Below are 144,179 nucleotides of genomic sequence, written 5' to 3'. Positions count from 1 at the left end.
TGCATGTAAGCATTTCTCAAAGTTTGGGTCAAGAACTAATGTTAATATGTATGCAAATGAATGCATGCAAAGTCCCCCAGGTGAACCCGGAAGTGTGTTTACTGCGCCCATCCTATTAAGGAGGTTCTGCTCAAGGGCTTAGATTTTTCTTCAACATTGGGGGATTGCAGCGAGAAGCATTTACATGTTTCCATTGATCATTGTATAAATATTGGGGTTTATATTTATATTGGGGGGTGGGGGGTACTTACTTTTTTTTACCTACCCCCATCCCCCCAGGAATATACGCCCCTGGTTCTGCTAAACTAATTTCCATTATTTATGCATCATTCACGCTTATGATGAGACTTTAAAATCACATGAATATTAAAACAGGGCACTTTTAAGAAAACCTCCAATTCAACTCCAATCACTGAATATTTGTTGATAAATGCCCTTCTTTTTTATTTATTTCTTTTTTTACATAACGGTTAATGTGAAGTTGATCATGCTATTTATACAGGATAATGGGGTGCAACTTCTTTAATAAGCCAGCGCGTGTCTGCTGGCTGTGCTCGTCATGGGAGGGGACGCGCGCGGTGAGCGCGAATGCGCGTGCGTGTGGCGCAGCACTCTCTGAAGAAAGCGAAACAACAGCAGACATGGCAAGAGATGGCGAGGGACGCGAGCACACTGACACCATGCACTGCTGAAGGGACGGGGGCCTTAACATTTCTCTACCAAAGCGGTTAGAAAAATAACAAAACTTTATAAAATATAGGGGGGAGGGGGAGGGGGGAAGAAAAAATTGAAAAAAAAAAAAAAAAAAAGGCAAGAACAATTACTCGAGGTAAAATAAATAAAAAATAGCTGAACTTTTCTAATGAGAGCACTTCTCTGGACGCGGCTCCGCTATATCAGATAGATGATTTGTCCACACGCCTGCACGTATCATGAACGCCCAGCTGTCCATGGAGAACATTGGAGATCTGCACGGAGTGAGCCATGATTCGGTTCACAGCGCGGCGGATCTGATGACCGGAGACGGCGCTCATCACAGGAGCCATCGGAGCAGTCTGTCAGCCCATGCGCGCTCCATGGGCATGGCGTCGATCCTGGACAGCGGCGACTATCATCATCACCACCGGCCCCCGGAGCACCCCGGGCTCTCCACCCACCTGCACCCGGCCATGAGCATGGCATGCGAGGCTACCCCCGGGATGAGCATGAGCAGCACCTACACCACCCTCACCCCGCTGCAGCCCTTGCCCCCCATTTCCACCGTGTCCGACAAATTCCCCCATCACCACCATCATCACCATCACCACCATCATCACCCGCACCAAAGGCTCCCGGGCAACGTCAGCGGGAGCTTCACCTTGATGAGGGACGATAGGGGTCTGGCCCCGATGAACAACCTCTACTCGCCCTACCACAAGGACATGGCCAGCATGGGGCAGAGCCTGTCGCCCCTTTCGGGGTCCGGACTGAGCGGCATCCACAACTCCCAGCAGGGGCTGCCGCCCTACGCGCACCCCGGGGCGACTATGCCCGCCGAGAAGATGCTCACCCCCAACGGATTCGAGGCGCACCACCCCGCCATGCTGGCCCGACATGGGGAGCAGCACATGAGCGCGTCATCGGCGAGCATGGTGCAGATCAACGGCATCCACCATCACCCTCACGGCCATCTGAACGCCCAGGGCCACGGGCAGGTGCTGGGCTCCACGCGGGAGCAGAGCCACTCCTCCGCGCCGGGATCGCAGCTCAACAACAGCAGCAATTCGGGCCAGATGGAAGAGGTCAATACCAAAGAAGTGGCCCAAAGGATCACCACGGAACTGAAAAGATACAGCATCCCCCAGGCCATCTTCGCGCAGAGGGTGCTGTGCCGCTCGCAGGGGACGCTTTCGGACCTGCTCCGGAACCCTAAGCCCTGGAGCAAGCTTAAGTCCGGCCGGGAGACCTTTCGTAGGATGTGGAAATGGTTGCAGGAGCCTGAGTTCCAGAGAATGTCCGCGCTCAGGCTCGCAGGTGAGAGAACAATAGGTAATACACACTTCTTCTCTTTTCCTAAATGGATCACGCTCATTTCATTCTACAAATCTACTTTTCTACCGAGCTCACTTTTTAAAGCTGTGCAGTTGTATTCGTTTATTTTGTGTCTCTTTGCTTTATATTGATACCTTCAAACTTGCGTTCTCGATGCATAATATTGACCGCCTGGGAAAAGTGATCCCGCGTGGCCATAAATCGTTAGAAATGGGTTTGTTTTGGCTTGCTTGTTTGTTTCGGGCTATTTAAAGATCTTACAACATATACTTACAAATATGGTCCGACAGAAATAGATTGTGATCAGAAATGCGCGTATGGAAAGCATCGGTGGCCACAGTGCCATTGTCTCCATGTGGAAATGGATACAGTACGAGGGTCCCAATGTCCAGTTGTCCATGCGCCACGCTTATGGCCATTATCTAGAAATCTTTCTTTATTCTTAAGTAGATCTGCACGTTACGTTCAAATAGAGTCACGTCTAGAGAATACAATGATCCTTTGAACTGATGTGCGTAAATATGCAGAAAACCGTGTTTGGGGGTTTTGTGCGCCACTGAAATGGGTTTTGAATCCGTGTCGCAGTGTGTTTACGTTTGCAAAAAAAAAAAAAAAAAACATGCTTTTCAGTCCACTGTTTGGGTCTCTTCATCTGTTGTCTAGCTGCAGTGACGTGTTCCCTGTGTAGGTTTTCTTAATTAACTGATGGGGCTCCATTCTTTTGCCTCACGAGTAGATTAGAATCAACTGGCGGGCGGCTTTGGGGGTCAATGATCCTTTTAAATTAGCAGCTAAAGAACAAAGGGTCTCTCTTTTATTTTATTTTTTTCACACACTCAATCATGAATGTCATTACACATATTAGAGTGAGGAATTAATTAATTCATGCATGCAATAAAAAGCTGTAATTAAAGAAAATGCATTAAAATGTACTTTTACTTTTCGTGGCAAAATGTGCATTAAAATTATGAAAAGTGTGCGTGTATATTTTCATTTGCCCTTTATCTGTGTGTTATCTTACGTGTATATTGCTCGTTATTTCACATCCTAAGTAAAAATTCTGTTTTTCAAAATAGACGTTTCGATTGTTGTTATTCATTTCAATGTCAGGGCAAAATGCGAAATTGCAGTGAGGTTTGGCTGAGTTTGTTTTGTTTGGCTCAGATTCAGTATTTGCTATGTAATGCTTATTTTAATTTAATTTTATTTATTTATTTATTTTTGGTGTTATATTTAGTCTAAATAATTTTTAATGGGCCTAAATATTAGAATTTATGTCAGAACATTTCAATGCCCACACGTTTCTGTAAAGAACGGGTTATTTCGTTTTCATATAATGCATTTTAATGTGTTGTGTTTTATCCAGGTTTTCTTTTTGTCATTACCGAAAGGTTTAAAAAAGTTGTTATTTTGCATAATAATAATAATAATAATAATAATAATAATAATTTTTTGATTACATGTCAATTTGATTAAGTTTTCTTTGATTTAGTAAGATTCTTTTCTTATTCCGTTAAATTAGGCTATGTTTTTAAGAGTGAAGTTTGCAGATAGCATGTATATTATTGATTAAGTACATATGGTTGAGGGTATGTGATCGGCCTACTGAGAGGTAAATATAGAATTGGCATATTGATTCTACAAATTCAGTTGCCTTCTCCTTTCCCTTAGTAATGAAAGTAGCTCATTCAGCAGTCAGCACTCTTTCACATCACAGCTCTTTTACACCTCATTTTTGTGTTTCTATCCACTGCGTTTCTCCGTAACTATTTGTTTTTCTTATTTTAACCTATAGTTGCATATGATGAGGATTTGTCATTTTTTAGGAACACACTGAAGTCATCCTTGTATTATTTCATTAGAAAAAGAAACACAAATATAAGATTGTCCTCGTTATCCTCATTAAATCTAAATAGTTCCAGTCATAAAAACTGAGTTTAGTTAAACAATATTGATTAAGATCATTTATTGTTTCTAATAATTTTATTTGTGGAAATAAATTGGCGGTTGAAACTCTAGACACCCTGTAAATAAATTATTGTAATCTTATTATGAATAAATAAATAAAATCCCGTTGGCAATGAATAATTTTTACGTGGCAGACTGTGTAATTTTACATTTAAAGATTTCACGAAAACAGCTGTTAGCATATACAGAGGCTTTTTATTTAAGTCTAGTCTGTTTGTAAACTGCAAGTGTCTAAACTCAAATATGAATGCATTTTCGGTAACACGGATAACTATAATAACTTTATTATACAGTATAATTATATAATGCTTAACAGACAACAAGTGTGCATTCAAACAGAGACTGACATGTATTTTCACATATATTAATATTTTAATATAGGTCTGCATTTATTACTTATCTGTTAGGCTATTATATTATTATATCATGTTATGCAGTGTTATATAGCCTATATACCTAAATAATATATGTTAATGACTACATCAGGTATTATATAGTATAAATTCATAGTCTTCGACCTGATCGAAAGATTGGTTGTGTTTTTCCTCTATGATACATGCTGGTGACACTGTTTGAAATAAGTGACCGTGGGCGCGCCCTCGTGTGCGCGCTTATCTGGCGCCTGTCTAATGATTTGCAGACAAACAGTATATGTGATGATCAATCGTGTTGAAGGATAAAGAGGTTCGCAGTTATTTCCCTGGGATTCCGCGTGGGTCTCGTCACAGTGGCCTTGTGCATGAGCGCATGAAGGTTTTGATTTATGGCACCTGATATCGAGCTCATTTGCTTTTGTTAATTTTTACCCACAGTCTCAAAGAGCCTTCCCTGTGCATAGTTTTTTTTATTTTTATTTTTTTAATTTATTTTTTTTTTAACACGACTAGACAATATTTTAAAGGCTTATCGAAGGCTATTACAGAAACGACAAAAAGAGAGAAAGCTGTGATAATTTAGAATGAAATAAATTGCAATTATATATATATATATATATATATATATATATATATATATATATATATATATATACACTACATATATACACATGTATAGTCAATACATTCGAGCAATAGATATTTAAATGAGAGTGTGCCTTGTGTTTGCAGAAGACAAAATATTGTGCAAAACTTACCATAGAATGAGCCAGAGGGAAAGTGTGGTGCAGAATTGTCATTTAACCTACAAAATAATACCATGTTCAGGTTTGTATGTTGAAGGAAGCAGACTGTAGTCGCCCTCTGGCGGTTTCCTCAGTAACGGTTACGCAACCCACTAGGATTATAAAACACACAAAGAGCTGAAGAAAAATCAGTATGCTATACTTTCTGATAATATATATATATATATTTACTGACAGCCAGTTCAAGATTGGATTGGTTGCAGTAGTGCTTAATAATGCTTGTGTCTTGATTTAAGCACCAAGGACAGTTCCACTAACTGCAAAAGTACCATTAGCTCCTGCATTCAAATGTCAATGCAAACCCAAATGATCGGTTTTGTTATTGGGTTTTTTACTGATTTGCGTGAATAACCATTTTTATCATCAAAAAACCCACTCACATCGTCTCATGATAGATGAGTTTGCTTCAGAATGTTTACCATCATGTCATTTCATATATGTTTGGCAAAGATTTGGGTATTTTATGACTAACTTCTGCATGTCAACCGTTTGTTCTTTCAGCGTGCAAGAGAAAGGAGCAGGAGCACGGTAAAGGTGAGCGGGGGAGCCTCTCCAAGAAACCCCGGCTGGTCTTCACTGATGTCCAGCGTCGGACTTTACATGCAATATTCAAAGAAAACAAGCGTCCGCCCAAAGAGTTACAAATCACCATCTCTCAGCAGCTGGGCCTGGAGCTCACCACTGTCAGCAACTTCTTCATGAACGCGCGTCGACGGAGCCTCGATAAGTGGCTGGATGACGGCAGCTCCAACTCAGCCAACTCCTCCTCCTCCAGCACTTGTACCAAAGCATGATGGAGTAACGGCTGCATAATGGGAAAAAACTTCGGTGGAAAAGCTTTAAACAAAGAAAACTTAACAAAAGACAATTTTAGACAGCGATTTGCCCTTAAAACTTGTACATTACCGATATTTATAATATCCAAAGAAAACACCAAAGACTGCTTTGACCGCCATTTTGGACTTTGTTCGTTCGTTTATGTCTGACATACTACAACAAAGAGCAATTACACTCCAATCACTGGTCATGCGCCCATCTTAACACACTTGCTTTTTTTTTTTATATGAACGGTTGCTTTCAAGGACTTTTTCTCGTCAATGATTGAACATTATCTCAAACCTGGAGTGATTGTAATGAACGCTGATGTCAGATTCTGTGACCACTGTCTGAAAACTTGACCCGCGAGTGTAATGCCTGACGTCACATGCTCATCTGTGCGTTTTCAGACACCAAACATAATCAGGTGGTGTAGAATCTAGACAATGGTTGGCCTCAATTTCATCCTCAGGGTAGTGCTTTCTTCCTAATTGTTGGAAAAGTTACATAAGAGCCCAAAAATACATGTGCACTTGCCATCTTCACCTCTTATCAATCACAGATGGTAAAACCAAAGACACACATGTATTTTGTTATTTAAATCAGGCCAAACTATGTTGATTCCCTCTCATCAGGGCCCCTTTGACTGTTTAAATCAGGTGACTCAGTAAACGTATAATCCAATCTGGTCATATAAACAGTAAGTACTTTAGCCATTCAACTTTAGTCATCTCCTAATTGTTCTAAAACAAATATGCCTCTGTGAGGACACAGCTCTGCCCGCAACCCATTCCTGCCTCAGCCCTTTCTTGTGATTATTTCAAGGAGATTTTTGCTAGCTTTAACCTGCCTTTTTTACCTGTACAATATTTTAAATTTTTCAAAGCCAGTGGCTGAAAACCAAAGATGAATTTATACTTACTAGCACCTGTCACCCTTTCGTATCCATGTCCATCAAAAAAAACAAAAAAAAAAAACACATATTATTTGAATGGGTTTGCCAAAGATACTAATGCATGACATAACTAAACACTTGGATTTGTCATTTATCACAGCTGTTAGTTATGTCTTGAGCACAATTCTATGAACATTAAAGGTGCTGTAAGCAGTGTTGGGTGTAATTTGATAACAAAGTAATTCCTTATGGAATCTAGTTGCTTTTAGTCAGAAAGTAGTGGAACACATTACATTTAAAAAAATATTTAATCAGATTACAGTTACTGACTTTCAAAGAAGGTAATTACTTGGGTAACAATATTATTTATGTATAATACATTTAAAATATTAATTCATATGTTCATATGTACATCTGTTTGCATTATGTGAGCTGAAGGGTGTACGACAACGAACAAGAAATATCGACACTATTTTGAAGTCATTGATTGGAAAAGCAAAAACACTTCTGGGAAAAGTGTTTTAGAATGTAACAAAAGTAATTAGTAATGTGATTACTTTTAGATGAAGTAATCTGTGAAAGTAATCTGATTACATTTTTAGGAAAGTAAGTAGTAATTTATAGTGGGTTACCTAGTCATTTATTCAACACGTTCATGGCTGGGTCAAGGGGTGGGGTGGGGGTGCATTGACGTCCCTCAGAAACTTCTGACATCTGCCCCCCCCCCCCCCCCCCACCGCTAGGCAACAAGCAATTTTAGCAGATTTGCTACCTTCCGCCAAACTTAATTAGATGCCGCCAAATTGGACCGCCTCCTTGGGTTCGACCACGCCCCCTCTCTCCGAAACCCCGCCTTCAAAACACATGTCAGCAAACCTTGATGCTTACAGTACCTTATAAATGTCACATTTAGAGGAAGCCGGTTGAATTTCAGATTGTTTTGTCTTGGATTCGGTTTGAATTGTTTCACAGCATATATTTTCGATTGCATATTACCAAGTTTCTCACCATGAGCTGCTCATTTACTTCTCCTTCAATGTTAATGGACAGAAAACAGCTTGAATGACTTGTCACTGTCAGCATGGTCTCTTAAAAACATAAGCCAAAGGCCATCATATGAGAAAGTCTATTTCTTTGCATAATGTATAATTTTCACTGTAGTGTCCCCATCTAGGCCCCAAACCCTGTTCGATAGAAGGGAAGCACATTCTATGCATTTCACAACTAGGAAGAAAGCATTATAGAGAATGTGATCCTGAAGCAGGATAATGCGTTCGTTTCATAGACACTCACTCAGACTCACAAGATATCTGGCCTTGTTGTCTCTTGTGGTGTGGTTTAGCTTTAAAACATATATTTGGTATTTACGACTATTACAACATCGAAGCATATATAAAAGAGCGCTGCTTCCTCGTGTAGAAAAGAAGGAAAAAAATTTACAAAAACATGTTAAGACCTGCTGATATTTATAGTGTGAACCAAAGATGCTACCTCAGTCCGTTTCCATTCGTGATTTCTATCAAAGTAATGATACCAAAGAATACCAAAGATTTGTTCTCTTTGCACGGCCTAAATGAATGAAATGGTGGATGAATAGATGGCGTGTTTTCCAGCCCCCCATTCCCTTTCCCTCTCTCCTCCTCTCCTTCGCTCTCTCTAGAACTCATCTGTGCTCGTATAACAACGCCCTCGGCAGACATGTGTTAAATTCACAGGACGAGTGCCTTGCTTGAACCAAAGTGTTAAACCGCCGTTGACCTCTCAACTCCCACCTTTTAACTCTCTGAATACCTCAGCCTGTGGAAGGGCCACTGACGAAGAAAACAAGGAGTTTTTCTTCTCTCTCACCGTGGTGCTTTTGCCAGCACGACCATACAATGAAAACAGACCAAAGGAATTTCTCTTGCTTTGACCACTTCTTTTGCTGACAAACCAAAGCTCCACCCCACCAAATCTGCCACCTCTAGCCCCGCCCTCTCATCATATGTGGGTGTGTCCACCGATTAGGCCGTGCATGTCTTTACCGATATCTCGGAATACCTCATATTAATACATTTTCACAGTTCTGTTGTATAGAGAGTTTATGTGATTAAGGCAGAACTGAACTAGTTTGGTAATGGTTGATGTTACGTGGGGGGGGGGGGGGGGGGGGGGTGAGCTTTATGAGTATTTGTTTTGACGGTTTTAGCTAAAGTGTTTCGTTTTGGTCACCAAAGGCAGGTTTCGGTGATTCCGTGAAACTTGCAGGAATGAAAAGAGAAGCTTATTTTTGATCAAGCCTTGTGTTATTCCAATACTCTTAAGGATGTTTGACTATTCTTTTTTACAGGGTAAAACCAACTGCTGTGATACTGTCTTTACGTTCACTTTCCTCTGCTACCGTGTTGTAATTCCCATTAATTTAATTGCATTTTTTTATTGCTTAACCTCTGTTTTAATTTATGTATTTGTAATTAAATATAGTTTTGTACATAGTAGGTTATTTGTCTGTTGAAAAAACAAACAAAACAAAAAAATGGACATTCATTTTAGTTACAGCCATATGTCTGAACTGAAGTGTAGATATATCGATGAATTTCCATTCCTCTGTGTTTGTGTGTTAGTTGGCACTTTGGCCCATGTACTAAAACACTGGCAGAGATCCAAATGGTCCGCCCATTCTCTGTCGCAGCGCAGACGGAACGAAGCAGCGTGATGTTTTTAATTTACTTTTATTTAAATGTTTTCAATAATTTTGTCTTTTGTATTTCAAATCATTGTTTTATTGGTATTGCTGCACATCCAAAGATTGGGGGGGGGTCGTTTCTCTGACAGGAGAGAAAGTAGTATAATTTTTGCAAAAGCACTGGCGTTTGTGAGGTCATTTGCTGTCTGGATAGGTATGAACCAGTAGAGGGCAGTATTTGGGGCATTTACTGCAAAATGGTACAATCGTAGACTTTTCTGGACAGAGTGCTGAAAGTTCTGCTCACTTTGCTGGGTCATATACAGTGTGGGTGGAGTCTAGGCGGGGCAGCGGGTCTGCCGTGGGCGGGGCCACATCGCTGGGTCAGTTTTTAATTGATGTGGCACCACAGCCTAGTGCCATCTGATATCTGTCAATTTTGGTGCGAACTTGTGTACTGACAATGAGCAAAGTCTAATAAATCTGCAAAGAAAAAACAGGAATCGGTGTGTGAATGTATGGTGAGGTTGAAAGTGTGAATATTCTGTAAAGTTTGTCATGTCTTCGCCACTAGAGGTAGCTAAAAGAATTGCAAACAAAATGGCTAGCAGACTCCTCTTATTTTCTGTATCCGTTGAATTCCTGAATAACCTACTAAATTTGCAAAAATATGCTGTATACAACATGCAATGTGCTTGACTTGTCCTTCCATTTTTATTTCTGTATGAACCAGAAGATATATCAGCTGTCATTTTTTAAAATTTCTTTCTCTGTCAAAAGTTAAGACATTTTTTTATTATTATTATTGGAATAAAAATGCAAAATAAGCATTTTTATTTTCTAGATGGTTACTGGATTTAGGGTTGCCAACTTTACGAGAATACAGGATGCTTTAAATTTTTTTAGTGCTTCAATAGACAGCCTGTAAGGGACGTCTTCATTTCGGCCAAAGTATGGAGAAGGATATAGCTGCAGACTGAGCTCCAAAAAGGGGCAGTGGTTCCAAACATTCCAGCAAATACATACAGAGACCCTAACCGTGGGTGGAAGTGCCGTCCTCTTTTGGTGTGACCCAGCCCCCTTCTGGAGTAACACACCCCCCTCTGGCGTTTTCCCGCCTTTTTTTGGAGTTTCCGTCCCCGTTTGGAGATCTCCGGGCTGCAGTAATTCCTACTTGAAACTATGGGACGTCTCGGCTTACACGGGACAGCTGGCAACCCTAACTGGACACAAGTTGGCTAATTAAACAAGCAATGTCATTAAACAACAGTGCACCTTATGGTTTAAAATGTTTATTATTGGGTGCCCCATACAGGACATCCTAATTTTGTCCAAAATACATGACGTCCCAGCTAATATAGGACAGCTGGCTACCCTATCTCGTCCCCAAACTCATGCTATTGGTTGAGCTAATGTTTTGTCTGGTCTCAAAAAACAGATTGCAGTTCTTTTTGGTGCCACTAGTGGCACAGGAAACAACCTTTGGCTTTAACTTTTGGGTGCATGTGTGTCTGCTTCGGACTGATGATTGGAAACATCATGAAAAGAATGATGCAGTAGGAATGCTGTCCCGTATACAAGCAGGATTGAAGATAAAGCCCATGATAGCAGAGCTTTTTAGTCTCGTATGCTATGCTGTACAATCAGAATGGTTTCATTATTTGTGTTAGTTCAAGGTTTGCTGGCCATGGGTTTCCTATATGTCACACAAGTGACGTCGAATAAATGATCCAGGTACAGTGTCTTTCTTCAGTCTCTAGGATTTGTTTTCTCCAATAGCAAATAGTGGCATATAATCAAGTCAATATAACAGTCCATGTGCTCTTTTAACCACCAACAGGTAGAGTGGCACAGCGTTACAGCAGCTCTCCACATCAGAACACACACCCATTTTCCTCTCCAAACACTCTGCTCCGCCCCCGACCCGGCTCCCTAATGTAGTGTCTAGCTTAGATAGCTCGATGTATGTGAATGTTGGGATTGCTCTAATCATTAATTCCTATCCCAGTTGGTTGTCGTGGAAAAGGAGTTCCTATTTGATAGAAGGCTTGGCTCTGCGTGCCGTATAATACTAAGAGCGCCTTAGACAATCAGCTGGAAAACAAAATCATGTTTTCATTTTTAAATATTTAATTCTTTTGTAGGTCCAAGAGGGACTATTTCCAGCGATATAAGGAGGAAGGTTTTGATAAACTGAAAAATAAACTTGCTGACATTTTTTTCCTGCAAAAGTAGTGCTTGTTTCCATTTTAAACAGTGCATCTTGTATCAAGCTGGTTCTGTTTTAACACTTTTCTTCTCTCTCACGGCCTGTTTTTTCTCTGTATTTTGTGTCTGTTTCAGTGGAGGAATGCAGTAGGTATTACTCTCAGGTAGTAATGCATCATGCTCTTCATTTTAAACTCTGATCTATCAAACTCTTTGTTTTATTTCCTTTTTCTTCTTTCCTGTTAGCTACTGTTCTCTATACCGTGCAATACCATCCTCTGTGTTTGCTAAGCAAGAAAAAAAAAGAAGAAAAAAAAAAGATGCAAGTCATGATGTCACCATGCTTTTTCAGTGTTAAAATGTTTCAGCATTTCTGTAGTCACAAAAATGTAGAAAATAAAAAGGTTGGGTTTTCCAGCACATCACAACCAGACTTCTCGACTTTCTTGTCTTCAATTTATAATTTCTGAAATAATAAAAGGCTACGAGGTTTGAAGGTTCAAAAACACTTAGCTTTGTTGCATGTGATAAAAATGCCAACAGACAGAAAATTGACAGGTTTTATACCTAATTTTCTTGGAAACAGACATCTATCTGCTATTCACAGTTGCCATGCTGATTCTAGACTGTTTTCTGGTTCCGGTCTCCATAAAAGGTGATGTTAAAACTATAGAAACGAGCATTCCAGATGGAGAACAACAAACATTTTAAGTGTTATTTGAAGTAAAAATTTGTTCAGGTTAAACTTGTGCAGTCGTTGGCTGTGTTATGGTCTTGCCCTTTTTGTATGTTGTTGTTTTTTTGTTTTTTAAGTTCACTAGGGGAGGCGTTTCCAGATTAGAGGGTGGAGTCTGAGGATTGCTGAATGGATCCCTTTCATTAGGGAATGGGAAGCACCTGAATCCAGCTTTATGAATAGCCATGGACTCTGAAGAACTGGCTCTCTCTCTCCCTGCTTCATGCGCTCCATTTTCAAGGATGATTTGGTTATTATTTTGCCCTAGATTTTTGTTAATTGTTTTGTTTAAATAAATCATTTTTCAGTCTAAATGGATGTTTGTCTACCTTTATGTTATGGCTTTGAGCCAGGTCGTAACAGCTGTCATAACAATTGTAAGTATGCTAGTTAAAGGTGAGAAGTAATTCTTCTCTATTAATTAGATTCCTCCATTTCCAGGGAGCAGTTCATTTTAGAACAAAGGAAGGATTCATCTGTAGCTCCACTGTTTGGTGAAGTGAGTGCAGAACATGAGGTTAGTGAGATATCAATAGGCTATTTTGAGAAGAATGCGGTGTTAATGCGGAAATGGCGCCCTCCATTGGAGTTAGGAGAAGATGAGTGGTTCAGTGTTGACCAAATTGTAGTAACAAGTACTTTACAGAAAGAATTTCTTAGACTGGCACATGATTGTTTTATGGCAGGCCATCTTGGTGTCAACAAAACCTGTGACCGCATATTGCAAAACTTTTATTGGCCTGGTCTAAGAAAAGACGTGGTAGCTTATTGCAAGTCTTGTCATGTATGTCAGGTCACAGGGAAGCCAAACCAAATGATACCTTTCTCTCTATTACAGCCTACCCCTGCCTTTGATGAGCCATTTAGTCGTGTATTAGTGGACTGTGTTGGCCCTTTACCAAACACTAAACATGGTAACCAGTATCTTTTGACCATTATGTGTGCTTCCATCCATCTTCCAGAAGCTATCCCTTTGAGAAACATCACTGCACCTAAGATAGTTTAGGCCTTGGTCAAGTTTTCTTCAATGTTTAGGCTTCCCAAGCTGCCCAGTCAGACCAAGGAACACATTTTGTGTCTAGGATTTTTAATCAGGTTTTAGATAGGCTTGGAATTACACAATGTTATTCCAGTGCTTACCAATCCGAGTCTCAAGGAACTTTTGAGAGGGCCCATCACACTTTGAAGACAATGTTGAGGAATTACTGTCTCGAGTTCCAAAAAGATTGGGACAAGGGGGTACATCTCATGCTTTTTGTGGCAAGAGAAGCTGTACAGGAGTTTTTGGGATTTAGTCCAGCACAGTTCTGACACTGTCCTTTGAAACCTATGAAACTGCTCACTCTAATTTGGCACTCTACCAAAAGAAGATGAAAGTCTGGCATGATAAGCATGCTAAAAAGAGGTCCTTTTCATCTGGAGATAAAGTTTTTGTGCTACTTCCTGTCCATTGATCGCCTTTACAAGCTCAATTTTCTGGGCAATAAACAACTGAGCATAAGGTTAGTGATCTTGACTATGTTGTCTCTACTCCTGGTCGGCACAAGCAGAGTCGTCTATGTCATGTGAATATATTGAAAGAATATGTTGACAGATATGAGGAGTGTACAAGTAGGAAAGATAATGTACCAATGTTGTTCTGTGTACCTGTTTCAGAAAAAGTGAGTGAGGTGGTTGTTCCTGTACCTCGGCTGAATAATTCCACCTTTCTTGAAAATCTTTAAGCCCACTTTTCTCATTTGTGTGAAATGGAGAAAAGTAACTCATTACTTCTTTTGTACCTTTATTTCCTGATGTGCCTAGCCAGGCTAGTGTCATTGTTCACGATATTGATGTTGAGGGTGCTACTCTGGTGAAACAACATGCCTACCATGCCAGTCCGAAAAAGCGTGCTCTACTGAGTAAGAGGTGTCATAAATGACTGAGCATGGAATTGCTGTATCTAGCCACATTTCTTGGAGTTCACCCTGTATTCTGGTGCCTAAATCCGATGGTACTTTTAGATTTTGTACGGACTATCGCAAGGTTAATGCTCTAACTAAAGTAGATTCATATCCATTACCTAGGATGGATGAGTGCATTGACCGTGTGGGTCCTGCCAAGTATGTTACTAAGATAGACATATTAAAGGGTTACTGGCAGGTTCCTCTTTCAGATAGAGCAAGACAAATTTCTGCTTTTGTTACACCAGATGGGCTCTGGGAATACAGAGTGATGGCTTTTGGGATGTGAAATGCAGCTTCAACATTTCAGAGATTAATCAACTAAGTTATATATGGCTTAGAATGTTGTGAGGCATATCTGGACGACATTGTGATTTACAGTTCTGGTTGGGATGAACATGTAGATCAGCTTAAGGCTCTTTTCGGCCATTTGCTAAAAGCTAACATAACGGTTAATTTAGCAAAGTGTGAGATTGCAAAGGCTACTGTTACTTATATTGGCAAGGTTGTAGGTCAAGGTTAAGTCAGACTGGTTAGAGCTAAAGTTGAGGCTATAAATAACTTTCCTGTTCCTCATTCTAGTAGAGAGTTTAGGCTGTTTCTAGAAATGGCAGGATATTATCAGGCCTTCTGCCAAAATTTTGCTAGTGTTGTGAGTCCTTTAACAGACCTGTTAAGTCAAAAATCTGACACTTGCCAGCAGGCATTTGATTGTGCTAAGGCCTTGTTAATTAATGCTCCTGTTTTGGCTGTGCCAAATTTTGGGATCCCTTTTAAACTGGCAATGGATGCTAGTGACAGTGGTGCTGGAGCTGTCCTTTTGCAAAATGATGAGGGAGGGGTTGAACATCCTCTGTCATTGAAAAGGAGGCCCTTGCCCTAATCATGGCAATCAAACATTTTGAGGTTTATATGAGTGCAGGTCCAATTATGGTGTTAACCAACCATAATCCTTTAGTTTTCCTACAGCATAGTTGCAATAACAACCAGCACTTGATGAGATGGAGTTACAAGCTTTTCTTTTGGAAATTCACCACATTAAGGGGTAGGAAAATGTTTTAGCTGATGCACTATCATTTGCATAATGCCCTGTTGTCTTATGTTCTATCCTGACGACAGTCTCCATCTTGAAGAAGGCATCTGTGAAGTGTTGTCTCTACCTGGACTGTAAGTATTTTGGTGGTGGATTATTCTATGGGGGAATCTGTTATGGCCATACTGCTGCAATGCTTTTTTCTAACTATTATTTTGTTTTATTAAATAAATTGTGTTTTGAATTATTTATTTCTTAAGGGTGAGGGTGTTATGGTCCTGCTCGTTTTTCCCTTTTATTTTTTTTTTTTTATTTTTTTTTTTGAAAGTTCTGAAAGTTTGCCCTATATTTTTGTAAAAATGTTTAGTTTAAATAAATCATTTTTCAGTCTAAATGGTTGTTTGTCTACCTTTGTTATGGCTTTGAGCCAGGGCGTAACAGCTGTCATAAAAATTGTAAGTATGCTAGTTAAAGGTGCTGTAAGTGATTTTAGCCATTCTGGAACTTACGCAAAACTGTGCAGTTAAAATAAAACACCCTCTCTTTCCAAAACACCGCCCTGTAAAGATAGTGTTGAGACTGGGTGGATCTTCTCACAGTTGTCAAACACACCAGTAGCAAAATAGCACCCTCAACTGACAACTGTTATGAATCTGAATGTGACATTAAACCTAAACTTTCCGCTTCAACTATTACATTTTGACAGCATGCAAAATGATCGACCAGCAGAAAGCACATCAATGTCTTCTGATTGGCTGATCAAAGAATGTATCCTTGGCCCACAGTCACATTTTTGTTTGCTGTTTACACAATCTAGGGCTGTCACAGAGTACGATATCTCTGGACACTTATTTCAGTGATATCTTTTAGGGAGAAGGAACATTTAATGCATAACATTCCATTTAAAAATAGCTTCCAGCACCTTTAATGATATCAACTTAATCATAGGCCATCGCTTCATGTCCTGCACGGGTGAGGCACTGTGTCAAAAGTCGCTCAACGACTCTGTAAAGTTTAGGCACTATGGAGCCACATGTTCTTTTAGTAGGCAATTTTTACAAATGTAATATGATAAATATGATAAACATCACATTATGCACTAACGCCGATGAGGGTAAAAACACTGGAGACCGGAAAAGGAATATCAGGCTTCCGTTATGAATCGTGGAACACTTCAATGGCACACAATACAGTATATTGCTATTAACAGTTTTTAAAACTGCATTTTCAATAGAGTATCAGGAAGGTAAACCCTGACATTGTTAGCAAAGGTTTGGTCATTACTGACCAAATAGTCCAGTAGGCAATACATTGTATTCACCTTATGTGCCGGAGAAACTAGCGTGCAGCCATCTTCAAAATGCTGTCTTTGAACTTCCAGTCTAGCGTTTTCTATATAGATATCTATGGTGCTGAAGTGTAATTAGCTAGTGAAGTGGATTTATGGGTTGTATAACTGCCAGAAGTTATCATGAGTATTTTAAAAGTGTTCAGGGGATGTCATAACAACTGAAAGCAGAGCGGGGATATTTTAAAACAAGAGTACTTAATTCATAAAAACACAAGATCCTACCACTGTGGACGTACTGATATGCCTCTGTGCTTATGAATCTCCAAGAGACAACACAAAATCATTAAAAATATCTCTGTACGACACCTCTGGCCATCTTCTCATGTCAATCACCCATCATGTTATAGTTACAGTGAGCAGATTTTTTGAGTCTTAAACAGTGTTACGGTCCTGTCTGTGTGGTTCTTGCATTTTTTCCCTTTCTGTTTTGTCTATGCACTGTCAACTCAGCAGGTGTCAGAGAAGATGGAAAACACCTGATCCTTATAGGATGTGGTCTATTTAAGTGTTCCTCATTTGCTCATTCCAGGGCACTATCGATGATCTAAAGGATAGAGGAGAAGATACACCATCTCCGAACATGCCTCGTTTGACCTCAATGTTTTGGATACTTTTTTTCATATTTCATTTTTTCCTGTCTATAAACCCCTAGAATCTTGTAATACATTCTTAACCAAATATGTAATTACTGGTTTAGTCGCTAAATGTGAGGAGTTTGAATAAAAATCATTTTTCTAGACTTTTTTTTTTTTTTTGAGCATCCCACTGAAGAGGGCTTGAGTAAACTTTCTAAAGAACAGTTATTGGAAGTAGCAGAAAAATTCGAAATTGTTCTCTCCACTAAAGAAAAGCATTTCAAAGAGGGTGTGGGACTTATGTTAAATCAGCGCTTACTGATTTGGGTGTTTTTGCATCTAACCCAGCCAGACCCTCCCAGAGTACTTCTGGAGCTCAGGGTCAAAAAGAAAAAATTGCTTCCACCCCAAGTGCTTTTCCATTAACTTTTGAACAGCAGAGGGTGCTAATGCTCGTAGAAGTGGAGAAGAGCAAGATAAAGAGTTTTGTATAATGGATATGGAAGCTCAAAGGATTGCGCTGATTAGAGAAGGTAAATTGGGGTACGATACTGGCAGTTTGCAGTCACCTTCAGTTAGTACACCTCCAAAAGTGTTTGACATAGCTCATGCTCTTAACCTCATACTGAAATTTAATGAGGAGGATTTAGACACTTTTTCACTTTGTTTGAACGTCTATAGCCGACCTTATGGAGGTGTGAAGATAGTGAACGAACACTACTTTTGCAGTGTGTGTTTTGTGGTAAATCTCAAAAAGCCTACCCTACTCTTAGTGTAGATACAGAGAAAGGTAAAGGATGTAGTATTTAAGGCATAAGAAATAGTCCCTGAGGCTTACAGACAATGATTTTGAAGTTTATGAAAAGGTATGCAGTCTTATACTGAGTTTGCAACAGATCTTAGGATTCAGTTTGATTGTTGGTGTTTCAAAAGTTTTGAAACACTGGACTGAAATGTTTCTCACGATCTTAAAAATCTTTTGATCTGAAGGCGTATGCTTAAATGTTTGAAATTAGTTTTGTAGACAAAAATACAATAGTGCCACCATATTAATTTATTTCATTATGAAACTACAATTTTATAAAAATAAAAAAAAATTCAAAAAGTTTTTGAAATTGATGACTTGGACCAAATAATAAAGAAAAGCGGCCAATAATTGCCCAACATAGATGTGAACACCTTAAATACTGTTTAAAAAGCATCCCAGGGTGATACCTCAAGACGTTGGTTGAGAAAATGTCAAGAGTACATGTCTGCAAATTCTAGGCAAAGGGTGACTACTTTGAAGATGCTAAAATATAACACAGTTTTGATTTATTTTGGATTTTGTTTAGTCACAACATAATTCCCATAGTTCCATTTATGTTATTCCAAAGTTTTGATGACTTTACTATTATTCTAAAATGTGAAGAAAAAAAATTTATAATAAAGAATGAGTAAGTGTTTCAAAACTTTTGACTGGTAGTGTAGATGATTTTGATGCTCTTTATGAATTGTTGCTGCTGGAAAAATGTAAAAACACCTTACCTGACAATGTGGCTGTTTTTATAAAAGAGTGTAATGTTCACAATGCAGAGGAGGCAGCCGTCCTTGCCGATGAGTATGTCTGGACTCACAGAGGGGAGATTAGGAAAAATCATTGGCGTCGCATTAACAGTTCTGTAGAGAGTGCAGAATCTCGTTCTTTTTTGCCTGGTAATGTGAAGGTTGAGAAAAAGCCTAAGAGTTCTGTTGACAAAAGTGACCAATGTGCCTATTGTTTTAATAAAGGTCACTGGAAAAAAGACTGTCCAGCTCTTAAAGCTAAAATGAACCGTTCCAAGTCTAAACCAAAATCCCCTCTTGCTGTGTCTTCAGTGATTACAAAAATTACTGATTTTTCTGATATTTGTTTGAACTCTGTTCATGAGAATCCAGTTCTGGGTAATGAAGCAAAACTGAGTTATGCTCCTTTCATTACAAATGGTTTTGTGTCTCTGGTGGGAAGTAATGAAAAAGTTCTGGTTAAAATTCTCAGAGATACTGGAGCTTCAGAGACATTTGCCTTTCTCTGAAGATTCTAGTACTGGAAATGAGGTGCTGATAAAAGGAATCGGTTAACAAGTGTTGTCTGTCCCTTTGCAAACTGTTGTATTTCAGTCAGATTTTGTCAGTGGTCAGATTGTCATAGGTGTACGACCCTCACTGCCAGTGGAGGGTATTGCTGTTATTTTGGGGAACAACTTAGCTGGAGGGCGGGTTTGGAGAGATGTGCCACTACCTCCAATTGTCACAGCTTCTCCTTCTCCAACAGATCAAACTGATGTTCTTAAGCAGTTTCCTGATGTGTATATGCCTTGTGCTGTTACCCGTGCTATGAGTAAAAATGCCTCTGAATCTCCTCAGAAATTAGAATCTATTGCTGATTGTCATGTACAAAAAAGTATGTACCTGGTTTCTGTCTTTCCGCCTTCCGTTTCTCACCATGATTTGGTTGTGGTTCAACAGGAGGATCCCACTCTGAAGGAAATGTTTTCTGCCATTTTGTCCCCTGATGAGGTAGACAGTGCAGCAAGTGGCTATTTTGTGGAGGGTCAGGTACTGCTAAGGAAGTGGCTTCCCGGTAGCGAAATACCTTTAGGTGAGGCTAGCATTCAGGTTCAAGGAGATTTATCTGGTCATTTTGGGGTTAATAAAACCTATAATAAATTGTTGCGCTATTTTTATTGGCCTCGAATGAAGATGTAAGGTACCATTTAAAAACATGTCAAACTTGTCAGCTTACAGGTAAGCCAAACCAGTCCCTCAAACCAGTACCGCCATATCTTATTTGGGCTATTGAACCTCCATTTCAACATCTAATAGTAGATTGTGTTGGCCCATTACCACCATCTAAGTCAGGAAATATCTATCTCTTTATGGTAACGTGTCAGAGTACAAAGTATCCTGCTGCCTATCCGCTCCACTCTATCACTGTTCGCTCCATTGTTAAAGCCTTGTCTCAGTTTTTATCAACCTTTGGGATTCCTAAGATCATTCAGAGCAACCAAGGATCTAATTTTACATCTCATATGTTTTAGGAAGTCCTGCAGCAACTTGGTGTAAAGCATAACCGATCCAGTGCTTACCATGCACAGAGTCAAGGGGCCTTGGAAAGCTTTCACCAAACTCTGAAGTCTCTGCTGCAGGCTTACTGTGTGGAACTGAATCGTGATTGGAGGAAGGTTTGCCTTGGTTACTGTTGGGGGCTCATGAGGTGGTACAGGATAGTTTAGGTTTTAGTCCTAATGAGTTGGTCTTTGGTCATAAAGTGTGTGGACCACTTGCTGTTCTCCTTGATGGACTTCAGGAGGCCGATCCACCTCAGAGTTTGCTACATGATGTTAATGGTTTCCAATGTAAATTATTCTTGGCAGGTCAAATGGCTAAAGAAAATTTGTTGAGTAAACAAATGAAAATTAAGCATTTATTTGATCGTAACACCAAGACCCATGTGTTTTGTCCTGGTGATCAGGTTTTGGCTTTGCTGCCTCTTCCTGATTCACCTTTCAGTGCAAAATTTTCAGGACCATATTCTGTTGTTCGTAAGGTTTCAGAGCAGAATTATTTGATTGCTACACCTGAGCGAAAAAGACATATTCAGCTGTGTCATGTTAATCTGTTAAAGCCATTCCATGTTCGTGCAGCTGCATCAGAGAAGACTCCAGTAGCCATTGCTGTGGCTGCAGTTTCTTCAGTGATGGAAATTCCTGAAGATGTTAAAGCACCTGATGATTGCATTTTACAGCCCTGTCTTCACAAGTCTGAAATGCTCACCCATTTGAACATTTGTCGTGTCACCAGCGGTCTGAGTTATTGTCTCTAATTTCAGATTTCTCCGTTTTATTTTCAGATTCACCTTCATGCACTCATTGGATAGAGCATGACATAGATTTTGGGGATGCAAAACCTATACGCAAATTAGATACATGGTTGAATATAATATCGCTAAGCCTTCCTTTTCAAGCTGGGTGTCCCCTTGTTTACTGGTAGGTAAGACAGATGGGACATACCACTTTTGTACTGACTATCGAAAAGTGAATAATGTAACGAAACCAGACTCTTTCCATCTGCCGCATATGGAGGATTGTGTAGATCAAGTCGGTTCTGCTACATACTGTATATCAGTAAATTCGATTTATTAAGAGGCTACTAGCAAGTACTTTTGACAGCCCGAGCACAGAAAAATGCATCATTTATCACTCCTTTTGGCCTATATTCTTATTTTGTTATGAGTTTTGGTCTTAGAAATGCCCCTGCGACTTTTCAGCGCTTAATGAACAGAGTAACTTCTGGTCTAGAGGGATGTGCTTTCTACTTGGATGACGTTGTTGTCTATAGTGATACATGGGAGCAGCACCTTTCCTGCATTCAAGCAGTTTTTGAGCATTTGGCTGAGGCTTGGCTCACAGTCAACTTGGCAGAAGTGTGAGTTTGCCAAGGCGATGGTGACATATTTGGGTAAAATAGTTGGGCAGGGAAATGTGCATCCTGAGCATGCTAAGTTCTTGGCAATTGATAAATTCCCTCCACCTAGAACTTAACGGGAGCTTATGCATTTTTTTTGGCATGGTGGGGTATTATAGAAAATTTTGTCCTAATTTCTCTTCCGTTGTAGCCCCTCTGACTGACTTACTGAAGAAGAAAGCAAATTTTGAGTGGTCTCCCCAATGCAAGCAGGCTTTTGACAATGTGAAGCTGTCGCTTAGCAGAGCACCTGTCCTGGCTGCACCATGCATTGGACAACCTTTCCAGATCCAGGTGGATGCCAGTCAGGTTGGAGATGGGGCTGTGCTAATACAGACTGATGTGCATGGTGCAGATCGTCCAGTCAGTTATTTTTCCCGAAAGATTAACTCACACCAACTTCACTATTCCACTATTGAAAAGGAGGCTTTGGCACTGATTTGGGCTTTGCAGCACTTGAGGTTTATGTGGCTAGTGGTACTGCTCCAGTTGCAGTTTTTACCAACCACAACCTACTTACCATTTTGCATTCTCTGCAGAGCCCAAATCAGCACCTGATTCGATGGTCTCTCTTTTTACAACCCTATTCTTTGGATATTTGGCACACTCAGGGTGTAGAAAATGTGTTAGCGGATGCCTTGTCCCGTGCTCCATGTGAAAATTATTGAGGCTAATTCAGTTAGTGTCCTATTGTCTGTCTTTTTCTGCCTTCTCTCACCATAATTGTTGCTTTTCTCAGGCACTGGTAATTGCTGGAGTTCTAAGTGCAGGAGTGGGATTAGACTGAGGGAACACTGAATCGGGCTTGCAGCCTCCAAGAGATTTGAGGTTAACTGTTGGTGATGGGTTTATTCTTACCTAAGGACTGTTTTCAAGGAATATGTAACTCCTGAAATTGGATATTTGGGGAATTTATTCTGTTTTAGAGGTCCTTGGAAAGGAACCTCTTTCTTAATGCAGAAGGTGTTACAGTCCTGTCTGTGTGGTTCTTGCATTTTTTTCCCTTTCTGTTTTGTTCTATGCGCTGTCAACTCAGCAGGTGTCAGAGAAGATGGGAAACAGCAGTCACTGTTTGAATTTTCATGTCAACTAAACATTTTAACACAAATTAACTGAAAACTGAAACCTAAAAATCAAGCAGAATCAAACGTATAACAATGAAACGCTTGTATCATGAAAAAGTGCTGTGTGTCATAGCTGTCAAAATGTGATTTGCCAGGTCCAATTTACCTCCATGGGCGTCAGAAAAACGAACATTTACAGTGACAGCAAAACATGTAGTAAAAGGGTGTTGTAGACTCACACCATCAACTCTTGGTGAAAAATACTTGTTGTGCTCCCAGACGTATTCCATTTTGTTCGACTCTTCTCAGTAGCTTCAATGCAATTTGGATGTTAAGAAACAAAACACGGAAATGCGGAGCGCTGAAAAGGAGCGGGGCTGAATAAGGTAAATAAGGTTTTTACCTCAAGGGGTAAAAAATAGCTATTTTGAATTTTTTATAAAAACAACTTTGAAAAAATGTCATTGGCATTCAAACATTTATAATGGGTTTTTTTTTTTAAAAAAGAAATTGATACTTTAATTCACCAAGGATGCATTAAATTGATGCATAATTACAGTTCACAAGAAAATTATAATGTCACAAATGACTATTTCTATTTAAATAAATGCTGCATTCTTCAGTCTTTCTGTCCATCCAGGAATTCTCGAGCAATGACACCTTTGAGGCATTCTAGATGTCATTTTATGAAGATATTCTGGTGAAGTTTTATCCCATTATGATCAAACTGCTCTCACAACAACTCAACACATCAAATATAGATTTTTCCCCATCCATAATACTCATTTCTAATCACGTACTAATCAATTAAGTAGTTTTGCCCATTCTTTTCTTTTCTTCTTATATGTCAGTGTCAGATGTGACTTTTTCTTTTAAACTCTGTCTAAAAGGTCAGCAATGAAACTGGTGATACTGGTCACTGCACATGCCAGTTTAGGACCTGTGTGGGGTCTGTTTCTAGAGACGCTTCTTAATGTTTTTCATCTGGGCCATCCATGTCCCTCTCTATTCGGGTGAGTAGGGCCATATTAACGCACGGGCTTACTGGGGTTTAATTTCTTTTGCGCTAAATTAAAAAAAAAAATTATCCTGCTGAACATGTTTTCATGCACACCTTACCGAGAACGTTGACAGTGGAGAATACAGTGGAGGATGCCGTGACTGATCCGTCTGATCTGATCGGGTCATTCCTATGTTCCCCAGATTTATATGGCACATAATTAACACATGACAAAGGGTCCTATGTTCCCCAGATGTATAGGGTTAGGGTTAGGGTTATATAAGGGTTAGGGTTTAGGGTTAGATAATTGTTAGATTAGGGATAGAGTTAATATTTATGAAATAAATATTATATGGATAATATTTATGAAATATTTTAACTTGAAACAAGTCAAATTTGACCTGAACACAACAGGAGTGTTAATGTGTGACAACAGAATATTGAACTGGGGAACTTAGGACCCTGGGAACATAGGACCTTAGGAATTTAGGACCCTGGGAACATAGGACCTTAGGAACTTAGGACCCTGGGAACATAGATGCGCTCCTATCTGATCGACTGATCAGTCGATGTGAATTAGAGATGTGGGGGGGTATCCTCCACCGTATTCTACCCCGTCAACATTCTCGGGAAGGCACGCATGAAAACACGTTCAGCTGGAGACGATGATGTAAACACAGAGAAGATGCACAACGGTTAAATCTGTCCATGTAGCGCATGGTGAATGAGTGCAAATGTAGGCTAAATGCACATTCTTAAGGGGTATACAGCAGTAGCAGATCCTGGCATAGGCGATATAGGCAGCCGCCTAGGGCGGCAACACACTCTGGGGTGGCATGATGGGGTACCCCCCACCCCACAGAACTCGCAAGATCACGATGCAGTGTTGCCAACTACTTTTGCACATGCGCAGCTCATTTATGTCTGTGTCAGCTACCGTGCGGTCAACTGAATGTGTTGCTCCACTGTCTGCCACTCACTGAATAAAGTAGACGCAGAGAGAGGAAAAGCAAGACCTCACACTGGCACAGCAGTACTGGCGACTCTTCTACGGAAAGTACCTAAGGTTTGTCCAAAAAGTCGCTAGATTTGTCGCTAGGTGCTTTTTAGAAAAAAAGTAGCTAAGTTGGCAGCACTTTCACGATGGGGGAAAGGTGCCCCGAACTGTGCCGCCCCGCCCCTGGAAGATTGCGACTGAGGGTGCTTTCACACTGGCAGTTTAGTTTGAAACAGAGCACGGTTCGCATGAAAAATTGGTTATGTGAAAGCTGTCATGCGGACCGGGGAGCGCACTGCGGTACCGAACCCAAGACTACCTGTAGGAGGTTGTCTGAGTTCGGTTGCAATGGAACTCTAGCGCGATTCATGTGAATGTGAAAGCAACTCGGACTCGGGTGCGAAATCGTTCAGGAAGTAAAGTAACCTGCCCATGCGTTTTTCATTCCTGAAAGTCCCAAAAAAGTAATGACACCACAATGACATATAAGTATAGTCAACACTATAAATACTGTCTGTCTGTCTGTCTGTCTATCTATACAACCTATAAATACTATATGTAAATACTATTATAGGTTATAAATATAGGGTATAACAGGAGATGACAGTGACGATAACTTCACCTTGGACATGAGCGTAAGCGTGCAGTGTAAACAAAGATGCAAATTAATTCCTTGCAATCAGCTGTCTCCTCAAAAAACGCAGTTTGCGAGCAGCAGCAAGCTGCCTTCCCCTGGACATCTGATGAGTTAGCCATGAAGCGCACATATACACAGTTGTCGTTCACTCTGCTGTGAACAAAAAGTATGATGAGTCGCGTTGTGTTCTCCATGTGTGTTTGTGATGACGTAAGATGAACGCAAATGGACCTGGGTTCGATAGAATCAAGTGAGTGTGAAACCAGACCAACACTGCGGGGGGCACCAGGAACAATCGCACTCAGAATCGGACCGCAACAAACGTGCCCAGTGTGAAAGCCCCCTGAGAAAGGTGCCCCAAATCGAGCCAGCCCGCCCCTGCAGAGAGCTCAAGATCGCGATGGGGGAAAGGTGCCCTTAGTTGTTCCTGATAGGCTACTCAGCCTTAAAGGCTCTATATGGTTAAGATTATGAATGTTCATAATGTATTCTTACATTCTGAACAAACATAAGATAATCATGATAGATAATCATGATCAACAGTATAATATATATATATATATATATATATATATATATATATACACATACATACTGTATATATATACACTATATTGCCAAAAGTATTCGCTCATCTGCCTTTAGACGCATATGAACTTAAGTGACATCCCATTCTTAATCCATAGGGTTTAATATGACGTCGGCCCACCCTTTGCAGCTATAATAGCTTCAACTCTTCTGGGAAGGCTTTCCACAAGGTTTAGGAGTGTGTTTATGGGAATTTTTGACCATTCTTCCAGAAGCGCATTTGTGAGGTTAGACACTGATATTGGACGAGAAGGCCTGGCTCGCAGTCTTCGCTCTAATTCATCCCAAAGGTGCTCTGTCGGGTTGAGGTCAGGACTCTGTGCAGGCCAGTCAAGTTCTTCCACACCAAACTCGCTCATCCATGTCTTTATGGACCTTGCTTTGTGCACTGGTGCGCAGTCATGTTGGAACAGGAAGGGGCCATCCCCAAACTGTTCCCACAAAGTTGGGAGCATGGAACTGTCCAAAATATCTTGGTATGCTGAAGCATTCAGAGTTCCTTTCACTGGAACTAAGGGGCCAAGCCCAGCTCCTGAAAAACAACCCCACACCATAATCCCCCCTCCATCAAACTTCACAGTTGGCACAATGCAGTCAGACAAGTACCGTTCTCCTGGCACCCGCCAAACCCAGACTCGTCCATCAGATTGCCAGATAGAGAAGCGTGATTCGTCACTCCAGAGAACGCGTCTCCACTGCACTAGAGTCCAGTGGCGGCGTGCTTTACACCACTGCATCCGACGCTTTGCATTGCACTTGGTGATGTATGGCTTGGATGCAGCTGCTCGGCCATGGAAACCCATTCCATGAAGCTCTCTATGCACTGTTCTTGAGCTAATCTGAAGGCCACATGAACTTTGGAGGTCTGTAGCGATTGACTCTGCAGAAAGTTGGCGACCTCTGCGCACTATGCGCCTCAGCATCCGCTGACCCCGCTCTGTCATTTTACGTGGCCTACCACTTCGTGGCTGAGTTGCTGTCATTCCCAATCACTTCCACTTTGTTATAATACCACTGACAGTTGACTGTGGAATATTTAGTAGCGAGGAAATTTCACGACTGGACTTGTTGCACAGGTGGCATCCTATCACAGTACCACGCTGGAATTCACTGAGCTCCTGAGAGCGGCCCATTCTTTCACAAATGTTTGTAGAAGCAGTCTGCATGCCTAGGTGCTTCATTTTATACACCTGTGGCCATGGAAGTGATTGGAACACCTGAATTAAATTATTTGGATGGGTGAGCGAATACTTTTGGCAATACAGTGTATGTGTATATATATATATATATATATATATATATATATATATATATATATATATATATATATATATACAGTATGTATGTGTATATATATATATATATATATATATATATATATATATATATATAATATGTATATGTATGTGTGTGTATGTACAGTGTATATATATATATATATATATATATATATATATATATATGTGTGTGTGTGTGTGTGTGTGTACAGTATATATATATATATATATATATATATATATATATATATATATATATATATACTGTATATAGTTACTTCATTTCTATATTCATTGTCTAGTTATTTTTATTTAATGGGATAGTTTACCCAAAAATGAAAACTCTCTCATCATTTTCTCCCCCTCATACCATTCCAGAAACATGGCTTTCTTTCTTTTGCAGAATACAAATGAATATTTTTAGAAGAATATTTCAGCTCTGTAGGTCCATAAAATGCAAGTGAATGTTGGCCAGAACTTTGAAGCTCCAAAAAGCACATAAAGGCAGCATAAAAGTAATCCATAATATGATAGATGTGGGTGAGAAACAGATCAATATTTAAGTCCCTTTTTACTCTAAATCTCCACTTACACTTTTAGATGTTAAATTGAAATTAAATAGGCATCAAAAGTCATTTCCTGGCTACGCCCTTGGGCCTAATGAACTTAAAAAAGTTTCTGAGCAAGTATACTCGTGAAATGGAGCCAGAATGTGTGAAATGTGTCAAACAAATACGGTGTCGGAGCATAAAAGAAGTAAAATAGACTGACAAACTAGCAAATGTGCTGGACATTTGCAGGCCAATTTAAGCCCAGACTGAATGTATGGCTCCAGATGGCAATAATTGTATTTAAATGGAATGCAAGGCAACCTGGTTAGAAAAATCTAAGTTTTTTTCATTATAGAAAACAAATGTGTGTAACAGAAATGCAAAAAAAAAAAAAAAAAAAAAAAAAGAAGAAGGGCAACACAGAAAGTTGTCAACAGCATAAAAGTAAATTAAAATCTAATTTATTTAAAACAACAAACACTGATGTTCAGAAATAATAGTATAAAATAAGAAAACGACAAAATAACTTTGTCTAGAAATCAATATCTAGAAATAGTCATGTTAATCTAGAAAGTATTTTTAGTATATCAGTCAGTTTGTATGTATAACCATAAACACCTGCAGATAGAATCCAATATCAGAAAAATTTCAGTGTAGTTGAAAACGCAAGAATCAAAAAGCTCATTTAAAAATAATGACGTCAGTCAGTGCTGTGAGCATGTGGCGCCCTCTAGCAAAGCAGAGCAGAGCAGCAAAATGAAATAATATCGCTGTTTGTCAAAATGATCGCTTCGCTTCCTAAATGTTGCCTATAAATGCAGTACATTTGAAACACGACACAGAAAAAGCAATCTGAATCGTCAAGGTAAAAGGCGATGTAGATGATTCTCGCATTTATAGCCTATCCATTATATGATTTGATATGACGTCCCCATATCTGTCACATATGTTCTAACACTTTATTATAAACACATGCATTTCTGTTGACATCTCAGAAAATGTAGCTTAGTGCTTCATGACTTACACAACTTACACAGAACATATTTATTGTTTGATTAATGCGGTGTAAACATGCATGATGGACGAAGTCTACCGACAATCACACTGTGCAGTCGTACTGGAAATATTACCGGCTTTTATATTGGTCTCCATGTTGTTAACATATGTTACGTTGGAGCATATTTCCACACGTTTAGTTTATCAGATTGAGGGCGGCACCAAGCCAAGTGCTGTGAACATTTATTTTTCTCTTTTATATTCAGCCACTGGTGTATCCAAATAAAGCGTCTGCTAATATTTTATGCAAAACCTCGATTCCACGATTTAAAAAAAATAAAAAATAAATTATCGTGTCAAAAACGTAAAGTCGAATGAATCGAAAAAAACGCCCAGCTCTATTTCTTTATGGCCATTTAAAAATGTTATTTGCAAGTGTAAAGTGACTTGCAAGAAATGTAAGTGCACTTAATCAACGACTGGAAAAATACATTGTATTGCAATTTCCATAATTCATAAACCAACACAAGCATTTTCAACTGCTATTAAAAAATGTTTTCTTGAGTAGTACATTAGCATATTATAAAAAAATATTTATGATGATTACATAACTGTGTTTTTATAGTACAGGAGTAATGGCTGCTGAAAATGGGGCTTTGTCATCACAGGTAAAAAATAAATAAAATAAAATAAAATAAATATTTTAAAATATTGATAAATAGATTTTTGCTTTTAAACACTAATAAACATTTGAAATATTACAGTTTTGACTGTTTTTAACAATTAAATACTACACTGGAAAACATATTTCTGGATTTCTATCAAAATCTTACTACGCTCGTTTTATGGTTCAAGTAATCTTCAGATGTATTACTCGTAAGGGCCACTTGGTGGCTTCAGTGTTCACAAGCAAGAGATTTGAGATCAGTCCTGTTTACATGAGTTCAGAGGACTCTTATATACACTGATCAGCCACAACATTAAAACCATTGTGTAGGTCCCCCTCATGCCGCCAAAACAGCGCCAAACTGCATCTCAGAATAGCAATCAGAGATGCTAATCTTCTCACCACAATTATACCAAGCGATTATAGTTACTGTAGACTTTGTCAGCTCAAACCAGTCTGGACATTCTCTGTTGACCTCTCTCATCAACAAGGCATTTCCGTCCACAGAACTGCCACTCACTGGATGTTTTTTGTTTTTGGCACCATTCTGAGTAAGTTCTAGAGACTGTTGTGTGTGAAAATCCCAGGAGATCAGCGGTTACAGAAATACTCTAACCAGCCCATCTGGCACCAACAATCATCCATGCGATTATCTAAACAGCCAATTGTGTGGCAGCAGTGCATTGCATAAAATCATGCAGATACTGGTCAGGAGCTTCAGTTAATGTTCACATCAACCATCAGAATGGGGGAAAAATGTGATCTCAGTGATTTGGAGCGTGGCATGATTGTTGGTGCCAGATGGGCTGGTTTGAGTATTTCTGTAACTGCTGATCTCCTGGGATTTTCATGATTTTGAGTTGTCAATCACTGTGTTGTATATAATGTGTTAATAAAATACAACGTATATAAAATAGAAACATAAACACATTTTATGACATACATTCAACTATAAATTGGACAGCATGTGATTCATTCATATCTACAATGTGAGATGTTTCTCTACAAGACCACTAGATGGCATTACATTACTGTCACAGACTGAACCTGTGTCTGTGTTAAACAAAGGGACTTCAAACACAAGCTGTTATGCAAATCTGACATTATTATTATGTTGTAGTGTATATTTTTTATGGATAGCAATCAAAAAATGATTTCAATGGTGGGCTTTTGAGCCAACATTGTGTTCAATCACATGAGAGAGTTTGCAAAAATTAATTAATATAAACTGATTAAAATATTGGCCTACTTTGGCCTACATTAAAGATCATAAGACTTATAAATTGTGATTCAGTCTGACTGTAAAATATAAGGAAAACCATGAAGGTTGGTTTAATCCTTTGAGCATTCATTTGTTCTTCTTTTATGCATGAAATCATGTAAATTAATCAGTCAGCGGTGACCTGAGTGCCATTATCTAATGACAGTGCAGTGTTTGTAATGAGGTTTGAGGGTCCACTGGGACGGACATATAAATCAAAATGGCGACTGACCCGTTAAAAATTTGGACACACTTGACTGTAATCCTAAAATCTTTTTTAATTTAAAGAATAACAATTAAATGCTGGAAATGAGTTTCGTAGATAAATATAAATTGTGCCTATGGCTTTAAATGTTTATGTATTTATTTAATTGTTTATTTTAAACAATTTAAACAATGGAGTGACTAGAGAGGAAAAAGCAGCCAACAAGTGTCCAACATCCATGGAAACTTCCAGTAATATGACAAATTATAGCAAAAATGTTTTGGTTTATTAAAGGAATATTTTATATTCAATACAAGTTAAGCTCAATCGACAGCATTTTTGACATAATGTTGATTACCACAAAAAAACATTTTCGACTCATCCCTCTTTTTTAAATTAAATAAAAAAAATTATAAAAATAAAATAAAAAAAAAGCAAACTTCTGTGTTACAGTGAGGCACTTACAATGGAAGTGAATGGGGACAATTTTGGGAGGGTTTAAAGACAGAAATGTGAAGCTTATAATTTTATAAAAGCACTTATATTAATTATTCTGTTAAAACTCATGTGTTATTTGAGCTGTAAAGTTGTTTAAATGGTCAGTTTTACAGTCATTTTAGGGTTTGTTGACATTACATCGTCATGGTAACGAAGTTGTAAAATTGGATATAACTTTACACAGAAAAGGTTAATAAGCAATTTTTTTCACTCTAAAATCATGTTTACACATTGTTTATGTCTTGTGGCTAAACTTTTGAAATACTGAGTGTTTTAACGTTTACGGATTGACCACATTCACTTCCATTGTAAGTGCCTCACTGTAATCTATATTGTTCTTTTTTAAAGAAAAGGAGGGGCAAGTCAAATAGTTTTTTGTGGTAGTCAATATTATGCCACAAATGCAGTTGGCTGAGCTTAACTTGGATTGACATTATAATCTTGAAAAATGATGTGAACAAAAGTTGGCCACATAAAGCTAAATGTGCTCAAACTAAGTGTGTGCCGCGGGGCGGAAGTGACGTACGGCTTGGGGGCGGGGCGAGCCGTTGTTGGGACACATGACTGAGAGGCTGTCCTCCTGCATCTGTTTTGACAAGCAGACAGAACATGAGCTTTGTCCATGCAGATCAACTTCTGTTTTGCGGTTTGTCATCGCTGTTTTTTTTTTCTGCCAGTCTTTTCATATAAATCGTTTGTTGAACTAGTCTCTCGGGTTCACGAGACATTCAGTGTTTTCTTTTTTTATTCGGTTAGTTTATGATCGAGTGCTCGAGAAGGGATTTTAGAGCTATGAGACACTTCTGTTTGGTCGAAATCAGACTCATCATAGCCACGTAACGGTTCTCCAGTCTGGAGATGATGTTTTGGTGCCTTGATAGAGTCTGATCTAGCTGTCCGTGGGGGGTTGGTGATGATTATCCAGAGGGTCTTATATGTGTCTCAAGTGGCATTACATTTGAGCTGATCAGTGGCACTGCTGCAATGAGGCGACTGGCATCGGACATCTATTGAGCTGGTGTTTTGATTGACTAGACTAGCATACAGCAGCGTATTTGATCTTACCACCTCAGATCATTGATATCCGAATGGCTGTGCGCCAGCTCGATAGCTAACCAATGTCTAAGGGACGAGTTTTAAAGCCTCAACAAAGATCCGAGGACGGAAGACGGAGCGCAGGCGTCCTGGAAGGCATCACATTGTCTGTGTCCAGCATGAAGCCTGACAGAGGTAAAACCAACCAAACAAACACCGTTTACTTTATCAAAGAAAGAGAGTCTGATTACATGAGTGTGTTTGATTGCCATCAGTCCGCGAGCGGATGGTGGTTGTGACGTAACAGCGCTGCAATGTGTGTTTTTGTCAAATTGTTTCACGTATGTGCTTTGCACAATGTTCATATATTGCAACGTTCTTTTTTGCGCTGTGAATTCATTAGTAAGCAGCCATCATCACGTTCTCCCGCTTTCTGGAGGGAACAAAGCGTATTGGATCAGCTGTGTGTGTTTGTGTCCTGCATGTTGTGTTTGTTTTCTATTCGCTGACATGCACACTAACATTCACACTGTTTTTAAATGCCCACTCTCATAAGTGCATGAGAAAATGTGCTCTACATTCAGTGTAATGCAGTTAAACATGTCGATATGTTTTACACACACACACACACACACACACACTGTTGTGTCTATGTTTTGGAATGTGTTGATGTTTTTGTTGGGTTTGGGGTTGAGATTGGTTTTTGCTGGGCACATGTTTGTTTTGTTTTGATATATATTTTTATTGTTGGGTATGGGTTTGTTTAATTGGCTACATGTTTGTTTTTTGTTGGTAATTAGTTTGTTTTGGTCATTCTAAAGATTTGTTTTTTCACTAGGTACACAGTTGTTTTGTTTAGGTACATGCTTGTTTAGCTTGGGCACAGATTTTATTATTAGTATTTTGTATGGTATAGATTTGTTTTTGTCATACAGATTTGTTTTTTGTTAGGTTTTGGCTTTGTTTATCTTGAGCACGTGTTTTTTTTTTTATATGGATTTGTTTTGGTCAGGTAAAGATGGTGGGTACGCATTTGTTTTGTTTGGGTACAGATTTTTTATTTTTTTGGGTATATGGGTTTGTTTGTTGGAGACAGGTTTGTTTAGTTTGGGCACAGATTTGTTTTTTAATGGGTATGGGTCTTTTGTTTTGGTAAAAAAAAAAAAAAAAATGGGGGGTGGGGTATGTGTTTTTTTCTTGGGTACAGGTTTGTTTTTTGCTGAGTGTGCGATTGTTTTGTTTTGGGTACATTAATTTGTTGTGTATATGGCTTTGCTTGTTTTGGCACAGGTTTGTTTTTGCTGGGTACACACTTGTTTTGGTCAGGTAAAGATTTGTTGTTTGTTGGTTACAGGGTTTTTAGTTTGAGTACAGGATTGGTTGCTTGGGTACCGTTTTTTGTTGGTTAGTTTTATTGGTAAAATGTGTTTTCTGCTGGGCACATGTTTGTTTTGGTGCAGGTTTGTTTAGCTTGGGTATAGGTTTGTTTTTTGTTGGTATGGGTTTGTTTTGTTTGGGTACCGATTTGTTTTTATTGGGTACAGGTTTGTTTTGCTTGGGTACAGTTTTTTTCTTGGTTAGGTGTAGGTTGGTTTTTGGTTGGGCTTGGGTTTAAAACCAAAATATTATATCAGAAATTTATTTCTGAAGATTTAATAGACCAGATGAATAACTCAGTTAAATATACTGCTGAAACAGTGACTAGAGTTTAACTTGTTTTATTGAGCAGCCATTCAGTCTGGATTTGCATGACATTACCTGCCCTCCCCCATACAAACAATCTTATCTCTCTTTCATCAGATACAAAGGTAAGAAATGTATTGCACGTTGTTCTCAGAGGGCACCCTCAGCACTGAAATGTGAGTTGTAACAGCATATTTTAAGACAGCTACTGTTTCTAAATGATCTTGGATCTGCCAGACCATCTGTACATAACTGCTGTACTCTTGGTTCTCTAAGATCACATGTTTGGACAGGATGGAGTTGTGTTTGCTTGTAATTTGGCTCCGTGACTGTGGTTTGCCCCTACTGCTGAAGCCAAAGCTGTCAATTTACAAAAGCCAACAAACAACATTGAACAGCCAATATGTTTTAGTTGCAACACAAATTTGGTACGAAAACATACTTTAAAAAAAAGAATAAATTGTCTGCAATCATTTGGTGTCTTTAGAGTCAGTTGGATTTCTCTTTGTGAATTAAAGACCTCTGGTTTGGTTTGGTTCATGGAGTGAGAGTTGATTGCCATTAGAAGTCTGTTTTAGAGTAGATATGACATCCCCTCCGTGCTATTGTTATTTGGAACATACTGTTCCAATGATGGAAATAGCAGGTTGTTCACTTCCAGAAGTCTTGATTTCTTCCCTCTTTACTAGAACTTAAAACAATGCTCTAAACTCTTTCCACATGATTTGGAGTGTTTCTTTTAAGAGTTTTTATTTCAAGGGTTCTGTGCCAGTGTTTTTAATCCTCATGTTGTGTTCCGGTCATTTTGACCCGAAGAGGATTTTCTTTTGCCTGAAAGTGCTAGTTAATGTTATCCTATTGGACTAAAACATACAGCCTTTGCTCACACAGAGTATCACAACTTATCGGGGGTGGGGGGTCGGGGAGTGTGTGTGTGTTCGTGGGCATGTGCATGTATGTGCGTGAGCACAGGTCCAAGGTTTTTATGTTTGCATGCACATATGTGAAAATGAACATGATGAACATGCTCCTGAACACTAAATTTTTCTCTTATTTTTGATCTCCCCTATTCATTTTCAGTGGCCGGTCATTTTTGACCGGGAACACCACAATTGTGACTTTGTGCCATTTTGTACAAAATAAAAGCATTTTAAAACAAACTTCCTGGTTAAACATTAAAGCATAATTGTGTACTAAATAGTACAGAATTTTTTCATATTTTATTTAATATTGCCAAAATTATCCACAAATAATGCTTTTTTTCCACTCAAAAACGAAGGTGCGTAAACTCAGGTCAGTGAGGCCTACGATCAATAAGCTCCAAAAAGAAATACAAAACCTGTGCTTATTGAAAGAAAACAAGTTGACAAAAAGATCTAATAACATTTTTGGTCATAATATAGCATAATGAGAGATTTCTAAGCAATTTGTAATAGGCCGGTCATTTTTGACCGTGAAATTTGCCAGATTAGGTAAAAAAATTTCAACACAACACAAGGGTTAAACAAAACTCTTGTTTCTGGCACTTGGGTGACCCACAATAAACTCAGACATGTAACAGTATCATGTGGCTTTCCTTGGACTAAAAATCAATTCGGCGGGAGCTGAATCCAATAAACATCTCTTGTTAGACATAGTAAACAAATACGGTTTTTCTTTGCTAAACATTATTGATCCAGCTCAGCTGTTTTGATTAGGGATGGATCACGATGGCCCAACACATTTTTTTTTAACTTTGTTAGGACGACCCTTCGAGTGGTGTTCCATTCCCGCAGTGCCCTTCTAGGGTGCAAAAATACAGTTTCGAAATATGCCCTATGAACTTCTATAAAACGTTTTATATAAAGTTCTTTGGTTGGACTCTTTTCAGATGCAGCTTTCAACCATTTCTCAAAAGTGTTTTTGCCCAAAATAATATTTTTACCTATTTTTAAGATTCATGAATTTCAGTTTCATAACAAAAATTCCATCAAATTGAATTGTGCTATGTTTAACAAAATTAAATTAATAAAATAGGTCTTTAAAATTTTATTTTATTAAAGAATTTAAATTCTTTCAATATTTACTTACCCTCATGCCATCCCAGATGTGTATGACTTTCTTTCTTCTGCTGAACACAAACGAAGATTTTTAGAAGAATATCTCAGCTCTATAGGTCCTCACAATGCAAGTAAATGGTGGCCAGAACTTTAAAGGTCCAAAAAAACACATAAAAGGAGCATAAAAGTAATCCATATGACTCCAATGGTTAAATCCATATCTTCAGAAGCAATATAAGTGTGGGTGAGAAACAGATCAATATCTAAATCTCTACTTTCACTTTTACTTTCACGTTCTTCTTTAGTTTTTGGCGATTCACATTCTTTGTGCATATTGCCACCTACTGGGCAGGGAGAAGAATTAATAGTTTGCCACAAAAATGTTGTTAATTGTCACATCTAGAATTGAAATAAATTCAGATTCAAATACTTATATTCTAGTGTCATCTCGAGATGCTTGTTTTCTGTTAGATTCCGTTATGCTCCATCTAGCTTTTTTCGAACGCAACTATAGTGGATTTTGCAGATACCGATAACTAAGTTGATGATAAAGGCTGATAACCGATTAATCGGCCAATAGTTTTTAAAATGAATTTATAGTACGTCAAAAACATTTCTTAGTCTTTCCTTACTGCGATGGGCACAGACAAGGAGTCCTAAATTAATACAATTCCAAATGCAGTTTATTATTTAACCAAAATCCCCAAAATAACCAGAAAAATTAAGATTTGGTGCATAATGCGGGACTTTTTAAAGTATAAACAAGCCCGAAACACACCGGGGACTCTTATTTTGAAATGACGTAATGATGAAAAAACTATCAACAACTATCGGCGTAGAATTTTGCCGATAACAATAGTTCCAAAAAGCAACTATCGGCACCGATAATAAAACTGATAAATCGGCAGGGCTCGACATTTAAATTGGTCATCCAGTTGTCCGAGTAAAGTTACATGTCCAGAGGAAAAAAAGGACATGTATTGGTTTCATGCTCAAGTAACATGTCTGAGTTTCTGTTGTATGTTTTCTAAAATTACGACATGGCCAACCTAATAGTATTATACCTATGCAGTCAACTAGATTCTCTGGGACAGAAATGTGAACTGCGCTGGATAGGGGAGGTTATTTTATGTTATATGTACACAGGGTAGTCAAATAAAGGAAAGCCTCCATCACCATCATTTATAGCAGGGGTGCTCACACTTCTAAGGAATGAGATCTACTTTTCCATCATGTTATTTCAGCATGATACCATACACAATATATGCATTTATCAAAATACCAACATTTCAGTAATCTTTAGTGAAATGTGATAATTTTGATACCAGCTTCAATGCCACAACAAATAATAGCCTAACAATAATTAACTTTATTATAAAATTTAAGAGTAGTAAACAGTCAGTAATAAAATAACAAAAGAAAACCAATGAATTGAAAAAACACTATAGACCAAACAAAAATACAAATTAAGTAAACAGTGCTTTTTAACAGTTTTAAAAATTCAAACAGTATTTAGTATTCAATTAAACATTCAGAATGAATTTGATATAAACTACTACTGGTCTTCCCTGTATGAATAATACTTTAATACTTTTATGGTGCGTTCACATACAACACGAAGCGAGCGTTTTGCATGATGCGATTACATACAAAGTCAATGCAAAGATGCGAATAGACGCGAATTTGCGCCAGGCGGCGCGAATGATGCGACTTGAACACGCGAAATCGCTTCATTCGCGCAAGTTGAAATTTTTCAACTTGAGCGAGAAATTCGCATGACGCATTGTCGCGAAAGCCTTCAGGTTCAGCCTTCAACACGAAAGCATTGAGATTGTACGGATGTCACTGACATACTGACGTAGTAGCAGAAGAAATCTGGAAAAATGGATGAATAAATTGTTGTAGCGGTTTGTGGGCACCCAGAATTGTATGACACAACATCATACATGTACAGAGACCGGATGAAAAAAGACATTGCTTGTAGGAAAGTGAGCGAGGAAGTTGGACTACCTGGTAAGTTCTGAAAATATGCGCGTCTACTTGATTCCAGCTATTGGTTGTACTTCACTATGAACCAAGTTATTGTGTTTGGTTTTCCGGCGTATCTGGGACTTCCACAACAGATACAGAGCAGCAATCATTGTGATATCGGCCATGGTTGATGGCGGAAAGATAAGTTGTCGTAGAAGCCCCTCCTCCTGTCCTTTTCTGGAAGAGAAGGGGGAATACTTGCGGGTTTGCGTTACTTGCGTGAACGCAAGTTTAAACACAAATGTATAATCCAGCGGTCAAACTCGCGCGAGCAATGCGTGGCGAAAATTTTCTTCACGTTGTATGTGAACGCACCATTATACTAGAGTTATACTAGTAAAGTTATCCAGCCAAGAGCAGTAAGTGGTTTTGTTGTTTTCTTGATATTGTTGTTTGATTATTATTAAGGATACACTAGACAGCGACAGGTCTATTAGGTTACATTTAAACTTACAAGTCATACATTTAGATAAAATCAGCTTTTCTCCTAATATTTACGTTTAGACATCACTCTGTGTTTACATGAACACCTCACCAAGACGGGCATTTTGGCGGAATTTTGAAATGTATTTGACCATTTAGGCACAAGCATTTTCTGAGCACACGCACATGTAAAGCGCGCCGCACACACACAAGCCGCCTGTCAGTCAAGCAGCTCATCTGATCTTTTAAATCCAGACCATCTCCAAATAATTGAACCATTGTTTTTCTTTTTACTAACCAGGTCTTCTTCGGCAGTGTGAACCGGCACTGTGTCTCCTGCCATGTTGCGGGAGAACTTGTGAGCGAGTGGGGCGGGGCCGGGTTTGCACACAGACGCAGAGGGGGAGTGGGGGCGGGGTTGCACAGAGAGTGTGAGAGAGGAGAGATGCAAACACGGCATGGCTTTACGGAAGAAACGGGGTTGTGTAACGCAACATCAAACTATAGCAATATAAACGGTATTGTTTCATCCTATATCTCATTTAAAAATATAGCGATATACCTTAAAACGTCAATATGCCACCCAGCCCTGATATCAGCCTATCTCTTGTGTCCAACTGAGGTCAGGTGAACCCGAAACTTAGTCACAAAAAGCAGAGTACGCAGAGATTGTCCTCGTGTAGCCTAGTTTTTCTAGATATGCGGACAGTCTGCGCATATGCGCCTAGTGTTGAGTGTGCCAAAGAGTTTCACAAAGCAGTTGTAACGTGCATGCTTTGAAGTATACTTTGGCACGTAGAAAACCAAATGATACCCTTGCCTTTAGTTGATTAGTCCTTCAGGCAATACACCAAGGATATTTTGAAAATATGTAGTTTTGCATGTCCCTAGTTTGATTTGATAGCACTTGGCTGAGAGAAAATGTTGGATATCTGTCTTTATCGTAATTAAAAACACATTCTTGCTATTATGAGCGTTTAATGGCAACTATTCGCGTACTGCCCATAGAATGATTCAGTCTTTTATGTGAAAGAAAACGTGATTGTCCATGATGTCATGAGATGAAACTCTTCTTGTAGATCCAGGAGTTCTTTGTTGTAAAGGCCATGTGGAAACAGGTTCCACTGAGAGATGATGTCATATCTCATCAGGGTTCTGGTATAACAAGTTTGAGCAGGCCTGCAGGAGTCAGCTGAGAGAGTTTGGGGTGTTGAACAGCTGTTTGTTATGACACTGTTTCACTTGAGCTGGGCGGTGCAGGGACGTGTGTAGTGTATACACCCTAAGCAAAGGGAAATTAGGTGTTAGTGGTTGCTAGTTTGAACATTGTTTGCTCTGGGTTTTGTCATCAATTCAGAGCTCATCACCAACCAGGTTTAAAATCCTTCCTAAGAACATTCAGTATTGTTTGAAAAGCTTTTTGGTGCAGTTTTCGGGTTTTGCTTGAAGCCAATATATAAACAGCAAATCTAGAAAAGTGAATCTCATGAAATCTGTCAAGGACATGTGTCCAGGTCACATTTCACCCCAACATCAAAAGAAATGAGGATATATATTTGGCAGATGAATGAAGGCTATTAAGAAGACCATTAATATTTTTTGCATTGTGACATTATTTTCAGATCAGTTAAGCACATCTTCTACTCTAGTTCTCATTATCGTAATGCAATGGTATTTCTAGGATTTGTTTTTAAAGAGGGGGCCACAAAAGGGCCGAAATATGCAGAGAAGGGGCAGATTTTTATTTATAATAGACTGAAAAAAAAAAAAAAAAAGAAAGTGACAATATTTAAAGGTGCTATATGTAAGATTGACAACAAGCATTTGAAATGGGTACTGCAGTCCAAATTCAGAATATTGGAGAGTTGTCTGCCCCGCCCCAGACTCGAAGCTCATGCGGGTTGCCAGAATTAGCCAACTCAGCGTCCGATTTAAAGGATTTCTGGGGTTTATGCTGTCTCCATCTTCCAAAGGCATCTCCAGTATTTATCCTTGATTTACTACGCCTCTGGTCATGGTGGTTTTTAGACGGATGGTGAGGCTTTTTAGGTCGGGTGGAATCTGTTATCTCTGATCCAGTTCATTTGCTGGCTTCCATGGCTGCAGCACACAGTGTTGTTAGCCTGCAAACTTTTTCAAATCTGGCAACCCGGCGGTGTCTAAATACTATTGGTGAGTGGGCAGTAGGTGGGATCACACAGGCCAAAACATAAACAGAAATTCCTGCCTGGAATGGAAACTTCAAAGAAGAATATACTGGCTGTAGCATTGTTATCGGAGAAGCCTGTATTTCAACTTAGCATGTTTCCTAATTGTCTAATGACATATTATGGTTATTTTATGATTCAGTACAGTAAAAATATTACATAAAGCACCTTTAAGCAGGCATTATGGAATGTCATTTTAGTGCACTACCATATTCATCATTAAATTATATTATGTTAATATACCAGCCTGCTAGGACCAAAAAAAAAAAAAAAAAACAGCTTTGCTCTTCTAAATGTACTGTTAACAGGTGGTAGAACAACAAGATGAAAACATGGAAGTTCATCAAGTGTGGGTCTTCGAGGAGCAATTGCAAATAAATATGTGTAGATGGTGCATAGTGTCACTCTCATGAACACAAAACACCATTAGGGTAACACATGTGACACAAAAATAATGCAACAAACATTAACTTAACAACATAAAATGCAACATAAAACACCCCAGTGAACATAACTGATATAAAACACACACACAAAAAGAATATTCCAGTAAAATGTAATCAAATGTGTTGGTTCAAAATTTATTTTAACAATAGTTAACCTATTGCATTGTTTTGTAAAACATAATATAGATTTTCGCAGTAAACTACTTTTTATAGTTAAAGGTTCTGCGCTATGAACCACATTTTTCTGGTTATTATTGTAATTTTGATTGTACAATAAACTACTTTGAGATTTGATTTATTTTAAACTCTAGTAGCAATTTCTGTTCCCTTCATAGCAAAGGAAGACTAAGAATAGTTTTTTTTTTTATAATTCTATTATTTCTTTTGAAATTATAAACGTTTTCATGAAATATGGATTCAAGACGCTATTCTTAACTCTCTGTTCAAGCAATTTAAGAAAGATAAGGTGACAAACTTAAACATTAGTCAACATTATTAAATATTAAATGTTCTATTATTATGTGTTACAGTTAAAATCTGGCAATTCTTATATATTTTTTAAATCAGAATAATTAAAGGCAGTACAACGAATACTGCCATGATGCATAAATACCTTAAAATTTCAAAAAATGTCTTGTTGCATTACAGTACTAGGAGGGAGGTGTGCTTAATTGTCATGAAAATAATGTAACAATGCAACCAATCTTAATAGTCTTAAAAATAGGCTTCACTTTCTATCTTTTTGGGGTGAAAAATGACCCGGACATGTTTTTGACAGATTTCATGAGAAATGGCACATTTCTACCTGTCATTATTGTTTCTCTGAGCCATTGCCCTTTTTAAAGGGTTTAAACTGACAGGCTCTATGATGCTGTCCTCCACAGTACATGTCTATGGAGTGTGGAAAAAGTCGGTTGATTTATGTAATCTGTCTCTCACATGACCATTTGCTCTTACAGCTGGAAGGCAGGCAGTATGATGACATCAGTTCCTGTGTAGCTGTGATCTTTCATGACTACCACTGTGACTTTGTGCTGGAAACAGAGCTGCAATCAGTTCACATCAACCTCACCACATGGTTAAGGGCAGGTTCAGGACAGGCAAAACTGTTCCTAGATCAGCCCATAGCTGCACACACAGTAGACCCAGCATGAAGAGAGGGGGCCATCTGGACCTGTAGCTTTTCTCTCTGTTGGTGTAATCACTCGCTGTGGGCGTTTCTATTATTGGTGCGTGTACAAGCTGTATACCTAACACAACTCGATCACACCTGAGCACTACCACTGTACTAGTATCTCTAGCTAGCAGAAATTTAGCGGCAGTAGAGCTGCTATGCAAATTTAACGAGTGCCATCTTATTGCAGTTTGTAATGGCATCATGTCTTGTGTTTTGCATTTCATCATAATTACAAAGATTTTTCGATGTAGTCCTTTTCGAGGACACATGAAGCATCATGCTCCCCATTGCATGGTTGACTAACTGGAGGCACATCATGTTATATCTGCTATGGTTTCCGACCTGCACTGCTTTTTAATTAGGGCTAGGTATTGATACAGATATCCCGATTCGATTCTATTCCGATTTGATTCCGATTCATTTGGGTATATTTCTGTTATCATGTCCATTTTGCTTACATATAAAATAAATTCTCAGCTAATGTTAATTATGCAGGGGACCTTCTAACTTGGTATGTTATGAAAATATTAATTTTACGCATTTTATTTTATCATTAGTTTTCATCATTTTGGTCATTCCATAATTCCATGTTCCATCCAAAATATGATTTCTTAAAAAAGGCATAAATTCTGTTGCATTTATACATTTTGTTACATGTTTATTGTTTACATGCATAATTGGTACTGTTTGCAAGTATTTACATTGATTTGTAGAACAAGCGCTAAAACAGTACTGTCACTTTAACAATAACATTTTATTTATTTTTTGCTTTTGATCAACAATTGACTTTAAAGAACAGAAAGGGAATAAAAAGAGGCATTATTCAATGACAAATGGAATGAGTCAAACCAAACGTTTACTCTCAACATGCAGTGAAAGGAACTTCTTCGCCACAATACTGCTCAATCACTGGTGAGTGAATCTGAAGATTTACCAGCCAGTGTTTAATCAGAGACATTTTTAGTCACATTGTGCAAAATTTGGTCTTATATGTGAGTAATTTACTTGCATTATAGAGGGTTTCACATTTAGGAAAAGATTAATCTTGCGATTTTGAAGAATCAATATCAGGATCGTTCAAGTAAAAGCATTGCTATGGTTAAAATAGCATGTTACCATAACAATCATACTATTTCTGCAGTATATAATAGAGGTAGACCAATATATCGGTTTTACCGATTAATCGATGCCAATAGTTGCTTTTTTGGAACTATCAGCTAGCGAAAGTTTATGCCAATAGTTTGTTTTATTCCTCTGTGTTTCTTTGATTAATTGCGTTTTTTAAATTGAAGTGAGGGCATGCAAAGAAAAATTTGACTATATTGAAACATCTCTCGCCAGCACATACATTGTGTCTCAAACTTTCATATGTTGAGAATAATAATAATAATATATAGGCTATAAAAAGCTTAATTTGGAAAATATTTAAAATAGAGCATTGTAATGGAGCTAAATCTCCATTATTTCAAAATAAGAGTCCCCAGTTTGTTTCAGGCTTCTTTAGTGTTAAAAGTCCCATGTTGTGCACCCAATCTTCTTTTTAACATTCTATGAATCAATTTTAAAAACTATCAGCTGATTAATCGCTTATCGGCCTTTTCCACCATCTTAGTTATCGGTATCAGCAAAATTCACTATCGGTCGACCTCTAGTAAATATGATGTACATTGTGTACAGTCAGCATGATCACACGGGAAGTTGCATGTAGCCTCCAAAAGTTCATGTACCCTGAAATCAACCCCATACAGCCAAGCGGCATCACCCGTCACATATTTTTTCATCCATTCAACCAAGATCACCTTTTCCGATTGCACTACTATAAGCACGTTGCGCAAACAACCTCCAAGACATGGGTTCTGGTCCTGAGGGAACCAGTAGGAAGTAGTCGTGTTGCATTTTGACTCTAAAATTACATTTTTACTTTACTGACGGTTAGGTTTAGGGTTGGGGTTTGGGTTAGGGAGTAGGGTTAAAAACATATGCAATCCAATGACTGTATTGCATAAATTATTATCATTTTCAACTAAAAACAACTTGCTTTTGCTGCCAATCTGTGGACATTTCTCCTGGAAACTGGAGCTCACACCTGCCTTTACATTCAGCAACACTTCCAGCTTCGGCAACTGGGGGCAGTGATTCGAATTTCAGTAAGCACAGACCGACTTTAGCAGCAAAACTTCTGACAGGAAGTAATATGATGTAATCAGAGATTGTTAATACTGAGATAACAAACTCCGCATTTTTACCACGGGAGAAAGTGTAACGGTCAACTAGCGTTACGACAGTAAGTCACCGTTTGCGGATACAATACAAATGAATGGGGAGAGCTGTAAACTGACACTGACCTGCCACAAAATCGTCTGTGACTTCTCTTATAAAGTAGCAATTTTTCCATAGTAATCGCCACACATGGTTCACTCAAAGGATTATTTATAGTAAAACATGTTGAAGATTAGCAGACATGTAGTCACAAAAGCAGTTTATTCAGCACACTGAAGCATCTCCACCATAGACATCCATTTAAAAAAAACTTTTTGTCTTCTCACCAGTGTACTGCCCATAGAATGTCTACGAGACCGCTGCGTTATGCTATTCTATGCTAACCTTGTATGCTCCCCATACAAGGCTCTGATACAGTGTTTATCACTGCATACTGCTAAACTAGCATATCGAGGGCCTCAGAGCTAACGCATATGAACGTAAAGTCACACAACTCCAATTTTGGTTTCATGAGGTCTTTAAGAGCTCTCAACCTCAAAAACAAGGCAAAAATCTGCATTGAAATGGAGTAATATTTTGAAAAGCTGTGCAGATACATTTTTTTTTTTTCAGCTCAGTGATTGTGTTTTAGTAAACATCATTGGTTTGCGATAAGATTTTCCACCGTCTGCTGCATCTCTGCTGCTCGTATTTGAAATTAGTTAGCGTGAACAAGAACAGCGGACGGGGGGTGGGGAGTAAAACTGTTAAAGCATACTAAGAGAAAGTCTGAGGTTAACCGACACATCCTGAAATTCATCTCTAAGTTTAAAACATCTCTTTACATCCTTCCATGCCGTATTAGATAATAAGACACCCAAAATTTACTGAGAAGATATTAATTTTGTCTGTAAGTGCAGTGCCTCTTTGGACAACTAATGTAGCTGCAACTCCTGAGCCAAGGTCAATGAATTGAGACTTGAATTAGTCCCAGCTCTAGATGCCTGAGTCAGTTTTTCCTCATGGGATGGGAATTCTAGGACACATGTTCAGGTGCATATATACGTTATCTTGACACAATGGCAAGGACTAATGCAAGAAAAGGCAAGTTGTGTAACAGCCTGTTACATATCTGTTTTTCACACTTGATTTCTTTGATGACACGATTAGTGACCCATATCAGTATACAGTACACAAGTGCTGTGTGTTATAATTCAAACGCTGTCTACAGCAACAATTTACTCCTGTGAGGGAATGTTGATATGTATGATGAAAAATCAGTACTTTCTATTTCAGATAAAATAATTTTATCTTGTGGGAGAAACTGTTAAGAGGAGGATTACAGTTTGATTGAAAATTCAATTGTTAGGCAATTCACATTTATGTCCCCTTTGTTGTATTTACAGCAAAAACTTCAATTCCTGTTCAGACTTCACTAGAAAAAACCAGATACATAAAAATGGTATGCTAATTATTCAGTACTAGCATATATCAGAGTACTATGGCATTGCTATCTGACACCAAAAATGACAAAAAAAGTATCACAAAAGTCGTTCATATGACATGTGCACATTAAGCCACGTCCACAGTAGTACATTTGAAATTTCGTTTGAAAACGCATTGATTTTGCTTTCCACCACCGAAAATTAAGGCTTTCAAAAATACTCGTTGATTGATTCTCATGAAACCTGTCATGAAAATGTCTTAGTCATTTGTAACTCCAAATCAATAAAAAAGAAAAGAAAAAAAGAAACCAATTAAATTAAATGAAAATTAAATTATGTGTTGCATATAGCGAAGCCATAATACAATGTCCACGCATGTGGACAAGGGGCCGCACGAGGTAAAATTATATTACGTTATATTATGCAATAGTGAAATATTTGTCCAAAATTCTTAGTTTTCACATGTAATTTTAAGGCTGTCTGATGAAACTCAAGAGGCCTTATTTTCATTTATTCATTTGGCAGATGCTTTTATCCAAAGCTCACTTGAGATTCTGTGTTTCTTAATTCCATCATCTCTGGTGTGACACGGGGCTCTTCTGTGTAAGTGTGTGTCATTAAAGAAATAATTCACACAAAAATTTTAATTCTCTCATCATTTACTCGCCCTCATGCCATCCCAGATGTACAGTTGAAGTCAGAAGTTTACACACACTTAGGTTGAAGTCATTAAAACTAATTTTATAACCACTCCACTTTAATATTAGCAAACTATAGTTTTGGCAAATCATTTAGGACATCTACTTTGTGCATGACATGAGTAATTTTTCCAACAATTGTTTACAGACAGATTGTTTCACTTTTAATTGACTATATCACAATTCCAGTGGGTCAGAAGTTTACATACACTAAGTTAACTGTGCCTTTAAACAGCTTGGAAAATGAATGTCTCCAGAAAATGATGTCAAGCCTTTAGGCAATTAGCCAATTAGCTTCTGATAGGAGGTGTACTGAATTGGAGGTGTAACTGTGGATGTATATTAAAGCTTAACTTCAAACTCAGTGCCTCTTTGCTTGACATCATGGGAAAATCAAAAGGAATCAGCCAAGACCTCAGAAAAAAATTGTGGACCTCCACAAGCCTGGTTCATCCTTGGGAGGAATTTCCAAATGCCTGAAGGTACCACGTTCATCTGTACAAATAATAGTACGCAAGTGTAAACACCATGGGACCTTGCAGCCATCATATCGCTCAGAAAGGAGATGCATTTTGTCTCCAAGAGATGAACGTATTTTGGTGCAAAAAGTGCAGATCAATCCCAGAACAACAGCAAAGGACCTTGTGAAGATGCTGGAGGAAACAGGTAGACAAGTATCTATATCCACAGTAAAACGAGTCCTATATAGACATAGCCTGATAGGCTGCTCAGCAAGGAAGAAGCCACTGCTCCAGATCCACCATAAAAAAGCCAGACTACAGTTTGCAAGTGCACATGGGGACAATGATCTTCTGGTCTATTGAAACAAAAATGTAACTGTTTGGTTATAATGACCATCATTATGTTTGGAGGTAAAAGGGTGAAGCTTACAAGCCAAAGAACACCATCCCAACCGTGAAGTATGGTGGCGGCAGCATCATGTTGTGGGGGTGCTTTGCTGCAGGAGGGACTGGTGCACTTCACAAAATAGATGGCATCATGAGGAAGGAAAATGATGTGGATATATTGAAGCAACATCTCAAGACATCAGCCAGGATGTTAAAGCTCTGTTGCAAATGGGTCTTCCAAATGGACAATGACACCAAGCATACCTCCAAAGTTGTGGCAAAATGGCTTAAAGACAACAAAGTCAAGGTATTGGAGTGGCCATCACAAAGCCCTGACCTCAATCCGATAGAAAATATGTGGGCAGAACTGAAAAAGCGTGTGCGAGCAAGGAGGCCTACAAACCTGACTCAGTTACACCAGTTCTGTCTGGAGGAATGGGCCAAAATTCCAGAAACTTATTGTGAGAAGCTTGTGGAAGGCTCCCCAAAACGTTTGACCCAAGTTAAACAATTTAAAGGCAATGCTACCAAATACTAAATGTGTATGTAAACTTCTGATCCACTGGGAATGTGATGAAAGAAATAAAAGCTGAAATAAATCATTCTCTCTACTATTATTCTGACATTTCACATTCTTAAAATATAGTGATCCTAACTGACCTAAGACAGGGAATGTTTTCTATGATTAAAGGTCAGGAATTGTGAAAAACTGAGTTTAAATGTATTTGGCTAAAGTGTATGTAAACTTTTGACTTCAGCTGTATATAACTTCCTTTCTTCAGCAGAACACATTTGAAGAGAAATAGAAAAATATCTCAGCTCATTAGGTCCTTATAATGGAAGTGGAAGTTAACAACATTTTTGATGCTCCAAAAAGCACAGACAATCAGTATTAATGTCATCCCTACGACTCCAGTGGTTAAATTAATGTCTTATAAAGCGATACGATCGCTTTTGGTGTGAAAAAAGAAACATTTAAGTACTTTTTAACTATAAATCATCATGTCCAGTAAGCAGCAGTATGCACGTTCACGAGAGTTATGAGGTCACAAGGTCTTTACAGCGATGGCAGCATTCCATTCGTTGCAGCAGACGCTCTCTACTTCTGTTGACATTGCCTGGCATTGCCTACATGTGCACCACCATGTCTCCTGAGCTGTCTGTCTCTCTGAGGCTTGTTGGTCCTGCCTCCTCCATCTCCCTGTGCTCCTGATCAGAGTACTCAGGTTCAAATAAATATGGCTGTGCTATGTATTGCTTCTTCTCCTCTTAAATCAAAATCTTCTGACATCTTTGTTTAAATTTGCTTCAATTTGTTTACGCCGTTCGGTCTGTACAGCGTTTCTCCTACTCAGTTGTAAACAGCGCTGCTCTTCCGGGTATGACGCGCGTGCGTCACTTCATGCGCGAACATTCCAATGCCAATACATCACACGAGAGACCGCGTGACCTCAGCCCTCTTGTGAACGTGCATACCACTGCTTAACGGAAGCGATTATTCATAGTTAATTTTTCACACCAAAAATGATTGTATCGCTTTATAAGACATTCATTTAACCACTGGAGTCGTATGGATGACATTAATTCTGATTGTCTCTGCTTTTTGGAGCATCAAAACTCATGTTACCATCCACTTCCATTATAAGGACCTACTGAGCTGAGATATTTTTCTTCAAATGTGTTCTGCTGGAAAAAGGAAGTCATATACATCTGGGATGGCATGAGGGTGAGCAAAGGATTAGAGAATTTTCATTTTTGGGTGAACTATCCCTTTAACCTTTTCGCACGTGAGTTTCTCCTGTACTGACGGACCCTGCCCCCCAGCATGAGTTTTTTAATGTGCACTGTAATAAAAAAAATCTTACCTTACACTTCACAGCAGGTGCACTGAAGGTCAGATTATATGTTATCAAACATATAATGTGGTTTTTAGATGTTTATAATGATTGATTATGATAGATAAGATGTGATCGTGAATGTGCTTGATGGCTATGCGTGCCGCCATATTGTTTACATGCAATGTAAATAGTATTCTGAGTTCATGATAGAAGCGTAAGTTTTAAAACAATTAGCCCTTCCAGTTTTCCAGCACCGGAAGTGGTGAGAATGAGTGATGGATGGAATGGAAGAAGGATCAAGTGGACTGACTAGTTTGTATATTCTTTGTTTGACGTCAGAAAACATGACCGCATCGGTGCATCAAAAGAGTGCGCTCCAACGGTAACGGCTTTAAATGTTTATGTTTGAATTTTGTAACATAAAAGTAAAGATATTTTGATGTTGAAAAGACTGTTTGAGCAGCTGGTTCATTATGACAACCGCTTCAGTCCCTCTTTGGCTGGTAAACAGCAGTAACAATGCAGATCACACTGGTTTAATCATACACGTCTGAGCCCAGTTTGATCTGGGCACACCAGTTTGATCGCATGTGCGAAAGTGTTAACACTGCGTGTATGAGTCCACAATGACAAATAACATTTGCAATTACACTTTTTAATGGCAAATGTATAAATTTTAATAAAGTAAATTGAACAAGCTGCAAAATTCATGAGTGTTATGTGGAATATGTACACACACACACTCGTGTGTAGTGATGGATGATAAAGCAGCAATATGGAGGTATCATTCAGATGGTTTGATAATAGTTTGTGTTTTTGACACGTGTACCATAGTCCTTTGACCGAGCCTCCTCTGTGGTTTAATATTAGATTAGTTCTTTACTATTTTATGCCCTGTTCTATAGTTAACCTGAAGTCCTACACTACCCAGTCTCATTTAAAGGTATAGTTCCCTCAGAAATGAAAAATCTTTGCTGTTTTCCATAGGATGAAAATGAAGCTCTAAAAAAGACAAAACAGCAACATAAAAGTAGTATATGCAACTTGTGCATTATATTCAAAGTGTTTTGTAGTCATATGATAGCTTTGTGTGAGAAGCAGAACTAATTCCTCATTTGTAAGTTGTTTTGGAAAAAAGCGTCTGCTGAATGACTTAATGTAAATGTAATAATTTAATTCCACAATCTTAGAATAAAAGGTTCTTTGGGGTTCTATATAGAACCCTAGGGTTCATTACACAGCTCCAAAGAACCCTTTATGCCAAAAAGGTTCTATTCACAAATTTCTTTAAATAAAGAACTTTTTTGGGTCTATAGGCTTAAAATTGCTCCATGTATGTAGGTTTTTTTGTAAATAGTTTTGCACACTCCATTTCTTTTGCCCTTAAATTTCATACTGCAGAATAAATACAACATATACAATGTAATTCAGTAGTTTTGAGTTTGATTAGAAAACGATAAATGACAGTTGATCAGATGGTATTTCATTTCTACTACTACTACAGCAGCTATGATGCCAGGTTCAGAAATCTCATTGAAGAACAGAAGTCTAGCCCACTAACACAAACTGACAAATAAGAACTGAACTTTTGACACTTTAAGGTCTTGGAGAAGAAAAGGTTCTATATAGAACCCAAAAGGGTTCTATCGCTTGCTTCATATTTGGAACCCCTAAAAGGTTCAATACAGACCCTTTTTAAGGGTTATATTAAAAGAACTCTAATAGGGCCAGGTGAAAAGGTTTTAAATAGAACCTTTTAGGGGTCCCAAACATGGAATTGCAACATTAGGTTTTTGTTTTGAATTCAGTTTTTGTTTTATTATCAGAAGAATATTTAAGGGATATGTGAATTAAATATTTAATATACAAACTGTAATCACTAGAAGAAAGTAAATTAACCATTTAAAACACATTTAAGCATCCTATTGCTTTCAGAATCTGCATACACCTTTTGCATTTGCGGGTCAAATTTGACCCAGTGGAATCCAAGCTTATAGTTATCAATAGGTTCTATTGTTTGGAACCCCTAAAAGGTTCTATTTAAAACCTTTTCACCTGTCCCAAAGACCCCTATTAGAGATATTTTAATAGAACCCTTAAAAAGGGTCTGTATTGAACCTTTTAGGGGTTCCAAATATGAAGTGAGTGATAGAACCCTTTTGAGTTCTATATAGAACCTTTTCTTCTGCAAGACCTTAAAGTGTCAAAAGTTCAGTTCTTATTTGTCACAGTTTGTGTTAGTGGGCTAGACTTCTGTTCTTCAGTGAGATTTCTCAACCTGGCATCATAGCTGCTGGAGCATGTGTGTGTGTAAGCAGCAGAGTTCAGACAGGTGGCTGATGGGTCCTGCAGGCTGTTGGAGGGTTGAGATCAGGCCGTTGGCTCTTTTGTTGAGCTCAGACTGATTTAGGGCATGTTGGACTGTAAGACTCAATTACCTCCAGGTTTTCTCCTGTGTTGTGGTGTCTCGACAGCAGGCCTGACCCTCCTCACATGCTGGTTCTGGTGGGGCTGCTTGCATGAGGAACATTTGTTAGACAGTAAACAGGATCTTCAGAAGCCCTTTAAAGCATTCTCTTATATTTTTTAGGATAGCTGTTTTCAGAGCTGAGGCCTTGAACAATAGTACTACTGTATGGACAACAAGGGTAGGTTAAAGGAATTGTCTGGGTTAAATACAAGTGAAACTTTATTATTTTGACTCGTCCCTCATTCATTTAAAAATGATAATAATAATATTAATAAATAATTATTGTTAGTATTGTATCGATATTAGAATTTTATTCTACATAAGTAGTATATTTAAAACCATCAAGTCTTTTATTTTGGTGGAAAGTGTTTTATTTTTTATTTTTACTACTACTACTACTAATAATAATAATTATTATTTTATTTTTATTATGATATGGATAATAGTATTTTATTATACAAAAGTAATATTTAAAACTGTCAAGCCTTTTTTGGTGGAAAGATATTACCCAATCAAACTCAAATTTAATAAATGTAATACTGAAGAATACTACTACTACTAAATAATAATAACTATTATAGATTTTTATTATTATTATATGGATATTTATATTTTTTTATACAAAAGTAATGTATTTCAAACCCTTGGGCCTTTATTTTACCAGAATAATGAAGACTTTGTAGTTTTTATAATCACATTAGGCTATTTTGTAAAATCACAAACATTGTACTGCCCTAATTGGAATATAGTGCACAAGTTGTATGGATCACTTTTGTTACTTTAATTGGGCTTTTTTGTCCTTTCTAGCACTGTGAACATTCTGCAAAACATCTCCTTTTGTGTTCAACAGCAGAAAACAAAAGTCTGACTGAACTATTCCTACAATTATCATTATTTTTAAGCTATCCTCTGTACCACTCACTGAGTCTCCCATTTCTCCCTTGTGTACTGGCTTTTCCCTAATCCACAAAATTGTTCAATTATGTAAATGGAATCGTGTGGCCCTCATAGCTCTTTACATAACATCCCTAATGACTGTTTCCAAACATGATTAAAAGCTCAGGCTAAATAGCTACGGTAGAGAACAAATTGTTTCAGCTCACTGGAAGTACACTATAAATCTTTGCTTGTTTGTAGTCAAGTGTTTTGATGTGTTTGTGTGAGTTTATGGATCTTTTTCCAAGCCCACGCCCTAAGAGTTTATCATATGTGTGTAAAGTGTATGTTGAAAAGCCTTTGGGTTCAGTTCATCTACACAAAGCCTCAGCAGGTACCTAAAACAGAGGCACACTCTCTATTTGGCCCACAGACAGGAAACTGTATTCACGGCTTGGCAGGAAGCCACCGTCCAATCACAGCGCTGGGCTTGTTGCTATGTGAGTTTGGAGTCTGCCCCCACTGAACTCTGGAAGGAAAGTTTGCTGTGGTAAAACTGATGTGTAAAGGTTCCTCATGCACATGCCAAGGTGATTTTTAGTGTTTGCTAGAAAAACAAGACCTAACTGTATTTTTTCAATGAAAAAGTGGGATGGGGCGGGAACTTTGTGGCAGACTGCAAAAAAAAAAAAAAGGAACCAAAGAAAATATTTAATCTTCCATGAGAAATATAGCAAAGTAAATAGTCGTCGTGCTTAAGAGATTTGCGTAGGATTCGGCGTAGGGGATGAATTGGTGAAAAGCAGGTGTGGAGAGAAGCAGAACCCTGAATGGATAAAGTCTCTCTGTGTTTTATAACAGAGAACAAAAACTCCATGCCAGAACTGCTTTGACAATTGCAACACACTGACACCCACGTTACATGGATAGATATTAGAGCTGTTCCAAAACCTAGTGAGCTGCCTACCTAGACAGCATTTTAAGGCATCATAGGCATGCTCTCGTCATGAATGCTGTTCCAAAAGATACCTTGTTTTGAACAAATTCAAAGGCAGCATCACATTTACCTTCACAGAGAATGCAGTCCCAAAATGTGTTGCAGTGAGCTCCATGAAAATATTCATCCAAGAAAGTGGATGATTTCAATTTTTTTTTAAAGGAGTAGTTCACCCAAAAATGAAAATGTGCTGATAATTTACTCATCCTCAGGCCATCCAAGATGTGTCTGAGTGTCTTTCTTCATCAGAACAGAATTTAAGATTTTTAGGAAAGTATCCCAGGTTTTCAGCTTCATCCAATGCAAGTGAACGGACACCAATTTTTGACAGTTCAAAAAGCACACTTAGTCAGCATCAAAGTAATCCACACGACTCCCGCCGATCAAGTAATGTCTTCTGATGTGAATCGATACGTTTGTGTGAAAAACACTAATTAAAACTTTATTAACTAAAAAAAAAAATCACTTCCTGTAAACACTGAATGCCTCACGTCGCTGTCGTGTGAGAATTCAGAAGTTCTGCTCTGTTTACCACAGAGGAACGTACTTCACGCGAGAGTTAGGTCAGTTCAAACAGATACAGAGAGCTCGCGGAAGCGCCAATTTAAAGTTAAAAACTTTTTAAGTAGCAATTTGTTTTTCACACAGACGTATCAATTCACTTCAGAAGACATTACTTGATTGGCTGCAGTCGTGTGGATTACTTTGATGCTGACTAAGTGTGCTTTTTGAACCGTCAAAAACTGGTGTCCGTTCACTTGCATTGGATGAAGCTAAAAACCTGGGATACTTTCCTAAAAATCTTAAATTCTGTTTTGATGAAGAAAGAAATACTTGATGCATCTTGGATGGCCTGAGGGTGAATAAATTATCAGCAAATTTCCATTTTTGGGGGAGCTAATCCTTTAAGTATACTTAGAGTTTATTTACTTCTGAAAACGATCAATTAAAGGAATATTCCGGGTTCAATAGAAGCTAATTGAAAGCATTTTAGGCATAATGTTGATTACCACAAAAATTTATTTGGACTTGTCCCTCCTTTTCTTTCAAAAGAAAATAAATGAAAGAAATTGAGGTTCCAGTGAGGCACTTACAATGGAAGTGAATGGGGCCAAATTTTGTAGGGTTTAAAGCAGAAATGTAAAGGGTACATTTTTATAAAAGCACTTGCATTAATTCTTCTGTTAAAACTTGTGTACTATTTGAGCTGTAAAGTTGTTTAAATTACCATTTTTACAGTCGTTTTAGGGTTTACGCCATTATGTTGTAATAGCAATGAAGAAAAGCAAACGATTCTCTAGCGAGCAGATCGAAAAAATATAACGCATCTATCTACAAGTTGTAGCAGCGATGATGAGTGTGTTGTTGATTGGTCAACCAGAAAGAAAACTTTCAACACAAACTATTTCAGTTCACCTGCTGGACAAGTTGACTGACAGAATTATCATGAATACAAACTCTGAGGGGTGATTAGAAAGAATCGAGTGTAAAAATAATATTAACGGTTAAAACATGTTATCATTTGGAACAACACTGATTATATGCATCTGCCACGCATACTGCATATACTTAAGTGCATTTATTTAAAATCACCATGTAATGCACACTCACAATGACTGTTAAAACAAATGTTTGTCTGTATCTTACTGTACGTTTAATGTTGTTGGTCAAAAAAGCTTTCTATATTGGGTAATCTTGTAAACGCAATTATGCTAATTAAATTCTGATTTATCACACTAAAATCAAGCTAACACTTATAATCTTTACATCTTGTGGCTATACTTTTGAGTCAGTGAGTAATTTAACGTTTATGAACTGGTCCCATTCACTTCCATTGTAAGTGCCTTACTGTAACAATTAAATTATAATGATTATTTTTATTAAAGGGAGAAACAAGTCAAAATTATTTTTTGTGGTAAGCAATATTATGCCACAAATGCTGTCGACTGAGCTAAACTTTTGAACCCAGAACATTCCTGTAAGGTATGCTGCCCATGTATGCAGTAGACAGCAAAGCAGCTCACTAGGCTTTGGAAAGGAGCTATTCTGTCTCTCAGACTGCTGTGATGTACATCATGTGGTCGGCTTCTATTCACAGCCTGTTTTAGGAGGTAATTATAGGGGTGCATTTAGATCAGACAGTGAGGTTGACCTGTCTGTCTTTCGTCTTTTCGTCTTTTTCTCTCTCCATTTCCATTTTTGTCTGGTAAATATTATTAATTCACTGGATCAGCAATTGTTAACAAAAATTTACCAAAAGTACAATGGTGCTACCATGGTTTTTTGGACATGTACCATAGCAATACCATTGTATTCTTTGAATTGCTTTGGAGTATTATTTAAATTCCATAATATATGAATATGGTAATCATTCAGTGTCATTGTATAAAAGGCCTATCAAAACTATTCAGCCCTTTTCAATGTGTGTGTAATTGTTTGGCACTCCATATAGAGCCGTAGCTAGAAGGTTTTGGAGTGTGTGGTGTGTGTGTTACCAAATCAGGTAGTGATCTCCTCTCCACCCCCACTGCTGTGTCCTGACAGGACAAATATAGACACTTAACCCCCCAAACACCAGGTCAATATGTGTGTTCATGTTTGGGTGTGTGTTTGCATGTGTGTTATGTGCATCTACAGTATGTGTGTATTTGTGTATTTTTATCCCTTTTTTCCATGTTAGACAGGACCAGTTTTGGGCAATGTTACGTAACAGTAACATATTACATTATTGCGTTGCTCCCTAATAAAAGTAACTAAATTAAACTTTACATATTACATCGTTTCTTTTTATAGAAAGTAACGATATTGTTACTTTTGCGTTGCGTTATTCCCTAATAAAAGTAACTATCAACTTTAAATAAATGTTACATTGTACTTTTATTAGGGAGTAATGCAATACTTTTGCGTTGCATTTAAAAAATGTATAATAAATTATAATAACTAATTTAGACGTTAAATAAATGTTACATCTTTATTTTTTTAAAGAAAGTAACAGTATTGTTACTTTTGCATGACCTTATTCCCTAATAAAAATAACTAAATTCAACGTTAAATAAATGTTACATTGTTAGTTTTATTAGGGAGTAACGCAATACTTTTACGTCGCTTTTTTTCTTAATAAAAGTAACTAAATTAGATGTTAAATGTTACATTGTTACTTTTTATAGAAAGGGACAATATTGTTACCTTTGCATTGCATTATTCTCTAATAAAATCAATAAATGAAATATTAAATTAATTATACATTGTTATTTTTTATAGAAAGTAAGCCTGTTGGTACTTTTGCGTTGCATTATTCTTGAATAAAAGTAGCTAAATTAAAAGTTAAATGAATGTTTCGTTGTTACTTTTTATAGAAAGTAACACTATTGTTACTTTTGTGTTGCTTTATTCTCTAACAAAAGTAAACTAAACGTTAAATAAATGTTACATTGTTACTTTTTATAGAAAGTAACACTATTGATACTTTTGCTATGTGTTATTCTCTAATAAAAATAACTAAGTTAAACGTTAAATGAATGTTACATTTGTTCATTTTTATAAAAATAACACGAGTATTTGCATCTTGAGTATTTAAATTGTCATTGTCACTCCTTTCCTCGCAAACACATCTATGTAAATAAGGCTCTGTATAGATTGCGCTTCATTCACAAAAATTGCCCAGTGCAATTTACATTGTGCTATTACCGGCTGAGGAAAATAGTCAAGTAAATTGAATTGTTTTTAAAAAACAGAAATGTGTATACATTTTCTATTTTATAAAACTAACTAAATTAAATGTTATATAAATGTTGCATCTTTGTTTTTTATTGAAAATAACACTTTTTACGTTTGTTTCATTACTCCCTATTAAAAGTAACTAAACATTTAACAAATGTTATATTGTTACATTTTATGAAAGTAACACAATTGTTACTTTTGCGTTGCATTACTCCCTAATATAATGAAATTAAATGTCAAATAAATGTTACATCATTACATTTTATGGAAAGTAACACTACTGTTACTTTTGCGTCAGTTGAAAACATTACCGTAAAAACAAAGGTGCTGTGCTTTACTTGCAGATGTTTTTTTAATTCAAAGTGGTATTTTTGTGCACCTGACATAGTATGCATTAATGACTATAACACTATGTAGAACAGAGCAAAGGCCATGACCTCTGTGTTCCTCATGGACAGCCAGTTGCCCCAATTTAAGAGAGCCCTACTTGTGGCTGTGGATATCACAGAGAACTGCAGTGAGCAGTGTGACCTGCTGCCTGTCAATCAGTCTTTTTCTGGTTACAAAAAACACCCTGTTTAGTTGTTTTACTGTGTGTGTTTGTGAGTGACATAGTAGTTCAGTAAAACCGCTCACAGCTGAAAGAGAGATGGTTTTGCCACGGGCAGCAATAGATAAAACCAATAAATGGTGCGATTATGATAATTAGTCAACGTGAATGGTGTTTATAGGTCACTGGGACATGTGCATGGACCATGTGTGTGGATCCAAGTGCTAGTCACATGTGTTTTGTTTTTTATATATCTGTCTCTCTGAAAGGATAGACTGTGTCTGAAACCAAAGGCATCTGCCTCACTGACAGTAGTTTATTTCTCAGAAGAAATGTATTAATGTATTCTGTAACGTAATCTAACCCTAATTCTGGGTTAGAGTGAGGCACTTACAATGGAAGTGAATGGGGCCAATCCGTAAATGTTAAAATACTCAGTTTCAAAAGTATAGCCAAAAGACATAAACAATATGTGTGTTAACATGATTTTAGTGTAATAAAATTGCTTGCTAAGCTTTTCTGTGTACAGTTATGTCCAATTTTACAACTTTGTTACCTTTACAACTTAACGCTGTGAACCCAAAAACCATAAAACAATCGTAAAAATGGCATTTCAAAGGATCATGACATAAGGAATCAAATTTTATTTGATATTTTGACATGTAAGAGGTTATTTTACAATGAAATAAAACACTGTAAGTTTCAGGAATTAAAACTTCCTTTACGGCCTAAAAAGAACATTTATTGTTTCCACCCTGCAAAATCGACTCATTTTGAAATCGGCCACATAGTGATGTCACAATGTGGTGTTCATTTGAAAAGCCCCTTCTCCACAACATACGTAATCGTCGTGGTGAAAGAGGGAGTGGCTGAGGTACTTCAGTATTGATAAGTTAATATAGTCTGCTTTTAACCAACAAAAAGATTAAGATGTGTTGTAAGGTCCCCAGACGTTGTTGTGTTCCTGGTTGTGAAAAAACGTAATTTTTGCGTAGCCTTTCAAAGGATCAAAAGTTAGGAATGAGTGGAGGAGCCATATGACATGTCCAGAATCAATGTTGTGTTTCAGTAGGAAATACATCAAAATGTCAAATAGAACTGCGCTCATCAAGCCACTTCACTGCAATTTTAACTTGTATTGAACACGGAATATTCCTTTAATTTTAAATCGCAATAAAATAATATTGAATATATCGTAAAAATTCAAACATCAAAGTCATTTTAAATTGATGTTATATTGTAAATATTTCAATATAAATATGTATATGTACCTCAGATTCTGATGCTGTGAGACTTCTTTTTTCTGTAAAGTTGATCTGAATGCGTCACCTTTGACCACAGATGCCTTATCAGCATGCACGGCCTCATGCAGCGAAACGTGCTGGTGCAGAACTGTGTTAGTGTTTAAATTGATCTGCTGGTGCAGACGGTAAGCAGATTTACGGTGCTGGAGTCATCTGTAATCTGTTATTGTGCCAGCGCTCCATGTGGACTGATAAAGCCTCTTTTGCATACGCACTCATGCAGGTACAGAACATAATTATCAAACCTTTCACCTGACACTGAAGAACTGTAATCATAAAAATTCAAGGAAAGGTGCGTGCTAGGTCTTTACAAACACTGCCCTTACATTGCAGTGTTCACATGTAGTGCACACTAAACACAATATTTATGTTCTCTGAGCTTCCTAAAGGGGTCGCATCATGAAAAACAAGATGTTTCTTGCTCTTTTGATATAAAAGTGTTTAATGTAGGGATGTCCATGAGTAATCAACTAATCGAGTACTTGTTTCACACCAGCTAGACAACTATTAAAAACACTACTCGAATATCACACTGATTTTCTTTTGCGCATTTGCCTGCCGTGGGCAATGCTGAAAAATTATCCTGTATTCTCCCTCTGTACTTACCAAAAAAAAATTTAAATAAAAAGAAATATAAATTTCACATGTGTCATACTTATTTTCAACTGACATTTTAATTTACGAGTAATCAGTTACTAATTTTTTGTGGGTTAGCGTACTCGACTACATTGGAAATGCCATCACTAGTTTAATGCACTATGTAAACAAACGTAGGGGGGAATCACTAAGATTGAATTGCACCCCCTGATAGCTTTACTTGCGAGTGCAATCTGTGATTAGCACCCGATTTGCTAAAGGAATCATACAAATATGGTAACAGCGCAAATCAGCCAAAAATGTAAGTAAGGAATGCAGTTTGCATAGTGAAAATTCGTGATTCTACAATCTTTCATTATTGCAATAACCGATTCCACGACTCCACTGTGATCTAGGCACTTTTAAAATGCTTCACTATATAAAATAGCTGCAGCACTATTTCAGTGCATTTTGCAACTGGTTAAACTGGATTTCGCTACTGTTTAGGGTATTCACCAAATGGCGTAGGTCCTGTAGCTCAACTTCTATAGCAAGGCGCTAAAAACGACGAGGCTATGGGTTCGATCCCCAAGGGAACACAATATACACCGATCAGCCACAACATTAAAACCACCTGCCTAATATTGTGTAGGTCCCCCTCATGCCGCCAAAACAGAGCCAATAGCATTCTGAGATGATATTCTTCTCACCACAATTGTACAGAGTGGTTATCTGAGTTACCGTAGACTTTGTCAGTTTGAACCAGTCTGGCCATTCTCTGTTGACCTCTCTCATCAACAAGGCATTTCCATCCACAGAACTGCCACTCACTGGATGTTTTCTGTTTTTGGCACCATTTGGAGTAAATTCTAGAGACTGTTGTGTATGAAAATCCCAGGAGATCAGCAGTGACAGAAATACTCTAACCAGCCCATCTGGCACCAACAGTCATCCATGCGATTATCTAATCAGCCAATCTTGTGGCAGCAGTGCAGTGCATAAAATCATGCAGATATGGATCAGGAGCTTCAGTTAATGTTCACATTAACCACCACACCTCTATATTTAAGGGCTACACAAAAAATGGATCTGCCTATTGAAATTTGTCTGTTAAATAGTCACACCAGAATCTTGAGTATGCGTGTCAAAGCAAACTTTTTTTTTATATTGATTAGTAGAGAAGTAAATATAAAAAATCAATAAACCCTTCCGGAAACACAACAAAATAGCAAAAAGAATTATCAAACACCCGAAACGTGGAATCGTAAGAAAATAACAAAATAAAGCATACAGTGAGAATCATGAAAAGCTCATTGGAAACCCATTCTCAGAAAGATACAGTATATTGCAGTTTTCAAGTGTAACTAATAAATGTTAAAGCCACACAATTCCACATGAAAACATCAAATATACAATTTCATTAAAGCATGACTTATCTGACAAAGTCCAATGATGAATGAATGAGATAGGCCCAGTCTGATGAAGATGGAATGAAAACCGCACAATGATAACTCCAATCCCAAATGGTGAGTGAGGAAAAGTTCAAAATCCACTTTCATCCATATAATCCTTTCAGTCTCTTTGTTTCAAATAACTCCCTTGCTCATTCCTTTGTGTGTTTTCTACAAACTCCAAACAGAGAGCATATTAATACTCATTCAACGTTGAGTCAAGCATATTAAATTAAATTCACTTAACTTGCATACAGGTGAGCAGTGTTAGCAAAAGACAAGTTAAATATAAGTTTAACTCATTTAACCACATCTCCTTCCTAGCAGCCATGTGCGCTGCCAACACACCTCTGAATCAGCAGGTATAGCAGCCATAACTCTTTAACAAGTCTGAGTGTGTAAATGTTAGAGGCTTTCTAAAACAGTTCAACAGACAAAACAATTTCACATAAGTAGTCTTCATATGGGCCACCATTTATATGTGATCTCAGTGATTGATGCCAGATGGGCTGGGTTGTGTATTAATCACAGATTTTGAAAGTGCTGAAATTTGACACTCTATATACGTACTTTCTTGTCAAAATTAATTTATTTCCTTCTTATTAAACAAAACAATATGTAGCAATATAATGCTTTATTAACATTTTCCAAACAAATCCTTCCACAGTATAAAGATAGAAATACACTAAAATATCACAAAGTAACATTAAACGTTTCCAAAGTCTAAGTGGGAGTTTGACTAACTGAAAGAACTAGTCCCCACATAGGTTGCATATTCATTGTAATGGGCATTAAATCTCTTAAACTCTCATCCTCCACAATATTAATCTGCCGGTAGACTGTGGCTATCCACTTTGTTACAGCAATCGTGAAGCTGCATTTTATGATTCGCGTCAGAGTGCCAATTTCAACTCACCATAAAATGCGCTGCAAACAAACATGTTTCATCCTGCGTTTTAGTAATAGTTAAAAGTTTCCGTGCTTCTGTGGTAATTAAAATGCACCTTACATAGCCTGAAAAATACTTGATTTCTATCACAAGTCCCATCTGGGCTTGTTTTGAACATCAAATAGCACTCCATCTTTTTTATCACTGACAGGGAAGCATTGTCAGAGATTCATTTATTTATTGAGATAACAACCTCCGTAGCTCTATCATAGGAGAGAGCGTAACAGTCAACTAGCGTGTTATGACATTACCGCCCATAGAGTGTTTATGGGACCACTGTGTTTGCTAAACTTGTAGGCTTATCTTGGTAGAAGGGCCCTGGTGCTGTTGTGTGTCTGTTTGTGGCATGTACATCAGTGTAATAACTCTGGGTGGACACATTACAAAGGTTCCATCCTTCCCAACATGTGTATGTTGTATTACAGTTTTTCTCAGTCGCTTTGGCTCATTTTTTGAAACAGTCTTAACATTCTCTAAACTGTAAGTGCAATTGTCACATCTGTTTTATGGGACACCACAACTTTACTGCACGTCTGCAAAATGTAGTAACTCACCCAAAACATGTAATTCATGCTTCAAAATCTAGTCATTGTGTCAGTAAACTGGCCAATCCCACCAAAATGAAAAGTGTTTTTGTCATTATGTGAGCCATACTGGTAAAAATAGATGTTTTTTCACCATGGAAGTCAACCCTGGAAATGTTTGTTATACACAAATTTCATTTTTGTTCTACTTTTTTGTTGACACTGCTTACTGAACTATACAAGAATGTCAGTTTTCTCTAGCTGAATACTATTGTGTTTCACACTGAGCTTTTTAGATACTGATTTCAACAGTAGATAAAAGTTTACTGGGAAAGTCAATACTGTACAATACTGTAGTACACAGAAAAAGGATATGCACATTTGTATGTATACAGTACATTTATTTTTGTAGCAATGTGTTACATGTAAACAGAAATTTCACATTTGCATGTCCACTTTTACACATTTCTTACATGTAAGGTCAAATATAGTGAACAGAAAATTGCCACAAAATGACATTCATGCAAAAAAATAAAAAATAAAAAAATGAAAAAAACTTGCGGTAGTTCTGTAAAAAACAATAAATTGTACCTCCTCATAGTATGTAACGCTACAAGTTCCCATCTTCTTGGTGGATATCTTGTTGCTCCTGTTGGTCTGACCAGAGATTTAGCAGACATCACAAACATTCCATGTCATAGATATTTATGGAATATGCATGCATGTCTGACAGATTTTGATAATTGAATGGATCATTTTGCATGTGATGGCTCACACAATGAAAGAATGTTTAGAAGTTATGAAGAGTTTGACAATTTCATTGAGAATCAACTCATCAGTTTTGATCAGCAAGCCATGTGCATTTAGTTATTGTGCAAACTGTAGACAATCGTACTTACTCTTTTGCACACATGTGCCAAAACATGTACACTTTGCTTAAATGAATAAGAAATTCAAATCTGGTGTGAACAAGAATCTAATTGTTCAGAGATTTGAACTTAATGTTTTGAAAAAAATAATTCTCATTCAAGAATTGAGCCAAAGCGATTGAGAAAAACTGTAACGGTAAATGCGTTAATCGCGACTAAGAAAAATGAACGCATTATGCTTTTTAAATTAATCACATGTTAACGTGTTAATCCTGACAGCACTAATTTCTACATTTTTGTTAATAGTAAATTCACCTATTGAGAAATTGAATGGGATTTTTTTCCTAAATCAAACAGTCGCACCCTAAATTACATCTCCTTTCGTGCAAGAAACCTTGCTACAACAGTGTGGAAATGACTTTTAAACCTGACACAATATCCCCATGTTTGCTCTCGTCAAACATAGACAAAATTATTGTGGTTGAGTCCAATATAGAGTAGGAACAAGTTGTCTTGTGCTCATCTGATGTGTGTATGTGTGTGTGTTTGTTAGTTTGTGCAAGTGTCCAGTTGCATTCTTTCATATTTGCACATGCACACAAACACCCTAATAATGGTAGCACACATGCGCCTGAAATAGCCCTCTCTTACATAAGGAACACTGGTCTGTCCTGTCCTAGACCTAACAAATACACACACACTGTTCTGTCACACCTCTGTGAGGGCAAAAATATGCAAATATTTGGATGCATGTGTGTGTAAGAGTGTCTTCAGTTCACGGGCACATATGTGTATGTGTATGGTAGGACAGGACTAAAATAGGCAGGATCACATAATTCAAAAGTGACCTCAAAAGAGTGGCCTTTAGGTTAATTGAAGTGTTTGGGAATAAAGCAGAACACGTGTGAGATATACGAGTACAGGAAATGACAAACTAGGGGTAAGAGCTGCATGATTTGGAATAAATTAAGTCATATTTTGCTCATGTTCTGCTCATTACTCGTTAAGAGTATTTACACTTATTATTATTATTATTATTATTATTTTGAATATTAGAATTGTATTATACAATAGTAATATATTTCTGTCAACCCTCAAGCCTTCAGTCATTTGCATTTATGTTCTTGCATACAGGACATGTTTTGACATAAATGTCCTGTGATGCATGTACAGTACATACACTGTTGGACATTGTTAGTAGACAAAAAAACAAAAAACAACTAATGAGTCTGAAAAATGTTTTAACGAGACTACTTTCTAGATATCCACGGTGCTAAAAGTGCCCAAAGTTGAAGAAACACCCTGGTTTCTAGTTAAAGTAGACTGAGTTAGTTTAGATGTTTTGTTTGATTGCATGAGAGGCAGAGAGAGAGAAAGTTTAATCAGTTCATAATAAGAAAGAAACATGAGGGGTCCCGGTCATTTATTCTTTCTTTGTGTCATGTTTTTCAGCCTCTCATTTGCTCCTCCCTCATTCATCTGAACCCAGTGTTCAGTCTCGCCGCCCCTGCTGAAAGTTTACCTTTAACCTACATGAAGAAAATTCTCTCTTGCTGTCTTTCTCACCTCCTCCCTTACAGCTGGCAGTCTCCCCCCACCTCCCCCTCACTCTATTGTCTGCGGTTTCTCCACGTGCAGTTAGCACGCGGAGGAGTTCCCTGCAAGAATGTATACACTCACATGCATATGGAAATGCATACAGTCAGTGCAGTACAAAACTGACTGGCCAGAATGCCTCACAATAGTGACTCAAAAATCCCAGAGGTCATTCTGGCTTTTATATGATTGTGTTTATGGAATACTGACAAGGATAAATGTAAACACAGCAGGAATAAACAGGAACAAACATCGTTATCTGCCGGGCTCCATGCAGAGAAATGACTCATTGTTTCATGAAATCACGCGAGATTAACTATCAGCTGTTCGCTTGGGGTGACGCTTGCCTGCACATGGTTATCGTAGCCCTTTGTGCTGCCTCATGGGATTGGCAGGAGCTTTGGGGCGTGCTGATTGGGCAGAAGTGCTCTGGCCCCTCCCATTGGCTCAAGTAGCTCTGTTTGTGCTGGAACAGTAGAATACAGAGAGGAGGATGATGCCATAATGGAACTTAACAAGGAGAAACAGAATGTTCCCTTGCAAGAGTTCCAGATCTTAAAACCTTATTTTGTTTTTCACTTGATAAACATTTAAAGTTTAAGTATTTCAAAGGTGTTTTTTTTTTTGTTTTTTTAACAAAAGTTATTTTTAATTGTTCTTTAATTTTTTTGTTTCCCAAGTTTTGCACAAAAGAAATGAATAGTACTTTTCAGAAATGTGAGATGTATATCAGTGACCAAGAAGGAAACTGTTTTATTGTACATATGGCAGATAGCCCCCTCATGGTGGCCACGTTCTACTTTATTTTTGTAAACTCCCGACTATTGGACATGTTTGTAAAGAGGAGAGAACTTGTGTTTTAATTCAATCTTTCTACATAAACGTAGTCTTTTTACTGAGTGACATTGAACGAAGTAGAAGTGAGCCTTTAAATAAGTTTGCGAAATGAACTACACTGGTCGTGCTCGATGAGGACGACAAGGTTTGTTTGCAAAATGAACTACACTGGTCGCACTGTATGTTTCACACTGTAGATTTAGTAGTGGGGCAGCACTGCTGCTGAATTGCACTGTTAGATTTGATCATACGATGTTCCATCAGTGTCAGCGGAAAATTGCACACTCAGGAGCCGTTAACGGAACCGAAAGTCAGGAAAATCATACAGCTCCTGTATTTTAAAAATAAATTAAATAGGTTCTGATATAGGTTGGTCCTCCGTGTGCCACCAAAAGTGCGCTGACCCGCCGAGGCGTGGACCCTACAAGACCCCTGAAGGTGTGCTGTAGTATCTGGCACCAAGACATTAGCAGCATATCCTTCAAGTCCTGTAAGTTGCGAGGTGGAGCCACCATGGATCGGACTTGTTGGTCCAGCACATCCCACAGATGCTCAATCGGATTGATATTTGGAGGCCATGGCAACACCTTGAACTCTTCATCATGTTCCTTAATCCATTCCCGAACAATGTGTGCAGTGTGGCCTTGCGCATTATTCTGCTGAAAGAGGCCACTGCCATCAGGGAACACCATTGCCATGAAGGGGTGTACCTGGTCTGCAACAATGTTTAGGCAGGTGGCACATGTCAAATTGACGTCCACATGAATGGCCGGACACAGGGTTTCCCAACAGAACATTGCACAGAGCATCACACTCCCTCCACAGGCTTGTCCTCTTCCCACAGTGCATCCTGGTGCCATCACTTCCTCAGGTAAACGGCACATACGTACATGGCCATCCATGTGATTTAAAATAAAACGGGGCTCATCGGACCAGGCAAACTTCATCCACTGCTCCAAGGTCCAGTTCCGATGCTCGTGTGCCCATTGTAGGCGCTTTTGACGGTGGACAGGGTTCATCATGAGCACTCTGAGCGGTCTGCGGCTACACAGCCCCATACGCAGCAGGGTGCGATGCACTGTGTGTTGTGACACATTCCTCCCGTAACCATCATTAAAAAAATGTTGTGACTTGTGCCACAGTAGACCTTCTGTCGGTTCAGACCAGATGGGATAGCCTTTGTTGCCCTTTTGCATCGATGAACCTTGGGTGCCCAACACCCTGTCACCAGTTTGTGGTTTGTCCGTCCTCGGACCACTGTCGGTAGGTACTCACCACTGCTGACCGGGAGCACCCCACAAGCCATGCCGTTTCAGAGATGCTCTGACCCAGTCGTCTGGCCCTAACAATTTGGCCCATGTCTAAGTTGATCAGGTCTATACTCCTGCCCATTTCTCCTGCATTCAGTACGTTGACTACGATAACTGATTGTTCACTTACCATCTAATCCACCCAGACCTTGACATGTGCCCTTGTTAGGAAATAATGAATGTTATTTGATTCACCTGTGAGTGGTCATAATGTTTTGGCTCATCTGTGTATATTAGCTAGTTGGTTACCTTTAGCACCAGAGCTATGCTAAAATTGGCCCCCAATTACAAAAGCTTACAAATAACACAATGGAATAAAATAAATAATGGATTTATTAAAGTAAGAGACCATAAGACTCCTTGTCTTGTGTACTTTAAATAAATGTATCCTGCTGTGATGGGTTTAAGCATTTTCTATTCTAAATGAAAAAATATATATTTACTTTCCAACAGAAATTTACCACAGTTTTCTTTGGCTTCTATGTTTGTGCCATGGAGCACTTGTCCCATCTCCAGGGCTACATGGCATGGCTGGCCACAGTCATTCACCAGCCATGACTGTACCCGTACAACAAGGGCATAGATCAGGGCAGAGCTGTTGTATGGTGATACCATATGTCTATGAAAGCCACATTAGTTTGGTGGGCCTACGTCGTGATTCTTATATTCCAAAAGAAAAAGTGCTCTGAACGAGTCAAAAAATATTTTCTGTAAACAGATGATAAATGTTTAAAGGAATAGTTCACCCAAAAAGTATTTATTCAGCCTCCCATGACTTCCTGTCTTCTATTAAACACAAAATAAATTTTGCAGAATTTCCAGAGAGCTCTTTTCCATACTAGTGACATAGAATTTCCATTTTTAGGTGAACTGGTCCTTTAAATTAAAAATGATGAAACCTGCACAGTTCCTAGGAATTCATACATTTTTTATTCACCTACATTGGCCGCCATCGACCAATCAGATTTAAGCAGCTATTTGACAAGTTTAAAAAAGGCTTATCGAAACGAAACATGGTAGGTCTGTTTGTCTCTTGGTCCTAGAGGTCTGTGCAAAATGTTAAAAAAAAATTGCCGACCGGGAGGCGCTATCGCATTTTAATTGCATGTTAATTGATGTATATAGACCTGTTTTTCACAAAGAAACACGTTATTCATATATGATAGACCTCCTCTTTCTGAACAACTTTTCCTCAAGAACCATTGGTGTGAATCAAATCGTTCATTAAATATTTGAGAGTATTTAACAAAACTACCTTTTCTAACTAGTCCTTGGCTGTTCGCCCGATCAGAACCAAACCAGTGCAGGAAGATTATCTGGAGTCCCAATATTAGTAATTATTAAAAAAAAGTTTGAACTTTCGATTCATCATTGCAAATGTACACCAAAACGTATGTGGGGGCGTGTTCACTTTTACTAAAACAGTTATAACTCTTGAACGAAATGAGATTTTATCACCAAATTTGGTACACATATGTATAGGGCCATTCTGAGGACACACAAAATTGGCAGAACTCTGCCTCTTGGTGGCGCTATAATAGTTAAAATTCTAAAAATGGTTCTAACTGTGGAACCGTTGGTCCGATCGACTTGAAATTTTGCATGCAGTGTCTTTGTCCAAGTTGCCATCAAGTTCTTTGAGGTTAGACGCATATCTTGAAAAACATGGCCGCCATCGACAAAATCATCTTTTAGCAGCTATTTGAACTAGACCTAAGCTGTTCACCCATTCAGAACCAAATCAGTGCAGAAATGTTCTCTGAAATACCAATCTCAATAATTATCAAAAAAAGTTTGAACTTTCAATGCACCGTTGCAACAGTATGCCAAAATGTACAAAGTGACACAATCTGAGGACACATGAAAAAATTGGTACCTCTGCCTCTTGGTGGTGCTATAACAGTTACTGTTACATATGTACTTAAAGGCTTGAACCCGTTAATTGCTGCTTGAAACTGTATTGATATATTGTGTTTTGTTGAACACTATAAGTAAAGAAGTAATCTGGTTCCAAAGAAATGGGTCAGAGAATAGGTCCGCACAGAGTCCTGTTGTTTTCCTAGATTAAACTGGTCCAGTAGTCCAACAGTGTCTCCACCCATTTGGTTTGCAGGGTGTTATTTTAGCGACAAGGCAAGCATGGTGTGTAAACTTGCCATGTGAAAGCCAGCTGTCATGCACTGGCTAAAATGATCACCAGTATGGAACTGGAAAAGAAGGGTCATTCATCCATGCTCACCCAGTCACCAAAAGAGCCCTGTTGTAAAATGTGGTTTCTAAACTGTTGACAGATGGAGAGTAACGAAAATGTTCCTGGAATAGGCTTGAATGCATCAGGATTGTTTTTCACACAACCCTACCAAGAACTAAAGACATAAAAAGATTCTTTCTTTTTAGAGACTGTTGCGTGTCGTCCACCCTCTGGGTCATTCTTTGTATCCAGTGCCTTTTAAGCCTCATTTTAAAATTGCATCAGGAGAAGTTCAGGATTCCATCAGCTAGGATGAAATGACTGGTAACGGAATGTGGCATAACAGGGTTAAAGTAACAGCAGAATTTCTTTTTATTATTAACATTTGTATTTATTAAAACACAGAAAAACAAAACATAATTATAAATACACAAAATCAACTTTTAACACCCACTACCACCCCTCCTCCTCCCCAACCCCACCCCAAACCTCAACAAACATCCCTGTGGTCTTAGATGAACACATAAAATAATACAAAAACAAAAACCATACAACTAATAGAGGAAAAAAGAGAAAAAAAAAATAATAAAAAATACTATATATATATATATATATATATATATATATATATATATATATATACAAATATAAAAATCAAACACACTGACAATTACCCCTCTCTCTCCACTATTCCACCCGAGAACCCTCCAAGAATGCTAAATATCCACCCCATTTTCTTACAAACAAATCCGGTTTCCTTAGTCTTCTATAAGACCCCTCTTCTAAGGCTGCCACTCTCCCCATCTCCAAGCACCTATCCTGAAACGGGGGTGCTCCAACCGACTTCCAACCCCTCAAAATCACCAGCCTGGTGACCATAATACAGGTTAGGACCCAATCCTCCACATTGGTTTCTGCCTCATCTCCCAAAATACAGAGTCTGAGGCAAAATGAAACCTGAGTGCCCAAGACATCACATACAAAATTCTGAATTCTCAACCAAAACCCTTGGATCTTAACGCGCCCCCAAAATACATGGGTTATATCTGCATCCTCCGATTGGCATCGCCAGCAGGTAGGTGTGTCTTTAAGACCGAGCCTATACAGTCTAGAGGGGGTCCAATAGAATCTATGTAAAATCTTTAACTGAATAAGGCGAACCATTGCATCTCTAGATACAGACTTGACATTTTTCAGAATCTTAGTCCACACACCCTCCTCCAATACCAAATTCAAATCTTTCTCCCATAATCTCTTAATAGAAGTTAAAGCTCCATCCCCCATATTCTGAATTAACAGGGAGTAGTACACTGATGCCTCATGACCTTTTCCAAAAGCCGCAATCTCCTCTCCCAAAGTATCTGCCTCCTTAGGGGGGTGTGTGCTACTCCCAAAAATAGTACAAAGCAGGTGGCGCAATTGTAAATATCTGTAAAACTGAGGTCTGGGGATCCCAAAATGTTGAACCAAGTTTTCAAACGATCTCAACACTCCACTTTCATATAGGTCACCGAGTGTTTCAACCCCCTTCACAATCCACTCTGACCAGCAGAAAGGAGACTTGCCAATACATAATCTTGGGTTCTGCCATATGCTCGATGCAACATTTAAATAAGTGTCCAATTTAAACAATCTGGACACTTTAGTCCATACCGAGTGTAAATGCGAAATAACGGGGCGTAACTTAACTTTTCCGTTTAGTTTGATAGAGATGCTTTGTAATGGCGAAATAGGGGCAAGAACTGCCTGTTCAATAACAAACCAGGGAGGGGCTCTCTCAGGTGGAAGTGACCAATGAGCCAAATGTCTGAGACTGAACGCATAGTAATAAAACAAAATCTTGGGTAGGCCTAGCCCACCTTTGTCAATCGGCCTATGTAACTTATTAAAATGCAATCTGGGACGTTTACCATTCCAAATGAAGGACTTCGCTATGCTATCAAATTGCTTGAAATAAGAGAGGGGGACATCTACAGGGAGAGACTGTAGCAGGTAGTTACATTTTGGAATACAATTCATTTTAATAACATTAACCTTCCCAATCATAGATAAATGTAATGAAGCCCACCTGCCCACATCGCTCGAAAACCTTTTTATTAAAGGGTCAAAATTAACTCTAAATAAATCAGACAAATTTGCTGGGAATAAAATCCCCAAATACTTAATGCCCTGTATGGGCCATTGGAAGGCGCCTGGCTGGAAAGCCGTTACTGGACAGTACGCTGTCAGAGCCAAAGCTTCGGATTTACACCAATTAACTTTGTATCCTGAGAACTTGGAAAAGGAATTAATAATTCTGTGGAGGCAAGGCATAGATCTAGTAGGTTCAGAGACAAATAATAAAATATCATCTGCATAAAGCAGAAACTTATGTACCACACCTCCCGCCACCACCCCTGGAAAATCATCCTCCCCCCTTCTCGCAGCTGCTAATGCTTCCAGGGCAAGACAGAACAATGAAGGGGAAAGAGAGCAACCCTGCCGAGTGCCCCTATTCAGAGTAAAATAATCTGAAATTAATCCATTTGTTTGTACTGCTGCTACAGGGTGTCTATAAAGTAATTAATCCAACCAATAAATGTACTCCCGAACCCATACATTTCCAAAATCGTAAAAAGATAATCCCATTCTACCATAACAAACGTCTTTTCGGCGTCAAGTGAGATGGCAGCGACCGGAGACTGATCATTCACTACTGACCACATGGTATTGATGAGACGCCTGATGTTATCAGAAGAGCTGTGGCCCGAATAAATCCCACCTGATCTATATGTATAAGAGATGTCATAACCTTACTTAATCGGTTAGCTAAAATTTTTGACAATATTTTTATATCTATATTTTTTACATCGAATTGCAATGCAGCATGCAAGTTAATAAATTATTATATAAATATGTTTTTATAACAGTAGTTGCTGTTGTTGTTGTTAAAATTACACAAAAATAAATTTCTTAATAACTTGTAATTAAATTCCAAAAAATGATGATTAAAAAGTGTGCTGAGACCCTATCAAAAAGTGTTATTTATTTATTTATTTATTTATTCTCTCTATGATTCAGTGTATTTTTAATTTTTATTTAATCTGGTTCTTTTTAAGAGGATGCAAGTGTGAACACCCTTTCTTGAACAGTATTTCTGTTGGCAGTAAAGCATCATTGCCCATGACTTAATGTTGGTCAAAAGGAAACACTTACTAAGTTTTTATTTTATTTTCATGTTAATACTTATATTGCTTTTACAATGCAGTATTTTTTTAAATAATCAGAATTAGATTTTTTTTGGTCCAAACTGTTCAGCCTTATTATTGGTAAACTGTGAATTATCGGTTATCGGTTTCGGCCCAGAAATTCCATATTGGTGCCTCACTGCATGTAACTGTTTTGTAAGTTGCATTTTCTGCTGTCAAGTTAAGTTAGGTGGCAAATAGCACCTTTTTGTGTAAATTTACAACTAAACTTAAAACATAAGCATAATTATTTGTTAGTATTTTTTAAGCTTTTATGATTTCTCCGGAAAAATCCTTTTGATCACAAACTTTATTTTATTTTTTATTAAATGCTATAAAACATACACCCTTAAATCGGTGGAACAAGGGTGTGCAGTCAGGAATGGGACACTCTCTTGCCCTGTTGTCCCTGGTTTCTGACGCTCTCAAAACAATAGCCCCATTTGCTGGATGTTACAGACCTCAACTGCCATACAGATGCTTTCATTTGTGTCTCAAAGCTGTGGGTAAACCCACTCTGCTGTAGTGAATCTCACTTCTGTCTGGTTCTCAACAAATATGGAATAATTCTGAGAACAAACGAGTCCGCTGTGAACTTTTTGTTGTTCTCACAGTCCTGTGGTGTGTCTGCTCTTTTTACGCAATATAAAATGATTCACCTGCAGCTCAGGTTTTACTGAAGTGTTTATTACAAGAACAAATGTTTTGGCTATTATGAGGCCTCATTTAAATTGCCAGGTTTATTTTTACACATATGCACAATACTATTGGTATTCAATACTATTGTGCATGTCAAATCCCGCCCATTTTCTGAATTTTTCCAGAATTGACTCAGAATTGTATTTAATGCATTCAACATACGTTTCTGCATTCCATGCCATTACAGACAGCTGCTTTCTCATTAAGCTGTTGGTCAGGTATGTTTTGCTGCTGGTGCAATAGTGTGGCACATGTTTGTTTAGCCCAGTTTCAATAGCTGGTAAATAAGGCTTGTTTGCAATAGATAAACAGCGTTATCTTTCTTGGAATGGTGTGACTAGCTCTGTGTTTGGTTTTATAAAAAAAATAAAAAAAATTAAAGTACTTTATGGTACTTTTACAGACTTCAAAACTTGGTATTCTAAGGAGCAAAACATTAACTGAGCATAAAACAAAGTTTTCACACAAACAAATGGCAAACTTTCCTAGTATATATTGTGGATGAGTTTCACAAGTTGAGCATAATAGTAGGGTTCAGGAAGTTAAAAATGCCATTAATTTCTTTATAGAGAAATTGATTTTTAGCAATTATGTATAAACCTTTCAAGACTGTCTATGAGCTCCTGAAATTGTTAATTGGTGGTATATGCTTCTGTAAAAGCCTCGAGTCAGTGTATTTTCAACTTAATTTGAAGATAATGTGTTTAATTGCCAGATTCCCTGTAAAGAACTACACTACCCATAATCCTTAAACAAGATCCACCAATCAGAGAAGTCACTGTCCCCAATCATGGCAAAAGAGCTCGCCCACTTCCATAAGTAGACCAAAAGTGCTGTATATTAAGATCAAACAAACCATTAAACCAAAACAAAACAAATTTGCATTTGTCTAACACACAATAACAATTATGTTGTTTCAAAGAGAACAGGTGAGTCTTGAGGTGGCTTTAAAACATATTAATAGAAGTGGAGACCCAAACAGACAGAGGTAAACTATTCCACAGCCTTGGAAGCAACCGAAAAAAGCACAGTCAGCTTTGCATTTTAGATGTGACCAAGGGACAATGAGGAGCAGTTGATTGGTTAATTTGAGAGACATTTTGGCATGATGGAAACTGATGAGCTCAGAAATATAGCCAGGTGCGATTCCATGTAAAGTTTTAAAAACATATAACAATACTTAATATTGGATTCTGAATTTAACTGGTAACCAGTGGAGAGAGGCCAGTATAGGTGATATTTGGTCGTCCTTCCTGGTATTAGTCAAACTAGCTGCTGGCTAGACAGGGACAGCTAACTAATATGCAAATATAAGCACAGCAATAGTCAAGGTGAAATAAAATACTGTAAATGCATGTTACTTTCTCCAGGTCAGTAAATGAAAGGCAGAGTTTTGGCTTTGCAATGGCTCTAAAATGGAAGAAACTACTCTTCACAACAGCATTAATCTAATAAAATCTGAAAAAAATCAAACCCAGATTTTTAACATGAGTGTGGCTATTAACAGACAGGGGGCCTAGTCCGTTCATAATATCCAGTGCACATCCATTTTGACCGAAAATAATTTATTCTTATTTAAATGCAGAACGTTTTTAGCCCTCCAACATTTAACATCATGCAGACACTCAAAAAAGAGATTTAAAAGAGGGGTCATCACCGGACTTCAAAGGCAGATATATTGGAGTATCATCAGCATAACAATGAGAAGAAATGCCATGTTTTGAAATATTGTGCCTAGTGAAAGCATATGTAAAGGAAATAAAACTGGTCCCAAAATTGAACCTTGTGGAATTCCACATGTAGTTGATGCTGAAGATGATGAGAATTTTCCAGTTCTAGCAGAGAAAGTTCTATCTTGCAAGTAAAGGCCCAGATATATGCCTGGTCGACCGCGTTGCCTTTGTGAGTATAATATTCGGACCGCGAGTGAATATGAACATGTTTGACGCATGTCCACTACAACTTCTTTACGATACTCTTTTAGTACAGTCAATAGCCGGTGCATGCGTCAGCGAAGCCCAGAGCCGAGGACCACGTGCGTGGGTTAAGAAAATCTAGGCGGCGCGCGGTCAAGCCACGCGGCTGTGCTGATGACGCAATTTGCGTCACATACTGTGCGTGGAGCGATCCGCAATACGGACACCCGAAGTGTACTTTGGCCTTAAGAAGTAAACCACCTTAGGGCCATGACGTACCACGAATACCAACACACTGGTTGAGCCAGTCTATGAGAACAGCATGATTAATCATGTCAAAAGCTGTGTTGATATCCAATAAAATTAGTGCAACACAACTAACAGAATCTACTTTTAACAAGAGATCATTTGTTACCCTAAGGAGAGCTGACACTGTGCTGTGAGCTGGTCTAAAACACAACTGGAGGCGATCAAAGATATAATTTTTAGTTAAAACGTTTTAGTAATTTTTAGTCCATTGGATCTATACTTGGCTTTTTATAAAGCCAACAGATGATCTGATATTAAGTAGGCTTTGATGATCATAAACCAGATGGGAACAAACTATGTGAGTGAACAAACACACAAACAGCACGATACTAGACAGAACCGGTAGCACAGGTAACAAGGGTGACTGCATGCCAACACACACCTGGCACCATCTTCCCCACTGGGTTTGAAACATGTCTTTGTTTTTGTCTTTTTAGAAGCAGCCGAGGAGTTCTTCGAGTATGATGCTGAGGAGTTTCTCGTGTTCTTGATGCTCCTGATCACAGAAGGGCGGACTCCAGAATGTTCCATAAAGGGTCGGACCGAAGGGCTTCACTGCCCACCTGCCCAGTCAGCTATGCCTGTCCTCACCAAACATGAGTGTAGTGACAAAATACCACAGGTAGGTTACACCATTTCCCTCAACACCTTTATAATCTATCCACTTAAGCTACATCCATGCCGATTTAAAATGACTTGGAGCATCCTTATTGACTTAAGGGTGGTTGATTTAGTGCATGATATTTGTGTTGTTTTTCCCTCCTGAAAATTTTCAAAATTACCATTTAATACAGTAAACGGTATAAAAAGTTGAACAAAAAAGTTATCTTCTTTCTAATATAGTGTCGTCAGGCAAGGAGAACAAGGTCAGAAGTCATGTTGCTGTGGCGCAATCAGATCCCCATCATGATTGAAGTGATGCTTCTTCCTGACTGTTGCTATAGCGATGAAGGCCCTACCACAGACGGCACAGACCTAAATGACCCAGCAATAAAGCAAGATGCACTCTTACTGGAGAGATGGACATTACAACCAGTGCCCCGACAGTAAGACATACTCTTCACATAAAGTACTACTAATACTTTGCATTGTGGACACTTTCTTTCACACAAGTGTAGTGACAATTTTTACTAAGTTTGTTTTTGATATTTATTTCAGGAGTGGAGATCGCTTTATTGAGGAGAAAACCCTGCTTTTGGCAGTACGGTCCTATGTCTTTTTCTCACAGCTCAGCGCGTGGCTCAGTGCTTCTCATGGGCTTGTACCCAGAAACATCCTTTACAGGTAGCACACGCTAAACATGCAGGGTTTTGTTTCAAAGATAAGAAAGAATGATGACTCTGATGATGTTTAATTAGCCACAACAAATCAAGAACTGTAATTGTGGTGTACCTTAATAGCTCTGTTTGTAGGCCCAAAACCTATTGATCTGCCTTGCTGTCAGCTGTCTAGGTAGGCAGCTACCTTCTAAGGCAGCATCCTAACTTAAATAGAACCACGTAAGTGACAAATTTGGAACACTGTACACGGGCAGCAACTCTTAGTGTCACACAAATAGCTCTCCTCACATGAAGTGCAGGAGAAAATCAACTTGCAACTGATTCCAATAGAGTTTGATGTTAGCATGTCGCTATGCTAACAATATAATGCATTATTAAGCATAAATTACATAGCATACAAAAATATTGAATAAAGTAGTGCATTTTAATTTGATTCGTCCACTACCGTGGAAATGTTTCAATAAGCTTTTCACAATGCATTTTGGGATTTCCTTGATGGATACATGTGATGCTGCTTTAGATTATGGCCAAAACAAGGCATCGTTCACACTGAACGCAGTTTTGCCTTCGTTTGTGCTGTCAGAATTGTTTTTCTGTGTAAACATGCACTAGACTGACGTTTTTGACTGTTGCACAGTTGCACCGTGTCTGTCTTTTTTTTTTTTTTTTTTTTTTTTTTCAGTACCTCACACAGGGGTGCCCAGATTTTAAGACAATTGTCAAGTTAAAAGAACTTAAACTTTTAAAAACATGTCTCGAAACACCTTTATCCTGTTCTATTCCATGCACTGCATATAGCTTTTTTAACTCAAGAACTTGATCAATCTGAACGGTCCCTTAGAAGGCAGTTGCTGCTTTCCCTTAGGAACAGACTTTGTGTCAGAAACATGCTTATGAGGCCTTAAATTGTTGTCTAGGTATGTAGCTCACTAGATTTTAGAACATAGATTGTTGTTTGGAGGTGTGTGTCTATGTGTTTCCAAGTGTATTTTTATTTGCTTATAGCTCTTTTATGGTGTTTGCTGATCCCTTTTGGTGAACAAACTTTTTTGCTGTATTTTGCAGAATAAGTGCAGCTGATGAGGAACTGATATGGAACTTCTCGCAGACTCCCTCTGAACATGCCTTCCCTGTCCCAAACATATCGCACAATGTTGCTCTCAAAGTGCGGGTTCAGTCTTTGCCCCGCCAGCCCAAATACCCCATACTCAAATGTAGTATCCACTCAGGTCTAGCTTTCCTGGGCAAAAGAGGCTTGGAGCGTGGTGAGAGGATCAACCATGCTGGAGAGAACCACAGTTCCCTCCGTCTGCCAGGGTCTCCACTATTCTCCAGGCCTCTACGCCCTTCTCCACCTCCCCACAGCCCTCTTAACACCCGTAAATGTCCCCCTCACCCAGAGTCTCCTCACCCACCAGGAAAACCCGTCAAATGGTTGTACTCTCGGCTGAATGGAGGTGTGGAGGTCCCCCCTACAGAACAGTACAGCTCGTGTACTAATGGTGCTGAGAGCCCTAAGACGTCAAACATGGTGTCACCAGTTAGTGCTTTCAAATCACTGTCCCTCGCCGACACTTTAGCAAACCCCAGCCCGAGTCCCAGCTTCCTCTCAGGTGAAACCAACCCCCTCATTGGCTCCCTGCTCCAGGAGAGGCAGGAAGTCATCGCTCGCATTGCTCAGCGGCTAAATTTCTGCGACCCTACAGCTCCTCATCTCCCTGATGCCCTCTTCGCTTCTCACAAACCGCCAGGACACAAAGCACCCTGGAGCTCCTTGCAGGACAAGGAGCACATAAAGAAATCCAAAGAGTCCCTTTTCCCTGTTCCTCAAACTCATAATGGAACTGGCCCAGAAAACCCAGAGAGGAGCTGGTCTTCTCTCTATGACACCCCCTTGAGCCCTAGAAGCAGAAAGCGGCTTGACCAATTGGAACACGAATCAAAAACTTCCCCAAAACTGTCAACCTGTAAGCGTCTGGTACTAAGTGATCAGTCCGCTGAAGGTTCTATGATTGCAGATGCAGTTCAGGATATCTCAAGGTTGATTCAGGAGAGACTGCAACAGTCCTACAGTCTCCTAAATGTCACCTATAAATTAAAGTCCACTCAAACCGAACAGGTAGGCGCAAGCCATGGTGCCCATTCAGACGGCTTTGTTTCGCCACCAAGCCATGAGTCTTCTAGCATAACCAATGGTGAGGCAAGCACAAAGCCTCACATTTCTCAAGAAACAAAATGTTGTCAATCTCCTGACTCTAGTCATAGCCAGCAAGACTGTTCTTGTAGATCATTACATGTGGCCAGCCCAAAACTTGAAGAGCTCAGCGTCAACAAATCACAGCCGTTAATGACAAGTAATCACAAACAGAACACCAAAAGTGAGTCCTGGACCTCCTTGAAAGACCACACAAACTCTTATCAGGATAATGGGCTGACACTCACTGGATATTTGCAGCCTTCCAAGACACAAGAGTCAATCAAAGAGAAAGTAGCAGAGAAGCACGTCCAGGTTGGGTCCACCTGTCCTGAGAAGGATGAGAACCAGGAGCCCTGGGCATCTCTCTCTAGAACACCTGCCAACCTTATCCACAGCACCCCCAGTCCTTCCGTTGGTCCTACCCCAAGCAGTCATATGGTGAGTAGATATGTCTCTCTTACCTCACAATCTTTTTATATCTCATTTTTAGCCTTAAAGAAATATTCCACCCAAAAATGACAGTTCTCTCATCATGTACTCACGCTATCTCAAACTCGTATTTGACTTTCTTCTTCTGCGGAACACAAACAAAGATATTTTGAAGGATATATGTCTGTTTATCCATAAAATGCAAGTCAACCTTGTCATGCAATCAGTGCGACTATGATTTGAAGCTCAATTACATTTCCTCGCATGGTTTATGTCAGTAGAACTACTTCTAAAACACTACCAGATGTGACAATTGACAACGAGGACTTCAGGACAGCCCTGGACACAGTGAAATCTCATTGGTCCAAAAGTCCACTCCACACTCTAAATTCTATATATATAGCTGTATATTAAACATCAGATTTGTTTTGATTGACTGTAATTGTGTTGTGTTGATTAGCATTTTCGGTTTCAGTGTGGACTTGCAAATTGCTTGTCACTGGACTTGTCACATCAAGCCTGGTTAAGACGAAAAAAATTTCATAAACTATTTACACCTAGTCTGATCCAAGATGTTTTGTTATTCTCTAATAACCGTTCGCATGCATGAATTCAAGTGAATTGCTCTCCAGTCATTGAAATTGACAGATGCCTTTTGTCCATGTGGTTTGGAAACTATTTATTTGAAACCCAATGGTTAAAGGCCAAAGTATACTTTGGTTTTCCGCATGATGTGCGTGATGCAAGTTTTGTCATCAGCACAGTACGTGCTGCAGTACTGTCCGTGTGCAGCGCAGTTTTTGTAGACACGTGGACAGTACTTCAATGACTGGGGAGCATTTCACTTGAATTCATGCATGCGAATGGTTATTAGAGAATAACTAAACTTCTTGGAGTCCGCGTCTGTTTGTGTTGTCTGCACATAGACTGTACTAAAATAGTATCACATAGCAGTCGTAGTGCACATGCTAAGTCAAATACGTCCATATTGGCTCCCAGTCAAACAAGTATATTTTGAAAAGCTAAGCATGTCAAGCGGAAAAACAATTCCCTAGCCTTTACTTTGATGTAGTTTTAATGTTCTTTCTCTTCTCTATTACCCCTCTAAAAGCAGAGATATCCCCCCTTCCTTCTGAAGCCACGCAGTAACTGGAAGAAACAGAATCGTCACTCCATAGATGGAACGGCAACGAAAGCTTTCCACCCCTGCACAGGCCTGCCTCTCCTCTCTAGCCCTGTAAGAGCACAGTTCCCTCAGTGGCCCTCCCAACACAGAGGCTTGAGCACAGCAACTGCTCAATTATTGAAAGGGCCCCAGAGTCTATGTGTGTGTCTGTGAATCATCTACACTCACATCTGAATCACTTCTTATTGGTCTCAAATGCTGTCCAGACTCAGGGTATTCAGTATCAACATCCTGTCTTTTGTAGAGTTTATGCAGTTTATGCATCACTCCCTGATGACACGCTAATGAAGTATCAGGGGCCAAAATAAAGGCGCTTCCTGTCTATAACTTGAGTTTTTATTAATAGTTTCCTTTAACACTCTCAGTGATTGGGCTATAAGTGTTTTGAAATTATACATATGGCATCTTCACTCTGTGGACTAGATTTGTGCTGTATGACTCAAGCACTTGTGTGGGAGTCTGGTTGTTCTACTCCACAAGAGTGCTTCTCATGTTTTCTAGAGATCCATTTGGATGTTATTATCACTTAGGTTTGTCATTAAATGTCACAAACGATATAAATGTTTATATCAGCATTTTATGATCAGACTAAATAAAGACCAGAACTGACACAAACCAAAAAATACCATGGCAATACCTTGGACATGTACCATGATACCTCCAGGTTTTTTTAATTTTTTTTATTATTACTTAGAAATTATACTATGGCAGTACCATGTTTTTATGGACACATACCATGGTACTACAATGTTTTTTGGACACGTACCATGCTATTACCATGGTTGTGTAGATACGTATCATGGTACTAACATGTTTTTTGGACGTGTACCATGGTACTACCATGTTTTTTGGACGAGTACCTTGGTACTACCATGTTTTTTGGACACGTACCATGGTACTACCATGTTTTTCGGACACATACCATGCTATTACAATGGTTGTTTAGATACATATCATGGTACTACCATGTTTTTTGGACGCGTACCATGGTACTACCATGTTTTTTGGACGCGTACCATGGTACTACCATGTTTTTTGGACACATACCATGCTACTACCATGTTTTTTGGACACGTATCATGCTATTACCATGGTTGTTTAGATACGTATCATGGTACTAACATGTTTTTTTGGACAGGTACCATGGTACTACCATGTTTTTTTGGACGCGTACCATGGTACTACCATGTTTTTTGGACGTGTACCTTGGTACTACCATGTTTTTTGGACACATATCATGGTACTACCATGTTTTTTTGGCCATGTACCATGGTACAACCATGTTTTTTGGACATATACCTTTGTACTAACATGTTTTATGGACACATACCATGGTACTACCATGTTTTTTGGACACGTATCATGCTATTACCATGGTTGTTTAGATACGTATCATGCTACTAACATGTTTTTTGGGCATGTACCATTGTACTAACATGTTTTATGGACACATACCATGGTACTACCGTGTTTTTTGGACACGTATCATGCTATTACCATGGTTGTGTAGATACGTATCATGGTACTACCATGTTTTTTTGGACACGTACCATGGTACTACCATGTTTTTTTTGGACACGTACCATGGTACTACCATGTTTTTTGGACGTGTACCTTGGTACTACCATGTTTTTTGGACACATATCATGGTACTACCATGTTTTTTTGGCCACGTACCATGGTACAACCATGTTTTTTGGACATGTACCTTTGTACTAACATGTTTTATGGACACATACCATGGTACTACCATGTTTTTTGGACACGTATCATGCTATTACCATGGTTGTTTAGATACGTATCATGGTACTAACATGTTTTTTGGACAGGTACCATGGTACTACCATGTTTTTTGGACGCGTACCATGGTACTACCATGTTTTTTGGACACGTATCATGCTATTACCATGGTTGTTTAGATACGTATCATGGTACTAACATGTTTTTTGGACAGGTACCATGGTACTACCATGTTTTTTGGACACGTACCATGGTACTACCATGTTTTTTTTTGGACACGTATCATGCTATTACCATGGTTGTTTAGATACGTATCATGGTACTAACATGTTTTTTGGACAGGTACCATGGTACTACCATGTTTTTTGGACACGTACCATGGTACTACCATGTTTTTTTTTGGACACGTACCATGGTACTACCATGTTTTATGGACACATACCATGGTACTACCATGTTTTATGGACACGTATCATGGTACTACCATGTTTTTTGGACACGTACCATGGTACTATCATGTTTTATGGACACGTACCATGGTACTACCATGTTTTATGGACACATATCATGGTACTACCATGTTTTTTGGGCACGTACCATGGTACAACCATGTTTTTTGGACATGTACCATTGTACTAACATGTTTTATGGACACATACCATGGTACTACCGTGTTTTTTGGACACGTATCATGCTATTACCATGGTTGTGTAGATACGTATCATGGTACTACCATGTTTTTTTGGACACGTACCATGGTACTACCATGTTTTTTTTGGACACGTACCATGGTACTATCATGTTTTTTGGACACGTACCATGGTACTATCATGTTTTATGGACACATACTATGGTACTACCATGTTTTATGGACACATATCATGGTACAACCATGTTTTTTTGGAAACGTATCATGGTACTACCATGTTTTTTTGGGCACGTACCATGGTACTACCATGTTTTATGGACACATACTATGGTATTACCATGGTTGTTTAGACTCGTATCGTGGTACTGACATGTTTTTTGGACATCTACAATGGTACTGCTCTTACAACAAAGTTCCCTCACAGTACAAAAATACCATGGTACTACCATTGTACTTTTGTACTATGAGGGAACTTTTTTTTTTTTTTTTGTAAGAGCAGTTCCATGGTAGATGTCCAAAAAAAAAAACAATGGTACTACCATGGTATGTGTCAATAAAACATGATAGTACCATGGTCTGAAGTAATTACTATGACACTTGAATATTGTAATCATTTAGTACCATAATACTTTTCAACCATTTAACTTTTTTGTAAAGGGAGAACTTCTATAAATAGAGTAAGATTTAACATAAACGTTGTCCAAATGGTCACATGTGGTTTATTTCATCCATCATATTTTGAGAGTGAAAAACAAAGATGTAAATGTGTTCACTCACTTCCTCTTTTTCCCCCATAGGTTCCTCAAAGAAAATCCCAGAAAGGATATTTTGATTTAGACACGTCTGTGATTCATTGCAAAGGTGTGCCATGGGCTGCCAATAAGAGGTATGACCTTCTATCCTATCTTAATTTCCTGCTTTAGTGCCATTGTTCCATATCACAGTGTCATTTCCTTTCTAGAGGCTTTTCTACATACACTGCCATCTGCTGTGCACCCAAACACTAGAACTAAAGCTACAGACAAGCCAAAATGGCTGACAGAACCGTGTGTGTGTGTGTGTTTGCAGGGTTTTGAAAAGATCACAAGACTGGGATGAGTCTCAGCAGCAGATCCTCAGTGCCAGCGCTCCACCCGCCAGCCTCAGCCTTTTGGGAAACTTTGAGGTACACGAACAATCAGCAAATAATCAACACCCTCTGTCCCTAAAAGATTAAGAGTTTTTTCTATCTGAAAAGAATGTATAGACTAAATATATGTGCAATTCATAATGCATAAAAGACTGACAGACAGACGGATAGATGTACAGATAGATAGATAGATAGATAATTAATTGTGTATACAGATAATTGTGTAAACGAGGAGTATTAACAGAAGGTATATACTTCAATACCAGAATTATATTTTATTTTGTGTCTGTAGGAGTGTGTTCTGAACTATCGTTTGGAGCCGTTGGGTAATGTTGAGGGCTTCACTGCTGAGGTGGGCGCCAGCGGAACGTTCTGCCCCAGTCACATGACATTACCTGTGGACGTGTCTTTCTACAGCGTCTCTGATGATAATGCACCTTCCCCCTACATGGTAATGAGAATGTCCTGTGTCTCATATATTCTTTTTCTGTGTTTGTGATGGATGTTACATTATTCAAAGTTCTTCAGGTAGTATTATAATAATTATTAAGAGGATTTTGTTACTTTTTTTTCCTTTTGATCAAGTGATATAAACAGTACAACGTTAAATTATGAAGGTGTCAGTAATGTTACTAAAGATTCATTAAAGCATTACCTTTATTGCATTAATGCATTTACCTTGACTGAATTTTACTGGGTCTCTTCAGGGTGTCATAAATTTGGAGTCTCTCGGTAAGAGGGGATATCGAGTACCCCCTTCAGGAACCATTCAAGTGGTAAGAATGATTAATTATGTCAAATGCATTCTATATCTGCTTATACAGTATAGGTCATGGGCATGGCACGCATTTTAATATGAGTAATAACTGCAAATGCACGTGAGGGTGTGTAATAATCATGAGACACAGCACTGTGAGAACAAAGGAGATTGTCAACATAAACATGGTTCTCTTCACTTGCTGTTGTTTGGAGATGTGTGCCCTCTACTGGTGATAGAGAGGAAATGCAAAACCTGACATAAAAAGATATTCAGTAAAGAAATGTTTTGGTTTTCAGTTCAAGTTCAGAATAATTGTAACTTTTTTTTGTTTCCTGAGGCAACAATTGTGGGTTTAGTAAGGCACTTACTGTACGAAGGATACTTACTATTTTAAAAGTGTAGCTGCAAGACTTTCTAAAATATCAGGAGATTAGTTAGTACAAACATTTTCTAACCTTCATCTGCTTAGATCATAAGTCCTACCACAAAACATAATGATTTAGACAACTTCATAGCTCTTAATAAAACACATTTGTTGCAGAAGAAATTATAGAAGCGTTTCAGCAAAAATACAAGCTGCACATTTCTAATTTTGAACGCTGGTCCTGTTTACTTCAGTTGTAAGTTAATTACCGAAACCCACATTTTTTCCCTCAAGTAACCCTCAAGATTATTTTCTTTTAATTCCTTTGATGTCTTTGATTAGTGTTTGTTGTTATAGGATCACTCTGATTCCTTGTTTTCAATGAATTCTCAGTGTACTGTATGGTCAATTGTAATAGTTATTTTACGAGAGGTTTTGATGGTTTTCCCGCCCACTCAGATTATTAGCATCTCTTTTGGATTAAATGTTTACTGACTGCGACTCTAAACATGTCTGGATTTGTGTGTGTTTTCTGTTGTGGGTTGGTTGTGTATCTTTGATGATCAGCGCTTGTTTTGTCTCTCTTTCTGTGTGTCAGACCTTATTTAACCCTAATAAGACGGTGGTGAAGATGTTTGTGGTTATGTATGATCTGAGGGAAATGCCTGCCAGCCATCAGACATTCCTGCGGCAGAGAACTTTCTCAGTCCCCGTCAAACGCGAGTTCAACGGACAGAACAACAAAAAGACGCCCGTGCTGGGGCAAGGACGAACCCTCCGCTACCTCGTCCACCTGAGGTCAGTACTGTGGCATGATGCAGGTCACACTGAGTGCTTGCTGCAGTATTTTTATTAATTGAGAATATTGGGGTTAGTAGCCCAGTAGAGTATCAAAGGATCATGAAGCTGTTGGTTGAGGCCACACTTACTCATCAAGCAGCTGGCTGCATCCAGCCCATTAGACTTTTAATTTGTGGCACCCAACATGCCTATTTATTAATTTGTATACTTATTTGAACTATACCCCAAAAGTCACTTTGTGGAATTTTTTGAATAAGCAGTGTACTTGTCATTCTAAATATTTTAAATTATGACATCCAAGTTAACTATCGTGAGAGCTCATAACTAAGAAAGTATTTTGTATCATTGGATCTGTTTACACCTACCTTTTATTAAGATTTGTTTTGGGTGATCCAATCACATGTGGATGGTGAGACACATCACCGTTTACACCCTGGCGTAATGACCTCGAGGGGAGGGTCTCTGATTTCATGTGATTACAAAGTAATTAGTTACTGTAATCTAATTGCAAATTTAGGATTTAACCATATAGGGCCTTAAAAATGAAGATATAAAAAGGAAGGTTTCTAAAAGGATATTGGACCTGTTGTTTTGTACCAAAATTGTCGGCGAAAATTGTCATTTTGACCCACTCTAATAAATAATGTATAACTAACAGTACTTACAGTAAATATTGATCCATGGAATTTAATATTTTGGCTTTTGTCATCATTTATTTTTAGCTTCAGAAAAAGTATTTTAATAAAAATTTAAATGTGAATTATTTTTTTTTTTATTATTATTTTTTTTTATTTGAAAGTTGAAATTTCAAATTTGGTTGGTTGGACACAGAATAATCCAGTAACATTTGCCACCCAATGGTTCATCTTAACTGTATTATCATGTCTGATCTATTGTTTTATGCATGACACTATTTACACCTATTAACTGTTTGCCCATTCTCTCTCTTGTCCTGTGTTTTCTGTTCATCTGTGTCAGGTTTCAGAGCTCCAAATCTGGAAAGATCTACCTCCATCGGGACATCCGGCTCCTTTTCTCCCGTAAATCCATGGAAGTGGACAGTGGTGCTGCCTACGAGCTCAAGTCTTTCACAGAGTCACCTGCCAATCCCCCTTTCTCTCCAAGATGCTAATCTAATCTAAACTAGTCCATTCTTAATGCAGCATAGGGGTCTTACTAAATCAGAATCTTTCATCTGCCTGTATGTGAATTAAAAATAGAGACACACACATTCATGAAAGGACTATTAACATTAATGCCCCTTTCCTTAAAAAAAAAAAAAATACTCACAATTAAACCATCTGTTCAGATGTTATTAGGTTTAAAACAACAGATGGTTGAGAATTTTGATTTAGTTGCAAGCTTATTCCCAGATGTTCGGCATGGTTCGAGAAAACTTGTTGCAGAAAAACTAAATCCATGGACCATTTTTTAAAGAAAAGACTATTAACTGAATAACTGCAAATGATGTTTGAAGAGCACTGTGTTTTCCACCACAACTGGAACAAAAATGTGTTTTGTTCAAGGATTTCTTTCTTTGTACTGTTACCAAACAACTTTAATCGGAAATGTTGCAATAGAAAAACAAATATCTTACTAGATTAGTGTTTACATATTTCCTTTTTTTTTTCTTCAGTTATTTAATATTTAAATTGAACTTTCATTTACTGCACATGTGATGCCTGTTGTGCAAAACATTGACATAGTACAAAATATGTTTCAATCATACCATGTATTTTTGTCTTTCAAATTCAGATATTAAATAAAAAAAGTATATATTATATCTAAAAAATGTTCTGTAAACGTGCATGTCTTTGGGTTCCTTTTTCAACAATTTACAAAATAGAAACAACCATTCACATGGTTCCCGTGGTCATGGAAAACCTGGAAATATCAGGGAATGTTAAAAATGTGATCGGAAGGCCTGGACATGGAAAAATCAACTGGACCAGTCAGGAAAATTATTGCTGAAGTGTGTACATTTTGGTTGTTAAAGTTTTTTCTCCTATCCCAGCTTAATCTGCAGAGAAAAATGACTTTAAGTTCAGTCAAAAAACTACATGGCGCAAGCTTGAACGTGTAATCTGTTAAACCAATCAGCTTGCATAAAGCAGCTGATAGGTCCTTTGACGTGTAATCTTTTAGCCAGTCAACTTGCTTACTCTCTCTTTCTCAGGCATTTGAATTTAAATTGCCTCAGTCGTTTGCAGGTAAGCTGATTTTACTGCAGTGCACTACAAGAGTTTTCTCTCTGAAACCCTCCTCCTCCCCAGCACCACTTGTCTAGATCTGCTTTAAAGGGATTGTATGTATATCTGGGTTTCCATCCAACTATTTATATTTTTTATTTGCGCATAAGAAAACCCTTGATGTAAACGCTCGATATCTCAAAATTCACTCAAAGGTTTATGCGCTAGTCAGAGGTGGATTTTCTAGAGTTTTGCACAAGGCAAACGTGCAATAATGTGATTATTGTGATCTTTGTTTGGCCAAATTCTACAAGTAGGTATAGCTGCAGGCCGGAGATCTCCAAATGGTGGTGGAATCTCCAAAAGAGGGTGGGGTTATTGTAGACGTGGGTGGGGTTACTCCAGAGGGGGGTTGCACCAACGCCACAAAAGTGGGCATCACTTCCACTCACAGTTAAGGTTAGGGAAAGGGTTAAGTTTGGGGCTATCTATATCTTTGAAGGCTCTGCCTGCAGCTATATCCTTCTCAAATTCTAAGGTATGGGGTGCTTCTCAGTCGGAAGGCTGCAGCCTAGTTAGGCTGTGTCCTTCCTAGGACAGTCTTTCTGAGGCTGTAGACTACACTCCTCAGCATTCAGCACTCTAATGAGATGGTCTAATAAGTGTGCATATGCAGGGGATTGTGGGTGAAGACCGCGAAGTACGCACTTGATGCATCCTTCAAAATATGGCAAGCAAAGGCTGCGAAACGAGGCTGCCTTCCAAGAGTCCTCACAATTGAGTCGGCCTTTAATGGTGCTTGATGACATGGCAGCCAAGATATCCAGCCTAACTAGGCTGCAGCCTTCCGTTTGAGAAGCACCCATCATTGTATGTACAGGGATGGGGAGTAACGGAATACATGTAACGGGATTACGTGTTTAAAATACAAAATATAAGTAACTGTATTCCACTACAGTTACAGTTTAAATCATTGGTAATTAGAATGCAGTTACATTCAAATAGTATTTAGATTACTGAACAGATTACTTTGCATTTTATTGTCATTTGTTTCATTTAATATTTAGTCCTTTCAGATGGAATACATTTATACATATAAATGATGTGATCCAAAGTGCATTTGAACAGCTGTGAAAAACTTTCTTATGATGTTTTACATTCATAAGAGCAGACAGAGAAGTATGTTTGAAGTAAGTTTGGAGCAGAAGAAATAGAAATAAACCTTGTGTAAATTGTCAGCTTTACGCTAAGCTAAAATGCTATTTCTAGCCATTTTACATGCACGTTACCAGGCACGATCATATTTTGTTATAAGTAAATTCACGTTGGATCATAATTTCTTTTTTTTTTTTATATTAGGGCAAAAATCATATTCTTGATAATTTTTGTATTGTTTTCCTGTAAAAATATCTAAAAATCCTTAAAACAAGATCAGTTAGATTTATCTTGTTTTAGAAACAACACTGCATAAGATATTTAGGTTTTTCAGAGAACGTATTTTTAACATGTGTATTTTATCTTACTGTACTGGCAGAGTTTTTATAGTCAAAACAAGTGAAAAAATCTACCAGTGCTGAAGAAGTAATCCAAAGTATTTAGAATACGTTACTGACCTTGAGTAATCTAACGGAATATGTTACAAATTACATGTGTGTAATCTGTAGTGGAATACATTTCAAAAGTAACCCTCCCAACCCTGCGTATGTATCCTTCCCCGGGTAGGCGATCCTAGAGTGCATTGCGATGAGCTCGATGGAAAAAAAAAGATGGCGGACGAAGTGAGAGAAATTTCCATTATAAATGTACTTCTAATTCAATACTGAAAAGTATCATTACATTTTTTATATATATATATATATATATATATATATATATATATATATATATATATATATCATAGAAAACTGACTATTCGTATTTATGCTTATTAGAGTTTCACATCATTCATCTCGCGTCACCTGTATTGAAATCAGTTGCGAGTCAAGTCTTGCATGCGCTGTGCGAGGAGCGCTATTTGAATGATGTGTGGAGATGCCGCCTATGTAGAGTGTATCAAATTGCTCTCTTATAAGGCATCATTTCAGGGAGGATGCTGTCACAGAACACAGCTGCCTATGTAGGCAGGAGACAGTGAGGCAGCTCACTAAGTTTGGAACAGACCCTATAAGTACGCCATTTGTAGGTTGGCCTCCAGAGATGTGTAAACTGCGTGGCGCTTTCAATCAAGACATTGTTTTAGCATACTGACCAGCTCGATACAGCAATATTGGCTGAACCAGTGGTGTGAGATTGGGGAGGGACTATCTTTTTGTCCAACTAATGGAGAAGGGTATAGCTGCAGGCAGAGCTCCAAACCACCAGAAAAGATATAGGGAGCCCCTAACCTAACCATTTCCCTAACCTTAACAGTGTGTAGAAGTGGCGCCCCCTTTTACGCCCCCTTCTAGAGTAACGTTGCCCTCTTTTGGAGATTCCGCCCCCATTTTGAGATCTCCGGCCTGCCACTATACTTACTTTAAATAATGGAAGAATGGGAAACCTGTATGAAAGCAATCATTATTTTTGCAATTCCAATTACTGACACTAGTGGCGCTGAAGTTACACACTACAGCTTTAATAAAGTCATCAAAATTTCTATTATCAATACAATTTTCTTATTATGCTCAGCTCTTAAATATTTAATTTAAAGTGCTATTTGTGAATGCAATATCTCTAAAATAATTTAAAAAATCCTTTTCCAGAAATCATGCGCAACTGGAAAAAGTCATAGAAATATACTGGTTAAAACTCAAAAGGTGTTAGAACTCTGAATTCAAGATTATAAAGATCAAACACTACAAAGGAACATGACTCTTCATGCATCATTCTCAGCTGATATACTGTATGTCTATGCAAACATATTGAGATCATGCATTGTAAGGGTGTCATTCTTGCATGGAAAACATGTGACATGAACACAGTAATCCCCTATAGAAGTCTCCGTTTATGTAACGTGACCAGTTTTCTCTGGTAAATCCAGACCATGGATTTCATACCAATATCACTGTGTGGCCATTTCAGGCTTGTACCAACTTTTTTGAGGCATGCTTTACATTACATACAGTGCATCCGGAAAGTATTCACAGCGCTTCACTTTTTCCACATTTTGTTATGTTACAGCCTTATTCCAAAATGGATTATATTCATTATTTTCCTCAAAATTCTACAAACAATACCCCATAATGACAACGTGAAAGAAGTTTGTTTGAAATCTTTGCAAATTTATTAAAAATTAAAAACGAAAAATAAAATCACGTACATAAGTATTCACAGCCTTTGCCATGACACTCAAAATTGAGCTCAGGTGCATCCTGTTTCCACTGATCATCCTTGAGATGTTTCTACAACTTGATTGGAGTCCACGTGTGGTAAATTCAGTTGATTGGACATGATTTGGAAAGGCACACCCTGTCTATATAACATCCCACAGTTAACAGTGCATGTCAGAGAACAAACCAAGCCATGAAGTCCAAGGAATTGTCTGTAGACCTCCGAGACAGGATTGTATCGAGGCACAGATCTGGGGAAGGGTACAGAAAAATTTCTGCAGCACTGAAGGTCCCAATGAGCACAGTGGCCTCCATCATCCATAAATGGAAGAAGTTTGGAACCACCAGGACTCTTCCTAGAGCTGGCTGCCCGGCCAAACTGAGCGATCGGGGGAGAAGGGCCTTAGTCAGGGAGGTGACCAAGAACCCGATGGTCACTCTGACAGAGCTCCAGCTTTTCTCTGTGGAGAGAGGAGAACCTTCCAGAAGAACAACCATCTCTGCAGCACTCCACCAATCAGGCCTGTATGGTAGAGTGGCCAGACGGAAGCCACTCCTCAGTAAAAGGCACATGACAGCCCGCCTGGAGTTTGCCAAAAGGCACCTGAAGGACTCTCAGACCATGAGAAACAAAGATTGAACTCTTTGGCCTGAATGGCAAGCGTCATGTCTGGAGGAAACCAGGCACCGCTCATCACCTGGCCAATACCATCCCTACAGTGAAGCATGGTGGTGGCAGCATCATGCTGTGGGCATGTTTTTCAGCAGCAGGAACTGGGAGACTAGTCAGGATCGAGGGAAAGATGAATGCAGCAATGTACAGAGACATCCTTGATGAAAACCTGCTCCAGAGCGCTCTGGACCTCAGACCAACAGGACAACGACCCTAAGCACACAGCCGAGATAACAAAGGAGTGGCTACAGGACAACTCTGTGAATGTCCTTGAGTGGCCCAGCCAGAGCCCAGACTTGAACCCAATTGAACATCTCTGGAGAGATCTGAAAATGGCTGTGCACCAACGCTCCCCATCCAACCTGATGGAGCTTGAGAGGTCCTGCAAAGAAGAATGGGAGAAACTGCCCAAAAATAGGTGTGCCAAGCTTGTAGCATCATACTCAAAAAGACTTGAGGCTGTAACTGGTGCCAAAGGTGCTTCAACAAAGTATTGAGCAAAGGCTGTGAATCCTTATGTACATGTGATTTTTTTAATACATTTGCAAAGATTTCAAAAAAACTTCTTTCACGTTGTCATTATGGGGTATTGTTTGTAGAATTTTGAGGAAAATAATGAATTTGATCCATTTTGGAATAAGGCTGTAACATAACAAAATGTGGAAAAAGTGAAGTGCTGTGAATACTTTCCGGATGCACTGTATGAATGTTTGGGATTTGGTGGATTTAACACAGATTTGCATGTCTGTTTGTCGACTGTAGAGGTTATGCAACATCACTATTAAAGACGCTAGAATATTTCCAGAGAACCGCTGTAGTTGTTTAAACCATCAGCTGCTTCATCATCCTAAAACAACAATCAGATTTAAAATGTCTGTGGTGTGTTTTGCAATTGAAAATGCATTGAAGCAAAATTTCAGCATCTTTGTCATAATTCTTCACTGTAACTGTTAACAACCCTTACAAAAAGTAGCATATTGTGGTGATACCATACAGTGATGGCACAGCTGGTATCATTACCATATTCGTGTACCATGGAATGCAATTCAAATGCAAGGTACAAGGAAAGAATACCATGGTACTTTTTTGTTAGTAAAGTGTGGACGTGAATGTTTGACTCTTAACAGTAACAGGGTTGGGACTGGTTAACAATAAAGTATGTTAAGAGATGAATGTGTTAAACATGCTTCCTTTGCAAACATGACCAATATCTTTGGAAGAAAGTTCAGGAAATGTGATATGGTGATTTCTGTCCCCAGGATTAATCAAACATGTTCCAGGAAGTATGGAGAATTATTAGATCATTTATCTTATATAATGATGAATATGAGAATATAAAGTAAATCCAAAAAACTTCCTCCTCATCACAGATGAGTCACAGTGATTGAATATACTTCTGATGACACAATAGAGCTCATCTCTCATGTTTAACCAAAAACATAATGACAATGAGCAGAATATTTATCTTGGTGTTGTTTGTGCCTGTCAGGGTCAGAAATTAACAGAGTCTCAAGGCAATAATGCATCTGAAAGTTACAAAAAAGACCCTTAAATTCAAAATTTGGGGGCAAAAAATGCCCCATAATGAATTCCTTTTGTGAATTATTTGTGAAATCTGATATATTTCTTAAAATTCTTTATTAATATTAGGTCTGTTTATATCATATTTATAAAATAGGTATAGATATTATCGCATAAAACATAAGATATAATTACTCCGATTGAGAATGTATGTTAAGAAATTTATGAAATTGTCATTATTTTCAATCATATGATTAAAAACAAATGCCTTCGTAAAGGTAAAAAATGCTCCTGAAATTCAAATCTAGTGGACAAATATTGCCCTCTAATGAAAAAGTTCATTTCTGACACTGGTGCTTATGCATATTAAAGGAATATTCCGGATTCAATACAAGTTAAGCTCAGTCGACAGCATTTGTGGCATGATATTGATTAACTTAAAAATTAATTTTGACTCGTTTTTTTTATTTGTTTTATTCCTCCATGTTTCTTTGTGGCCGGCGCTATTTTGATTAGATAACACTATGTAACACAGTTTTGGTTCCTGGGTAGTAAGTGTTATTTCCTAATTCCCCACAAACTTTGCTTTTGTGACCAGGACAGTGATATTTTGAAATGTACCTATTTTCAATGAGAAAACGGGTGAATTTGTGTCTTTTCGTTCACATAAAGTCAGAAAAAAACAACAACATATGAATCCAAAATCCTTCTTTATCTGTGGTCCGACGAAGACACCGGCTTTGACCTTTGCCTCAGACAGCTTAGGGAAGAAGTCTTGAAGGTACTCTGACAAATTGTTTCATAAGGCCCAATTTGATGTGCAGTAGTGGCATCAGCACCTTCCGGGGGTCCACCAGTGGCTCCCACTTGACGTTGTTCCTCCCCACAGAGAACTCGGTCTGCTGTGGCCAGTCCTGACTGTGGTAGTACACCTTGGTGTCCCTGCTGTACCAAAGGCAAAGATAGCAGGGAAACTTGGTAAAACCGCCTTGGAGACCCATCAGGAATATCACCATTTTGAAGTCTCCTATGACCTCCCAGCCGTACTCATCATACTTCAAGGCGTCCAGCAAGGTCTTGATGCTGTTGTAATCCTCTTTGAGGTGCACCAAGTGAGCCAGGGGAAGAGACGGGTACTTGTTACCATTATGGACCAGCATGGCTTTGAATATTACTTTAGTATAAATACATGTTCATTTGGATTCATATCCAAACTTTGTGAACGAAAAGACACAAATTTGCCCATTTTCTCATTGGAAATAGGTAAATTTCAAAATATCACTGTCCTGGTCACAAAAGCAAAGTTTGTGGGGAATAATGGCCATTTTCTATACTTTTGAGGCATAAGCAATTAGGAAATAACACTTACTACCCATGAAAAAAAAATAATAATAATAATAATAATTTGTTAAACAGTGTAATCAAGTAATCTAAATTAAAGCGAAGGCATCCTATTAAAATATGGAAATATGGAAATGTGCCCTATCAGCACATATTGCATCTCATACAGTATATATACACTGATCAGCCACAACATTTAAACCGCCTGGCTAATATTGTGTAGGTCCCCCTCGTGCTGCCAAAACAGCACCAACCCGCATCTCAGAATAGCAATCAGAGATGATATTCTTCTCACTACAATTATATAGAGCGATTATAGATACCGTAGACTTTGTCAGTTTGAACCAGTCTGGCCATTCTCTGTTGACCTCTCTCATCAACAAGGCATTTCCGTCCACAGAACTGCCACTCACTGGATGTTTTTTGTTTTTGGCACCATTCGGATAAATTCTAGAGACTGTTGTGCTCAAAAATCCCAGGAGATCAGCAGTTACAGAAATACTCAAACCAGCCCATCTGGCACCAACAATCATGCCATGTGATTATCTAATCAGCCAATCTTGTGACAGCAGTGCATAAAATCATGCAGATACTGGTCAGGAGCTTCAGTTAATGTTCACATCAACCATCAGAATGGGGGAAAATGTGATCTCAGTGATTTGGACCGTGGCATGATTGTTTGTGCCAGACGGGCTGGTTTGAGTATTTCTGTAACTGCTGATCTCCTGGGATTTTCACACATATTCTCTCTCTCTCTCTCTCTCTCTCTCTCTTTATATATATAATGTGAATAATAAGAAACCTTATTCCTCATTAAAATTCATCTGGTGAAATATTTAGGCCATAAAAAGCTTAATTTGGTAAATACTTAAAGGTGCACTCAGTATTTTTTTCCTCATTTAAAAAGTTTTACTCCTAAAGCACTGAATTGAAATTTAGCAGTATATGTCTAACATCATAACCACTCACATGAGATGAAGACTCGAGTCACATCAGTAACCTTATAAAAGCTGTTTTATTCTACATGGAGAGGGTCCGCACATGGGGGCTGCTATGTTAGAATCACATGACCAGACAAATACTACTCGCTTAATCTCAGTAACCATCCTGTTATTTGACACTTTCTCTCATTGATTAAAGTAATCATGTCTGACTGTAAATACTAAATTTCTACAATGACATCTGAAACTGAAAACTATTGATTTTGAATTATGCTTTTTTACAGTTAAAAGTCCCACATTATGCACCAAATCTTCATTATTTTTTGGTTATCATTGGGTTTTTGGTTGAACAATAAACTGAATCAGTGTTTTTGTTTTGTTTTTTACTCATTTTGGACTTGTAGCCTCTGTGTCTGTTATCGGCCTTTTCCACCACCTTAGTCATCGTATTGGCAAAATATACTACATATATAATTTATGTATTTTTTGAGCCATACAGAAATAGGCATATTATTTAATGGTTCAGATTGTACAGTCTTGTTTCTATATATGCAGATCAGTATTGTAAAACACAGTATGCGAAAGCTTTTTCAAAACTGCAAAGCAAGCACATACCAAAATGATACAAACAAATCAATTAATGAATAGAAAGAAGGTAGACCACTCTGCCTCTTCCACATCATGTTTACATTGCATCACGTGCTGTCCTGTGCAGAATTTGATTGATTACTTGATTTTCTTGTCCCAACATAACATATGTATTTTTTAACACTGTATTAAAATATTCCTCGTATACAAATTCTCAAAGTTATGTCCTCAATAACAAATTCACAGTAAATAAAATTAAATACAAGTTTAATGTTGTTTTATATACAATTTCACGTTAGTATTGCTCCTAGACTCCTACACAAGGCCAGTTGCGTGGAACGGCCTCACATTAAAAACATTCCGTCACCCTTGATCCCCAAGTGTATTTGATATGATCACTCATTCTTCTATTTTCTCACGCCTCTGTTCTCTGCATCGAAAGTAGGCTGCCATGAATTTATGAATTCTACTATGGTAAGAGATCGGATCATGATTATTAATTACGTTACGTGCGTTCACTCCGTTGTGAACGGTATATTACCAGAGATAATTTTTATATAACAATCTCTGCGGCTCTATCACAGGCGAGAGCGTTGCGGTCAACTACCGTGTTACAACAGTAAGTTACCGTTTGCGGATACCATTCAAGTGAATGTGGAGAGCCGTAAACTGACACCTACCTGTCGCAAACTCATCCCTGAATTGTCTTGTAAAACATCAATTTGTATCTTGATGAACTCCACACATGGTTCATTCCAAAAGGATTCTTTAGTGTAAAACATGTTGATTAGCCGACATGCAGTCAATTCATTAAGTGATGAGCTGTTTCCTCACAAAAGCAGTTTATTCAGCACATTGGAGCATCCCCTCCATAGACATTCGTTAAATAAACGGCCTCTTGTCTCCTCTCCAGTGTACCGCCCCGCCATTTTAAACTAAGCTTGTAGGCTACACTGGTAGAAGGGCTCTGATATTACGTTTTAACATTAAGAAATTACGCCTTCGCCTTAGTGCGATTGGGCGAACGTCTCATTCCGTAATTAATATTCATGAGCTATGCTTTCGCCATAGTAGGATTGGTACATTCGTGGGCGGGCTAGACTTGCACAGACCGCAGATTTGGACCCCAGGCTTTGTTTTTACACGTATTGATCAACAGGAGTTATTATATCAAAAGAAATGGAGGAAATACAGCCTGAGGAGACGCATGTGGAACAGCATAAAGTGAGTGCCTATAAACATTATTAAGTCAAACCGCTGCAGTCAGTCAGATTTGAGTTTTTCCGCTACATGACTGTATTTACAGACTGGATTCAATCAGGTCCAGTCGAATACAGATCGATTAAAAGACGTGGTTCGAATAAAACCTGTTGAGGTATTGCTGTTACATTTGATGAATGCCTTATTTTCTGTCTGATTAGTGCAGTTTAATGCTCTGCCGATGTTTACTAACCTAGAAAGGCCTTGTCCTCCTCCATTATGTCAATATTTATTCGGAATAAATCCAGACGTAACCAGCTAGATTAGATCATCCGACGGATGTAAACATACATGTATGGTGACTTTTGATTAATGCTGAAGTTAGTTTGTTTCTGGATTGTGCTGTGATGTTGTTAGCCAGCAGTTAGCATGTGAAACACACTATTTAATCATTTTAATATGACAACATCATCATCTCATCATAATCTGTATTCATACCAGCAGAGGGTGATTCATATGTATAGACAGATATAAGCAGTTAAACATGATAATCTCTATGAACAAATGTCAATAAAACCACCATATTGCAAGAATGGAAGTTTTCCTTAATAAAATGATAATACAAATAATAAAACTTCTTAACAGTTTGTTACCCAACGAGTGTGATGCAAGTATTTGATTTATCGTTAGCATTAAAGCACTTGATTTATTATTTGAATATTGTTTTTTTTAATGGTGCAGCTCAAATCACATTAAAGTGTGTGTGTTTTCTTCTCAGGATGAGGGGAATGAGATCTGTCCAGAAAAAATGGAGGAAGCCAAACTGAAGGCCAAATACCCTCACCTGGGCAATAAACCTGGAGGATCTGACCTGCTCAGGAAAAGACTGCAGAAAGGGGTGCGATTCTTACCATTCATCGCCATTTTCTTAGTTTATTCTGTGATTCTCAACTTTTTGTCAGTACTGGGGATAAAAGAAGACTTATTTTTTTTAAATAAGGATATTGGGTTAGTAGTGTCAGACAGCTCACAAGGCTTTGCCGTTTTACACAGGCAGTGTAATGTCTCGGATGGAGTAAGTACTGAGGGCCATTTTTGTTACACGCTCGGTTCTCGTCGGTTTGAGATCATTAGACTTAGTCATGGCAAGATGGACAGTCTTCTGTCACATGTGGCAGGCTGTTTTAGGAATTAAACACCATCTGCTGTGTTTAGTTTTCATCAAATTGCTTATTTGCACTTTGCCACAGTTTTTATTGTGATAATTGGATTCTATTCATTTCCTCACACAACAGCCTTTCTGAATTCACATGTTCATAATTACGGACATGGACATTGTCATCATTTACTCACCCTTATGTTGTTCCAAACCCATATGACTGAGTTTCTTTCCTCCATTGAAAACACAAAGAAGGGTAGTAGAGTGTCCAAGCTGCTCTTTTCCATACAATGAAAGTGAATGGGGACTGATGCTGTTGACCTAAAAAAATGACAACAAAGCACCATAAAGTAGTCCAATATGGCACGTGAAGACACGTTGCACCAGGATTGATGTCTGACATTAGACCTCGTTGGTTTTCACACGGCTTATGGTGCATCCACATCATGTCGGCATAACCTTAATTACAAGTCGGGATTCCGGCGTGGTAAACTTGGAATTCTACGAAACTTCCGAATTGACTAGTGGTGTCATGTAAAAAGAACCAAAATGACAGCGGACTCAACAGTTAAAGATAATTGATGCATATTTTAGTTTGACAAAGCATTTTATTAAAGCTATTTTGTTGTTACCTGGAGCTCTTTCTTTGTTCTTAAATGTTTTGAAAGAACATTTAGAGGCGAATTAATGATATGATTAATTATTTTGTTGTAATCAACAACAAAGCCACACATGGTTCCATTTTGCCGTTTTGAGTGTTGCCAATAAAAACAAAGACTGGAACAGCTATGTATAGAATCTTTGAGTTGTCATCTCGTTATTACGTTAATTCCAACAAGATGTGAATGCAGCATTATTAAGGTGGAACCTGAAACAAATCCTCTCATGATTTACTCACCTTTAAGCCATCCCAGATGTGTTTGACTTTCCTTCTTCAGCAGAACCGATGTAAAGATTTTTATAAGCACATTTCAGCTCTGTTTGTCCATACAATTCAAGTAAACGGGTGCCATTAGACTGCTGACTATTTAACGGTCCAAAAGGCACATTTAGGCAGTATAAAAGTAATCCAGTTGATCAATGAATGTCCTTTGAAGCAAACTGATAGGTTTGTGTAAAAAATAAATTGATAATTCAGACTTTATTTACTTTAAAAAAAAAAATGGTATAATGGTGCATTCATGCGAGAAGTCTGAAGCACTTGCTTTGCATAAAACAGAGGAACGAATGTCACGTGAGAGTTAGATCATTTCAAACAGCAATCCAGCGCTGGCCGGAAGCAACAATTTAAAGTTAAAATCTTTTTAATTATTGATTTGTTGCTTAATCTGAGAAACACTTATACGAGAGCAAGACGCAATGGCCAAAGACCTCCTCCAACTGTAAGGGGCTGTTCACACTGAATGCTTTTGCAACCATCCATTTGTTTTTCTATATAAACACGTGCTAGACGAACGTCTTTGTTTCTCTTTGTTTTTGTTTATTCAGTGTCTCATGCAGTAGCGCTGTTTTTTAGATGATGTGTCTAATTAAAAAGAACTTTAAAAGCATATTGAGACACATGCTTTCTGTTAAACTGTATTTGTTGCGCTGTGTCTAGCCTTTTTTAGCACAAGAATGTGATTGATCTAAAGTTATTGTATTACAGTGAGGATAAAAATGTAATCGAAATCAGATGCATTTCTGTTTATACGTTTCTCTCGGCTGCATGAAGATATTAATTTGCTTTCTCACATCACTTCGCACTAGCTTTAAATATGCAACTTAGCTGGCTTACGAATGCATAAACGTGACCAGCTGGATATAAACTAATGCAAATAAACTCAGCAAAAAAATAAACGTCCCTTTTTCAGGACACTGTATTTTAAAGATAATTTTGTAAAAATCCAAATAACTTTACAGATCTTTATTGTAAAGGGTTTAAACAATGTTTTCCATGCTTGTTCAATGAACCATAAACAATTAATGAACATGCACCTGTGGAACGGTTAAGACACAAACAGCTTACAGACGGTAGGCAATTAAGGTCACAGTTATAAAAACTTAGGACACTAAAGAGACCTTTCTACTGACTCTGAAAAACACCAAAAGAAAGATGCCCAGGGTCTCATGAATGTGCCTTAGGCATGCTGCATGGAGGCATGAGGACTGTAAATGTGGCCAGGGCAATAAATTGCAATGTCCGTACTGTGAGACGCCTAAGACAGTGCTACAGGGAGACAGGAAGGACAGCTGATCGTCCTCGCAGTGGCAGACCACGTGTAACAACACCTGCACAGGATCGGTACATCTGAATATCACACCTACAGGACAGGTACAGGATGGCAACAACAACTGCCTGAGTTACACCAGGAATGCACAATCCCTCCATCAGTGCTCCGACTGTCTGCAGTAGGCTGAGAGAGGCTGGACTGAGGGCTTGTAGGCCTGTTGTAAGGCAGGTCCTTACTAGACATCACCGGCAACAATGTCACCTATGGGCATGAACCCACCTTCGCTGGACCAGACAGGACTGGCAAAAAGTCACTGACGAGTCGCGGTTTTGTCTCACCAGGGGTGATGGTCGGACTCGCGTTTATTGTCGAAGGAATGAGCGTTACAGTGTTACACCGAGTCCTGTACTCTGGAGCGGGATTGATTTGGAGGTGGAGGGTCTGTCATTGTCTGGGGCGGTGTGTCACAGCATCATCACGGGCTTGTTGTCATTGCAGGCAATCTCATTGCTGTGCATTACAGGGGAGACATCCTCCTCCGTCATGTGGTACCCTTCTTGCAGGCTCATCCTGACATGACCCTCCAGCATGACAATGCCACCAGCCATACTGCTCGTTCTGTGCGTGATTTCCTGCAAGACAGGAATGTCAGTGTTCTGCCATGGCCAGCGAAGAGCCCGGATCTCAATCCCATTGAGCACGTCTGGGACCTGTTGGATCGGAGGGTGAGGGCTAGAGCCATTCCCCCAAGAAATGTCTGAGAAATTGCAAGTGCCTTGGTGGAAGAGTGGGGTAACATCTCACAGCAAGAACTGGCAAATCTGGTACAGTCCATGAGGAGGAGTTGCACTGCAGCTGGTGGCCACACCAGATACTGATTGTTACTTTTGATTTTGACCCCCCCTTGTTTAGGGATACATTATTCCATTTCTGTTAGTCACATGTCTGTGAAACTTGTTCAGTTTATGTCTTAGTTGTTGAAACTTTATATGTTCATACAAATATTTACACATGTTAAGTTTGCTGAAAATAAAAGCAGTTGAATGTGAGTGGACGGTTCTTTTTTTTTAGATGGTAATAGATGGCAACAATCGTGACATTTAAACATTTAGATAGGACTTGCGTGTATTTTTATCACATTGTTCTAACCGCTTGAGGTTAGCTTTAATGTTAGCGTCCTCTCAGCCTTGTCGACAAACATATTGCTGTTCTCTACTAATGCAGCATCTAGTTAACAAATTAATTACTTTATAATGATATGACAACGTGTACTCTAGTGTACTGTATAAATACCTTTTCGTTGTTGATGTTTTAAATCCACATCTGAAGTGTTCCGCTCCATGCAGAGTGTAGTCTCACGTGTCAAAACAAACACCACAAGGCATCAGTGAAGTGATAGTTTTTATTTCCCCTCTAGAGGCCACTCTCATACTGTATAATGATGGCGGACCCTTCCCAGCCGCTCCAGCACGGGACGTAATGGGGAAAAACTATCAGTGTGGATTTTTGCCAATAACCGATAGTTCCAAAAATCTGTTATCAGTGCCGATTAATCGGCAAAACCGATATATCGGTCGATCTCTAACACCAACCTATTGATTTGCTTCAGACAATATTAATTGATCTACTGAAGTCATGTGGATTACTTTTATTCTGCCTAAATGTGACTTTAGGGCCATCAAATAGTCAGCAGCATCTAATTGCATCGTTTCCTTGCATTGTATGGACAAACAGAGCTGAAATGTGCTTATATAAATCTTTACATCGGTTCTGCTGAAGAAGGAAAGTCAAACACATCTGGGATGGCCTAAAGGTGAGTAAATCATGAGAGAATTTTAATTTTTGGGTGAACTAACCCTTTAAAAGGATGCAAACACAAATTAAATTTAAGAACTGCGGTGGGGGGGGCGATTATCTGTGATTAACAACAGAAATTTGTCTGTTTATCACAAAATGCTATCAAATGGGTTCAGAAGACTTGTAATTTAGTGTACGAGTTGTATGGACTCCTTTAAGGTACTTTTTATGCTTTAATTATTTGTCCTTTTTGGTCCCTGGTCACTATATGCTTTCGTTGTATGGAAAAAAAACAAAAAACAGCTAGGAGATTTCTCCTTTAGTGTACAACAGAAAAACTACATTTTGGAACTATATGACGAGTAAATGGTGATAGAATTTCATTTTGGGTGAACTATGCCTTTAATATACCATGTCTGACTCTCTTTCTGTTGAGCAATTTTTCATTTGGTAGCTTAAATATATTTTTGTATATTTACAGTGTGACAAAATCTAATGGTTTACTGTGGAACTGAACGAGGGGCTGTTCAGACTGAACATGTTCTTGCGCAAAATAAAAAGTAGATGCAGCACATTGAATGGGACAGAACGTAGGTGTCTTGAGACAAGATTTTAAAAGTTGAAGTTCTTGAAAGGCCAAAGTATACTTCGGTTGTCCGCATTGCTGATTGCTCCGCGCACAGTATGCATGATGCAAATTTCGTCGTCAGCACGGTCTGCGGATTTTCCACGTGCGGCCCAGATTTTCTCGACTCGCGAACAGTCCTCGTTTGTGCGCGTCATTGGTGCATGCACATGCTGTTGACTGTACTAAAAGAGTATCACAAAGTAGCCGTAGTGTGCATACATCGAACGTGCTCATATTCGCTTGCGTTCAAAAGAGTATAGTTTGAAATGGCAACGCGGTAACCGGGAGCAACGCGATACGGAACGCAATAAAATGAAGTATACCTGGGACTTATACCAAGGCAGCAGGGGTCCTTGAGACCTAAAAATGCTAGATGCAGCGCAACAACTAGTACAGAACGGAGCAGAAGTCGACCGATACCTGATTTTGCTGTTACGATATCTAAGGTGGAGGAAAAGGCTGCAAGTTTATACATTTGATTTAAAGAATGTTTAAATTGTAAAATTACTGTACTATATCTGGCACAGACATAGAGGCTACAAGCATCCAAAATGAATAAAATCCCAGATTGAGTTTATTGCTCAACCAGAATTCCAATTATAACCAAAAATAATTAAAAACGAAGATTTAGAGCATAATGTGGGAAAAGCCCAAAACACACAAGGGACTAATATTTTGAAATTAGAGACTTGGCTCCAATCAACGCTCCATATTTAAGTATTTACAAAGAATAAAATAACTAACGGCAACTATCTGCATACATTTTTGCCGATAACTGATAGCTCCATAAAGCAACTATCGGCACAGTTTAACCAGTAAAACTGATATATTGGTCTACCTTTAACAAAAACTGATAGTTCCAAAAAGCAACCATCGGCACTGATAAATCTGTAAAACCGATATATCTACCACTAATCTTAAGACATGCTTAAGTTGAAATTCTTTTAACATGACACAGTATCTAAAAAAATGTTGTGCTCTTTCATGAGATGCAAAAAAAAAGCTAAATGCAGTGCAACAGTCAAATACATCCATCTTGCGCATGTTTGCATTTAAAAAAAATGGGGAAAAAAGCAGCACAGACAGACAAAAATGTGCAGCAAAAGCTCTATCTTCCATGTAAGTTTTTGTCAATTTATCTGTTCATGTTGTGTTGCGCCGGATATTCTTGCCCATTCTGAAATCTCATTGGTCCAAAATCCTGATCCACATAACTGCATATTTCAAATGAAATGTTACAGTCAGCGAGTAACACATTTATTGTGCCACAGTTCACTTATGTCAAAACCTTTCCCTCGATTTGCTTTCTTTTCCAGCCAAAGTACTTTGACTCGGGCGACTACAACATGGCGAAGGCCAAGATCAAGAACAAGCAGCTTCCCACGGCACAGACGGAGAAGGCGGAGATTACCGGAGACCACATCCCCACCCCGCAGGACCTGCCACAGAGGAAACCCTCTCTGGTGGCCAGCAAACTGGCCGGCTGATAACTGCTGCTGGCCTTCACTCCCACTTCCTGTCTCGTCATCCACGTTTCTCTCTGATCCTGCATTCCTGACCCTGTCCTGTCCTCTCTTCTCTTACCTCCATGTGAAAATACACTGAATTTTCAAGGGTTGTAGATGTTACAGAGCTGTACTGAACTGCTGCACTGTGAGATGGGTCACTTGTGGCACTGTAGGGGGTGAAGTTCTCTAAGGTCTTCTGATATTTTTAAAGTGTTGTAGTATTTAGTTGGAAGTGTACATATTTGCTAGTGAGTGAGGGCAAACAACATTTTAGAAGTTATTTTACATTTTAATTGGAACCATTCCTGAATTATCCAATGCTTAAAGGAATAGATCACAGAAAAAAGAAAAATCGTGTCATCATTTACTCACCCTCAGAATTAATACTTTTATTTAATTATCATGTGGCTTCAGAAGTCACCTTCTACAGCCCCAGTCCCCATTCACTTTCATTATATGAAAAAGAGCAGCCTGGACATTCTTCAAAACATCTCCTTTTGTGTTCCACATAACAACACAGGTTTGAAACATCACAAGGCTTACCCTCTTGTTAGTCATTTTTTGGAGTTGCGTGCTTGAATTGATAATGAACTGAACGTAATCTCTGATAATGTCATTGATTTGCACCCTGTTTCTTTCACGAGAATTCTCTTTTCGTAATCTTTCAGCTTTTAAGTGGAGGACCCTCAGTTGGTCATGTATGAGAGCATGTAACGCAGATCTCTGAGGCTGCTGTCAGCTTGCCTTGTATCATAGTGCTTAAGGCCTTATATATTATAATGATGTAGTGCCAGTGCACAGTTCTAGATCACCACACATTCATTTCATATGTGACTTCTCGTGTCTGGCTGTAGATGGCAGACAGTTTGGAAGCCTCTCCAGTCTCTGATGTACACTAAACTCCATGAGATCTCCTGTATCTTGTCTTCTATGCAGAGGATGAAGGCAGTTGTCTGTCGGTTCCTCACGCCACATTGACGCACTTCAGCACAATGTCCACGGTCTGCATGAGCATAAACTGTGGTTGCTTTTGAGCCATTTTGACTTGTAAATAAAATAGTTTTGCAAACCTTCTGTGCCTATGAGTGTTTTTCTATCAGCAAAATTAAATCTATCCATCCATAAGTCCAATTCTGCTGTGAATTAAATCCTACAAATTGATTTAATTCCAATTTCACCATATTTTCACAATTGCTTTTGGGTAAACAAGTGAACACAATAAAACCACACTGGATTACATAAAGGCAAGGATCAACAATATAATGAAAGTAGATTTTAAAGGTGCTGTAAGCGATTTAATCTGTTTTGGAACTTCCAGGAGACTCTGTTGTTGAATTACACACACCCCCTCTTTCCAAAACAACGCCCTCCAAAGATACTGTTGAGCAGTACGTCTTCTCAAGGTTGTCAAACACAACAGTACCAAAATGTGCCCCGAAATGACAGCTGTTACTGAATATGACATTAAAACTGATTGATCCACTTTAACTACAACCAGTAGGATCTAGCTACAGACAGAGCTCCAAAACGCAAGCAAAGATATAAGTAGCCCCCTACCTAACCTTAACTTGTGGGGAAGTGACACCCCTTTTTGGAGTTTGCGCAAATCCCCTTTTGGAGTAACCCCGCCCTCTTTTGGAGATTCCGCCCCCATTTGGAGGTCTCCAGCCTGCAGCTATACTTGAAGATACAGGGAGCCCTTAACCTTAACTTGTGTGGAAGTGACGCCCCTTTTTGGAGTTTGCGCAAACCCCCTTTTGGAGTAACCCCGCTCTCTTTTGGAGATTGCGCCCCCATTTGGAGGTCTTCGGCCTGCAGCTCTACCTACTTGAAGATATAGGGAGCCCCTAACCTTAATTTGTGTGGCAGTGACACCCCCTTTTGGAGTAACCCCGCCCTCTTCTGGAGTAACCCCGCTCTCCTTTGGAGATTACACCCCCATTTGGAGGTCTCCAACCTGAAGCTATACTTGAAGATATAGGGAGCCCCTAACCTTAACTTGTGTGGAAGTGACGCCCCTTTTTGGAGATTGCGTAAACCCCCTTTTGGAGTAACCTCGCACTCTTTTGGAGATTACGCCCCCATTTGGAGGTCTCTAACCTTAAGCTATACTTGAAAATATAGGGAGCCCCTAACCTTAACTTGTGTGGAAGTGACGCCCCTTTTTGGAGATTGCGCAAACCCCCTTTTGGAGTAACCTCGCACTCTTTTGGAGATTACGCCCCCATTTGGAGGTCTCCAACCTTAAGCTATACTTGAAGATATAGGGAGCCCCTAACCTTAATTTGAGTGGAAGTGATGCCCCCTGTTGGAGTAACTCCGCCCCCTTTTGGAGATTCCACCCCGATTTGGAGATCTCCGGCCTGCAGCTTTATGAACCAAAACAATTCTTTGATATTTGTGTGTATTAACTCAATTACCATACGGTTCGCAGCTAATGTGGAACCAGACAACAGAAACTGTGTTTCATTCTAGCAGACACTGGGAGGAGCCAGTGAGAAGACTTGAACAGGGATACATGAGAAGAGTTTTAACCGGGCTGATAACTCAAAGGTTGCTGGTTCAAACCTTGGAAGGGGTGTTTCATGAGGTTACACTATTGTGTCCTTGTCCGAGTAGGCTTACCAAAAAGGCAAAGTAAAAAAAAAAAAATAAAAAAAAATTTTTGTGTACGTTTGGATAAGAAAGCATCTGCTTATTGAAGAAAATTAATTATGTAACATCTTTGTACAGCATTCTGGATTAACGCAATGGGAAATGTGCCAACAAAGGGCAGAAGGGAGACTGATGGGTTTTCCGATAATTTATCTTTAAGATTATTGTCATATTTTATTATTTATTTTAAGTTATTGGTATTATGTTTTATTATTAGATACAATTAATTTATTAGTTTATTAAATATGTAAAGCAAAAGATCTACAAGATTATCTTCATATATTTGCTTTATTATTTTATATTATTTGTACTTAATTATAATTTATATTAGAGTATTTTAATGTTGATTAATAATATTTTTGTTTTCTTACAATATTGTTTGTTAAATGAAGGTCACATTAAAAAACTGACTTGGATTTTTTTTTTTTTTTTTTTTTTGGTTGTTTTTTTTTTTTTGTTGTTTTTTTTTTTTTTAACCAGGCCATCATTTATTTTTGGTAATTTAAAAATGAGTACAGTTGTATCACTGTGAATATTTCCCTTCTAATGCAAGTTTAAATGGTCACTGTCAGTTTGCACATTCACATAAGCATCCTCTCTGTGTGGAAGATTTGAAGAACATAGTGTACATTGATGAGAAATTATGAGGTGTAAACTTTTCATTTTCTTACTCTTTCATTGTGAATAAATCATTATTCCTGAATGACCATGAAAGTAAACTTTCCTTGTCATAATTATTGATTTTTCTACTTAAAATTAACATATTTTGGGAACACTACTGAGAAAATCAGGCAAACTTACAAGGTGATCAGTGGGTGACAGATAGCCTGCTTGCTAGTCAAGTCAAGATAAGATGTTGGTTAATGGAGAAAAATAACCTTGGGAGAAACCAGGCTCACTGTGGGGGCTAGTTCCCCTCTGGCTAACAGCATGAATATAATGCCAATTTTGCTTAATTATGTATAGTGCAAGTCATGGTTTAAAATTATTAAACTAAGTAAGTGTTAAGGGTCCAGTGTTTAAAGAATATTTTGTATGAAATGTAAGCTTAATGATTAATGTCTTTGAAGTTCATTGTGGATTAACTGCAGAAGTTCACATAGATGCAATTGTCCTATGTTAGTTGGCTGATAAAGGGTTTTGTTGGCAATTTATTGATTGTCTATATATTCCATTTCAAGAGTGTAGTCCATCATTAGACCGAGGTGATGCAGGCAGAGATCAGTTAGGTGCATCGCAGTTCATCCTGGCCGGTAATTTCGGTGAGGTTTATCCTAAATCCATGGTTCAGGCAGTGGCATATGAAGTATCCCATGTCTTATGGTTGGAGTTGGCATCAGTTCATCCTCTGAAGTCCATTGTAAAAGACTGAAGTGATGTCTGGCTAGCACCGACTGTAGTTTGTCATCATCACTCAGCAACACGTAGCAGTGGAGTCCAACACCAAGCAGGAACGGAGCTGGATCTGGCCGGCACTGATAATTGAAACAGGGAAACAAATAGAATAATATTAGCATAGATGCCATTCAATTTGTTTCTGAGAAATGTTTCTGGTTCAGGCAGACCAAACTAAAGCAGCCTAATTGTGAGTTGAAGGATAAATTAGGTGTATGCCCGGCTAAATAGATGAGTCTTTAGTCTAGACTTAAACTGAGTGAGTGTGTCTGCATCCTGAACAGTGTTAGGGAGACTATTCCATAGTTTAGAAGCCAAATATTAAAAGGATCTACCTCCTTTTGTGGATTTTGATATTCTAGGAACTATTAACAGGCCAGAATTTTGTGATCGTAATGAACGTGATGGAATATAGCATGGTAGAAGGTCACATAAGTACTGTGGAGACCATTCAAAGCTTTGTATGTAGTTAACAGAATTTTAAAATTATACGAAATTTAACAGGTAGCCAATGTAACAATGATAAAATTGGGCTAATATGGTCATATTTCTTGGTTCTAGTCAGCACTCTGGCAGCTGCATTTTGAACCAATTGAAGTTTATTTATTGAACTTCCAGGAGATCCTCCCAGTATTGCATTACAATAATCTAGTCTTGAGGTCATGAAAGCATGAATTAGTTTTTTGGCATCAGCAACAGAGAGCATGTGTCATAATTTAGTAATATTTCTTAGGTGGAAGAATGTTGTTCTACAAACATTGGAAATGTGATTTTCAAAGGATAGATTGGTATCAAATATAACACCTAAATTTCTTAGCTGTAGAAGACAATGTAACAGTACATCCATCGAGAATTTTAGCGGCTTATTTTTAGAGGTTTTTGGTCCAATAATTAGTACCTCTGTTTTGTCAGAATTGAGAAGAAGGACATTTCTGCCATCCAATCTTTGATTTCATTGATACACTCTGCTAATTTGAAGAATTGTGAAATTTTGTCAGGTTTAGAAGAAATATAAAGTTGGGTATCGTCGGCATAACAATGGAAACTTATTCCACGATACCTGATAATATCTCCCAGGAGAAGCGTATATAAGGAGAAAAGCAGAGGCCCTAAAACTGATCCCTGTGGCACTCCATAATTTACTTTTGTTTGATTTGACAATTCCTCGTTTACACATACAAAGTGGTAGCGGTCTGATAAATAGGACCTGAACCATGCTAATGCAAGTTCACTAATGTCAAAATTATTCTCAAGCCTATTCAAGAGGCACCTCTTTTAAGAGCTTAGTTAGTATTGGATCTAACATGCATGTTGTGGCTTTTGATTGTTTGATAATGTTTGTTAGCTCTTCATGACCTATGACAGCGAAGGATTGAAGTTACCCATGAGTAAAATTATGAGACACTGTTTTCTGAGGTGCTGTGACAGTTGACTGCATGATTCCAATTTTATTTCTGATGATTTCTATTTTATCAGTAAAGAAATTCATGAAGTCATTACTATTGTGCTGCGATGGAATATCTGGTTCAGTCGAGGCTTAATTCTTAACCAATTTAGCCACAGTACTGAATAAACAACTAGAATTGTTGTGGTTATTTTCTATGAGTTTGCTAAAATATGTTGACCTGGCAGTTTTTAGTGCCTGTCTGTAGCTACAGACACTATCCTTCCATGCACTGCGAAATACCTCTAATTTTGTATTTTTCTACTTGCGCTCTCATGAGAGCATGAGTGTGAACATTGTACCATGGTGCGGGGCTTTATTCTTTCATTTTCTTAAATCGAAGGGGGGCGACACTATCAAGAGTGCTAGAGAAGACTATTTATATTTTTTGTTATTACATCAAGTTCTTCTAGACTTTTTGGCTTACTGAATATGTGAGACAATTGTAGAAGATTGTTCTACCTGAACAATAGCGTGGTGTAGATTGAGTGGTATTAGCTGATTGCAGCAAACAAGAGACGATGTAATGATCTGAGATTCCATCGCTCTGCAGTAGAATTTCTATAGTATCAACATCTTTCTACATTTTTGAAAATTTTCCTTTTTTGTCAGCTTTTTTTTTTAGCCAGAAATCTTAGATAAGTAATTGAGACAAATAAATGAATTAATTTATAGGTAGAAAGACAGACAGACAGATATATATTATACACAATTAGGCTATGTATATATGATAGACAGACAGACAGACGATAGACTCCTAACGGATGGTGTTCACTCAACGTGATTTTTGCAATTAACTTATTTAAAATGAGCTAATGCAACACAATTCTTTAGCATTCAGTCTCAACTGAATTTCATTGTGTATAATCCATGTTCACTTAATCCAATTGTGTTGGGACTGTGTGAATAATATTTGTTGCATCAATGTATCACTGAAACTGGGCAGGGAATTTCCAGTTTAAAGCATATTTTGCATGGGACTGGATTAGAAGAGTGATATTTTAATGTATTTATACGCAAAATGAAAATGACTTATTAGCGTTTACTGTTTCTCAATCGCTTTGGCTCAATTCTCGAATGAGAATAATTGTTTTTTTTCAAAACATTAGGTTCAAATCTCTGAACAATTATTTTCTTGTTCACTCCAGATTTGAATTTCTTATTCATGTGTTTTGGCACATGTGTGCAAAAGAGTAAGTACGATTGTCTACAGTTTGCACAATAACTAAATGCACATGGCTTGCTGATCAAAACTGATAAATTGATTCTCAGTGAAATTGTCAAACTCTTCATAACTTCTAAACATTCCTTCATCATGTGAGCCATCACATGCAAAATGATCTATCAAAATCTGTCAGACATGCATGTATATTCCATAAATATCTATGACATGGATTGTTTTTTCATTTTTTTTTTTTTTTTTTTTCATGAATGTCATTTTGTGGCAATTTTCTGTTCACTATATATGACTTTACATGTAAGAAATGTGTAAAAATGGATATGCGAATGTGAATTTTCTGTTAATTAGGCTGTCTCAATTGCTTCTGTCTCTTTATGTAATCTCAGACTGACACGATGTTCAGTGGGGGGCTCTGTGGGGACCATGCCATCTGTTGCAGGGCTCCCTGTTCTTCTATTCTAATCTTTTCTATTTGCAGAAGTAATGTTTGGGAAGTCTAACATTTATATTTCCTATTGACACACTAAAGCTGAAGATATAAATAACCAACTTAAGACAAATGAAACATCTTATGTGCAAGACCTTTGCACAGTACTGTGTATATATATATATATATATATATATATATATATATATATTATGCTAATGTGTTTGTTTGCAAGCTAGCAACATGCTGCAAGTGTTAATAGAGTTATTTGAACAGATCAAATTAAAGTTAGGTTAACTCAGTTAATTTAGTTTTTCACTACACAAAGTATTTGAGTATAGCCCACATTTCAATTTCATATCAAAAAACACATTTTCATGTCCACAATGTCAATATTTATTGTGTGAAAATTATTTCTATCAGTATATATATATATATATATATATATATATATATATATATATATATATATATATATATATATATATAATATGTAATTTCCACCACAACGAACAATTTAGCTTTCATTTAAGTTTTTATCAAAAGTTAGTGTACTTGTTGCCAAGTCATCAGTGTCAGTGAAGATCAATCTTGAGATGAAAACATGTGTTTGAAGAAAAAAATACTAAATATCTCTTCTGGGCAGAAATTTTTTGGCCGTTATTTCCAATAGCTGTCATTTTGCCAAATGATACAAAAAGTCTGAAAATATTATTTAATTATGTGTATTTAGGATACATAAAATGAAATTAGCCTTAGCAAGACAATGTATTCAGCCATTTTTTTTTTTTTTTTTTTCAAAAACATTGAAAAATGTCATTTCCATCAGTGTTATTTCCACCACAAAATTCTATTAAACACAACACAGAATTTGAGATGTGCTGAAAATGACACTGAATCTCAGAAAAAATACAAAGATGTCTGGTGTTGTCCACCAGAGCGCACTCTTGCGTCATTATTTGTGTCGGTCATGGCAACCGCGTTTTCATTGACTCATTCTCTGCATCGATCGCCCCCAGAACGAACAGAAAGACACGCCAAAAACACGGACACGTTTATGAGGAATGAACCGAGGCACACGACCGGCCTCTCTGCATTCATGACATCCCTTTAAACGCGTTTCATACGAGTGATTTGACTTTTCCGGTTTGTTCGGATGTTCAGTTGACTGTGATTGCAGAAACACTGTGCGACCATCATCATGGCTGCGTCTGAATTATATACAAAGGTAAAGTCATTGACATACTCAGCATCTGACATCAAATGTTAAGTGACTGGTATTCAAAGTTAATGTAATACAAGCTTGTTGTTGATTAGGCGTTGCTGAGTGGCATTGGGTTTACGTTGTCATTATTTTCCTCTGATCATTTAAACCTATTCATCATGAATGTTTTTTTTTTTCTTTTCTGATGAACAACATTTAATTTTAATATATGTCCCAACCTTTTCTGTATGTGCTTTATATGATTTTTCTGTTGTGTAGAGAGATGTATGTTAGGTTATAATGCAATTTGCCCTTAAATGGACCATCATACTGTGGAAGGCAAAAGATACAGTTTTTATGTAAATGTAGTTAAATATAAAGCTTGCATTGCTGGTCATATATTGCAGATGGTGCATGTAAAGATGCTTTAGCTGGACAGTGATGATAGACAAACACATTTGACAGCCATAGAAACAGCAGGTAGAGGTTTTCAAAGGCCTGTGATGTATTGATATGGGTTGCTGTGTGTGTTGATGACTGACCGCAGTGAGCCAGTGGGATGCAGGTGGTGCTGATGCGAGCATCACTGCCTGATTGAGATGATGCGACCATCACTAACATCATAACCATGCAGGCAGTGATGCTCGCATCAGCACCACACATCTTCCAGCTTGTTTGTTTTCTTCCACTGCGGCCTGTAAGCCTTTATGCACACATCTAAGGTGTGTCTCCTTGGGGAAAAAAATTGGAATATTGTTGCGTAGCAGCAGAGGCATGACATCATCACTTATGTAGTTGATGTCTGAGATGATAAATGGCTGGCTTTTTTTACTGAAGAGAGAGCGAGCCAGAGAGAGAAGAGGTGGGGTGAGGCCACCCATCCCCCACGATGCAGCTGTCTTATTGTAAGTGCACTGACAGACCCCTTTGAAAGCTGCGAGAGCAAAGCACAGTTATTTAGATTCAGGCCTTAAGCAAGGACCAGAATGGTTATGGAAAACCATTTGAGTTCAAGTCATTTTTAGTAGACTTTTAGAGGGGTCAACTCAACCAGAGGTCTCAGGTTTTGTTTTTTGAATATTTCTGACACCCAGACACTTTTAGGGCTGAAAATTAATATGTTAATCGGTACAAATACAGTCGGGTGTCAGCATCTTTTGTGTTTGAACCCCTAAAGATGCATAACAGAGCTTTGCAGACCAATCCAAAAACTAGATAGAGGTCAGAGGTCGACCGATAGTGGATTTTGCCGTTGCCAATAACCGATTAATTGGCTGATGGTTTTTCAAATTTATTTATAGAATGTAAAAAAAAATTATTATGGTGGTCAGAGACAAAGAGTCCAAAATTAATAAAATCTCAGATGCAGTTTTTTGTTCAACCAAAATCCCCCAAATAACTGGAAAAAAATAAAGATATGGTACATTTTGAAATTATTAAATGATGAAAAAAACTATCTGCAACTATCAACAGATTTTTGCCGATAACCGATAGTTCCAAAAAACAACTATCGGCACCGATTAATCGGTAAAACCGATATATCGGTCTACCTCTAATAGAGGTATTGCACTAACTAAAGTACCACATGATTTGCTTATTCTAAACAATAGTGTATTTGTGGTTTCTCAAATATTGAGATTTTGACATTGTTTTTATTTTAATTAATGAAGGTACATTTCTAGTTCCAACATTATTTGTACTTCAGATTTTTGTTTTGTTGGACAATAAAAACTTCATATCGTGTGACCCAAATTGGATTTTTGGTCATTGAAAATGGGTAAAATGTAACCATTTTCAGATGGAGCCACTTGGATTTAACCATTTAGGGCATTAAAAATTAAGATACAAAAAGGAAGGTTTGTTCTGAAATGGTCAGAATGATCAGAATCTAAATGGATATAAAGATATCTTTAATACTTCTGGAGTTTTTAGGCACTTCATCTTTGGAAAATCAATACAAAAAGTTTTTCTTTTTAAATATTTGGACTCACACCTTTATATAATGCAGCAAGTGCTGCAGAAGTCAACTGAATTAAGTAATAGACCTACTTATCTCTGTGTAAAAATAAAATAAATATGCTGCTAAGGTTTTTTTTTTAATATACCTGTAATTTTGACTAGGCGAAAATGGTCATTTTGACAAAATAATGGATTACTAACAGTACTTACAGTAAATACTGATCCATGGCATTTAATATTTTGGCATAATTTATCCTCATTTATGTATACTTTTCTTCAGAAAAAGTATTAGCAAAATGAAAAATTACTGCCTAGGGAACTTCTGAATTTTGGTTTATTTGGCATGGACCCAGTTTGCACTATATGACTGTAATAAGCTTTGATATTATAAGTGTAGTGTGGTTGCATTCAGTGGTCGACTGGGTTTTCCAATGGCCGATACCAATATCTTGAGAACAAAGAGGTAGATATACAGTATAGGCGACATTATACAAATTAATGATGGCAAATGAGACAAATTGTGGAATTAACAAACACTTGTTTTTAGTGGTTGTATGAGTTTTATAATGACCAATGTCAATCGTCTAGACAGCAGGGTGGCTGATTATTGTAAAACCACTTATGAAAATGCTGCTTTTTTGCTGTCTTTTCTAATTTGATAGAGTGTTTCCATTACAAATTATATTACTTGTAGAGCTATCAAAAATACCGGGACTTCGGTAACAAGTTGATTCTTAAATATAAAAGTGCAGATGTGGCGGATGTCACGACAATATAACGTCGACATTGCGTAAATAAAATAAACACTTATTTTAAACACTATTTATTCTAAAATTTGAAAAAAGAAATGTTTTATTATCCATTGACAAGGGATTCATTTGTGGACTTACACAAGATCACAACAAAATCTGGCCAAAAAGAATGTGTTTTTGCGTTCGCTTCGGTGGTTCCTAACAGCTTGCCTGGGCGAACTTTTAGGAAAACTTCTAACCGGCTGCTAAACACCTTCTTGCTGCCATTGGTCCATGTCATCAGTACAGTAGGTGTGACCTGAAGCTTCATCTACTACTTTATGTTTTTCAGTCAGTATTCAACATGAACACACTGGTGTGCAAGACCATGTTGTGCAATGTTTTTTGATTAATTAGTCTACAAAATGAACAAAATCTAATCAAATACTCTCAAGTGCCCATTCACCCATGTGCCATCTGCAGTGAAAGCCATTCACACATCTGCCCAAAGATAAGCCTCTATCATCATTCTTTTGTCTTTATTCTGCACATGAACACTCTTTTTTTACACCAATCTTTGCAGTAGTATCAGTGTCATCATAAATTATAATAACAGAGTGTAACCGGCGCATATTACGGCCGTAATATTAGCGTGTTAGCGCGTTAGCGTCATGAACTCAGAATGTAAACAAGACAAATGAAAGATTTTCTACTGCATTTACGTATATTACTTTAAATCATCACAGAGTGAAGAACAACTTCTTTTTCTGATCTCGTGTGAATTCTACTCATAGAATGAGGCATAAAGTCATTGATATCACATTTTAATGTCACATTAGTTTAGGTTTTACATGTAGCATCCTCATATTTAAATGTACTTCTAAACGCCTCCCGCAGTGGTGTGGCGGGTATCTGAATGTTCGGGAACAGTATACTGTTGCTCGGCTGTTTAGAACGTATTTTTACCCGGGAATGAAGAAAGAAGAAGAACTTTTCCGGAAGACTTATGAACGAAGAAAAACGTCTCCGGAGGCCTTATGTTAACACTGAAAATGCAGCTAAAAGAAGTGTACTATGAGGACCCGATGATGCATCTTTTCAACCATCAAAACGGAGTGTGAAATGTTGGACACTTCATGCGGTGTTCACAGCTTGCTGTATGTAGCAGAAGAGGTGGAGTTACCTGGCTTCATTACTGGTCTGACAAAACAATTTAAAATAATGGAAAATATAGCAATTAGCAAAACTACAGTAAAGAGCACCTTACAAATGTAAGTTTATTGTTACCCATCTCCCCACCATGTGTGAATATGTACATTGTTTGAGATACAAGCGTTGAACTGAAGTTGGCTAACATACTAAAGCTGGCAGCAAAACATTGCTTGCATTCGAAATGTCACTTCCATCAGCTGTTAAACATCAAATGCTTCCATGGTGTAAAAAAACATGAAGTGTTCCATTTGGGATGATTTTACACTTTGAAAATGTATACACCTCATGGCTGAGTGCATAGTGTATATTGTAAGTGCATAGTGTAGCGTGCGAGATTTGGGACACAGGTCACAGTGAGGCATTTACAATGGAAGTGAATGGGGGCCAATCTGTAAACATTAAAATACTTACTGTTTCAAAAGTTTAGCCACAAGACATAAATAAAATGCGTGTTAACATGATTTTAGTGTGATAAAATCGCTTACTATCCTCTTCTGTGTAAACTTATATCCAATTTTACAAGTTAGTTGGCATGACAACGTAACGTCGTAAACCCAAAAACAACTGTAAAAACAATAATTTAAACAACTAATACACACGATTTAACAGAATAATTAATTTAAGTGCTTTTATAAAGTTATAAGCTTCGCTTTTGACAATACATCAAGTCCGGATTGAGACAATGAAGTCTCACCCTAAATTTTTTTTCTCATTTAAATCAGTTTACAAATTAAATGGGTTGCAAATGCCATTTCATGTTTACTTTAAAGGTCAAGCATGTCATTTCTATGTCACTATAGTGTCACTAAACAGAATTGCTAAATTAAATGACGTTTTTCAAAAGTTTACTAAACACCCCCTGATGTCTGCCATTGATCAAGATGTTGTTTGTAAGACTTATCTTATATGAGAGCTCTGTCCTAGCTGAATAATCCACTCCTGTGAGAAAGAATGACTTTTCTTGTGTTAGTTTTTCCCTTTATAAGGAGAACACTTTTAAACTTTTCTACTTTTAGTAAATGGATGTTTTTTGGGTGCTGTGATGAGTATATGCTGTATATTAATGACCTGGTTGTTTTTTTAAAAGGTCATCTGGGAGAATAATTTATTTTTTTGTTTTGCCTACTACTGATTGACAACATGTGCACTGCATTACTAGAAGGTAAATGAGCGCATTATTGCTGTACACAAGGTCCCTGCTGTATAACTGCCACGGCTGCTCACTGTTGCATCTGCATGTGGGATCCGTTGGTGGTTCACATGCATGTTTTAGACAAAAAAATTGAGTTTTTTATACTTGTTTTGCAGAATGATGCAATATTAAAAACTCTTCAGTTCTTGCTCATGTGACACTGGAAGGGTTTGACTGTTTTGAGAACAGCTTTCGGGAACAGACAACAATGTACTCTGCTGACTAGAGCATCAACTAGTTGGAAGACCGTCTCCCAGATGCAGTTATCAATATTTATCCGTCTGGGATCAGGGATCCAATCAGATGTATTGAATGCTCCCTAGCGTGTTTCACAGATCAGGCAAAAGTGGGACAGATGTCATTTTTCTACCCTTCAGTATGATGTAGAGCAGTTTATGCTTTAAACATGAACCAAGAATTGGATTTTATGTTCATTAAAGTAAGTACTGGTGTTTATATCCTTTTGCCTGTTTGGATCATATGCATTTCGCCATACTTCCCCTTAAATTGGTTAATTTTTGTCAGTAGATTTGCTGTTTTTGTAGACACAGATTGTTACTAAAACTGCAAGTTGTGTAACTTGTTTATTTTTCAAAACCAGATATTGAAGTAGAATACTGAATGTTGACACTCTGATATTTTCTCGAAGAGGGACTAACTGTTCTCTTGTCGTTAATATTAGATTAATGCCTCGTTATTTAAAAAAAAAAATGGATCGGACTGACTCAAAATGGGCCAATTCTTTCATTGTGCCTCCTTTTGTTGTTGATTGTCATTTAGGGGTGTAATGGTTCAGATTTCTCTTTTTTTGGTGTGTATCAGGGTTCTGTGGTCCCGGGTTTGCTTGTGATCTTGTAAATACTTTGTATAACACAATATACACTCAGAGTTCACTAAAGAACCTTAACTTGTATTGAATCCAGAATATTCCTTTAATCTGCCAAAGGGGCACACATATTTAATGGCGGTAATCTCAATACAGTGAAATATTGCCCTTATAATCCTGGCTGATATAACTTTATCTATAAGCATGATTCAGTGTAAACAGATTAAGATTGAATCGTGTAATGATTATGCTGATAAGACAGACACTCTGCTCAGTGACCTGTATGAAATATGTTGTGATCTCATATTATTGGACTTTATGATCCGTGTGAGCGTGTCTCCATTTAATTTAAATGGATTTAATCTTGCATCATTACGTTTGGATGAGATCCTCTCTTGGCTGTACTCATTCACCAGGACGTGTTTAAGATTGTCAGTCAGCATGCCCCCTTTAGTCTTTTCCGTTTGCATTGCAAAACAATTTTTTAATCAGTATTTTTGTCTTATTTTCCAGTAAAAATATCTAAAGATCCTATAACCAAGACACATTGATTTGAGAAGCAAAATTGTGTATGAGAAAAAGACATGTTTTCCGTAGGGTTGGGAACTGAGAATCAGAAACCGGCTTTACATTTTTTAAAAAAAAATTTAAAATACCAAGACCGTATGATTTTCATGACTTTTGGTTCTGTTAATGGTTCTCAAACGTGCATTCTTCCACTGATGCAGACAAAACACTGTACTAAAACACTACTGAATCTACAGTACGACCAGTATAGTCCGATTCCCGAATAAATGACTCATGAGCTGGTTCATTTGAATCTACTGTGTGAAACAAACAGCGTGGCCTGTGTAGCATGATTCCCTAAAGAATGACTCGTATGAGTCGGTTCTTTTGAATATACAGCGTAAAACATACAGCACAACCAGTGTAGCATGATTCCCAAATGAATGACTCTTATGAGTCATTTTTGTTTAATCTACAGCATGAAATGTACAGAGCGACCAGTGTAACATGATTCCCAAACAAATGACTCTTATGAGTCATTTTTGTTTAATCTACAGCATGAAACATACAGCGCAACTAGTGTAGCTTGATTCCCAAAAGAATGACTCTTATGACTCAGTTCTTTTGAATCAACAGCGTGAAACATACAGCACTATCTCCTGAACGAATGACTCTTATTAGCCAGTTCTTTTTAGTAAATCAAAGACTGAACCACAATTATATCTTAATCAAAAAGTCTGTGTAAACAAACTGTGGAGTGGACGTGGTCATGTGTCTGTCGCTGGGGAGAGAGGAAGCGGTAAGGGCCATCACCTGGTGATTAATGACACATAACACCTGTGTCTCGTTACAGTGACGACGGAGATGGGCTTTAAAAGGCCGCCGAGAACGCCAGTGAGGGAGAGAGAGTTGCGTGAAGCTGAAAAACCGCTTCTTCATTTGTGAAGCCGTATCTTTATTAGTGAAGCTGAAAGCCTGTTCGCTGTTTGTGAAGCTGAAAACGCTTGAATAAAAGCTGTACTACCTGGACTGCTACCCCGCTCCCCGCTTCCTTCTTGCTGGAACGTTTACACACACCTTTTGCACAAATCTGTTCTGTTAAATATATTAAATTATCTCATAATTTAGTAAAAGGCTGCCGAGGACAGTAAATCCAATAAGAATGGCATCAAAAGTACTTAAAGAATCGGCAATGGAACCGTCAAGGAACCAGAAGGAACTGGAATTGTTAAATTCCTTATGACTCTCATCCCTTGTTTTCAGAGTATATATTGGGATTTAAGCTTATTTTCCATACCCCGATCCCAATTATTATTATTATTTTTTTATTTCAAGCATAAACCTATTAAAATAAGAAAAAAGCAATTTACCATTTATGTTGTTTAAAGCATGTCTAGATATTTGGCCGGGAAAAAAAGACAAAAATATGTCTTAAGAATATAATTTTTTTGCGGTGTGCCACAGAGAAACCTGGGTGACCTACCACCCAAGTCCAACGCTAGTTATTTTTTCCAACAAACATATTTAGTGGGATTTGAGGTATTTTCGGATGGTATTTTGAAAGTTGGTAGTAACAGTGTGAGGTGGGTGAAGAGAGACTCAACAGCAGGCAGCAGATTTTCACATGAGCGTCTGTCATGTGATGGTCTGTTCTGCTCTTTCTCTCTTTCTCATTTTCTCCTTCAGATAGTGAGGAGCATCACGTAACACTTAAAGGGATAGTTCAACCAAATATGAAAATTCTCTCATCATTTACTCACCCTCATGCCATCTAAGATGTATATTACTTTCTTGCTTCTGATGAACACAAATGTAGATATTTTGAAGGATTTATGAGATGTTTTAGTCCATACAATGTAAGTAAATGGGGCCCAAACCTTTCAAGCTCCAAAAAGAACATAAAGGCAGCATAAAGGTTATCCGTACGACTCCTGTGGTTTAATACATGTCTTCTGAAGTGATACTAAGCTTATTCATGCGTCCTCGTGCTTGACACGTGCTCTTGCATGTTGACGCAAGAACTTCCGCTTATATCGCGCACGAGTCAGCTCTCGAGAACATGCAGACATGCATTTTAGCGGACCTTGAAAGTTTTTGACCCCATTGACTTGCATTGTATGGACAATAACACATAATATATATGTCAAAAAATCTTTGTTTGTGTTTTGTGGAAAAAGAAAGTCATTCAAGCGGACTTGACATTTTTTGGCTCACTGGTCATTGGTCTTCCAAAGAGACCAGCCACTAGCCAAAATCGACCACCTCACAAAAAGTCATAAAGCTGACTAGAGACTGTAACCACATGTATTTGACAGACATTCAGACATTCACAGAATTTTGAATGCATGAAAAGCTATCCCCCATTCACTTTCATTTTATGAAAAGAGCAACATAAACATTGTGCTAAACATATATGGACTTGGATCGAAATTTCAGAACTAATTGATTCACTCAAATCTTTACACAGACTGCAGTCAGCTGAGATGTGAATGTCACACAGATAAAGTTATTTGATTCTGGAATGTTCAAGCTTTTTGACAGCCATGTTTCATAATGGGATGGGAGGTTAAACTGTGTCTTTATTTTTGAATTTATAAATAGCCAGAGGGCTGCACCAGGGTCCTTGTGTAATTGTGATTCTGATCATCAGCATAGGTTTAAATTGGAATGGAATCATTGTGATTGGATCTGGCTGCTTTGTCTGTATGAAATTATGATTTTGGGTTTTATCCAGCACTGTTAAGCACCTGGATCAGCCCGTTTGTTTAAAATGGGAAAAGTGATTGTACAGCAGAGGAAAGGAAGTTGTGACTTCTGAAGTGAAAGCTGAGATACTTAGAGGGTTAATTTCATAATCACTGTTTGGCTGTGAACCCATTTACAAATCCTGTGTAAAACCCACTGCACTAGAGGTCTGCATGGGCCTTAAAATAAAACCTGAACCAGACCCATACACGAGACCGTGTGACCTGATCTGAACAGTACTCATAACCTCTTCAACTCTGGGGTATTTTTAGTCTGCCGCCTGCAATTTTTCATAATTAAATTTAAAAGCTTACCATTTACACATACTGTGGACTAATTGCCCAAAATTTGTCCCGCCAAATCTCGGCCTCTGAGTGGACTAGAAGCTCAATTTAGAAAGCAGAGATCCTCCCCTTTGCGATGATATGTAACATTTTATCATCAATAGTCGATAACATATATTTCCGATGATTTGTTTTGCATGCTTTTCCTGCTGGACCGCATATTTATACTGGACATCTAAGATATAACATTGGATTATTCACACAAGCAAGCTCACAGACAAGTAAAACATTTTTTTTATTTTTTAGAAAACTGCCTAAGGTAAAAGCAGATATCCAGTTATTAGCTATTTGGGGCTTACAGCAGCAGTTATCTAAGCATAAAATAAATGCATACAAGACACGTTTGCATTTGATGTCTTACAGAAATAATATTTCACTTTGTGATTCTTTTGAAAGTCTTTCGAACTGTGGTATTAGGGCAACAAAATAAACTGCACAGTCACATTCCAGAGAAGGAGAGCTTTCATTTGATATATTAATTTTCTATTTACGTGCTATTTGAAAAACTTTTATATTCATATTAATATTTCTACCACATTACCTCTAGGTGGTGCTGATTTGTGACTTGAATGTTTTCAGGCCTTATTTTGTTATTTTATGTAACATTAATGCAGAAGTGATGGTTATCTATCAAAAGTTCAAATTGTAAGCTTTTAAACGCCATATGCCTGACTTATGCATTCGGAGACTTGAACATTTCTAGCGTTAACTTTTTTTTTGCGATATAGCACCCCTTTTAGACAAACATTTGTTACAGTATTGTAACAGTAACTTCCTAAGAAGGTTAAATGTTTGTGACACCTGTGCTAAAAACAAGCTAGACATGGCACAACAATTGAAACATCGTTTCTGAAACTTGAACACTTACACTGCGTTTTTGAAGTTATTTTTAACTCGACATGGTGTCTAAAAAATGTGGCGGTCATGTGTGACATGCTGAAGAATCAGCAAAACGCGGTGCAACAGTCAAAAACGTCCATCCAGCATGCGTTTACATAGGAAAACAATGGAAAAACATAAAAGATGCACACAAAAACACGTCTGATGTGAACAGCCCCTATATTGCCCGTTCGGGCGTGTCTGTGAGTGAGAGTGCATGTGTGAAACAAGTTAGGTAGGCCTGTTTATTTTTTCATTACAAACCCGAACCCAATGTCATACTTGAACAACTGACTCTGCGGTTTCTCAGTTGTAGACCTCTAAATCGGGTCCGATACCACGCTCGTGTACCTGTACTCTTGCTCATAAAAATGTTCCAATACCAAAAACAGACGGATTAATGTCATTCCTTAAACATTCAGCGCACAAATTAAAACCACATTACATCCTAGTGAGATTATTAAATCGTAAAGGCTGTGATTTAATGAGATAAATAGCCTGTATTGTTTGCATGTGCTGCACGCTTCAAATGTTAGTGTTTGTGAATGCGTAGAGCTGTGCTGACATAAAGACACAAAGTGCTCATACGGTCTAGAGCTACTTGGTGCTCTGTTTGTATTAGATTATAGAGAGCAGAGAGCTAATTCACTTTGTAGTGCTAGGCACATACCGACTACATGTTTATTTAATTAGCAGCCTTTTGCGGTTTAATAATCACATTGGCTGTGTATCATTTCGAAGGCTGGTGCTAAGTAGGATGCGTCCTTTGTAGGCAGCGGTATACAGTGTCCTCAACTTCGAATGAGTTTTGTTTAAACGAGACGGCCTTCGTAGGACAAATGGAAACAGAACGTATCATGGTTACTATGACAGCACGCATCGCTCGCAACCTGCTGACCACTCTGAGTGAAAAGGGAATCTCTGAGGTAAACTTTAGGAGAGTTATAATGGCATAGAGAAAAAAGAAAATGGATTTTGTTTCTGTACTTTTATATTTACTTCATAATACTTTATTTTACATTATATATTATTATAATTTTACATACTATATATTTTACTCACATCTACTGAGGTACTTTAACTTGAGAATTAACATTACTTGCATTTGAACATCATATTGTCGTGTAAATCAATGTCACTTTTTCAAATAAATTATGAACGTTTCCATTGAAACAAAGAGTTGTGGGTTGTGAGTGCCAATGAAGGATACACCTCTCACATTCGAAGGCCTGCTTGCTTTTCTGAAATGAGACTCAGTGACGTATGCGTCCGACAAATGCGACCTCCGGAGCAGGCAGCCTTTGAAACGAGACACAGCCTTTGGTTACGTAGCAACTGGCTGTTCTGGAAGTAAGAAGCTACCGTCAAAAACACACAGAAACAGAAAGGGTTTCAAAATAAAAGGTCAATTTAAATGGGAAAATGTATGACAGAAATGTATCACTACTGAATAGTTATGTAATATTCACTGTATTACTACTACTACTGCTGCTAATAATAATAATAATAATAATAAATCAAATATATTGAACCCTTGTGCTACCTTCGGGACATTTCTGTCTTTTTCATTTTTGTTTTTTTCGATCATTTTAATCGTTTTAATACCAACGGCATACATTTTTCCAAAGGTGTGTATTTTTTGGGGAATTTTGATATTTCAACCTCAGTTCCTATAATACATCTATAATACACTGTGTACACAAAATAGTTCCACTCAGGACCTTCAGGACAAAAATGTCCCCACTGAAACCCATTAAAACTGCAATATTTGATCCCAGTGCCATTAAAGCATAAAATCATGAATTCTGTGATATTATGCTTTCATTCCGGAGCACCAGGTGGTGCCATTTTTCTCATGTTTAGCCTATGGAGCAAATACATGCTTTTTTCCTATTTTCTGTTTGCTGTGTTATAGAGCACTGCAGGCCAGTTGAATCAATGATGCAGCTAAAATTGTGTGGGTGTGTTGGTATGGAAGTCAGAGTGTGTTTTGGATGTGTGTATTGAGAAATGTGTGTGTGTGTGTGTGTGTGTGTGTGTGTGAAAAAACAGTATGTATACATTATGTAAACAAACTGGCATTTAAAGGGTTAAAATCCTGAAAATGAATGAATATTTGGTAGTTATGATCAGGACTGATGTTGGTTAAAAAAATTAACTAATTGAAAGTGGAAAATAATATTAATATATAATATTATTATGGCAGTTTTTTGACTTGGACATATTTGTCGTCGAAGGACCTCGAGTATTGACACACAAGGGTTAAGCAATATCTCACATCTGTGATGCTCTATCACGCAGCACTTTATTTGACAAAAATAACTTCAGTGTTGTTGTATTTTGGATTATGCTGTGAGGTTCTGTATAAAAGTAATTGATAAAAATAATTATGTTGAAAATGAATTGTTTTATTTTCATTTTATTAAAGTTTTAATTAATTGATTTATTTAAACACCATTTTGATTATCAAATTTATACAAACTGTTGATATGGAATTCAGAAACAACAACAACAACAAAAACAACAACAACAACAACAAAACAGGTACTGGTATCGGCAAGTACTTAAAACGAAGTAATGGTATCGGGACATCCCTATGACTAACATTTTTTAGAATATTGTGATATCAATTTTTGCTTACATTGCTGACTACAGATGGAGTATGTTCAACATTGTTACACTGGGGCATTATGGACATTTGTGCAAGACTGCATTCTTGATGGATCGAGCAGTCGAGACAGTGAAAGAATGTATGAGTATGTAATCATTCAGAATAGTTTGTCCTTTGAATGACCTCTTCATAATTTTGGTGCTGGTGTAATGTCATCTCCAGTAAATGACGTGGCTGGTTTGGCATGTTCACGTGGTTGAGCGTGAGATCACTGTTGGGTTTGAATGAAGTTCCAAGTGAGATTTAGATGTCATCATCAAGTTAAAGACTGTTACTTAGAGGTGTAGTTCACCTGGTTGAAATTAGTCTAGTCTAAACCCGGGTTCATTTATCAAGCAGGGCTCTGAATAATCATCTAATCAACTAATCACACTGTTTGACTCAATTCACTTCACATTGACTAAACAAAAGGGCTAACACAATGAGAGCTCTTTGAAGCAATTATTTTTCAGCATTTATGTTTGAAATGACACTACAACTTCCAGAACCTTGTGAGTTGCCTTGCTGCAACTGCCTTCTAAGGGGCCGTTCACAGCAATCACATTTTTGCATCTGTCTGCATGGTTTTTAATTGTTTTTCTATGTAAACATGGTCTAGACAGATGCCTTAGACTGTTAAAATACAAAGCACACACAAATATTGATATTTATAGTCAAGCTTTTCACAATGCATTCTGGGATTGTCTTATCTGTGAAGGATATATAAGATGTTGCCTTAGAATTTGGCCAAAACGAGGGATCTTGGGGAGCAGTGTAATATTGTTGAGTACCTTTTGGTACAGCCATCGTCTCAGGAGTGTGTCTAATATGCCTTAAAATGCTGTCTAGGTAGATAGCTAACTAGGTTTTGGAACACTGCTTACAACATGACTGTTCTCTCTTTAAAGTCCCCTGCTGAAGTATCATTTATCATGTTTGGAACAGACTTCCACCATTGACCCCAAAAACAACTTACATTTTTACCCTAACCATTATCCCAACCACTGACCCTCACTCTTCCACTGTGCTCTGAAAGCACCATTGTAAGCGTTGTGTGTTCATAGTCTACGTACACACTGCAGAGTTTTCGGAGTCAATCCTCATAAATTATCGCAGGGTGGGAGCAATTATGGTTATGAGATGCAGGTACCAAAATTTGCACTTAAGTCAAGATATATACCTCTGTTTTTGTCATATATACAGTGACATGTATAAATATGTGAACCCTTTGGAATTACCTGCATTTATATTGAAATTTGTCTTAAAATCTGGTTGATCTTCATCTAAGTTACAATAATGAACAAACACAATCTGTTTGAACTACTAACACACACATTACTGTATTATTCTGGTACATATTGAAAACATCATTCAAACATTTATAGTGTAGTTTGGAAAAAGTATGTGAACCCCTAGGCTAATAACATCAACAGAAGTTAATTAGAGTCAGTAGTTGGCAAACCTGGCATCCAGTTAATGAAATGAGATTGGAGGTGTGGGTTAGAGCTACTTTGACTTATAAAAAGCACTCATACATTTTGAGTTTGCTAATGCATAAGAAGCTTCTGCTGACAAGGACCATGCCTCGCAAAAAAAAAAGATGTCAGAAGACCTACGATCAAGAATTGTTTCTTTGCATAAAGCTAAGAAGGGTTACAAAGTTTTCTTGAAGAGCTTAGATATTCATCTGTCCACAGCTAGACAAATTGTCTATAAATTGAGACTTCCGGCGGAAGTCTCACCCACATCCGTGTCCCCAGTAAGACCCCCAGGAAAAAGGTGGATAGTAGCAGCACTAGTGCAACCTTCCAGTTGCATGAGTGGACATGAGCATGTGTCAGAAAATGGTTTGGAGGCCCTATTGTTCTTCTAAGGATTATTATTTGTATTATTATTATTATTATTATTATTATTTTCAAGGTTTTCAGTACTTTTGGGGTACATAAAATGCGTGAAAACTCTTGAAAGTTTGCACACACATCAGAGTCGCTGGCCATTAGGGCGTGACAGAGTTACAGGTGGGGGGGTGCGGGAGGGGCTCTGCGGTGCAACCTAGAACTTGGGCATTTTCGGGGGGGGCTATATAGCACATCCCTTTTGAGCTACAGTCACCAAACTTTGTACACATATAGATCTCATCAAGCCGGACAACTTTCACGCTGACAGTCATAAGCTCTGCCCAAAAGGAAGTTGGCCATTTTGGATTGTGATATTTGGAATAAGGAATTTGATATACTCCTCCCAGGGATTTCATGTTACAGGTACCAAATGTGGGCGTCATCATGCCAAGACATTGACTATGAGGATTTTTGATATATCGAACGGTGTTGCCACGGCGAAGCGATAAAATAACGTTAAAAAAATGGAATAAGGAAATGTCTCATATCTTCTGCATGCATGGTGTGATTTAACATAAAAACTGAGCCAAATGTTTGTCCTTACAGACTGATCACATTGATGTGGCTATTGTGGGTCACGGCCGTAGCGCCACCAACTGGCGGAAGTGTGTCACTTTTAACAGACTTTGAAATATCCCTATTATGTTAATCTGAATTGCTTCAAAAAATTTTAGAATAATGTCAAGACAGTGCAGATTTAAAATTCTGAAGGGATTTGTGATATCTTAAATAGTGTTGTCATGGCACCATATTAAATGTTATTATTCCTTTTTATGTATATTCACTTGGCATGCTTGAATTTTCATGATATTTTGCACACACATCAGAGTTGTCGCCATTAGGCCTGGGAAAAAGTTAACACATGGGCGTGGCTGGGGAGCTCTGTAGCACCACCTTTTGACAAAAGTTGTGTGGGTCAGTTTCTTCTACGATCACCAAACTTGCTACATATATTGTTCTCATCAAGCCGGACAACTTTCAATATTACAGTCATTAGCTCCACGCAACAGAAAGTCAGCCATTTTGGATTGAATGTGCATTTTTTGAAAATTGCAGGCCCTGAACTTTTGAATACTCCTCCTAGGGGAATCATGTGACTGTCACCAAATTTAGGCAATATTATGCCAAGACATTGAAGATGCTAAATTGCGAACAGAGTTTTGATATATTGAACAGTTTTGCCATGGCGATGCAATAAATTAAGGGTAAAAATGTGAAACAGTAATTTCCTTATATCTTCTGTATGATTTTGATGAAAATTCAGCTGTATGTTTGGTAATGGGGGCTGATCACATTTATACGGCTGTTATGGGTCACGGCCATAGCACCACCAACTGACAACAGGAAGTGTGACACTTTGTGTGACTTTGGAAAAAGTCCTCTTATATTTACCCTTTCAAATGCATGTGGCCACCATGCTTTGTTTTCTTAGAACCACCAGGTGGTGATGGCGCCTTAGTGCTTGGGCCCATCATCGCTACTTGCAGCTATAGTTATTATTATTATTATTTTTTTTTTTTTTTGCAAGAACAGTATTGTCTATGAGTGCTGCAAATGACCTCGGACATCTCATCTCAGGAGGTGCTTTGAGTTCAGTTGACTTTATTTCCACAGAGCAGTTCATTGTGAACGCAACTCTGCAGCCTGTACATCTGTGATTAAAACATTAAATAATACAAAAACACCTCGAACCATGATTTATATTTCAGTAATTATTATCATCGTTATAATTATTATTTTTACATTTATAATTGTTTTATAAGCATGTTTAGATGGATACTTGTCTGGCGGTAAATGGAAAGGTGTGTATATATATATATATTATTCTTTTATCACTTCATTATTTTATTTGCTTTTTCGTATCTTTTGGATTGCCATTTGAATTTAGAAATGTATTTGATTTAATTTTTTTTAAATAAACTAATTTAATTTTCAATGCAAAATCACTAAAGCAAGAATATTCACCGATCCCTCAGCCCGGGGGGTTGTCGATGTAATTGGATATTGCGATATATTTATTTATATATATATATATATATATATATATATATATATATATATATATATATATATATATATATATATATATCGTGAAGGAGGGAACAAAATGAATTTATTCACACAAATGATGTAATGAAATACCCGACCGGTAGAGAATACACGGATGAAGTAGGTTCTTTGCCAGAGAGATGTTCACAACTGTTGTAAAACCATCTTTCAAAAACACACATTTTAATTGCACTTAATTTTTTTTTCAGTTTCATTTGAATTTTTAGTTCAATAAAAATAAAGTTCAAAGTTTGAAATCAAGGTGTCTTGCTTTATTGTGTAGGCTTAACCTTAACACTGCTTAACCCATAGTACCACATAGCGTCCAACCAGCGGTAATACCGGTGTTCGTCGGTTTCCTGTGGAGTTTGTTTTTTCTGCGACCAACTGACCAATCAAAACTTGGTCGACCAAGACTCTTCTCATAGACTAACATTTGGACGACTATCAGGGGGCAGCCCTAGTGCTACACAAACCGCATGTTTATGCATTGTCACATTGAAGATGCTCTTTCATTGGTGCTTGGTCAGGCGTTTGTGTGTGTGTGTGTGTGTGTGTGTAGCTGCTGAATCATGTGCTTGTGTCACATGAGGATTATCTCATGTTTTCTCCTGATTCACTATAATCACACTCACACACACACACACACACACACACACACACTGATTTCACTCCGTGCTATAATCCTCAATCTGCTGTGGTTATTGCTCATTGTCATTGAGTGTGAACATGAGTGAATGGAAGAGAGATTGCGTTTTTTGACTGTGTGTGTGTGTATGTGTGTGTGTGTTGAGGTGCTATTTTTACCCTCCCTCCTCATGTTCGTGTGTCTGTTGCTAGGAGCTTTCGTTTTGGGATGGTCTCCTCAGGAGGTCCTGGTTAAACATATGTCACATCTTTTTCATCCCTACGTTCATATCATACTGAATGTGTTTTGTTTCGTTACTCGCGCATGTTTAAGCATCACCCCTTTAACTGTCAGTCATGACATTACAATTGACCAGTTGGTTCCATGCATGGTGCAGTGATGTCACCATGGAGATGGTCTGTTGCATCTCATTTTCACTTAATTGGATGTTCTGATGTGTCAACAATGCAAAGTAATTTCTTTAATCAGACAATTTAAGCGAGGGAATGAGATGAAAATAAATTGACCATTTGGTTTTAGACTGATTGGGTAAACCCCGCCTCAATCTGTAGCTCCTCCCTCAGTCCTTTGACATTATCATTTGCACCTGCCTCCCCCAAGGGCAACCCATTGCTATGGTAACCCAGGACTGGACCGCTTTACTGCACATTTGTCATTCCTGTGTCTCAAATGTTGTAGTTCATACAGCCAAAGCACTGTTTTTTTCTGCTAAACTCTATGACGTCATTAGCATACGTTATGTGTTGTTCCTCACCCATTGGTTTACATTGAAATATACCTTTAATAAATTGGGCTAAAAACTGTCGAATATTAGCACCATTTAGAAAAATATGAAAAATGCAGTAACACTGTTAAACGCTCTGTTTGAAGATGAGCCCAACGTTGTTTAGATAGCAGATGGTATTGGGATTTTTTTTCTTTTCTTTTTTTAAATGTATGTGCCAAGACTTTATATTAGATTGTAGACTTTAAAATGACTCCATTGTTGTGTGAGCAGTTCTCTGAGGGGTTCAGGGCTGTGTGTGTGTGTTTCTCATACATGAATGAGTTATAATGATGGTGTGGAAAGCTGGACTGCATCCCATCTGGCCTGTGTGACTAGCGATGATGTAATCACTGCTTCAAACCGCTCACAGAACCGCTCAAAACTCCACTGTACTTACTGTACATATATTCATTGTTATACTGCCCTGGCAGCTTTTCTTTGTAGAAAAAAATAGATTAGTTTGACTGAAACGGTTCATATGACTCAAAGTGCAGGGCTTCAGACCTGTTTCAGTTGCCAAGTTACAGAATTGCTTATTATAGATGTTTGTTCAGAAATACTGTCATCTTCTGTTTACTATACAGTATTTTGTGTCCATATTCAAAAGTTTTCCCAAAAATCTCTGTGTGCCATTCTGTTTTTTTTTTTTTTTTGTAGTGAACGTAAGTGAAAAACTGCTAATTATCAGTATGTTTTTGAAAGTGTTTTGCAGTGTAAATTTGTGTTCCAATTTGTTGCTGTCACTGTAATCATATTATTGTATTTAAAGACCCTGTGAAATCAACAGTTTTTTGGATTTTTTTTCATATAGTTTTGAGGTCATCTATATACAAGTGTACTCCAAACAGTGACAAAATGAACTTTTAGCAGATATGCTGTGCACTATTAAACTACAATCTTGCTCTTCTGGGAAAATGGACCAGCAATATGCACTCAGAGTTGTCTATGCAAATTTTTGTCCAATCAGATTCTCTCTCTCTTCCTTCCATCCTTTCTCCCATCCATCCTTCATTCCATCCACTCTTCCCTCATTACTCCGTCATTCCTCTCGCCCTCCCTTCCTTCCTTCCTTCCTTCTTACCCTCATTTCCTCCCTCCCTTTTTTCTTCCCTCAATTCCTTCCTTCCTTCCTTCCTTCCTTCCTTCCTCTTTCCTTTCATAATTACCTAATTTCCTAACTTCCTTCCTTTCTTCCTTTCATCTTCCCTTCATTTCTTCCCACATTTCCTCTGTCCTCTCTTCCTTCCTTCCTTTTTTCCTTTCTCTTTTCCTTCCCTCATTTCCTAACTTCCTTCCTTTGTTTCTTTTATTTCTTTATTCCTACCTTGCTTCCTTTCTACCCTCATTCCCCTCTTCTTTCTTCCCTCATTTCCTTCCTTCCTTGCTACATTTCATTTATTCCTTCTTTCCTTTCTTCCTTCCTTCCTTCATTCCTTCCTTCCTTTCTACCCTCATTTCCTCCTTGCTCCCTGCTTTTTTCTTCCATCATTTCCTCTTTCCTTTCTTCCTTCATTCCTTTCGTCCATCTTCCTTCCTTTCTACCCTCATGTCCTCCTCCCCCCTCCCAGCAGATCAGGCAGAAAAACAGGGCAGTTTCATTTATAAAATGACTTTACTTTCTTAAAGAATTGTAGCTGTTATTAGAGACATTCATAAGGCATTTAACTTCTCTATGTGAAACAGAATGAAACAGAATATTCAGTAGTAAATAATCTAGGATGGGATATCCCTATCTAATTAGGGATTATCTATTAAGGAATCAAATTGGGTTAATTTTGATTTCATGTTCTGTTTTAATGTTGACTTATGTGGGACATAAGAAGAACATGTCCAGTTCTTTGTGTGTAATTATTTATTTTTTTTTTTTTTTTTTTTTTTGTCTTTCTCTGGTTCTCTTTTGCCTGCTTTCTGAATTCCTGTGTCATGTGATATATGTGATTTAATCTTGTGTGTGTGTGTGTGTGTGTGTGTGTGTGTGTGCAGTTTTCAGCATCAGCTGACGTGTTTGAGCAGAATCTCTTTTTTCCACCCTTTCATGTTTTTTCAATCTTCCTCTAGTTCTCAAGTGCTCAATCACAATGCCTTATATTTGAGTGTGTTCAGAACTAATTAAATAGACATATTTAAGGACCATTGTTTATTTGTGTGAGTTCATGCTATTAACTGATTTTTCTGTTTGTACAGTATGCTCGAGTTTGGATTCCAGACGTAGAGGAAGTATGGAAGTCAGCAGAACTCACCAAGGACTACAGACAAGGAGATGGAGTGCTGCAGCTACAACTAGAGGATGGATCGGTAAGTGACTGTGTGTGTGTATTTGTGTATGTTTGTGTGTCAGGGCTACACGCAACAATGGAAAAAGCGATAAAAACAAACTTCATTGTTAATAATTTTTTGTCCTACCCAGTCGTGACTGTGACAAGCGGTGAGAGAAAGGACATTTTGTTATTCACTTGGTTTATATTTCAGCAGCATCTGGGTAGCCCCACCTGCTGTGAAATCTCATTGGTCTAAAATCTTGCTCCTCATTACTGTACATTGAACTTTAAAAATGGTCTGTTGTGCTGTGATTTCTGTGGCATCGCATAGTAATTTTATGTTCAGTGCAGACAGACGAATGACTTGTAACATCTCGCCTGGCTGGATAAGCCTCAAAAACCCTTTTTATTTTCATTATTTAAAGTACACTAAATGCAAGGACAGTGTACCTGGAGTGACCTGGATTTACAAGAGCACTTTAATTGGGTAACTTTCTTAGGATTGATCCTGCAAGCTTTGTGTTAGTTGCATAGATCATTAACCATTAGGTTAATCTTACCACTGTAACATCACAGGTATTTATTTATTTTTAATCAACACCGCATCTGTTCACCTTCTCATACTTAATCAAAAACTTGCAAGGGTACGCAAAAATTATTGTGAGGGAACACAAAACTATTGCGAGGAAACACAAACTATTGTTAGGGCACGATAAAAACGTATTGCGAGGGAGTGCAAAACTTATTACGAGAGAGTGCAAAACTATTGCGAGGGAGCGCAAAACTATTGCAAGGAAACACAAACTATTGTTAGGGTACGATAAAAATGTATTGCGAGGGAGCGCAAAACTATTGCGAGGACACAAAATATTGTTAGGGCGTGATAAAAACGTATTGCGAAGGAATGCAAAACTTATTGCGAGGGAGCGCAAAACTATTGCAAGGGAGCGCAAAACTTATTGCGAGGTAGCGCAAAACTATTGTAGGGAAACAAACTATTGTTAGGGCGCGATAAAAACTTATTGCGAGGGAACGCAAAACTTATTGCAACGGAGCACAAAACTATTGTGAGGAAAAAACTATTGTTAGGGCACGATAAAAACTTATTCTGAGTGAACGCAAAACTATTGCAAGGAAACGCAAACTATTATTAGGGCACGATAAAAACGTATTGTGTGGGAACGCAAAACCTATTTCGAGGGAGCGCAAAACTTATTGCAAGGGAGTGCAAAACTATTGCGAGGAAACGCAAACTATTGTTAGGGCACGATAAAAACATATTGCGAGTGGACACAACTCTTGCGAGGAAACGCAAACTATTGCGATGGAACGCAGAACTTATTGTGAGGGAATGCAAAATGTATTGCGAGGGAACGCAGTAGTATTTGTATTTTGTAATTAACATTTTTGATTAATTCTTACAATATTAAAAAAGCAAAAACATACATATATACATACAAAAAACATTTAAACCCCACAATCACCCCTCCCCCTCCCAATCCCCCAACCCCGGCCTGACCCCCAACAAACATCCCTGTGGTCACACATGAGTATATACACACAAAAAAATCATCACACTGGTCAGAACCCAATTCTCTATGTGTCTGTTCCCCATTTTGATGACTGCCCCATCGCCCAAAACACAGAGTCTGGGGCAAAATTAATCCAGAGTGCCCAACACGTCACACACAGAACTCTGAACCTTCAACCAGAATTCCTGGATCTCAACACACCACCAAAAAACATGGGCCGTGTCTCCATCCTCCGATTGGCATCGCCAGCAGGTGGGTGTGTCTTTAAGACCAAGCCTATACAATCTAGAGGGTGTCCAATAAAATCTATGTAAAATCTTAAATTGCATAAGGCACACCCTTGCATCTCTAGATGCAGACTTTACATTTTTTAGAATCCTAGCCCACACTCCCTCCTCCAATACCAAGTTGAAATCTTTCTCTCATAATCTCTTGATAGAAGTTAAAGCTCCGTCCCCCAGACTCTGAATTAACAGGGAGTAATACACTGATGCCTCATGACCTTTTCCAAAAGCAGTAATCACCTCTCCCAGAGTATCTGCCGCTTTAGGGGGGCGTATGCTACTCCCAAAAATAGTACAGAGCAGGTGGCACAGCTGTAAATACCTATAAAACTGAGATCTGGGAATCCCAATATGTTGAACCAAATTTTCAAAAGATCTCAACACTCTCTCATATAGGTCACCAAGCATATTAACCTCCCTTATGATCCACTCTGACCAGCAGAAAGGGGACTTATAAATGTCTGAATTAAACACTCTGGACACTTTTGTCCATACCGAGTGCAAATGTGAGATAACGGGGTGTGACTTAACTTCTCAGATTAGTTTGATAGAAAGGCTTTGAAATGGTGAAATAGGGGCAAGAAATTCCTGTTCAATACAAAACCAGGGAGAGGTTCTCTCAGGTGGAAGTGACCAATGGGCCAAATGTCTGAGACCAAATGCACAATAATAAAAAAAAATCTTGGGTAGGCCTAGCCCACCTTTGTCAATCGGCCTATGCAACTTATTGAAATGTAATATGGGACATTTACCATTCCAAATGAAGGACTTCGCTATGCTATCAAATTGCTTGAAATAAGAGAGTGGGACATCTACAGGGAGAGATTGTAGCAGGTAGTTACATTTGGAATACAATTCATTTTAATAACAATAACCTTCCCAATCATAGATAAATGTAATGAAGCCCACCTGCCCACATCGCTCGAAAAACTTTTTATTAAGGGGTCAAAATTAACTCTAACTAAATCACACAAATTTGCTGGGAATAAAATGCCCAAATACTTAATGCCCTGTTTGAGCCACTGGAAGGTGCCTGGCTGAAAATCCGTTACTGGGCAGTACACTGTCAGAGCCAAAGCTTCAGATTTAGACCAATTGACTCTGTATCCCGCAAGAATTAATAATTCTGTGGAGGCAAGGCATAAATCTAGAAGGGTCGGAGATGAATAATAAAATATTATCTGCATAAAGCAAAAGCTTAAAACCTCCTGCCACCACCCCTGGAAAATCATCTTCCTTTCTTATCATGGCTGCTAATGGTTCCAGGGCAAGACAGAACAATAATGGGGAAAGAAAGCCACCCTGCCGGGTGCCCCTATCCAGAGTAAAATAATCTGAAATTAATCAATTTGTTTGTACCGCCGCTAATGTGTGTCTATAAAGTAACTTAATCCATTCAATAAAAGTATCCCAAACCCATACATTTCCAAAATCTTAAAAAGATAATCCCATTCTACCATCTACCATCAAGTGAGATGGCAGCGATCGGAGTCTGATCATTCGCCACTGACCACATGATATTGATGAAACGCCTAATGTTATCAGAAGCGGCCCCGAATAAACCCCACCTTATCTATATGTATAAGAGATGTCATAACTTTAGTAATCGATTAGCTAAAATTTTTGACAATATTTTAACGTTTAGCTGGATCAGGGTATTGGACGGGAACTCTTACACTCTCTTGGATCTTTGTCCTTTTTAAGTATCAGATTGATCCGGGCTTGTGTCATGGTTGGAAGAAGCTTTCCTTTCTTTAATGATTCCATATAAACTTCTAGCAAAAGTGGAGCCAGTTCTGTAGAATAAGATCTAAAAAAACTCAGTGGCAAAGCCATCTGGCCCGGAGCCTTGCCTGTAGGCAAGGCCTTAATTACCTCACCAAGCTCCTCCAAGGCTATCTCAGAATCAAGAGAATTTTTTGCTCAGTCGTCAATTTAGGGAGTTCTAAAGGTTCCACAAAATGTCTAATATCTTCATCAGTAGACGAAGTCGTGGAACTATAAAGATCAAGATAGAATTCTTTAAAAGCATTATTAATATCAATGGCTGAGTTAAATGTTTCACCACCAGCAGATGTCACTAAGGGAATGTTAGAAAAAGACTCTCTCTGCTTTACATATCTAGCCAAAAGCTTCCCTTCTTTGTCTTTCTCTGACTCAAACTGTCTTGCCCTGAATAGCCAAAACTCCACCTTCCGCAACAAAATAGGATTATATCTGTATTTCGGCACTTTTAATATTCCCTTCCAACTCCACGAGTTCTTGTGCTTTGGATTTTTTGATGAATGAGGCATACTATATGATCCAACCCCTGAAAACCACCTTAAGTGCCTCCCAGCCATGCCTACAGAGGATACTGAGGACCAGTTGGTCTCCATATAAACATTGATTTCAGTCTTTAACATTTGTTATAATTCAGGATTTTGCAAAAGGGATACATTAAAGTGCCAACTATATGATTTCTTTTTCTCCATATTTGGCAACACCTCTAAACACACCAGGGCGTGATCTGAGACTAAGATGTTTCCAATTGAGCAATCAACAGCAGATGAAATGAGGGGCTTACATATAAAAAGAAAATCTATTCTAGAATAAATCTTATGGACTGATGAAAAGAATGTGTAGTCCCTACCAGATGGGTTCAAAAGTCTCCAAATATCTGTAAGACCAAGATTTTTACACATCCTGTGAAGCATCAGTGTTGCCCTCGGGGGCTTGCATACTTTTGCTTCACTAAGATCAAGGACTGAGTCCATCAATAGATTAAAGTCTCCTCCCAATATTATATCATGAGGTGTGCCAGCGGCATGCAGCATCCCTTCAAGACCTATAAAAAAGCCCTGATCATCAGTGTTAGGTGCGTAAATATTAGCCAAAATCAACCTTTGCCCCTGAATTTCTGCTAAAACAATAATGACTCTTCCTAATTTATCTTTAATCTGTTTGAGACATCTGAATTGTAGATGTTTACTTATCAGTATAATGACTCCCCTGCTCTTACTTGAGCCAGCACTAAAGAAAACATGCCCACCCCATATCTTCCCAAATTATTCATCTTCTTGCAGGGAAAGATTTGTTTCTTGAAGAAACACTATATCATATTTCTTTCATTTAAGAAAAGAAATAACCTTCCTTCTTTTTATGGGGTGCCCCAACCCATTCACATTCCATGTGGAGAGAGACAATCCACTCATATTAACATTTGACATTTTGACATATTAGACAAAATAGATTGTGTGTCAAAAACAAAATTATAAAGAACACATTCCAACATTAGTGCAATAATTAAACCCCAAACTTCCCCCCGAATCAAACAAACAGAAAAAAGAAAAACATGCGCATTAACCCCGCGCACGACAGCCCCAACCGGCGTCCATCCCTCTAAACCCAAACAGTCCATGTACTATGAGAGCCGCAGCGACAACTTTGCCATCGGATTGCTCAAGTCCGGTGTTTCTATACAGATTTTGTGAGACTTGTCTGGAATTACATACCAGAAGAAAATCTATAAAACAAACTCTGGCCAATAGGCAGAATAAACAAAGAACATGTAGATTCATCCTCATAACTGTCCTGAAGGTGTGTTCCTCCACAAAACAAACTCCAGCCTCTAGCAGAACCAGCACACACACACACACACACATACAAAAAGAAATCAGTTCAGTTTCCTCAGACAGTCAAACGAATGTTCGGTGAGCCGGCTGTTACATGAGTGCAGCAGATGACCTAATCCTTCCAGTGTCCTGCAAAAAATACTCCACAAAACAAACTCCAGCCAATAGGAGGCACAAGCACAAAGAACCTGCAGATTCATCCACAAACTGTCCAGAAGGAGTGTTACTACACAAAACAAACTCCAGCCGCTAAAAAAAAAAAAAAAGGCGCCCAGTTTCCTCTAACAGTCAAGTTGAATGTTCAGTGAGTCAGGTCCACTTGGCTGCAAAGCGAGCGCCACACAATGACTTACTCATTCCATTTACTTTATGAAGGACATTGCTTGCTGTTGGCATGTAAATATTTTGCGGCCGTCCTTAGCATCTGTTCTCACTTTGGCCGGGAACATCAGTGCAAAAGCAACCTTCCGTTGATGTAAGAGTTTCTTGCATTCCTTGAATCTATCATGTTTCTCTCTTGTCGAATTTGCAAAGTCTGGGGAAAAAGAAAATGTTGTGGTTCTTCCAAGAGAGCTTTCCTTTGCTCCTTGCCTCATGTAACACGAGATCTTTATCGGATGATCTCAGAAATTTGGCCAGAATTGATCGGGGGAACCCTGTGAGCTCGCTCGATTTCCAGCTTATGGACTGTTATGTCGAGCAGACTCGGAAAGAGCTCATCCAGAAATTCCACCATATTCTGACCTTCTGACTCTGCTCGCTCAGGAATTCCAACAATTCGGACGTTGTTTCGCCGATTACAATTCTCAAAGTCATCCAACTTTTCCCAAACGCGTTCCACCTTGGTCGCTAGCAGATTAGCAGCTAATTCCCTCTCCAATGACTCCAGATAATCAATCCGTTTCTCAACATCCGACACTTTTGTAACCAACTCCGTGAATTTCGTCTCCATGGCAGTGATCGATTGACATATTACAGCAAGATACTCCCAAGTCAGCAACGACCTTCATCAGCATTGCCGACATGCTTAACACTTGATGCTGAATCTTTTCCACCGCACCGCCCAAATTGAGTCCCAGGCTCGAGGCCTCCGGAGAGGCTTCAGCTTGAGCACGTAAGTGTCTTTTAATATCTCTATGACACATTTTAAAGATTTTTTATTTATGTTTTTCAATTCAGTCATATAGTTGTATTTCATAACTTGTGTTACAATTGCCCCTGACCTCATGACCACAATAACATCTTGTATGGTAGCTGGCAGTGACAACACCTGTCATTCATGTCAAACAACAATCTAGAGATAACATAGATATTAGTTTGGGGGGAAAAAATACCTTTATATTGGCTTCCATTGAAAGTGCATTTGTCACGTTTAAATGTGTATTTGTTCATGTTTTGAGTTCATGTCTTTTAATTTGAAAGTTTAGTTCCTTGTTCCTGTTTCCCTCCATGTTCATGTGTCTTGTTTTCATTGGTTCATTGTTAACTCGTTATCAGTCCTGTCGTGTCATTGGTTCATGTTTTAGTAATCTTGTTATCATGTTCATTAGTTTAGCCTCATCATTGGTTGTCTGTCATGTGGTTACCCATGTATTTAAGCCCTCATGTTTGCCATTATCTTTTGTTGAGTATTGTTGGTGTAATGTTGTCAAGTCAAGTAGTTTATGTTTGTTTTGGATTCATGTTTGGATTTCCCCTTGTAATTAAAACTGCACTTGGGTTCTCACTTCATCATCGTCCTCGTCCGTTCCTGTCTTCAGCTTGTCCTGCCTGCTCTGTAACGTTACAGCATTACTAGATATGCCATTTATACAGAAAATCATTTCATTTACACAAGTTGAAAATAACCCAAAATAATCATTAGAATAATGCCTCCAGGTCACTGTCTAAATGAGCCTCAGCTCTCACATCAGTGGTCTCAGTAATAATGACAGCAAAACTAGCAGTGATGGTATTTTTAGTAGTTTATGATTATTTGCATATGCAGTATTTTTCCTTAATTACTGGAAGTACTCTATCTGATGTATTTATTACCTTATTGTCTGGATTTACAATCCATCAATTAGTTTTTTTTAATTATTATTTCTTCTGTGAAACACAAATGAGAAATTTAGCAGAATATTCTCATTGCTCTTTGCAATACAACAAAAGTTGACGGTGATCGGGGCTGTCAAGATCCAGAAAATAGCACCATAAAAGTAGTCCATACTAGAGGCTAGGGATGTGCAGAACGACTAATTTCACTGACGAGTCGACTAGTCTAAAAAGTAAGAAATTCTCAGAAAACAGTCAAAAAACTTTGTGCGTTAATGCGACCCATTTAAAATACTTATTCTGTTCCAACAACAGCCAAATCCAACACTAAATTCCGTTGAAAAGGGACATTTATCTGCAACATGCTTGCCTTGCATTAAGATCGTTGTACATTAAATATAGAACATGACACGTTAAAGAATACAGCCATATTTATTGAAAACAATTGTATGAACAGTGCAGGATCAATAGAGCAACCCTAATCACTTGTTCTAAATGGAATTCACCAAAATTTACTTAACATATTAAAACAGTCAGGACATTGTTGAAAATATTTAACAGGTTAGCAAAATCTACGAGAGAGAAAAAATGCACTGAAAAGTTGCGCGTTTCACGATGTGCATTAGCCTGTGATCTAATATGACAGCTGTTCCGTTAAGAACGCTAACCAGTTACAATATAAAAAAATAAATAACTAGGATAGGAAAAAATAGGCCTGTGAGAAATGTACAATAAACCTAATGTATTGTTCTAAACATGATGTGCACAAAATAGCTTAAACACGCACAGCTTTAGAGAAGACACAACTGTGAAAACATCCAAAGCAACTTGCAAGCCAACGTTTCGGAAATCCGCTTCCTGCACCACCACCGACGTGATTTCATAGCTACTTTGCTCATCTTGCGAGAGGACGTATTTCTGTGCACGCCGTGAGTGATAGAGAGAAGAAGCACACGCAGCCTAAGGTGAAATTAAAACTTGTATCCATCTGCCGCAGAAATCCTCTTTTTTTGGGGGGGGATTTTTCCCCTTTTTCTCCCAGTTTTGAATGCCCATTTCCCAATGTGCTTTATTTATCCAAAAATGTGTAACATTAACATACCAGTAATAAATAAGCGCAGCCTTCGTAATAAACACACATAAATGTGTAAAAATTGTAAACAGTTTAATGGGGAAATATTGACCGACTAGTAATTCCAGTGTCGATTAGCAGCATCAGAACCATTTAGTTGACTAGTCTCGTACATCCCTACTAGAGGTAGACAGATGTATCGGTGCCGGTAGATGATTTTTGGAACGATCGGTTATCTACAAAAATCTATGCCAATAGTTGCAGATATGTTTTTTTTATTATTCATCTGTTTTCCTCTGTGGCCGGCGCTATTTTCATTCGATAATAACGCAATCTAAATTGAAGCGAGGGCATGCAAAGAAAAATGTGACTATATGGAAACGTGCCCTATCAGCACATACATTGTGTCTCTAACTTCATATCTTGTGAATAATAATAATAAACCTTATTCCTCATTAAACCTCATCTGGTGAAATGTATATACAAACTCTTCATCTAGTGAATACTGTATATAGGTAGTACAGAGCACTATATTAATCACCAGCCCAGCTTTTAAATGCTCATACGCTTATTTGAGCGGGTGCTCTGTTACTTCTTTTACATTAAATTGCACAATGAATCAGATTAAAATTGTGATGTGTCCTAGTGTGATTATGAAACCACGAAGAGCTGCAATCTTAGTCTGTATGAGCTGAATGCTTAAATGAATGTATGAAGCAGACCGCTCATACACTGGAAACTCCACAGTCATTGAGAATTATTTGTGTTGTATGAGATGACAAAACAGAGCACTAATCCACTGTGTAGCATGCAGCACATGAAGACTAGATATTTAAATAATTAAATCACAGAATTTGCACTTTAACGATCACACAACGAACTGATTATCTGTCAGAAAAAGAAAGTGAAGCATCTGTCAAAACCACAGGTCAAAATAAAAGCACGATTCAAATAAAAGCTAGAGGCTTGAAATTAAAGGAATTGCAACAGAAATATAATACAACT

General features: G+C 38.1%; 4 protein-coding genes across 7 annotated transcripts in view; all 4 read left to right on the top strand.

The window, feature by feature from the left end:
* The first annotated feature begins 755 nt into the window (after nt 1–755).
* Nucleotides 756–9,004, top strand: LOC127456107 (hepatocyte nuclear factor 6-like). Of its 2 annotated transcripts, none has more exons than XM_051724440.1 (2): nt 756–2,013; nt 5,681–9,004. In XM_051724440.1, the coding sequence occupies exons 1-2, from the start codon at nt 933–935 to the stop codon at nt 5,971–5,973; spliced, it is 1,374 nt and encodes a 457-aa protein (XP_051580400.1). In that variant the 5' UTR covers nt 756–932; the 3' UTR covers nt 5,974–9,004. The 2 variants fall into 2 exon arrangements, with proteins under 2 accessions (XP_051580400.1, XP_051580399.1); XM_051724439.1 differs by having other exon boundaries at nt 756–2,028.
* Nucleotides 9,005–32,212: 23,208 nt separating this feature from the next.
* LOC127456106 (protein FAM214A-like) lies at nt 32,213–88,383 on the top strand. Of its 3 annotated transcripts, none has more exons than XM_051724437.1 (12): nt 32,213–32,857; nt 76,505–76,689; nt 76,911–77,113; nt 77,226–77,351; nt 78,413–79,982; nt 81,088–81,210; nt 84,346–84,434; nt 84,617–84,713; nt 84,970–85,128; nt 85,385–85,453; nt 86,400–86,599; nt 87,581–88,383. In XM_051724437.1, the coding sequence occupies exons 1-12, from the start codon at nt 32,746–32,748 to the stop codon at nt 87,732–87,734; spliced, it is 3,087 nt and encodes a 1,028-aa protein (XP_051580397.1). In that variant the 5' UTR covers nt 32,213–32,745; the 3' UTR covers nt 87,735–88,383. The 3 variants fall into 3 exon arrangements, with proteins under 3 accessions (XP_051580397.1, XP_051580396.1, XP_051580398.1); XM_051724436.1 differs by having other exon boundaries at nt 81,085–81,210; XM_051724438.1 differs by lacking the exon at nt 32,213–32,857 and adding an exon at nt 76,347–76,365 and having other exon boundaries at nt 81,085–81,210.
* Nucleotides 88,384–98,226: 9,843 nt separating this feature from the next.
* On the top strand, nt 98,227–106,741 carry LOC127456301 (cAMP-regulated phosphoprotein 19-like). The gene is made up of 3 exons (XM_051724718.1): nt 98,227–98,387; nt 99,142–99,261; nt 105,477–106,741. Exons 1-3 carry the CDS (start codon nt 98,343–98,345, stop codon nt 105,645–105,647), a joined length of 336 nt encoding a protein of 111 aa, XP_051580678.1. The 5' UTR covers nt 98,227–98,342; the 3' UTR covers nt 105,648–106,741.
* A 12,656-nt stretch (nt 106,742–119,397) lies between these two features.
* Nucleotides 119,398–144,179, top strand: part of LOC127456326 (unconventional myosin-Va-like) — a 128,965-nt gene continuing 104,183 nt past the window's right edge. Inside the window, exons 1-2 of the mRNA XM_051724766.1 lie at nt 119,398–119,506; nt 134,565–134,675. Coding sequence (XP_051580726.1) covers nt 119,474–119,506; nt 134,565–134,675 — 144 coding nt within the window. The 5' untranslated portion in view covers nt 119,398–119,473. The remainder of the gene's footprint in view (nt 119,507–134,564; nt 134,676–144,179) is intronic.

The sequence above is a fragment of the Myxocyprinus asiaticus genome, chromosome 18 (assembly GCF_019703515.2).
Source record: "Myxocyprinus asiaticus isolate MX2 ecotype Aquarium Trade chromosome 18, UBuf_Myxa_2, whole genome shotgun sequence".
NCBI lineage: Eukaryota > Metazoa > Chordata > Actinopteri > Cypriniformes > Catostomidae > Myxocyprinus > Myxocyprinus asiaticus.
This window is presented reverse-complemented; position numbering and strand designations above follow the sequence as displayed.

What these genes read in the sequence shown, in the direction of transcription:
- LOC127456106 (XM_051724436.1), top strand. Translation starts at nt 32,746, where the DNA reads ATGTCTAAGGGACGAGTTTTAAAGCCTCAACAAAGATCCGAGGACGGA. An exon ending in GTAGTGACAAAATACCACAG is followed by an intron (nt 76,690 to 76,910) that starts GTAGGTTACACC and finishes TTTCTAATATAG; the next exon opens with TGTCGTCAGGCAAGGAGAAC. An exon ending in CCATGGGCTGCCAATAAGAG is followed by an intron (nt 84,435 to 84,616) that starts GTATGACCTTCT and finishes GTGTGTTTGCAG; the next exon opens with GGTTTTGAAAAGATCACAAG.
- LOC127456301 (XM_051724718.1), top strand. Translation starts at nt 98,343, where the DNA reads ATGGAGGAAATACAGCCTGAGGAGACGCATGTGGAACAGCATAAA. An exon ending in CGCATGTGGAACAGCATAAA is followed by an intron (nt 98,388 to 99,141) that starts GTGAGTGCCTAT and finishes TTTTCTTCTCAG; the next exon opens with GATGAGGGGAATGAGATCTG. An exon ending in GGAAAAGACTGCAGAAAGGG is followed by an intron (nt 99,262 to 105,476) that starts GTGCGATTCTTA and finishes TTTCTTTTCCAG; the next exon opens with CCAAAGTACTTTGACTCGGG.
- LOC127456107 (XM_051724439.1), top strand. Translation starts at nt 933, where the DNA reads ATGAACGCCCAGCTGTCCATGGAGAACATTGGAGATCTGCACGGAGTG. An exon ending in CGCAGGTGAGAGAACAATAG is followed by an intron (nt 2,029 to 5,680) that starts GTAATACACACT and finishes TTGTTCTTTCAG; the next exon opens with CGTGCAAGAGAAAGGAGCAG.